The following is a 144,179-nucleotide window of genomic DNA, read 5'->3' as shown; positions in this document are numbered from 1 at the left end:
TACCCGAAGGTTTACAAGAGCCACAGAGACAGTTCCCGAGCAGAACCCTCAAAATGACAACCCAAAGAACACCGCAGCAAGTCACACTCCTGATGATGAGGGTCCAGAGCCCTTGTTTTAAAAGAGTTTTAGAAGTTACAGTCGCAATGTAGAGAGGTTTAGGGCCATAGAACACTATGAGGAGTTTAGATTTGTTAACTTACACCATATAACATCATCCGATCGTGGGGTTCTAGCAATACATCAGGCTTTGCAGGAGCTCATAGAAAGGTTGTTACGCGATGTGGGCCCTAATGACTTTTTCCAACTCCGCTTCCAGGGGCAGGGTTTTGACAGTCCAATGTTCACCAGGCGGAAGGCCCGTGATGTGTTTGACACTGTGCAATTTTTAGAAAACCTCTCAAGGCTTTTTACAGAGTAAGGCTGAACTAGTTGCCTATGGCACCTTTAGAGTCGTAGCCCTTATTGTACGGGGGCGTGAGGGGGGTGTTTACAGACCTTTAAAGTGCATACTATAAATAATTACAATACAATAATTGGGAAGAAACAACGGTGGCTGCTCAACTTTACCAATGGCGCAGCCAGTACATGTCTGGCGGCCAGCATCGAGGGGCTGTTGATGGATGGCAAGACCCCTGACGCTGTCATCATGTCTAGAGCGGCTGAAGCCCACGAGGTTCTTGAAATACCTCCTGACCGCATGGTCGGCTTCGGTGACACAGGTCTTTTTGAGAACTATTTCGCAGTGACGGTGAAAGTTCTTTATCACAATGGCTCCTGGCAGTACTTTACAACAGGGGAGCGTGTGAGAAACAAGACCGTATATGTCCTTCACAACGAAAATCATTTTTAAGGAATCTTGAACCTTAAAGGCTTTCTGGGGGTCAAGTATGTGTGCGCCCACTGTGACCATATATACAACAATAAAACATACCACCAGTGTGAAATGTATTGTCAGAGGTGTCAGAGGGACGGGTGCATAGAAGACGCTACCCTGAAGGTGCGGTGAGACACGTGTAGGATGTTTTATCGCTCGCAAGATTGCTTGAACATACACAAGAAATCTTTTAACTGCATCCCTAAAAATGATTGCAGCGAATGTGGTTGGTATGTGGCAACGGATCACAAGTGTAAAGGCATGATATGTCCCCGTTGCCACGTGTCTTTCACGGCCGGCACCAGCCACCAGTGTTATATGGTTAATGGTCTCCCCTAGCCCAGACCAAGACCGAAGACTATATAGTGTTTGATATAGAGTGCACACAAGAGACGGGGGTACACCAGCCTAACTATATCTGCGCACACCATCTAACTTCCGACGATAGTTGGGAGTTTGAAGGACGAACGTGTGTTGGTGATTTCCTCAGCACTTTCATTCAAACCAAATTCCAAGGGTATACAATGCTCGCCCACAACTCTAAACCCTAGGACTCCTTCTTTATTCTGCAAAACAGGATTCGTGAAAAGATACTGGTGGAACTCATAACCCAGGGTTCTAAACTGATGCTGATGATGGTATGCCCTTTGCAAATACGTTTCATAGACACCCTGAATTTCTTACCCATGAAATTGAGCAAGCTGCCAAAGGCCTTTGGGTTCCCAGGGTGTAAAGGTTATTTTCCACACTTTTTTAACACCTGGGCTAACCAGAAATATGTGGGTCCATGCTGCCTCCTGACAGCTACGGGGTTGAATACATGATGCCTGATGAAAAAGTGAGCTTTCTACAATGGTACTCTGAAAACCGTGAAAAGGAGTTTCACTTTCAAACAGAGTTGAAAGCTTATTGTCAGGCTGATGTAATGATCCTGAGGCAGGCTTGTAACCTCTTCAGAGATGTTGTGGTGTCTATGACTAAAGTAGTCACAGCCTTGAAATCCAAAACCCCTGAAATGCTGAAAACGGTCAAATACATAGACCCTTTTCAAAGCATCACTTTGGCCTCCATGTGTATGTCCATCTACATGCACATGTTTTTGAGGCCAGAAACTATCGCTCTAGTACCGACAGACCTCTATAATGGTAAACAGAAACGTTATTCAACCCCATCTATCCAATGGCTCATCCACGTCTCTGAGAAGTAAGACATACAGATTCAACATGCCTTACAGGGTGGTGAATACCGCCTTGGTCCCTACTACCTGGACGGGTACTCTGTAATTAAGGGCGTGCCGAAGGCCTTTGAATTCAACGGCTGTTTTTACCATGGCTGTCCCAAGTGTTACAAACCCCACGAGTATAACAAAATGCTGGGGGCCACATTTGAACACTTATACAGACGTACTCTGACAAAGACACAGTATGTTGAAAAGCAGGGCTTTGCTATGAGAGTTCTTTGGGAGCACGAGTGGCTAGACATGTTAAAAACCGACACAGGCCTCTGCTCTTTTCTTAAGACTCGTGATTTACCCACACCTCTGGAGCCCCGAGAAGCCTTATTTGGGGTCGTACAAATGCCATACAACTGTACAAGGCAGTTGCTGAGGGTGAGAAAATACACTACCATGATTTCACCAGTCTGTACCCTTTTGTGAACAAAATGAAGTTGTACCCATTGGGTCACCCCACCATCATCTATAGAGATTTTAAGCCCCTATCCGAATACTTTGGGCTTGTCAAATGTGAAATCTATCCTCCTAAGCAGCTTTACTTTCCAGTGTTACCATGCAGAGTCAATGGTAAGCTGATGTTCCCCCTCTGTCGAACATGTGCGATGTTTAAAGAGGTTGACGTTTGCAGACACACTGAGGAACAAAGGATGCTCACAGGGACCTGGTGTAGCATCGAGGTACAAGCTGCCTTAGAGAAAGGGTACAGGCTCGGTAGAGTACACGAAGTGTGGCATTTTAAGAACACTACACAGCTCTTTGCCCCCTACATTAATTTGTTTCTCAGAGACAAACAGGAGGCCTCAGGGTATCCAGAATGGTGTACTAGTCAGGATGCAAAACAGAAATACATCGATGACTACTACGCTCACGAGGGTATCCGTTTACGCCCCCGTCTGATAGAGGTCAATCCTGCATGCCGCCAGTTAGCCAAACTCTGTCTCAACTCCTTATGGGGAAAATTTACACAGCGCACAAACCTTTCAAATACTACCTTAATAACAGATCCTGATGAACTGTTCAAGTACCTGTTTGCCCCTTGCTACGAGATGTCCAGCTGTGAGTTTATCGATGACAATACCACGGCTCTGTGTTGGAAATACACCCAGGAGTACCCCACCACGAGTAACAACATAAACATTTTCATAGCCTGCTTCACGACAGCCCACGCTCGTCTAGAGCTTTACGGGGTTATGGATAAGCTCCAGGATCGTTGCTTGTATCATGATACAGATTCTGTGATTTTTCTGAACAAGCCGGGGGATGAAGACCCTCCTCTAGGGGATTATCTGTGTAATCTGACCAGCGAGCTAGATAAGTATGAGTATATATTAGAATATACGGCCTCCGGGCCTAAAACATACAGTTACCATACAAACAAGAACAGTGTATGAAGGTCAAAGGGATAACATTAAATGTCAGCAACACCCTAAAAATCATTTTTGACAGTTTGAAGAATCTGGTGCATGAATACGCTACAGCAGACGATCTGAGAATGCTAAAACCATAGTCGTGAACCAGCCCTGCATAGCCAGATCCAAAAAGAAGTGGGAAATCACAACTCAGCCCCTACATAAAACATTGCTAGTTGTTTTTGATAAAAGGGTCCTGACCGCTGACTATAAAACCCTGCCTTATGGTTATTAGGCCCATTTGAGAGGCAGCTGCCCCATCATGGACACTAGGTTACAACATCCCTTCTCCTGCGTGCTAGCAGGTCCCTCAAACTGTGGTAAAAGCTACTTCATAAAAAAGCTCTTAGAAAATGCTGACTCTGCTTTATCACAAACCCCTAACAACATTGTGTGGCTTTATTCATGCTGGCAGCCTCTGTATACAGACTTGGCCCGCAGGTTCCCCTGGATAACCTCAACGATGATGAGCTACTGCCCCCGACCCTTGTAAATATGATAATTGTTGATGACCTGATGCGTGAAGGTGGTGATCATCCTGAGTTAGAGAGAGCTTTTACTCAATATTCACATCATCGCAATCTAAGCATCTGCCACATTGTGCAGAACTTGTTTTACAAGGGAAAGAACAGTCGGTCTATAGCTCTCAACGCTTAATACCTTGTTTTATTTAAAACCCCCCGTGACAAACAGCAAATAGCCGTCATAGCTAAACAGATGTACCCCGGAAACACACACTTCTTCATGGAGGCCTTTAACGAAACTACATCAAAACCCCACGGGTATCTGTTGGTAGACTTAAAAAATGAAACTCTAGAAGACTATAGACTGAGGGCTGATATTTTTCCACCAGAACTACCTGTAGTTTACACCCCGAAACCCAAGACCAGGACCTATAAAAAGCTGTGCTGATGTCTTTTAGAGACATTTGCAGCACCACCCTTATAACGCACACTGGTGACCATGTCTGCCCCCCTACGCCGCAATTTAGCCCTCCTGGAAATGCTTGTTACCGCCAGCCCCCAACACAGAAAGACCATCCTGGGCACAGCTTCTGACGATTTTGTGGCTGCCATTTCAGAAATAGCCCTAAACACCCTAAAAGGCAACGTCCCTATATCAAAGCGTCAGTTACAGGTTCTGAAGAAGAAGAGGGGGCTTATCAAGAAGCTCAGTAATGAAAGGGCCACACTCATCACCAAGAAGAAACTGGTGACACATTCTGGGGCTTTATAGGTAACTTGCTGGGGATAGCTATACCTGTAATTACAAGCCTCCTCGCGGGTCAGTGATGGATCATGCCACAAAAATGTATCTGGTTCCTAGGCAGCAAATGGAGCAGCTGGGGTCTTCCCCGGACAATGCCTGGTATATCCGTAGAAATGAGACTCCACGTCTGGATACTGAATTTAAAGACATTTTGAGCAGGACTGATCTAAACCCCTAGGACAAGGCTAACCTTTACACCAGCACTCTGAAAAAATTCTTAAACTACTACACCCAGTAGAATACCGAGAAAAACAAGCTGACTCTTTATACCCTAGACTCTGAACAACCAGCAGCTCCGGCCAATGACCCTCAGCCCCTACAACCGCCTCCCGATCTTGCAACAGCCTCAGAAACCTTTGTTAGTGAGCTCTTAAAAAATATAAGTCAAAGGCACAGAGGGGCTGCACAGATGATAATGAGTAAACTTGTCGCTTCTAAAGACCTAGCCTCTTGGAATGAGCGCAGCAAATTTCTCTACAAGGGACAACCGGGTGCAGGGTTGCACATTTACGATCTAGTCAAAGGTCTCACACATCCCAAAATCCTAACGGCTCAAAATGCACCTCGAGGTTGGGAGCAGTTTCTGCAAGCCGCTGCTGAACTCAATATACCATCCACGCTCGTTGGTAATAATGAACACCGGCGACTGCTAGACAATTTGAAGGACCACATACTGCCATCGCCTACAGGTTCTGAGGGTCGAAGGCTATCCCCTAAATGGGCTACTCCTGCAACGGCGAGGCCCGCTCGAAAAAAGACAGTGCCTAAATCACCCTTCGTGTGGATTTTTGAATAATTGTGTGTGGTTTTTTATTCCAAGGTTTCTGCAATAAAGTTTTGTCAACTATTGACCAACCTACCTACCTGTTTGTAATAAACACCTGTTATAACTTTTCAAACGTCTCAGTCGTCTTTTAAAAACATTTTATGGTGCATGTATATTGAAATACAGAGACTGAATGCATGTTTTTTAAAAATATAATGTCTTTATTTTACAAGTTCAACATTAAGCACACATCTGTTATAAACCCTTACAGTTTTGACACTGTACATATTCTGTTTTCACAGGTTTGACTGATGCCCTTGTGTTTTCCTTTACATATTTCGCAACTATACGGTCATTGTTAACAAGATCCCCGAATATAGATTTAAGAAATTTCTAAACGAAACACCCTGTGACATTTTACTGATAAAATAAATACAGTGTTCCCCGCATGTGATGGCCCTGGAATCCTGCACCCTTAGCTTGTTATACTCCACCACAGCTGCAGCTTTTTTCACAAAATTGAATATAGGAGGTGTATAGAGTCTGTGCTCAGGGAACTCTGCAGTGCTGTCAAACACTGTAACCTTGTCCCCAGCTATAAACAAGGCAGCCCAGTGTGTCCCACCCTGGTCATGAGGGTCTGTGTTAAAGACTAAGGTGCGAGGACTTTTTTTTACCCCTATTTCGGTTGGTAACCCATCGCTAGGGAAAACCCCCAAAAAGTATTTCCTAGCGTATTTATGTCTGCTTAGAAAGTCACGTATCTGCACAGTATCCATTTCACAAATGTTTTAAAGATAGTCAAATAAAATCTGTTGTGCGTGGTTGATCTGAATGATGCTGTCGAATACAGAGAATACAACCATGTTCACATTAGCTACTAGTGAATCTGCGAATCGTATTTCAGCTTTTAGATTCCCGTTTTTGACCAGGTTGTAGTGATCGCCATCTTCCATGTCTGGTGTCAGGTCGAATGCGAACAGCGTGTATCCGCGTCCATAGCCTTCTCTTGACACTGCTACCCCACAGTCCCTTTGATGCTTCCTTGTTATCGAAACCAGTCCCTGATATTCTCTGATGTAATGACCGGCTGTAAAACTGGGTGTGTAGGGTTTTGCAGGAATCACATTGCCCTCGTGGACCAACGCTGCGTAGTTGATGTTGTAGTGCTTAAAATTGAAGGGGGTTGAGGCATAGGTGCCGCTAAAATCTGTATTTTCCACAAAACCGATGATGATGAGCTTTGGTAGTTGCCCCAGAAATAAATTCTGCTGCTGTGTTAAACGGGTCCCTGCAGGTATGCTGAATACCTTCAGATCTACTCTTTTCACAGCGTACTTGGCGTTGGATATTTGCAAAGCTTCGGCGTGCGCTAACCTGACGCTCGGGGACACTTTCACTCTCTTTACAAACAGGCTGGCGGACAGTATGTTCAGCTTGTACTGTTCCGCATCCCCGTTGATGAGGCAGAATGAGTCCTTGTTGCGATTGAGCTTGATCTTAAGATCAATTCCGTTGATGAGCAGTTTATCTTGGAAGAAGAGGTCCGAATGTATGCACCCCAAGAGGTCAAAGGTACGGCTGACTGCAGCATGCCCTGCTATTTTTATAAAACCCTTATTGTCGCCATCCAGAGCGGTGAATTCAAAATGCCCGTGTGTATCCCTGTGAAAGAGACCCGCTGAAAGTTGTGTGTCAAGGGCATCACTACTGTAATTTAGAATACTCTCGATGTAGGCTCTGTAGGCGTACATGTTATTGTTCTGTGTGATGAGTCGGTCGCCCAGATGTCCACTTGATTAAACATGGTTGCTAGAGGGTAAGCGATCGTTGCCACTTTGGCGTCATCTTCAATAACGCTCCCATCCGCTTTTACGATTTTACACATAAGATGCAACAGAGTGTTGTTCAGATCCAAATACATATCCGTGGACCCTGACACAAAAAACTCTATAGGTGCCAACGGTGTCAATGCTGCTAAAGGTGACACCTCCATGAAGAAGCTGTTTTCAATGCTTGTTTGCGTGGGTTTTAGAGTAAACAAGTCCAACTCTGATTTAGCGCACTCTCCAGATCCACAATGTACGAAGGCCATAGCTCTGTTTACGGGCTTTTAAAAAATATTTACTTTAGAACTGCTGCGCTTCTTCGTAGCTCTCTTCCGTCTTGGAGCTCTTCTTTTCTGAGGGCGTTTTGAAGCTGCCCTCCTTTTTTTATAGGGGTTTGGGGGACCCCGGCGTCTGGAAACACGCTGTTTCCTTTTGACACTCGCGCGTGGCTTATACATCAAACCAGCTCCTTCTTGAGGCTGCTTGTTCATGCGCTCTGCAACCGCCGATGTAACAGACCCCACCACCTCCTGGGCAATGTTCGTGGCAGCCGCCTTAACATGAGGCTTTGCAATTTCATAGCCTCTTCTCAGGAAAGGCATTGCTCTTCTAAACAGACTCCTAAAGAATCCTCCTAATCCAGCCCCGTACATAACAGGTGAACCTTGAAAGTACGGTGGTCCTCCATAACCGGCTTGGCTTCTGTAATAGTCCCTGTACATAGAAGGATCTCCGTAGGTTTTCATAACCACCATGATGGCTGCTTAATACCCTCTGTCGTGTCTAGGCCTTAAATGAAGCTTAACAATAACTTTTCCGTATTTAAAGGCCACCGGCTCAGACTGATCATCGTAGATCATAATTGAAATAGTGTCAAAATGTTTTTTAGAAACTGCGACGTAGTCAGGTTTGTTAAATTGTATGTTGACCATAGCATTATTATCCCCCTGTACATGAACCCATCTTAACAACGGTGAGTAACTATCACCGATCCTCTGAGACTCTACAATATCACTATATACATAGAGTGTGTAGAATATTGGGGCACGTGTGATCTTGTTCCACAGGGCTTTTCACATGTTGTACAGTCCCTAAAAGCCTTCTTAATTTACCGGAGCAGTTAAACAAGGTGTTGCGATTTATGAATTTAAGAAACACCTTCCTTCTTACGTTATCTAGCACCAGATGAATATTCGGATGTGGTTCTATGCCTACTATGGATTTGTTGATGGCTTCGACAACGTTTGAAACGTTTGGGTAGTAGCCGTGAGGGAAGGATGCATGTATGCCCATGGGGTCCTGTTCCCGCTTGATGTGAAACTTGTATTCGGCCGCGTTAAAGGTATTCCATGTTCTAGGGTATTGGATTTCTGTTAGGGCAACCTCCCAGTCTCCTTTCAGGTCCACAGGCTTAGCCAGTTTGACGGTGTAATTAGAAATCTGATTGCTGGGGAACATGTCCTTAGAAGCGTTTGATGGTAAGGTTATATAAAAGGGTGTTGTCTCCATCTTATCAACTGTTTTAGCTCACACACCCTTCAGGGAGCTGGCCAACACCCAACTGTTTAATTTCTCCGGCCATCCTCGCCATTTGACATATTCCTGTCTCTTAGCACCTTTCCTTTTCAGAACCTTTTCAACCCTATACACACGGTTCGGATCATTTGGCACCTTTTGTAACTCTTCCTTGTAAAAGGCCCCTGACACCGTTTCCCCATCGTAGTCCTTTAACCTGTAAATATACAGCCCTTCCTTAAGCGCCACACTTTCCACTAAAAATATTTCATCACTGAAAGTCTGTTGATAACCCTTTGTGAATACTCCTTTCAATTTTGAAACCCTTACGTGATCACCTTTTTTAAAAACTGGCTTCTTCACCTTTGTACCGGAATTACGGCCATACACATTTCTCCAAACATTTAACAAATTATTAGGTGTTACCTCTTTGGGTGCCATTTTGAGGATCCTTTGATAACTTGCATTATATACAGCTAAGAAAGCCTGTAGAACATCGACGTATCTGTCTGTGTTGTTGGCTGTAAAATACCACCACATCTTAGACTTTAAAGTTCTGTTAAACCGTTCTACAACCGCTGCTTTTACCTCCGTGTTTGTTACAAAATGTTGAACATTGTGCTGCTTTAATAATTTCTGAAATGACTTGTTTAAGAATTCTTTCCGGGCGTCTGTTTGTAGTTTTTGAGGAATACGCCCCTTAGCGAAGATGGTTTTAAAAGCGGTCGTGACACTAGCCCCACTTTTATCCCGTAGCGCCTCTGCGTAGGCGTACTTGGACAACACATCTATGACTGTTAATATATAACAGCCACAGTCGTTATGTTTTGCTATATCTTGAAGGCTGATGATGTCCGCTTGCCACTGATAATCTATACAAGCATTAAGGATTGTAGGACGCCTCTTAAAACGTCTTCTGGCAGGTTTATGTAGTGAATACGCCTCCTCTCCTGATAACCACGTCTTCACAGCTTCTCTGCTTACCGACTCCTTTTCATCCACAGCCCTTCTACACAGAGAGGCGCCGCTTCCAAAGCGTCCTCCTCTTGTCTCATAATAAAGTTTTCTTAACAGGCCCACTGACATGTTAACAGTCGTTACAGTACAGGAAATGAAAGACGCTTGTTTTGTGTAAGAACATTTTATTAAAAAATAATGAATATTACCAAATCACAGACAAAGGGGTTTCATATCTTTTCACAGTATGCATAGTAAGTACGGTTTAACACATATACGGCTTTTAGGTTGTAACATTCTACTACTTTACTTTAAATACACACTATCCCGTAACAATACATCAGGACTTATGTATTATAAAACAACCTTTGTGGTACCATGGCCATTACTTTTCTGTTTTTTAGAAACAGATTACACATGCGTCTTTCTATGAGTCTTTCTGCCATCTTTCTGTCACAACACCCACAGGAGCATGGTATACTTCTTAGTTTTGCGCAGGGATCGTCGGCATAGCGTATCTCCTTGAGTATTGCCACCAAGATCTTCGGCATGTTCGGGTGGACGAAATTATTTTTAGCGCTCAGGCCGTGCACCACCCTTAGCAGCTTATACAACTTGTACGGATCTAGCATACTACATATGTACCTGATTATTCGTTCTGTGAATGAGTTGCTCAGGCACTCGTGCGCCCCCTGTTGAGGGTCCCTAATACGATGGCCGAAACACAGGCTGTAATAGTCCCGTTTGACACATGTTCATACAACCACCACTGCGAAACCTTTAACAGACATTATGACGTCTCTGGTGAACAAATGTGTATCCTTTTAAAAGTCGTCGTTCCTAGAACCATCTTCACATTCCATTGGAGCAGGTGCACTCAGAATTGTGGAACTTCCCGTCTGGTTTGTACAGCAAATACAAGACAGATTCAAGCTGCGCCCTTTTGCAGTCTGGCCCTGGGCATCGGTTCTTTTTGTTGTTGCATCCTAAATTTAAAAGATAAATATTGACACCCCGTTAGCGATAGAAAACAAAACAAACTTTCATAACTTCCTAACATTTTTTTATATCATTTTTTATTAACCCTGACATTTTCACCGCCCTCTGCGGCTGCTCTGAAATCTTGTGAGTCGGTAATATCCATTGCTTCCCCATCATCTTCGACGCTTGTATCAGGCTGCTGCACAACTACCTTCGTAGGACTCACAGCCATCTGAACATCCATGGTTTCATAGATGTGCGTATTAGGAGGTGGCATAGTTTGATTTTCTTTGTGCATTATGAAGTAAGTGCATCCAGCAGGGGTTGCTCTCTAGAGGGGTCAAATAAAAATTTTAAAAACCGAAATATTAACATTTGCTAGTTGAAGAAATAAAATACCTCCTTATGTAAATGGCTGCGCATAACATTTTGACTAACCTTCATATCTTCACAGCCCTCGGCGGCGGCTCTGCCATCTTGAGAGTTGTTAATATCCTGCGATGCCCCATCAGCCGCGGTTCTGCCATCTTGAGAGTCGCTAATAGCAGCTGAGGCCCCATCAGCTTTGATGCTTGTATCAGGCTTTGAACCTGGACCTTCTCAGGAACAACACTCTCGTGAAAACCCAAGTCCTCATAGACGTGTGTATTAGGCGGAACTATGATTTCTTCATCATCCTCCACCTCCAAGAGCATGCTTTGAACATACGACCCGTCGTCACTCGAACCCTCGCTAGAGCTGCTGTCGCGTTGAATCGGGGACACCTGGCATGGCCAATCCTTGAGACCGAGGGCGTCCATGCGCTTACAAAGGCCCCCGCCAAAAGCAGTAACGTTGCAGCCCATATCCTTAGGTTCTTCAGGTTGAGCATTCTCGTCCATTACCAAGGGGCTTACGGTTCTGTAATAGCTACTGATGGGGGGCTGTGAGCCACCAAACCAATGTTTGCTTGCAAATGGGTTGTAGCTCTTCCTTTCTGCCAGGCGACCCTTCACGTAGTCCAGCGGCTGCTTGCTGCACCAGGCTCCTGACAAAGGCTTATATGTATTCTAAGAAACCACAACCCCTAAAATAGGCGTATACCTCTACACCACAACCGGGAAACATGGCCTCAGGGCGGTTCGCCACGCCTCTGTCTCCAAAAAAAACAACCCTCTCCCTGTGACTCAGCCGCCCCTTCCGGGACAGCTGCTTTTAAACACCCTTGGCAGCACAAGTATCGCATGTCACTTTGTGAATCCGGGGCAACACAAAAGTGACCCCTGTCACTTTTTGCGGCCAGAGTTCTTTTGCGATCATAGTAGTTGCTGCCAATAGTTTGCTGCCAGATCTATCCGGCCTGTGGCCCGGTCATTTTGGGACTTGTCAAATTTAAGACCAGAAGTTTAAGGCCAGACCTGTCAAATTTAAGGCCAGCAAGTTGGTGGCAGACCTGTAAAATTTAAGGCCAGAGTTTTCTGCCGGACATGTCAAATTTAAGGCCAGATCTGTCAAATTTAAGGCCAGAGTTTGCTGCCAGACCTGTCACTTTTCCGGCCAGAGTTTGATGGAAGGCATCCCTACCTACTACTCATTGCCATTTACAATGCCAAATAGCTTAAACTCGCATAAATGCGAGGCCTATTGCATTGCAAATGCTTGTTTCTTTATTTACTGTTTTCGTTTGCATAAACTCCTTGCATCCCAAATGCCTTGTTGGGTTAATAATTTGACCTGAGGCAAGCCTGAAAAGGACTGAAGTATACCTTAAAGAGCTGCAGCTTTACAAACATGATTACAGCGCAGAGAAGACTACTTTTACACTTCTACTGAGGCTGCGATTACCTCGAGCATGGGTAACCGACATTATATATCCAGGAAATCCACTGTGGAGTATTCAAAGAGGAGTGCATAACTAAACTTGGAAGTGGAAACTTCGGTGACAGGGTTTACAATACAGGGCCTCTGATGCAACCATGAGCGAGGACCTTTCTTGTCTGTTTGCCTGTTTGCTATTGATAAACCCTGGTGCTCTACCACAACACACAACTGTGCTACTGAGTTTTATTTTACATACTCGCTCTTATCGGATGAAAAACGGTACAGTTTTGGCATTATTACTATAATCTCCAAGAATATACAGCCGGCACATCTCAAAAAGATGCAGAGAAGCTCCAGGTGAAGTGCTAAGGCGGAAGGGACAGGAGCAGCTCAGATGTATCAACACATTTGTGTTCACCCGCACAGAAATGTCGTTAACAAATAAAAAATCAACTCGCAACCGCTTCCTCAACTTGTCATGCCACCTTCACAACTTTTACAGCACAGCAGCGGGTCCTGTTTTATTGCGTGCAGCAAGGATGAACCCCACGGACAGCTGAAGGAAAGACTACGATGCAGCGCACATGGATGTGCTCACTGCACAGAGGAGCCCTCTGTGCGCGATGAGAAGCATTGCCTGTATAAATCACGTCTCGCTTGATTTTAATGAAGAGTGGGAACCAACAAACACTGAGGAGCACCTCGATGCGCGCTTCCCTCGAAAAGATGAGTCGAAGAGAGCTCTTCATTTTATTCTAGGAATGACTGAGCTCATAGAAAGATGAGGCATCCTCACTCAAGAGGTCAATGGACTTGAACCTGTGGGAGGAAAATTTCAGCTATGCTGGCATAATTCATGTAATTTTGGGAAATGTTTGTTATGCGAGAGTCTCTCAAACGTGTCGAGTCTTAGAATTGTCACGTTCGTCGCAAAACGAAAGCGTGGGAATACTTCGAATGACCAGAACGCGAGCAGCTTATCGAGCCACATGTTAATTTATTTTTACATTCTTTCATTTTTCATTTTTAAAACAAAATGTACCCACGTGTCAAAAACAGACATTACGCCACATTTATTGCTAAAATATAGTGCTAACTGCAAGATCTGCATTCAGCTTAATTGCACAGAATTTCACATATGTTTAACGTAATTACGTGATGGCAAATTAAACAGATTTCACACATCTCCAAGTCGATGAAGGTATTTTTTACCACCACTTACTGTTTTGCTAGCTCACTGATGCATGATAAGGACCAGAAGAGTGCCAAACTGTTCTAATGTGACATTAAAAAAGCTGTTAAATTGCGAAAACAGGGCTCAGCTTTATGTCTTATGATCAGATTAGGGCAATTACAGCAACTGGTGGGCCAGGGACACCATTCTCTACCACCAGCTGGAGCCTGTGACTGATTGGAAGGGGCGGAGAGGAGAGCAGAGAGAGTGGGGTGGAGGAGCAGGGAAGAGGTAGTGGCGTAACAAAACTTGAGGGGGCCCCCCTGCAAAGAATATGGAGGGGGGCCCCCACACTCCGGATCAAGTCAGGAGCTCTCAGGTCAGGGGCCTGCTGCGCATGCACCAGTGGCAGCTGGTGGATCCTAAAAGTGGTGGAACGAAAAGCTGAGATCCAAGTTGTAGGAGCAAGTGAGTAGTGCAAGCACTTCAAAGTGAAAGAGGAGTGTTCGGGGTTGGCCTTCCCAAGTGGGCCCTTTAACCACTCGAATTTCAGCTTTAAATAAATAAAGTCATTTGTCTCCAAAACATCAGCTTGTCGGTTTATGAAAGCAGACACGTTTTGCTATTAAATACTAGCTTTGCATTCTTGAAAAATAAATCAAGAAGTTATCTTTTTTGTGAAAAAGTTATTGTCATGAACCTCTGCAAAACATGGATAGATTCTGCCTTGAATATCTATGTATCATAGTTGCATGTAATATGCACCAATTTTATGCCAAGAATTACCATCATTATGCTGAGGCTAGCATGAGGGCTGTGCACCACCACGCAATCAGACAGGAATTACCACTATTATGGCAGGGCCTGCATTTTGCCCGGTTTGGGCACCATTATACCGTGGGTGAGCATATTGGGTCGAAATGTACCACCATTATGGCAGGGCCAACATTATGTCAAGTTATTTTATTTATTAAGTACACAATCATGTAACATTGCTGGTGTTGAAATGGGGTAGCTCTGTAGAATCTCACTGGTGGCCGTGACAAGCTTCCCTCTTTACCTAGTGATCGTTTTTTACACGAAGGCCTGTCACAAGCACCATGGCAAAGAGAGAACAATATATAAACCGCTTCGTTGTTTGTCTCTAACAGTCACCCACTCTCATCACAGTCCTTCCCACAGTATATCACCCCTTTACCCTTCCACAGGTCAAATGCATATCAACCATCCTGGAATGGTTACTTATTTAGCAAAGTATGGGAAGAAATATTAGAGAATAAAAATAGCTTGACCTATGCAGGGTCTGTAATTGGCTATGGGGTACTGGCGTACAGTTCTCTGCAGGACAGCTGAGGGCATACAGTGTTAATTCATGGTTTATGTTGTGCAACCTTATTTACTCCCTGTAGTATTTCATTGTCTCTTATTCACCACTGTCCACTTACTGTATTTATTGTGGAAATAACAAGGACCCCCTGAACCACTCATAGGTTGATTCCTAGGACAGGGAAAATGTCATCAATGTTTTATCACTCTTAGGCAATCTTCAATATATAATGGTGCATGAACAACTAAACTACAAGCCAGACAGCATGTATATAAATTAACTAAATTTAATCACATCAATAAACAATGAACAATGAAAAATCAGAAATAATTGTTTTATTTTTATAAAAAGTTAAAAAATCCTCAACTAAGGATTAAAACCCAAGACGTACATTGACTGAATATTCATATCAAAAAGACATGACAATAATAAACATTGTAATACTGGGAATCATAAAATCAAATTGTGGCAGAAATTTGTTCTTTTTCGACGCGCGTTTCGGCGTGGGGGAGACGCCTTCTTCAGGAAGCCACTTATTTAAAATCTATACAGATAAAATTATATAAAAAAAGACCAATATTAACAAATTTATATCGCATTGTTAAACACAACAAAATAAATTTACATTCTATTGTATAAGACAATAATTATTTTATCATTCATATTATACTTATAAAAGGTATGTCTATGTACAAAACTATAACGATAGTCTGACCTAACTAAGTTGAACTACACTCAAGAGACATATCTCTGTCCATAATAGTGGGCAGATAATTCCACTTACTGTATTTATACACTGTAGTATTTCATTGTCTCTCATTCACCACTGTACACCCAATGTATTTACACCCTGTATTTTATTCTCTCATACACCGCTGTCTATCCACTGTATTTACACCCTGTATTTCATTGTCCCTCATACACCGCTGTCCACCCACTGTATTTACCCCCTGTAGTATTTCATTGTCTCTCATAGACCACTGGACACCCACTGTATTTACACCCTGTATTTCATTATCTCTCATACACCCCTGTCCACCCACTGCATTTACACCCTGTATTTCACCCTGTATTTCATTGTCTTTCATTCACCGCTGTCCCCCCACTGTATTTATACCCTGTATTTCATTGTCTCTCATACACTGCTGTCTGCCCACTGTTTTTTCAAAGTGAACAAGTCTGAAGAAATCATTTTTACAGAATGAATGTGAGATAGACCTGAAGGTCTCAAGTACAAGTGTGCACAACTCCGCCAAAAGTGGAATTCTCTACTTTTTCTTGTTTGGATTGTCTCTAATACACCACTGTCCACCTACTGTATTTAAACCCTGTATCTCAATGCCTCTCATATACCACTATCCACCCACTATATTTACACTCTTTAGTATTTCATTTTCTCTCATACACCACTGTCCACCCACTGTATTTACACCTTTTAGTATTGCATTGTCTCTTACTCACCACTGTCCACCCACTGTATTTACACCCTGTATTTCAATGTCTCTCATATACCACAGTCCACCCACTGTATTTACACCCTTTAGTATTTCATTGTCTCTTATTCACCTCTGTCCACCCACTGTATTTACACCCTTTCATATTTCATTGTCTCTCATACACCGCTGTCCACCCACTGTATTTACACCCTTTAGTATTTCATTGTCTCTTAATCACCACTGTCTACCCACTGGTATTTACACCCTTTCGTATTTCATTGTCTCTCATACACCGCTGTCCACCCTCTGTATTTACACCCTTAAGTATTTCATTGTCTCTTCTTCACCACTGTCCGACTGTATTTACACCCTTTCGTATTTCATTGCCTCTCATACACCGTTGTCCACCCACTGTATTTACACCCTTTCATATTTCCTTGTCTGTCATACACCACTGTCCACAGTCTTTATTTACACCCTATAGTATTTCATTGTCTTTTATTCACCGCTGTCCACCCTCTGTATTTACACCCTGTATTTCATTGTCTCTCATACACCGCTGTCCACCCACTGTATTTACAAACTGTAGTATTCCATGTCTCTCATACACCAGTGTGCACCTACAGTATTTACACCCTGTATTTCACTGTCTCTCATACACCACTGTCCACCCACTGTATTTACACCCTTTAGTATTTCATTTTATCTTATTCACCACTGTCCACCTACAGTATTTACATCCTGTATTTCCTTGTCTCTCATTCACCACTGTCTACCCACTGTATTGAAACCCTTTCGTATTTCATTGTCTCTCACACACCACTGTCCACCTACTGTATTTACACCCTTTAAGTTTTTCATTGTCTCTCATTCACCACTGTCCACCCACTGTATTTACACCCTTTTGTATTTCATTGTCTCTCATACGCCACTGTCCACCTCCTGTATTTACACCCTTTAGTATTCTATTGTCTCTCATATACCACTCTCCACCCACTGTATTTACACCCTTTAGTATTTCTTTGTCTCTTATTCACCACTGTCCACCTACAGTATTTACACCCTGTATTTCATTGTCTCTTATTCACCATTGCCCACCCACAGTATTTATACCCGTTAGTATTTCATTTCATCTTATTTACCACGGTCCACCTACAGTATTTATACCCCGTATTTCCTTGTCTCTCTCACACCACTGTCTACCCACTGTATTTACAACCTTTCGTATTTCATTGTCTCTCATACACCACTGTCCACCTACTGTATTTACACCCTTTTGTATTTCACTGTCTCTCATACACCACTGTCCACCATTGGCGATCACTGCTGCTTTTGGGTTGGAATACAAAAGCGAAATTAAGGAAATTATCTTAGATTCAAATCCAAACCACTTGAGGGTTTGAAAAAGATACGGCCACTCCACTCTATCGAATGCTTTCTCAGCATCCAATACTGTGGCATCAAGAGAATAAGTAACATGGGAGGAATCGGACAAAATATCAAAAAACAAATGGGTGTTATCTGTGATATATCGTCCTTTAACGAAACCCGACTGTTCCAATCCCAATAAGTCCAGAAGGTGTGAATCCAGTCGAAAAGCTAAAGATTTAGAGAACATTTTATAATCAACGTTGATGAGAGAGATTGGTTGATAGGTTTTACAGTATTTCAAGTCTTTCCCCTCTTTGGGGATAAGGCATATGAGAACTTCTTAGAGAGTGCCAGAAGACTTACCCGAGGATAAACAGGAATTTTACAGTAAATATAATTTTGGAATTAATAATGAAGCACAGTGTGTACAAAACTCAACTGTAAATCCATCCGGGCCAGGGGCTTTGTCTTTTTTAAGTGCCAAGAGTGCAGCGTGGAGTTCCTTTTGTGAAAGGTCTAGTTCTAGATTGGAGAGGTTGGGTTGAGCTGAGGAGGTTTTGTTTATGTCAGATAAGAACTAAGAAATGTGTTGTTCTGTAGGAGAAGCTTCTGAGGTGTAGAGGGTTTGGTAGAAATGTAAAAATGTGTTTAAAATGTCATCTATATTTCAATTCTTGTTGAGCGTTCATAATAGAAACTATATTTAACCCCTTCCATGCTGGTGACGAACCCCAGCCGTCACGCTCTGCGGCGCTCGTGTGCTGATGACGGCTGGGGTTCGTCACGGCCCCGCCCTGTTCTTTTGTTTACCGCACAGCGGCAGAAACGGCCCAGCATGGAAGGGGTTAATTTGTTATGTTTAACTTTCAAGTAATTGGCTAAGACCTTGCCAGCTTTGTTCTCTTTGCCATAAAACTTTGTGCTAGACTTCAGAAGGTAAGTAGAGGCTTTGTTCGTTTATTCTTGATTAAATTGAAATTTAATGTTAACAAGTTCTGACAAACATTCTTTTGATCTAGGTTAGTAGAAAGAATGTCTTTTTATCCTAGCCAGGAGAGAGGTGGTGAGCTCCTTTGAATTGTTACGTTTTTTAGAGACATAGCCAATAATAAAATCCCTGGCTGTTGCCTTGAAGGCGTCCCAAATCACATGAAAGGGAAGGTCGTCGGTCTGGTTGATTGAGAAATATTAATTGAAAAATGAAGTGAAAGAAGAAACAAAACTCATATCCAATAGAAGGGAGTTGTTGAAACGCCACTTCCGTGAGGTATTGGGTCTTTGTAAAATGTCTCATTTCGTACTAATGGGAGCATCATCAGAGATCAGGATAGATCCAATCTATGTTGCCATTAATGACTTTTTTATATTATGGGAGATGAAACAATAGTCCAATCTTGACTGAGTATGATGAACTGGAGAATAATAAGTGTATACTTTAGTGGTGGGATGATCTAATCTCCAAGCATCGATGAGCTTGTATTGTTTGATAGTGTGTACAAATGATTTATGGGCTTTGTTAGGGACAAAGGAAATCATAGAATTACGATCATGTAAGGGGTCATGTACTTGATTACAATCACCTGTGAGTATGACATTTTCATCAATACAATCTGGAAGTTGATGTGCTAAGGTCGACCAAAAGGAGAGTTCCCCAGTAGTCAGTGCATAAACATTTAACAGGGAAATTGGAACTTTATCAATCAGAAGCTTAGTAAATAACTATCTACCATTACCATCAGAGCTTTGTGATAGTTCTTTAACAGAGAGTCATTTACGACAAAGAGTAAGAACTCCATTCCGTTTGCCATCACCTGGCGAATAGAAAACCTCCCCAATCCAACCTCTCTTCAGCTTAATAGATTCCTCTGCTGTTAGATGAGATTCCTGTCAACACGCTACATCTGCAGCAAACTTGGCCAACTGGGTCAGGACCTGTTGTCTATTAATGGGAGAATGGAGACTTTTCACATTCCAAGAGACAATGTTTAAAGACATATATAGAATAAAAAGACAAGTATAGAACAAATAACCATAAGAAAAACCATAAAAAGGTATAAACCGGAAGATAGACCAACTAATTATAGTACAAATCAATTCTATAGAGAGGAAATATATACAATACCGGAAAAAGGACTTGCATGTGACAAATAGAAAATGCAAAACAGGATACATTATACGCAGTATCAAGGTAAGCCAAGTGAATGAGGAGTACGCCAAGGAAAAAAAGATGATAAGAAAGATAAAAAGTAAAAGATAAGAAGTAGAAAGAAGAAACATTATGCAGATACAAGTTGAAGACAAATGACAGTGAATGAATAGAAAAAGGAGAGTTCTTTTTGAGAATAGGGAGAAGAAAGAGAAGAAAGAAACTATACCTAGAAGGAGTCCAAAACCTAAAGAGGGTGGGGAGGGATGAGGCCACATGGAACAATGACATGTCCGGATTCCACAGGATGAGACGGCACAACTTCAGGAAGAGCAATTACAAACATGAGGGAAGAACAACGTGAAGAGGAATCTGTAAGGGAAAAAAGTTAATTAACCCATTGCGGTACTTATAAATAATTAAATAGCTAATAAAACTCTATAAGTATAAATTTACTAAAAAACGAACAATAAACACATTAAATAGATCATAACAATATATTAATGAGTGGGTAGTCAATGAGCTACAAAAACAGCATCAGCGGAGTAAAAATGTAAGCTTGCGCTTAGATATTCTGCAACAGGACAACCATTAAGGGCGGGATCTAGAAATTTCCATTCAGTCAGGGCAATGAGAGTTCAAGAAACTTTTGAGTTTCATCGGGTCATCGTAAGTAACTGTGCTATTGTTGAAGGTTACTTTGAACAAACAAGGATGAAATAAGCCAAACTGTGCACCTATAGAACGTAGAGCCGTTCTCATAGACAAAAACCCCTTTCTTCTATCTGCTGTAGATTTTGTGTAATCCTGCGAGAAATAGAGTTGGTGTCCTGAGGACGAAATCCGTTTTAATGAACGGACTGTAGACAGTACCTTGAGGAGATCTGTGTACTCCAGAAAATAAAGTGTCACACCCCGTGGTTTGCGTTGAGCAGATGAGGAAGAGTGGAAGGGGCCTAGCCTGTGGGCACGTTCAATGTTCAAGACCGAGGTTTCTGGCAACTTGAGCACTGTCAGCAGGAAAGATTTGAAAAACGTTATAGAATCCGACTCCTCTACACCTTCTGGCAATCCTTAAATGCGTAAGTTATTCCTTCTATTCCTGTTTTCAAGGTTTACAATCTGCTTCTGACAAGATGCAACCTGTGATTGAAGAGCTATCGCCTGAGCACAAGACAAACTCAAAGAGTCCACACATTGTTCTACTGCTGTGATTCTCTCTTCCAATTTTGACCATTCCTCCGTCAAGACTTGTAGCTTCGAATTAGTCTCCCCTACAAATGGGCGTAATGCTCGTATTTCTTCCAAGAGAATATCCATTGAGACAGTCGAAGAATGCTTTGGAGGTGATGGTGGGTCTTTTTTCAACTGCTTAGTTGAAGCCTTATTAGTTGTAGCGGAAGAGGCAGAGCATAATGTTATTAACATGCCACTATATCATAGAAAGAAGATGAGGCTGCTAAAAGTAACATTGGATAATGTAACAAAAAAATTTAAAGAATATTGAACATTTCCCAGAGCTGTTCAAGCAGCAATATTCAATTAAATATACTCTGCCAACTCCCAAGGGCAGTCATATATCTTTAAAATGAATTTCACATTTTAAGAAACAACTAATTTCTATTCCAGCTTGTAGAAGGTACATGTTGAATTCATTCGGACTTTACAAGTTCATTAATTGCGTGTTCAACTTTAGATAAATTCTATACTTCCATCTTCTTAATCTAACTGTTTTTGCTGCTGTTATTGCCTTTTGTACCCGTTAGCTAATAAAAAGATCCAGTGGCTTGTAGGCTGAGGCAACACTAGCAGCAATAGTACCAGATACTTAGATATCTCCACAACATGATTCCGACATACACATGAAAAAAACAAAGGTTACTGGGACGTTATAGTAATGCTCAGACTTTACTCATACCAAGCCACTGAGTTTCCGGAGTTATAGTTAACTGAGCTAACTATAACTTATGCCTCCGCAATGCACTACTTATGACTTCACATATTACAACATTCATGACATGGTCAGTGACATCCCTTATCACATCATCCAGTGATTTTGAGTGTTTTCTAAACGTTTTTGTGTATTAAACGTATATTCTATGGTACCACAAAAGGTGAATTAGTATACTTTGTGTACTACTGAGTGGTATCTGTATGTAACATGGTGTATGTGAGTCACTGTGTGTATCTGTGTGCGACTGGGTATGTGAGTCACTGTACAGGTGTGAAAGTGGCTGCATGGGTGTATAATAGGGTGTCTGAGTAGCTGTGTGGTGACCTAGTAGTTGTGTGAGTGGCTGTATTGGTGAGTGAGTGGGTGTGCCAGTGGCTGTATGAGTGAGTGTGTGAGTGGCTGTATGAGTGGGTGAGTGGGTCTGTCAGTGACTATATGGATGAGTGAGTGGGTGTCTGAATGGCTTTATGAGTGAGTGACTTGGTGTATAAGTGTCCGAATGGGTGAGTGAGTGGCTTTTTGAGTGAGTGTTTGGTTAAGTGAGGTGGTGTGTGGATGGGTATGGAAGTGGTTGTGTGGCTGTATGAGTGGTTGCATGGGTGAGTGAGTGGCTCTTTTGAGAGGCTGTATGGGTGATTAAGTGGCTGTATAGGTGAATAACTGGGTGTGTTAGTTGCTGTATGGGTGAGTGTGTGGCTGTATGGGTGAGGGACTGGTTGTGTAAATACTTGGATGGTTCTGTGAATGGGTATGTGAGTGGTTGTGTGAGTGTATGAGTGGGCATATGAGAGGTTGTATGGGGGTGTGAGTGGGTTTGTGAGTAGTTTGGTGGATGATGTCAACAGTGATGTCATTTGAGATGTCATCAGTGATGTCACTGACCATGTCATGAGTCAGGTAAAATGTGAGGTCAAAAGAAGTACATTGCAGGAGTATGGGCTATAGTTAGCTCAGGTAACTATAACTGCTGAATTTCACTGGTTTTGTACAAGTGGGATCTGAGCCTAATAACATCCCTGTGACCTTTGTTTTTTTCTGTGAATTTCTATGGTTTTTCTAAATTATATTTCCTAGCTATTACGTCCCTGTAACCTTGGCAGATTTACAAGCCCCTTGCAACACTTTTGCGGTGCCATTGTGTCACTTTTGTGAATCAGCGCCCAATTTACACTGTCACGCATCTAGTGAGATGCGTCACGTTGTAAAGCCCTGCGTGACATTATACCTGCATCAGATATAATGTACGCAGGGTGCATGTTTCCACACAGGAAAGCCTTGTAAAAGTGATGCAGTGAAATCTACAAGATTTCACTGCACCACATCTAAGACGCCATTGCGTCAAAACCTAACGCCTTCTTGAAGCAGGCATAAGGAGTGACATAGTACAATAAGTATTGGCCTCAACATGCATTGGTGGAGTTGCGTCGTGCTTGTGACACGACTCCAGCAATGCGTGACTTTTGGCCCAACAGATGCATCAAAATTTCGGATTCATCTGTAAATCCTTGTGCCATAGTGTGCCGTATACATGAAATCTTTTGTATCGTAAAATCACTCCTTACACTTCCCGCCCCTCCCATCGCTTCAGATGATAGTCCTCTACGCTGCAACCAAATAGTTTTTCTTTGACAAAATACAAAGTATCTATATGTCCTTTCCTCGGTTTACAGCCCAACAAACTACATCACCTACGAACAATCTAACCCAAAATGGAGAATGTTTACTGGAGGTAATTCCCCCCCTGAATCTGACTTCCCTTCAAGGGGTTCTTAGTCAACTAAAATCTGGATCCGCACAGATTATGCCCCCCCCATCTTAAACTGAGTTACTGAGACTGTATCTCTAGTGATTTTGGATGTGATCAATGCCTCACTCATGACGGAACTTGTGCCCCCTCTCTAGAAACAGGCAATGGTCAGAGCACTCCTGAAAAAACCTAACCCAGACCCTGATGTGTTGCGAATTACCTTCCCATTTCATTACAGCCAGGATTTGGTAAAATAGCTGAGAAGCACGTAAATTCTGCCCTCTCAACTTTTCTGGAAAGTAATAACCATCTTCATCCCTCACAGACAGGATTTAGACCACAGCAGGGCACAGAGACGGCGCTTCTGGCAGTTGTAGAGGAATGAAGACAAATTCTAGATGGCGGGGGCTGCGTTCCTCTTATTCTTTTAGATCTCAGCGCAGCCTTCGATACGGTGAACCATCAATATCCTTTTTGTAGGTCAGATCTTTTGTAGTCTTTGAAGATGAAAATACCTCAAAGTGAATGCCCTTTTGATGTGGGGTTCCTCAAAGATCTTCCCTGAGCCAAACTCTATTTTATATCTATATGAGTTCCCTTTCCGGGAGAAAGAGAGCCAATGGCCTAGCAATGTACCATGTGTCCAGCACAATGGGTATAACACACTCTGAAAATCTCTACCCCAGAATAGAAATATAGGGCATTCCCCCTTCCACGACCCCTAGGATATTCAACACAGTCTAAAGGGTTAATATCTAGTATCGGAATACTATTGGCATCTAGCCTGGTTCAATATACATGAAGAGGGTTAGTGGCATGTGATTGTAAACAACGTCCAACGGGCATAAATCACGTTGAAGATTTTCAGTACATAAATATAAGGCAACCCCTCTGCACGATCCATATCACCGCTAGTTAACCATGGGCATAAGATGGGCAGTAATCCTGGTATTAAATACACAAGCCGATAATACTTTGAAAATGATTCCCTAGCTAAAATGGCTGCCATATAATAAAGATCAAGTGACTACAATACGAACAGGAGGCACATCGCCTATAGATACAAGGTGGTCAAAGACAGGCATAAATATATCTTATAAAATAAAAGATTAACAGGCAATTTTATATATATTCTGTAAAATTAGAAACAGCTTATAATTTAATACAATGGAGCGTTCCACCACCTTAAGATGGCCGCCACTAGGTAACACTACGTGAGAGTCACGTGTACGCACTAACAGGGACACGCCCCAAACAATCGCGGCACACTTGCTTAAATAACAAACATACGGACACAGCTGAGTGGAACGGGAGCCCGAGAGAGCAGCAGCCCATAGATGGTCCCGGTAAGAGGGGATCAGTACGTAGGGAAACTGTGTGCATTTGATTTAGATGACACGTAGCGGAGATGCTAGTAACATCGACACAAGGAGCAGTATGTCACAGCCAGATTTAATATAAGGATAAGCCACAGCCAAGGTCGCCGTAATTTATGGGTTGATATTAACGGCGATTAGGCGGACAATAGAGTGGGCGCACATTGGCATAAACTTCAGTGTATAAAAAAACGGTGAGAGTAGCTATTTTAAGTATCCCCATCAAGGTAGCAATACCAAGCTAGAATTATATACCAGAAATAGTAGAGAGAGCATGGATGATAATGTATGTATCATAACACATTGTAATGTACATAATATTACAGGTCGACGTACAGCGACCAATAGCAATATTTGTGGACAACCAATGAAGCACGCAAAAACAACAGGTGATGGACCGAATGTGGATCAATGTCACACACTCACCCCAGTCCAAAGATCTGGGCCCAAATCCATCGTTTTTTTGCACTCCACACCACCCTGGGTTAGACAATGGCGATATGCAAATCAGCTCTGACCCTGTGCCCCATGGGAACAGTCCAGTCCGAACTACAAAAGCCATGTCCTTCCCAGAACGGAATCAAGCATCCGAGGACCGGACCGGTTTCGAGGTAACACCTCTCATCAGCCCGGCTAGCTTGACTCCAGTAGTGTGGAGTGCCTGGGACCCACGTCTGGGCATCCCCAGCGCACTTAGGGCGGAATATGCAAAAACAACAGGTGATGGACCGAATGTGGATCAATGTCACACACTCACCCCAGTCCAAAGATCTGGGCCCAAATCCATCGTTTTTTTGCACTCCACACCACCCTGGGTTAGACAATGGCGATATGCAAATCAGCTCTGACCCTGTGCCCCATGGGAACAGTCCAGTCCGAACTACAAAAGCCATGTCCTTCCCAGAACGGAATCAAGCATCCGAGGACCGGACCGGTTTCGAGGTAACACCTCTCATCAGCCCGGCTAGCTTGACTCCAGTAGTGTGGAGTGCCTGGGACCCACGTCTGGGCATCCCCAGCGCACTTAGGGCGGAATATGCAAAAACAACAGGTGATGGACCGAATGTGGATCAATGTCACACACTCACCCCAGTCCAAAGATCTGGGCCCAAATCCATCGTTTTTTTGCACTCCACACCACCCTGGGTTAGACAATGGCGATATGCAAATCAGCTCTGACCCTGTGCCCCATGGGAACAGTCCAGTCCGAACTACAAAAGCCATGTCCTTCCCAGAACGGAATCAAGCATCCGAGGACCGGACCGGTTTCGAGGTAACACCTCTCATCAGCCCGGCTAGCTTGACTCCAGTAGTGTGGAGTGCCTGGGACCCACGTCTGGGCATCCCCAGCGCACTTAGGGCGGAATATGCAAAAACAACAGGTGATGGACCGAATGTGGATCAATGTCACACACTCACCCCAGTCCAAAGATCTGGGCCCAAATCCATCGTTTTTTTGCACTCCACACCACCCTGGGTTAGACAATGGCGATATGCAAATCAGCTCTGACCCTGTGCCCCATGGGAACAGTCCAGTCCGAACTACAAAAGCCATGTCCTTCCCAGAACGGAATCAAGCATCCGAGGACCGGACCGGTTTCGAGGTAACACCTCTCATCAGCCCGGCTAGCTTGACTCCAGTAGTGTGGAGTGCCTGGGACCCACGTCTGGGCATCCCCAGCGCACTTAGGGCGGAATATGCAAAAACAACAGGTGATGGACCGAATGTGGATCAATGTCACACACTCACCCCAGTCCAAAGATCTGGGCCCAAATCCATCGTTTTTTTGCACTCTACACCACCCTGGGTTAGACAATGGCGATATGCAAATCAGCTCTGACCCTGTGCCCCATGGGAACAGTCCAGTCCGAACTACAAAAGCCATGTCCTTCCCAGAACGGAATCAAGCATCCGAGGACCGGACCGGTTTCGAGGTAACACCTCTCATCAGCCCGGCTAGCTTGACTCCAGTAGTGTGGAGTGCCTGGGACCCACGTCTGGGCATCCCCAGCGCACTTAGGGTAAGCATGGGCGAATTTTGCGGATCTCGCGTTCGCGAATTTTGCGGATTTGCGGATTCGCAATCCGCAAAATCCGCGAATTCCTGCGAATTTTTTTTTTTGTGTGTTCGCCCGTGTTTCTGCCAGTTCGCGAGGGTTTTTACAATTTCGCAATTTGCGAACTTACCTGTCGGGTCGCAAGTTTTGCGAACTTGTTGTTTCTACGTGTCCAGCCTGTTTGGGACACTCTTCTTCATCACTGCCACTCTCTGTCACCACTGCCACTCTCTGACTACTCATGCCACCCTCTGGCCCACCCATGCCACCCCCTGTTTCATCACCACACCCTCTGGTTGTCCAGTGTACATTATTTTCGGCAAAGCAAAGCACACCTTCCCTGCCTCAAGTGACCTGAATTAATTTGGGGCTGATTAATGTGTCACAGAATATTTTTTTAGCTGGCACCTGCTTCCTTAGTGCGCCCTGATTAGTGATCTTTTGCACTTGCTAAGTGCTTTCATTGTTGCAAAATTAGTTACAACACCTGCCCTGCCCCAACTGACAATAATGAATTAGGGGCTGATTAATGGATTTTAACTTCCAGCCTGGCTCCTGCTTGTCTCCCTTAGCTGTAATTCAGGACCTTTGTGGCATATGTGTAACTATTCTGAGGTTCAGAGCAGGGTCACATAATAGTTTCAACTGGCAACTGAACTCTGGAGGGGCCCCTCAGGAAGCACTACAGGAAATGGCTACTAATGATGAGCCTGAACTTTTGAACCTGGTAAGTAGTTACTTTCAGTTTTGCTAAGAGCGTATTTCTGCAATTTTGCACTTATTCGCGGGGCGCGAACTCACGCGAACAGTGCGAGCAGTGCGAGCAAAATCCGCTGCTCGCGGATTTGCGGATTTTGCGGGAGATTCGCGAATCTCGCGGATTGCGAATTTCCCGAAAATCCGCAAAATCCGCGAGCGGAACGGATTTTCCGCCCATGCTTAACTTAGGGCGGAATATGCAAAAACAACAGGTGATGGACCGAATGTGGATCAATGTCACACACTCACCCCAGTCCAAAGATCTGGGCCCAAATCCATCGTTTTTTTGCACTCCACACCACCCTGGGTTAGACAATGGCGATATGCAAATCAGCTCTGACCCTGTGCCCCATGGGAACAGTCCAGTCCGAACTACAAAAGCCATGTCCTTCCCAGAACGGAATCAAGCATCCGAGGACCGGACCGGTTTCGAGGTAACACCTCTCATCAGCCCGGCTAGCTTGACTCCAGTAGTGTGGAGTGCCTGGGACCCACGTCTGGGCATCCCCAGCGCACTTAGGGCGGAATATGCAAAAACAACAGGTGATGGACCGAATGTGGATCAATGTCACACACTCACCACAGTCCAAAGATCTGGGCCCAAATCCATCGTTTTTTTGCACTCCACACCACCCTGGGTTAGACAATGGCGATATGCAAATCAGCTCTGACCCTGTGCCCCATGGGAACAGTCCAGTCCGAACTACAAAAGCCATGTCCTTCCCAGAACGGAATCAAGCATCCGAGGACCGGACCGGTTTCGAGGTAACACCTCTCATCAGCCCGGCTAGCTTGACTCCAGTAGTGTGGAGTGCCTGGGACCCACGTCTGGGCATCCCCAGCGCACTTAGGGCGGAATATGCAAAAACAACAGGTGATGGACCGAATGTGGATCAATGTCACACACTCACCCCAGTCCAAAGATCTGGGCCCAAATCCATCGTTTTTCCATCCATGGGGCACAGGGTCAGAGCTGATTTGCATATCGCCATTGTCTAACCCGGGGTGGTGTGGAGTGCAAAAAAACGATGGATTTGGGCCCAGATCTTCGGACTGGGGTGAGTGTGTGACATTGATCCACATTCGGTCCATCACCTGTTGTTTTTGCAAATTCCGCCCTAAGTGCGCTGGGGATGCCCAGACGTGGGTCCCAGGCACTCCACACCACTGGAGTCAAGCTAGCCGGGCTGATGAGAGGTGTTACCTCGAAACCGGTCCGGTCCTCGGATGCTTGATTCTGTTCTGGGAAGGACATGGCTTTTGTAGTTCGGACTGGACTGTTCCCATGGGGCACAGGGTCAGAGCTGATTTGCATATCGCCATTGTCTAACCCGGGGTGGTGTGGAGTGCAAAAAAACGATGGATTTGGGCCCAGATCTTCGGACTGGGGTGAGTGTGTGACATTGATCCACATTCGGTCCATCACCTGTTGTTTTTGCAAATTCCGCCCTAAGTGCGCTGGGGATGCCCAGACGTGGGTCACAGGCACTCCACACCACTGGAGTCAAGCTAGCCGGGCTGATGAGAGGTGTTACCTCGAAACCAGTCCGGTCCTCGGATGCTTGATTCTGTTCTGGGAAGGACATGGCTTTTGTAGTTCGGACTGGACTGTTCCCATGGGGCACAGGGTCAGAGCTGATTTGCATATCGCCATTGTCTAACCCGGGGTGGTGTGGAGTGCAAAAAAACGATGGATTTGGGCCCAGATCTTCGGACTGGGGTGAGTGTGTGACATTGATCCACATTCGGTCCATCACCTGTTGTTGTTTTTGCAAATTCCGCCCTAAGTGCGCTGGGGATGCCCAGACGTGGGTCCCAGGCACTCCACACCACTGGAGTCAAGCTAGCCGGGCTGATGAGAGGTGTTACCTCGAAACCGGTCCGGTCCTCGGATGCTTGATTCTGTTCTGGGAAGGACATGGCTTTTGTAGTTCGGACTGGACTGTTCCCATGGGGCACAGGGTCAGAGCTGATTTGCATATCGCCATTGTCTAACCCGGGGTGGTGTGGAGTGCAAAAAAACGATGGATTTGGGCCCAGATCTTCGGACTGGGGTGAGTGTGTGACATTGATCCACATTCGGTCCATCACCTGTTGTTTTTGCAAATTCCGCCCTAAGTGCGCTGGGGATGCCCAGACGTGGGTCCCAGGCACTCCACACCACTGGAGTCAAGCTAGCCGGGCTGATGAGAGGTGTTACCTCGAAACCGGTCCGGTCCTCGGATGCTTGATTCTGTTCTGGGAAGGACATGGCTTTTGTAGTTCGGACTGGACTGTTCCAATGGGGCACAGGGTCAGAGCTGATTTGCATATCGCCATTGTCTAACCCGGGGTGGTGTGGAGTGCAAAAAAACGATGGATTTGGGCCCAGATCTTCGGACTGGGGTGAGTGTGTGACATTGATCCACATTCGGTCCATCACCTGTTGTTTTTGCAAATTCCGCCCTAAGTGCGCTGGGGATGCCCAGACGTGGGTCCCAGGCACTCCACACCACTGGAGTCAAGCTAGCCGGGCTGATGAGAGGTGTTACCTCGAAACCGGTCCGGTCCTCGGATGCTTGATTCTGTTCTGGGAAGGACATGGCTTTTGTAGTTCGGACTGGACTGTTCCCATGGGGCACAGGGTCAGAGCTGATTTGCATATCGCCATTGTCTAACCCGGGGTGGTGTGGAGTGCAAAAAAACGATGGATTTGGGCCCAGATCTTCGGACTGGGGTGAGTGTGTGACATTGATCCACATTCGGTCCATCACCTGTTGTTTTTGCAAATTCCGCCCTAAGTGCGCTGGGGATGCCCAGACGTGGGTCCCAGGCACTCCACACCACTGGAGTCAAGCTAGCCGGGCTGATGAGAGGTGTTACCTCGAAACCGGTCCAGTCCTCGGATGCTTGATTCTGTTCTGGGAAGGACATGGCTTTTGTAGTTCGGACTGGACTGTTCCCATGGGGCACAGGGTCAGAGCTGATTTGCATATTGCCATTGTCTAACCCGGGGTGGTGTGGAGTGCAAAAAAACGATGGATTTGGGCCCAGATCTTCGGACTGGGGTGAGTGTGTGACATTGATCCACATTCGGTCCATCACCTGTTGTTTTTGCAAATTCCGCCCTAAGTGCGCTGGGGATGCCCAGACGTGGGTCCCAGGCACTCCACACCACTGGAGTCAAGCTAGCCGGGCTGATGAGAGGTGTTACCTCGAAACCGGTCCGGTCCTCGGATGCTTGATTCTGTTCTGGGAAGGACATGGCTTTTGTAGTTCGGACTGGACTGTTCCCATGGGGCACAGGGTCAGAGCTGATTTGCATATCGCCATTGTCTAACCCGGGGTGGTGTGGAGTGCAAAAAAACGATGGATTTGGGCCCAGATCTTCGGACTGGGGTGAGTGTGTGACATTGATCCACATTCGGTCCATCACCTGTTGTTTTTGCAAATTCCGCCCTAAGTGCGCTGGGGATGCCCAGACGTGGGTCCCAGGCACTCCACACCACTGGAGTCAAGCTAGCCGGGCTGATGAGAGGTGTTACCTCGAAACCGGTCCGGTCCTCGGATGCTTGATTCTGTTCTGGGAAGGACATGGCTTTTGTAGTTCGGACTGGACTGTTCCCATGGGGCACAGGGTCAGAGCTGATTTGCATATCGCCATTGTCTAACCCGGGGTGGTGTGGAGTGCAAAAAAACGATGGATTTGGGCCCAGATCTTCGGACTGGGGTGAGTGTGTGACATTGATCCACATTCGGTCCATCACCTGTTGTTTTTGCAAATTCCGCCCTAAGTGCGCTGGGGATGCCCAGACGTGGGTCCCAGGCACTCCACACCACTGGAGTCAAGCTAGCCGGGCTGATGAGAGGTGTTACCTCGAAACCGGTCCGGTCCTCGGAAGCTTGATTCTGTTCTGGGAAGGACATGGCTTTTGTAGTTCGGACTGGACTGTTCCCATGGGGCACAGGGTCAGAGCTGATTTGCATATCGCCATTGTCTAACCCGGGGTGGTGTGGAGTGCAAAAAAATGATGGATTTGGGCCCAGATCTTCGGACTGGGGTGAGTGTGTGACATTGATCCACATTCGGTCCATCACCTGTTGTTTTTGCAAATTCCGCCCTAAGTGCGCTGGGGATGCCCAGACGTGGGTCCCAGGCACTCCACACCACTGGAGTCAAGCTAGCTGGGCTGATGAGAGGTGTTACCTCGAAACCGGTCCGGTCCTCGGATGCTTGATTCTGTTCTGGGAAGGACATGGCTTTTGTAGTTCGGACTGGACTGTTCCCATGGGGCACAGGGTCAGAGCTGATTTGCATATCGCCATTGTCTAACCCGGGGTGGTGTGGAGTGCAAAAAAACGATGGATTTGGGCCCAGATCTTCGGACTGGGGTGAGTGTGTGACATTGATCCACATTCGGTCCATCACCTGTTGTTTTTGCAAATTCCGCCCTAAGTGCGCTGGGGATGCCCAGACGTGGGTCCCAGGCACTCCACACCACTGGAGTCAAGCTAGCCGGGCTGATGAGAGGTGTTACCTCGAAACCGGTCCGGTCCTCGGATGCTTGATTCTGTTCTGGGAAGGACATGGCTTTTGTAGTTCGGACTGGACTGTTCCCATGGGGCACAGGGTCAGAGCTGATTTGCATATCGCCATTGTCTAACCCGGGGTGGTGTGGAGTGCAAAAAAACGATGGATTTGGGCCCAGATCTTCGGACTGGGGTGAGTGTGTGACATTGATCCACATTCGGTCCATCACCTGTTGTTTTTGCAAATTCCGCCCTAAGTGCGCTGGGGATGCCCAGACGTGGGTCCCAGGCACTCCACACCACTGGAGTCAAGCTAGCCGGGCTGATGAGAGGTGTTACCTCGAAACCGGTCCGGTCCTCGGATGCTTGATTCTGTTCTGGGAAGGACATGGCTTTTGTAGTTCGGACTGGACTGTTCCCATGGGGCACAGGGTCAGAGCTGATTTGCATATCGCCATTGTCTAACCCGGGGTGGTGTGGAGTGCAAAAAAACGATGGATTTGGGCCCAGATCTTCGGACTGGGGTGAGTGTGTGACATTGATCCACATTCGGTCCATCACCTGTTGTTTTTGCAAATTCCGCCCTAAGTGCGCTGGGGATGCCCAGACGTGGGTCCCAGGCACTCCACACCACTGGAGTCAAGCTAGCCGGGCTGATGAGAGGTGTTACCTCGAAACCGGTCCGGTCCTCGGATGCTTGATTCTGTTCTGGGAAGGACATGGCTTTTGTAGTTCGGACTGGACTGTTCCCATGGGGCACAGGGTCAGAGCTGATTTGCATATCGCCATTGTCTAACCCGGGGTGGTGTGGAGTGCAAAAAAACGATGGATTTGGGCCCAGATCTTCGGACTGGGGTGAGTGTGTGACATTGATCCACATTCGGTCCATCACCTGTTGTTTTTGCAAATTCCGCCCTAAGTGCGCTGGGGATGCCCAGACGTAGGTCCCAGGCACTCCACACCACTGGAGTCAAGCTAGCCGGGCTGATGAGAGGTGTTACCTCGAAACCGGTCCGGTCCTCGGATGCTTGATTCTGTTCTGGGAAGGACATGGCTTTTGTAGTTCGGACTGGACTGTTCCCATGGGGCACAGGGTCAGAGCTGATTTGCATATCGCCATTGTCTAACCCGGGGTGGTGTGGAGTGCAAAAAAACGATGGATTTGGGCCCAGATCTTCGGACTGGGGTGAGTGTGTGACATTGATCCACATTCGGTCCATCACCTGTTGTTTTTGCAAATTCCGCCCTAAGTGCGCTGGGGATGCCCAGACGTGGGTCCCAGGCACTCCACACCACTGGAGTCAAGCTAGCCGGGTGATGAGAGGTGTTACCTCGAAACCGGTCCGGTCCTCGGATGCTTGATTCTGTTCTGGGAAGGACATGGCTTTTGTAGTTCGGACTGGACTGTTCCCATGGGGCACAGGGTCAGAGCTGATTTGCATATCGCCATTGTCTAACCCGGGGTGGTGTGGAGTGCAAAAAAACGATGGATTTGGGCCCAGATCTTCGGACTGGGGTGAGTGTGTGACATTGATCCACATTCGGTCCATCACCTGTTGTTGTTTTTGCAAATTCCGCCCTAAGTGCGCTGGGGATGCCCAGACGTGGGTCCCAGGCACTCCACACCACTGGAGTCAAGCTAGCCGGGCTGATGAGAGGTGTTACCTCGAAACCGGTCCGGTCCTCGGATGCTTGATTCTGTTCTGGGAAGGACATGGCTTTTGTAGTTCGGACTGGACTGTTCCCATGGGGCACAGGGTCAGAGCTGATTTGCATATCGCCATTGTCTAACCCGGGGTGGTGTGGAGTGTAAAAAAACGATGGATTTGAGCCCAGATCTTCGGACTGGGGTGAGTGTGTGACATTGATCCACATTCGGTCCATCACCTGTTGTTTTTGCAAACCAATGAAGCACGGCACACTGGTTGCCACAGGTATGCCAGAAAGTGGCTACTCACAGCTAAAATGGAAATGTCCAGGAAACAACTGATAAACCGTATAAGAAGCGGAAACTTGGGCATTAACCAACCAGTGTCACTCTGTGTTTTTTATTTTTATTTTTGTTGTCTGTGTCTATGTTTTTATAGGTTTGAGAGCTAAATATCACAGCAGTGTGTGTGGTAAAAACAAACCAGCCCTGAAGAAGTTGCCGAACCAGTAAGACAGGCAGCGAAACATGTTGGCTTCCTATAAGTTAAAACGAAGCTCAACAGGAGTGTGTTGGTTGTAATCAGAGTAGATACCCAGCAACGAATAAAGAATATCATTGAGCTAGAGGAATCTAACTCACTTTTAATTGGTTAGAGCATCAAATAGTGGTTATCTTTAACCTCAGGGGGTGGGTGAATATAGCTGTAAGCAATTAGGATGACATTTGAGTTCTTATGAGTCACTTACATTTTTTCACAAAATTTCAGTTTAAGGTTGAAAGGAACCAATGATGACAAGTGGACAAAACTGACGAGTACCAGTCAGCAGTTCCCCGGAGAAATGGCTAGCTCAGGAGGGTGGTTATCCCCTGAGTGTAGTGTGTGTGTCTGGATTCCCCAGTATGGTGGGACCCAGTGGTGGCAGCAAAAGTGTGTCCAGTGCGTGAAGTCCCATTCCCAATTCCCAGAGTATGGTGCTTGGTGCTCAGTAAGAGGGGTACAGGTTGAGAGTCAGGGGAAGTAAGGAACTGTCTCACCAGTCTGGAGGGGGCATGTGGATGAGCGGTGTGTTGCACTAGAGGAGTAGGTGTGAGTTCTTTTGGTGATAAGGAGCTTGCACTGGAGGTGTACCTCTGGTGGTGTGCAGGAGGTCCTGCTATGGCACTGGACGAGTTGGTGTGAGTTCTTTTGGTGATAAGGAGCTTGTACCGAAGGTGGACCTCTGGCGGTGTGCTAGAGGTCTTGCAGAGGCATTGGGGAGTGATTCCAAAAGGAGTGGCTTGTGTATCTTCTGGTCCTGTGTGGGGGAAGAGGTTCATGTGTAGCCCAGCTAGGTCCCAGTAGAATGGGAAGGGTTGTAGGGGCCCACGTCCTGTCTCTGAGGAGAAGGAGTTGGAGGGACTGCGTGTCTCTATGTGCCCCAAACCCAGTCTCAGGGCATGGAGGGTTCCCTAAGGGAGCGCCAGGTCGGGGGCCTAGGCTGTACTTGCAGGTTATTTGAGCAGGATCTTCCTGTGTCTAGAGGACAGGGAGTGTCTGTAACCAGAACTCCGGCGCACCTGGTGTTGGTCAGTACCGCTCCTAAGTGGAGGGTGCAGAAGTCCTGGTTGAGGGGTGAGAGGGGGACAACCAACCCCAGTGGAAAAGCCAGTGGGTCAGGGGCCAGCCAGAAGGGCTGAGCCACCAGTGAGTGACCATGGTGACGCCACTTCTGTCCTGTGAGACAGGCAGACTGTCACACGACACATTAGTTATGTGTCTCCCTCAAGGGGGGGCATGCATCCTCCCCGTGAAGTCCTGGTTCGCTGGGCATTTGACCTCTCAGAGTACTTGACCATTTGTGGGGCCTCTGGAGGTCGTTCCCTGAGGAGGGGAAAGCCAGGTTTGGGTTGTAGCCTGACCTTGAAGGCAGGGCATCTGTAACCAGTGTCCTGGCCGGGTTGCCTTCTAGGGGTACCCCTGTGAACACAGGAAGGACCCATCTGAAAGGAGAGGGAACCTGTGTTTCCCAGAAGGGGTAGTGCAGGCTTCGCCGGGATCTTTAGGATCCCTGGCCCATCTGAAAGGAGAGGGACCCTGCTCTACAGTGGGAGGGTACAGAACTCTGGAAGTGGGCGCAGAGGAAGGGAGTCCTAGCCTCTGACCCCGGTGCATCCGGTGAATGTAGATCTCAGGCCGTAGTCCAGTGATGGGGAGAGGTCCTGAACTGGTGGGAGAGTTGTGTTCTGGAGTGTGCTTCCCTGGGAGACTGCGAAACCCCAGAAGTAGAGGTAGGGTGGGGCATTCTTGCCCGTGACCTCTGGTCATCCTGAGGGTGCGGACCCTAGATTGAAGGATCAGAGGTAGTTTGGAACTACACTGAGAGGGAGAGTGGAGAATCGCTATTGTATGCCAGGGGTTACTACCCCCCACTCTGTGGATTGGCCAGGATGTGTGACATCTGGATGGCCTAGGGCCTGGTCCTGGACAACTAGAGAGTACCAGTGGGGTATCCTAGTTGGGCCAGAGAGTTCTTCTTTAGAGGAAACCATGTGGGTTCAGAGTGGCGTAGAACCGGAGGGTGTCCCTGGCGTGCGGGCCCGCGTCCGTGTTCTATCGCCCAAAGCAGGGAAGCCCATCAAGGGAGTGATTGGTCTGTCCTGCGTTTTGGCTGGAAGGGTGTGGTGTTGGACTTGGCCTTTTTGGCCGGTTCACCCCGAAACTTTTTGCATTTTCCTAGCCTGTTTCTGTAACCTGGTGTTGGTGATTTTAGGCCTCTGCACACTTTTCACTGTAGTTCAGTGTAAAGTGTATGCACTCTCTGAGTATGTGTGGTGAGACTTGCCTGCCCTTCTGATAGGAATGCATGGGGATTTGTGTGTCCATGGGGTTCCTGATGTGTGGGGATTGCAGGGACGAGTTTGGTATGTGCGAACTCGTGAGGTTAAATGCTGCGCGACGGTGTGCGCAGATTTAATGTGTTCAGAAGTGCCACCTTTATAAGTGGGCATTTCTGTGTGTCATATGCTACTTATTTTCTACATACTGTGTTAAGTTAGCACAAGTTTATTAAATGTTTGCGCGTCATTTTCATTCTTGCTTCACTTTTGCACACAACACATAATTGTTGTTTTAGCTTTCAACCTAGAAGAGCTTCGTGATTTATTAGAGAAATAATATGTTATTGCTCTGATATCAGTTTTGTTCTGCACTCTGTCTGCACAGTGAGTGCTGAAGGCTACACGGATAACTTAACCCAGTGTTGTTGTAAGGTCTGACCTTCGCACCCCTATAGACATAACACACATGCTGCTGCCAAAATCTGGCTCTAGGCGAGTTTTATATTGTTGTGGTGAAGATGATGTGATCGTCCTGCCACTGAGATTTTGAGGTATGGGCCCGCCCTGCTAAAACCCAAATGAGACCTTCATAGATATAAAATACTATGCTAAATAGGGAGGGTGTGAATTAGACGTTGTTAATTTCTATTCATTTCAGCATTTTAGTATGCTGTCACCATTCGCCTTTTATGGACTAATAACTATGCTGATAACTTTGTTGCTTATAATATGTTTGCTAGTATTATACAAGATACTGCATTTGAGAACTCTGCATTAGTAAATAAATATTTCAAACATGCACATGTCCTCTTTGACTCCACGTTCTGGTTTGTGATGATTATATAAGGAAAGAGTGTTCATGTGTTCCACGATACCTGAGGTATTCTAAGTTAATGTTCTGGTTTGTCTAAGCATTGGGAGTTTGTTATGACCAATGAGACACTGTACCTAGCTCGGTAAGGGGAGTTTGGATACTGAGGTGAGTTTTGGGCCATCCTAATTCACCGAGGTTCCAGGTCTCTATGCACAGTTCTGTAGGAGAACGGAATCCCTGCTACATGTGTGCAGTGAATGTGAATTCACTGTCTGGCTTGTGATTGGCTGGAGCTGGCTGGTGTGCTTGGCTCCAGGAGTCAGGATGGGTCTGCCCGGTGGTGAATGGGGAGATCTGCATGTTGATGGAAGGGAGGAGTTGCACCTGGGACCTTAATAGGGCTGTGCCTTCCCTCCACAATGCTGACTCCACCCCCTGTGGTGCGTCTGTTGTCCCTAGCCTGGCCAGTGAAAGGGAGAGAGGGGCTGAGCAAAACAAAGTGCTCAGGAGTTCGCCTGAACCAGTTGTAGCTGGTTCTCCCATTGCCTGCACCCTTTTAGACAAAGGATATCCATACTAATATTATAAAGAGAGAGCCCATACCTCTGAGGCGGGTAATCTCCGGAACAACAGCACCAATCACAACCCCCAATACAGCGTTGGAAAGGGCAGTTGCAGCAGAAGGACATAGGCTATGCAGATGGCCACCATATACATTTAAAAGGTAAAAGAACCGTGCCAGCAAAGTAGTCCCTTGTGGGCGTGTCTGTGTTCTGCTGTGGGCGTGTGCTCGGGCGGGACTCAAACTGCTGTGGGCATAACAAACGCTGGGGCGTGTGGTACGTTCCACCCTTCATTCCATGTGAGTCGTACATACAAGCGCCAATTACGCAATTGCGCCGCATCAAGAGGCACGCTGGGGGCGTGACAAACGCTGGGGCGTGTGCTACATTCCGCACTTCATGCCATCTGGGTCGTACATTAATCAAATCGTCTGCTGTGGCCGTGTGCTGGGGGCGTGACAAAGGCGTTCAACAGGAAGCGTGGTAAGTAACCATTTGCTCGACTCCCTTGGGGGACTGCCCGTTGTCTCACACATACTGGGGGTGCCGAATGCAGTGTGTGCCTTGGGCTGGGTGTGTCTGAAAGGGACAAACTGAGTGTGTGCCTTGGCCCTATCTCTGAACCCTAAACTACCCCTGTACCCCAAAACCCAAACCTAGCCCTGAACCCTAAAAATACCCATGTACCCCAAAACCTAGCCCTGAACCCTAAAATACCCCTGTACCCCAAAACCCAAACCTAGCCCTGAACCCTAAAAATACCCCTGTACCCCAAAACCCAAACCTATCCCTGAACCCTAAAATATCCCTGTACCCCAAAACCCAAACCTACCCCTGAATCCTTAAATTCCCCTGTACCCCAAAACCCAAACCGAGCCTTGAACCCTTAAAATACCCCTGTACCCCAAAAACCCAAATTAGCCCTGAACCCCAAAACTAGCCCTGAACCCCAAAACCCCAACCTAGCCCTGAACCCAAAAATACCCCTGTACCCAATACCCAAACCTAGCCCTGAACCCTAAAAACACCCCTGTACCCCAAAAACCAAACCTACCCCTGAACCCTAAAAAACACCTGTACCCCAAAACCCAAACCTATCCCTGAACCCAAAAAATACCCCTGTACCCAAAACCCAAACCTAGCCCTGAACCCTAAAAACACCCCTGTACCCCAAAAACCAAACCTACCCCTGAACCCTAAAAAAACCTGTACCCCAAACCCCAAACCTATCCCTGAACCCTAAAATACCCCTGTACATCAAAACCCAAACCCACCCCTGAACCCTAAAAATACCCCTGTACCCCAAAACCCAAGCATAGCCCTGAACCCTAAAAATACCCCTGTACCCCAAAACCCAAACCTAGCCCTGAACCCTAGAAATACCTCTGTACCCCAAAACCCAAACCTAGCCCTAAACCTTAAAAATACCCCTGTACCCCAAAACAATACCTATCCCTAAACCCTAAAAATACCCCTGTACCCCATAACCCAAAACTATATCTGAACCCTTAAAATTCCCAAACACTCCAAAACATATACCTCAGTACCCCACAACATATACCCCTTTACCCATACTTACCTTATCCAAACATTAAAATAAACATTATTTTACCAATCATACATTTACAACGAATTTTGTTGTAAATGTATGCGTGGTAAAAGCATATTAAATGTAATGCCATGCGTTATAGTGGCATTGCGGAGTCATGGTACTTTCGTAATGAAAGTATGCAGAGTGATGGTATGCGGAAAGAAAGTTGCGGAATAATGGGTGTTTACCGCGGTAAACAATCATTCAAGACTCAAACAATTCTAATTGTTAGACGGTCGCCGATGGCCCTCAAGCGGGAGCACACGCGAATGAGCTTGTCACATTACACACATTCTATTTCATACCCGGACAACGTCGGGACGGGCTGCTAGTAGGTGTATAAATGAGGGGCTGTGACCCCATAATTTTGTTCTTGTTCCTGACTTGAATCTACCAGGGGCGTGCTGCTGCTGGGGCCCAGGGGAAGGCTTGCCTCCCTTGGCCCTGCCCCTTGATGCCTGGAAGACTTCATTCCCTTGGGACCCTCCTGATTTGCCCCAGGATCCCCTTTTTACCTTCATGGACCTTTTACTTGATGCTGATTTTACCCAGGCTAGTTACTGCCTGCCCAGCGCCATGGAAGGGCTTTGCTTTTTTAAATCCGTGAGGGAGAGCCTGGGGGCTGAGCAGCATGGTGCTGCAGCGATTGCCGGGAGAATCCCCCTCGTAGGGATTCCCCCTTCCTTGTGGGCTTATTGCGGATGCCACCCTGCTTCTATAATTCTTTATATTTCGGGTGGCCACCCTGATTATGGCCGCTACGTTGTTTGGATCCCTAGCGAGTGCCCACCCCGCATACTACATTTATTCTTGAAACCCGAGGGAGCCTAACCCTCATCCTGCCCCGAGATCGCAGTCCGCGGCTTGCCTGACTGTGGGCGGGGCCGCTGGACGGAAGTGATGCATGTGGATAGGAAGGGCGGGGGAGGAAGTCCCAGAGCCTTGCAGACTCCATTTGCGAAGTCCGGTCCCGAGATGGGGGACCGGGTAAAGACTGCTGCATCGTAAAGGCGGGGCTCTCGTGGGGAGAGAGAGCCCCGCAAAGCGCCACCGTCTATGTCCTGCGGGGGGGGGGGCACAAGGCACATTGCTGGTGCCTGCCCCCCTGCCGCATTATGTGAAGAGGAAGGCGGGGCTCTCGTACGGAGAGAGAGCTCCGCACGCACCACCACCCGGAGTAGCCCCCGCCAGACGAAAAGCAGCCCGGTGAGTGAGAAGGGCTGGGGGGCTCCGTAGGGGCTAATGTTGATGCCTGAGAAAGGCACAGTGGCAGGGGTGCATTCAGGGCGGCCCCGGATGACAGTGGGCTGCCCCAACATTTTATTAATGATTTCCTGAGCCCCGTGGCTCCCACGTTTGGGGGCCCGTTAACTTGGTATAGCCAGATGGCTCTAACGCTCTTAAGTTGTTCCAGGAGCCCATGTGCTCCACCGTGGGGGTAAGTTCCTCATTATTTGGGGGCATGATTATTTGCAGAGCGCTAGTGCGCTCCATGAGGGCATTATTTGTTTCAGAGCCAGATGGCTCCAATAGTGGCCCAAATTGCTTCCAGAGCCCCGAGTGTCTCCACCAGTGGGCATGTCCTGTTTTGAAGAGCCAGATGGCTCCAGGGGGCACAGTCAGTTGTTCCTACGGGCTAGTGAGAGCCCATGCCCCATTTGATTTTGCTGATTTACAGCTGCCCAGCAAGTAGTGGGCGGCTGCACCGGTGTAGGTATTTCCTTTCAAGGGACATGTACTTTGTGAATCTTAGAGTGAGACGCACTCCTACGCCCTACCTTGGCTTCCCAGCTGCGCAGCACTCAGTGCCAACTGCAGCATTTAGGCCCCCTGCAATCGTTCTCAGCTGCCCAGCAAGTAGTGGGCAGCTGGAACATTTAGGTTTTGCGCAGATGGCACACCCCTGGTGCCCTGACATTCTGGACACAGGGTGTTTGAGCCCCTTCTTGGATGGCCAGTTGGCCAGGGGGGCTGGTAGATGTATAGGGCACAAGGCCCTAATGTGATTATGCACTAAAGTGCTTGGGTGCTAGGAAATGTATTGTGTATAGTATGTCTTGCGCACCCTGTATTTGATACCTCTAAACTGTGGTTTATGATTAGGGCTCCCGGTTTGCCATTTTTACGGATTTTTACATATAAATACAGACGGAAAAATATTTTTCCTTTGTCTGTATTTATATGTAAAAACGGCAAAATACGAGTAAATTTTGCCGCGCTACCTTGGTTCTGAGTTGCTGTGCCACGCCCCTGTTCCGGTGCTGGGAATTCCTTCCAGTGACGTACTGTGGTTCAGGGTCTTGAAGTGACCCTGAGCCAATCCTGGTTGTTTTGAAGCGTCATGTGTGGGCGTGCTAATACCTCCAGCCCTGCCTTTTGAAAGCCGCTCCTGCCTCTCTCTGTCCCTCTGCAGCCTCGGGCTCGTGCCCTCCCTCCCCCTCCCCACGTATGAAGTGGCGCGAGCAGCTGTTCTCATCCTCGTATTAATTTTCGTTTTTTTCTTGTGCTCTGCTTGGCTTCCGCACTGTAACCCCTGCTGGAAAAAAAGTACTCTTCGCTGTAGAAGAGTGCTACCCGAGGTTGGGCAAAAGTATGCGAGTAAGTGTGTGGTGGGGGGCGGGGGGCGCAGGGCAAGAGGTCTAAGTCTCCCAGCACACACGAGTACAGCCCCCCCTAATTCTGGGGCTTAACCACTGGCCTCTCTAAACTGCCTCTCTCTGTTCGCATCCTCGTGTTTATTTTCTTTTTTTTTTTTCATGTGCTCTGCTTGGCTGCCGCACCGTAACCCCTGCTGGAAAAAAAGCACATTATGTGTTATTTATACATGATACAAGCAGATGCTCTTTCACATATCGGGCATGGCCACAGCCATGGAATAGTTCAGCACAATTCCTCAGCTTCATTTCAAACAAAAATGCATTGTTCGTGTCTTGACTGAGCAATGGCAAAGCTCTTGCCCAGTTTCTTCATCATGTGCCTGCTGCTGTAGCCAGATGTAAATCAGACTCTCACTGTGCACATCGTACCAACAAATGGGGTAAATACTGCTTATCCTTACGGCACTCCAAGTGCATGTCCTTGGAATTGTTTTAGTGATGTATCCAATGTAAACTTAGTGGGTGGTTGTTGAGCTGGTATTATGTTCAGATAAGGTGAAGTAGAATCGGCTGTTCAGAAAGTTAAGTGAGCTCTTTGTGACAGGGTGGAACTTATTGGCCTGCCAAAGCCACACAGGCTGGTACATCTGATCTAAGGCCAGTAAATTAGCAAGGAGATTCCACTTTATTTTGCAGCTGTAATGGGTTTCTCTTCAGCATTTCTCACATGCATATTTTGGAAGTGAATTATAACAATATTAAGTGTAATCTCAACATCTAATTCTGACTCTTGTTGCAGCGCTTCTACTGGTTAAATACTGCTGCTACATTTTTTCTTGTGCCAGTAGATTTTCTTTTGGATAGTTCTTCGGTTTCATTAGAGGTGGTCCTAGTACAGACGTTGGAGTGTAGCATTGGAATGTGGCATGCACGGGAGAACACGTTTCCCTATGCCTCCAGACATGCCATGAGTTACATCAGTGGAGCAACATCTCAAATTATGAAGTAGGAGGGAAGCAAAACTCAGGAAAAGGGTAATATGTTGGTTCATTTGCGTAGATCCAAGATTTTAGACTCCAAGGGCAGGGGTTTAAGAGTTGGGCATGGATGACATTTCGATTTCTTCTGCGTAATCTTGCGTACTTTCATATCACACATATTACATTTCAGAAATTATTCAAGTACTCCACATTGTTTAGTTATGCGCTGCTCGAAACAAAATAAAGCACACAGGAACAATGAGAATGGCCAGAATGCTGAGGACTGCTGGTTATGGCACTTGTGGTTTTTTGCGCTATTCTTTAGTGCGAAATGTGTTCTCATAACCAAACTATGCAAGGACACATTTCACTCTGAAATATAGCACCAAATGCCATGAAATTATTATTAGTATTAGCACACTGTTTCAAAGAGAGGTTTTCAATTTTGATTCGGTGGGCCCACTTGGCCTTTCATTCTTATCAGGTCGATAAAACACCTAGTTTTAAGTCTGTATGGTGTATGGCTACTGTGAGGGTAACTGTTCAGAGAAAAAGCACATCATAAAACATAAAAACACCATTTGTCTAGCTGTCTCCCCACTGGAAAAATTAGAATTTGAAACCTAAAATAAAGCTTTTTTTTAACTCTGAGGAAATCCGGAACAATAAGGAAACCACTGCACTTCATTAACAAACCAGAAAGAGACTCAAAGTACTCAAAGTCTCTTGAAATGCACATGTGCTTGTACTCCAATGGCAAAGTTTTCAGATGAATGTATTGTGTTGACCAATAACAACCGGGCGCAGGTGTCCCTTGTCAATTTAAATAAATGTGGAAAAATACTAGCTGTAGCGTCATCTTTTGCTTGTGGCAAAAATAAATGCGGATAAATACAGAAAAAATGCCCAAAAAATAAATATGGATAAATACAGACGGAAATGGCAAAAAAATAAATACCATGAAACCGGGAGCCCTAGTTATGATTATGAGGTTATTTTGCATTCCATGTGGTTATGCTAGTGAGGTTATGTTTCACTGTGGGAGTTACGCCCCTAATTTGAGTTATACTGAGGAGGTAGGGTCTAATGTGTTCAGACTACTGAGGTGACTGTGCATAATGTAGTTTATGTTACAGGTTGAGGTGGAGTACAGCAATTACCAGTGGTTACTGGTTGTATGTTTAGGATCTATTTTTACTTGTACCAATTTCTGCTAAATGCTGATCCTGACAGTGGCCCACTTGGCCCTGTCCTGTGTAAATAATCCCTTGTGAATATTGCCCGTGCCAGTTGGCACAGTTTATGTTATGTGTTTACTATTCTAATGTGTCATGAGAATACAAAGGCTATTTTTATATAGCCTTGTGTGGAGTTCCTTTTGTAGTGTGCCTGGGATGTTGTTGCTGTGTGCGTGCGCAAATGCTTTACACATTGCCTCCGGGATAAGCCTGACTGCTCGTGCCAAGCTACCAAGGGGGTGAGCAGGGGTTATCTGTTATGTTATGTTATGTTATGTTATGGAGCTTTTATATAGCGTGCAGCTACTCACAGGGAGTGTCCCGACGCTTTCCACCCTCAACTCAAAATGAAATAACACAACACAGCTAAAAACAAGCAACAAAAACTGAACAGAAGCAACAGTGAGCAGTAAAAACACACTAAGAGTTAAAAAGCCAGGTCTTCAGGCCCCTCCTAAACTGGAGTAAATTAACCGTACTCCGCAGAGAGAATGGAAGCTGATTCCAAAGCTGGGGGGCTCTGCAGCCAAAAGACCGCCCTCCCGCACGAGCCTTCCTCACCCGTGGAACCACTGCTCTGCAAAGAGCTTCCGAACGGAGGGAGCGAGCCGGGCGATAGAAAGTCAGTCTCCTCTGCAGGTATCCCGCTCCTGAACCATGCAGAGCCTTGTGCATCAGGGTCAGGGATTTGAACTGGATCCTCTTCCTGATGGGGAGCCAATGGAGCGACTGGAGCAACCCAGACGCTCGAGCTCGTCTCCCTAGACCAAAAATCGCCCGGGCAGCAGAGTTCTGCACCACCTGAAGGCGCTGGACCAGATAATCGGGAAGGCCAAGAAAAAGAGCATTGGCATAATCTAGCCTCGAACCGACTAGAGCCTGCACTGTAATCCTCCTGTGCTCCTCAGATAACAAAGGCAGAAATTTGCGGAGCATTTTCAATAGTCCGTAGCAGGTGCCGGCCAGGCCAAGGATGTGAGTACGGAGCGACAGCTGATTGTCGAGCTTGACGCCCAGGTTTTTGGCCACCACTGAGGACTGTACAGGAGGACTCATGTCGGACGGCCACCAATGCTGCCACTCCGGATCGGCAACGCAACCAAAAAAAAGAATCTCAGACTTTCCCGAGTTGGCCCTCAGACCGTTCCGCTGGAACCAGTCGAAGACCAGCGCAAGGCAGTCCCGGATTCGCTCTATCTTTGGCGTGTAACTCCCTTGCCCTTACTAGAGTGGTGGTTTCTCCCTGGCTTTGGCGCAAGCCTTAGCCAACTAGAAATCCCAGTTCTAACAGGTGCCCACAGTGGATGCATTAGTCCACTAAGCCAGACCCGGCTCATCACAATACTTATGTCTTACACACTTCCTCTCAATAACAAGGGCCACAATATGCATTTCTACTAGTAGAGTGTATTCAGAACTTACCTATTCTTTTTTACTATTCACAATCCTGTGAGAGTCAAGCAACATCGAAAAATATCTTTAAACAATATATATTTATTTTTATCATAGCACTTATGCCTTAGAGACCTCCACTCCAAAGCTCGTGGACAAGATACCTTTTTCCTGCCTCTTTATATAGCCTTTTTACTTCATTTCCACAACACCTACAATATTTCTCAGAAACAGCAATGACTGCCATTTAATTTCTTCACCTTTAACAGCCAGCCAATCAGAGCGCTAGGGGGACTCGCAAAAGAATCTCACTCATGCAAGAGCATGAAGGCTCGAGGGATAAACGGGCCTCTCGACCAATCACATGCCACCCTTTTTGAGTTTGTGCTCTGGCGGGACACTCGTGAGGCTCTCGTAGACCCAACTGCCAAAATAAGCATTTATTTTTAACTTACATTTTTCGAAAACTACTGAACAGATTTACACCAAATCATGAACGACCATTCTGCAGACGAGATCTAGCTTCCTGACAAATGTGGTGTCATTCCCTATGCGGTTTTTGCTGTTGCCAATTTTAAAGTAGTCTGTGGAAAATGCATGGGGATTTCTCCTTTTGTGACCCCTCTTTTTTCTCAGCCCCCGCTTGACAGATCACCCCAAAACCTTCCAGGAAGCAGCTGAGGTAGAAGAATCGTTTTTTTGGGAAAGGTTTGTGAAGATTTGTCAAATGGGGCCAAAGTTTTTAGCAAACCAGAAATGCTCGTCCAACGGAACCTAGAGGTGGCCAAGATAGAAATTAAATAAAACACCCTAAAATACGCAAAAAGTCCAAATCATTGCAAAACAGGAGTTCTTTTTAATATTGCGGGGAATGAGATTTTGATATCAATTTATGAGTATGATAAATTTAATAAAGAATCCCATTCGTCTGTTTGGACCGCTCTTATCTGTCATTGAGGAAAGGACCACCCCCGCCTTGGTTAGACATACCCCATTAACTGACGCCACTCTGAAGAACCACTTACAACTGATAAAGTTTTAAGAGTTTATATAAAGATTTATATGAATACGATACAATCCACTCAGGATAAAATCTCAAAGTATACAATTTACAAAATCAGTTTCAATATCAGCCTCTTAAGCTTCGGTGTGAAGTGGTTCCTTCTGCGTCATCTGCAGTAAGATAAAAACAATCATCAAGTTAATCTGTCCCTACTCTATACTAAGTGTCAACCCTACTTCGCCAGCTTCTTCCCTAAAAAGGTGTCAGCAGTTTGACTTCCAAAGAAGTTCAAACTCTCTTTAGCCTCTAAAGGAAATCTTAAGTTTCAGAAGCAGTACCCTATCTGCCTACCCATCCGCTCTCTAAGGGTCCTCGGCCTACTGCTCCCTTGCGCTCTGATGTCCTAGCGCATCTGCTCAAGACATCTACCCTTCGCCCTTGTTCTGAGCAATTCGTCTCGCTGTTCTTAATCTCCCAATTGCTACCTCCTCACATTGCTCTTCCCTGATTGCTCTCTCCTCCCCGGGGTGCTGTCCCTAAAATACACAATCACAGTGTGGGTGGAACGCCCCTTGACGCCCACCACGGACTTCCCCCGATGATGTCAACTTCCTGCTTCTTCCATTGGTCCATTCCTTGCGTCGTTCGTTAAGTTGACCCTTCTCCTTTCGATGTCATCTTCATCATCTCATCATCGACATTTATTGACTCTTTCGGCTCAAGTGTCATAGGAACTTGGACAAGGCCTTAACTTATCTGTACACTTCTTAACCTTCTAGATCATGTGAATGGTCTTGTCAAAACATAGTCCACTTCAACATATGCCTCTCCTCACGTTCGAGCAACATGTTCCGTCCGGCATTGTCACCATAAATCTAACAAGTGCTAGACTTCTCGGCTCTCACGTCCACATTAAACTATTTACGACTTTTTCAAACCCTCTAAATTACATTCTTGTGACTATGCTCCTTCGAACTCTTGGTCAGTCAGGTTACAAACACAAATGACCTAAACTTCTTCTAGCATTCCTACAGAAACTCTCTATACAGTATAACCTTTGGCCTACATTTATATATTCGTACTTTTAACAAACGCCCTAGTTATACTTAAATACATTCTACATCAGACATATATATATATAATACGACTGTATAGAATATAACCTATGCATTCTCCTTGGTTACATTATCATGTACGTTTATGCTTTTCCACATTACATTTCTCGCCGCTTCTCCTATTTAGAGCTACACATATACGCGAATTCTACTGTGTACGTTCTACATTTCATAAGCATTTCTACATTTCTACATATACCCATCATGTATACAGGCCTTCTAAATCTAATGCATTTTAACATGTGAATACATTTATATTTCCTATATCATGTTATCATATTCGTTGGCTTTTATGTTATAATTGTCAATTTTACATTACGATATACGCTTCATTCCTACGTTTATAACATATACGTCTAAATATGGTTACGATATACTCTGCATTCAAATTGCGCTCTCTCAGTTCCCCCCTTTGATGACTTTTAGGAGTCATCACTAAATGCAATTTGAATACTTCATTTATACTGAACTAGTTACATCAGTTCCTCTTTTTATCGATTCAAGTGTTCTCAGACTTTTATACTGCTGATCTTGTAGGACAGCTAGTCTCCTTTCTTGGTCTCTCATCGATCTTTGTAACTTGTTCGACCTATACCACTTATACAGTTTTACTAATCCTAATAATGTAATTATGCAAATTAATACTATTAATACAGGCTTTAAAATATACCAAACTATACTTTTGCCTAGATTAGCAAACCAACTTCCAACTTTTCCCACTCCATTTCCTACTTTTTCCCAAACATTTACTTTTGATAAATCTTCAATTTCTTGATGAATCTGTGTAATGTTCTGTATGACTTTCTCAAGTGGTTTTGAATTATCAGGAATATAAGTACAACATTCCTGAACTTTCAAAGCTTTACAAACTCCGCCTTCCTTTGCTAATATTACATCTAAAGCAAGTCTGTTCTGTAAAACCATTGCTCTAATCGACTGCATTTCACCTTCTACTAACATTAATGATCTCGCAGTACTAGCAGACAATCTATCCACGACTGTCGCTAACCTTCTAATCTTAACATCGTTAAGAATCAAACCTAACAATGGAAACATCGCTCCAAATACATCTCCTACTACTTCTGCATCTCCTACTTCCCTTTTCGTCCTCCTCGAAGCCTTTCCTTCTATAATCGCTAAATCCTTTGCATGATATATTTTGGGGAAGACAATTGCCAAGTAACACGAACCATACCAATTATCTGGAAGTTTTACATAGGCATTTCTCCCACATACAAAATATACATTCGGAATAGCTTGCATTCCCTTCATAAAATCTTTCGTGTAATACTCTAGTTTAAAAGAGTGCTCGCAACTAACTTCACCTACAAATTCACTCTCGTAATACGTCTTGCTTCGAGCTAAACATAACTTTCCTTTCTGCGTTCTATCCAATGCTATTGGACCATTGCTACCTTTCTTTTTATGTGCCTTCTCTTCTTCTGTCCAGTCTATTTTCCATTGTCCTGACATTTTTAGAATTTTCTGCCGTCTGCATCGATCATCTACTTGTGCTATAAACCTTTTCTCCACTTCTGATACTTTGCAAGTCAGATTATTTCTACGTGCATATGATGTATCTAATGTGTCCCAAGGAAGAAAGAATTTAGCTAGTCTATCCTCCTTTTTGTAGTAGTCCCACTTATTCATTTGTTTATAATTCGGAACTTCAGGCAGTACCGAATCATAATTTGAAAAGTAGTACTCGAATCCTTCTCTACCATAAAATATACTAAGCAGTAAACTACATGTTATCCCATAAGTCAATGGGAGATGGTGATATCTAATGCCTTCGTCTACAGAAGCCGGCAATTGCATACAAACGTAGCAATCTTTGGCCTCCATGGCATCGATATATTCGTACAATAATTTGGCATATGCATTTGACCTGAAATTTCCCTGTGACTCGTCTATGTGTAATCTACGAGCTTCATCTGCAAGTAACGCCTTTTCACGTATAACAGTGCTCTCCTCCTTCTTTCCCAGAAGAGCAGGTTTCAAAGTCGTTACCGTTTTTACATTCGCTATGTCTCTATCGTTCTCATGTCCTATTATGTACGATATTGTAACTACTGTAATTATGAGAAATATCACTATCGCTATAAGTGTACCTACTATACATCTAGCTTTCCTGTTTGGGTTGCCGTTCTCCATGTTATCAAAACAGTGTATCTCGCTTCTTTAGCAAAAGCTCTCTCTGTCCAGTCTTCAGTTGCTTTTTGTTTTTCACAGTCTTTAAAGTGCTTTCTATCAACAGGTATCTTTTTCACAACAATGTATTTTCTCTTCTTAGCAGCAGACAACCCTAGCCCTTCTCCGTCCTCTAAATGTAATCCCTAATTTTATTCTTCTTTCCACTCGGAGCTAGGTTATCTTCTTCTTTATAACATACGTACAAAAGTCTTTTATGCATCAACAATTATTCTCGGACCTGCAGCTTTCACAACAATTATTAATAGTTCAAAGCGAATAACTTTTTCTTCTTCTTCTGTCATTTGTTGACCAGCTGTTGGAAACTGTAATCTTTTTAGCACTAGATCTTGAATTTTACTCAAACGTGGGGGTATGGGAAGTGTGAAAGTCAGTAACCCCTCAGTCTCGAGTCCAGGTGCCAACATCCATATCTCCACTGCCACAAATGGATCGAGATCGATTACTTTCACGCTCTTCACTCTCCCAGATTTCTGTCCCCAATACATCTGCTAGATAAGTCCACTCTGGGGTGGCGTACCTTCTGCAGGGCACACGTACCCTTCTTGATCTTCGTGGACTCTCAGTTCCTGAATCTGTCGTTTCTTCCTCCTGATCCGACTCTTCAGCGACAGGAGCAAGAGTTCTTTCGTTCTTTCCTTCCGAATTTGGCCTTTTCCTTCTCTCCGGCCAAACGGCTTTGTCGCTTCCCGTCTTTCCGCTCCTTGTTCCAGGACCCGTCTCTTGGTCACTCTCAGTTTGCTCGATATCTGTGTCGGACTCCCAATTACTTTCTTCTCCTGAGGCGACTTCGGTCCCACTCGTGTCCTGACCTTCGTCGTCCTGTTCCAACACAGTTTCAGCTTCTTCGATCACCTCCACAGCTTGGCTTTTCCCCTCTATGGTTTCTCCGCTTCCCGCCGGATTCTCATCCGAGAGAGGAGCTGTGTCTTCTGGAGGTGTTGGCACTCTTCGGGTGTGTGAGGCATGTATCCAGTTCGGCAGACCTCCACACTTCACTGCGGTATTTGTTACAAGTATGACTTGAAACGGTCCTCGCCAACGCACGTCTAAGCAGTTCTTCCTGACATGCTTCTTCACCAGGACCCAGTCTCCTGGACTCAGGTCATGGCACAAGTCTTGTACTGACGGAACCTCTGCAGCCTGGACCTGGAGGGACACAGAATTAACGGCATCAGATAGTCCCTTGCAGTAGTCCAAGATCAAATCGTCTGTGATGTTCACTAGCGCTGCAGTCGGAACCGATGGCAATCTCATGGCTCTCCCCATTAGCACTTCATGTGGAGAGAGGCCTGTTCTTCTATCAGGTGTGCTACGTATGCTCATAAGAACTACTGGAAGTGCGTCTGGCCAATTCAGGGATGTCGACGAACAAACTTTAGCCAGTCTGGACTTAATAGTACTGTTAATTTGCTCTACGATCCCTGAAGCTTCTGGTCGATAGCTGCAGTGTAACTTTTGATCAATATTCAAAGCTGAACACAGCATCTTCACCACTTCGCTATTGAAATGAGTTCCTCTGTCCGATTCCAAAGAGGATGGCACCCCAAACCTCGGTATCAACTCTCTAAGCAACAATTTTGCTACTGTAAGTATATCGCACCTACGTGTAGGGTAAGCCTCAACCCATCTAGAAAATATACAGACAATCACTAAAACGTATCTGAGTCTGTTGCATGGAGGCATTTCTATGAAGTCAATCTGCATCCTATTGAAAGGCCCCCCAGACCTTCCTATATGACTCAAGGTAACTGGTGTTCTCTTACCCACATTTAGTTGCTGACAGATCGTACATCGCTGACACACTGCTTCTGCCGCTATTCTAAATTTAGGATTGAACCACGTTTGTCTGAATACTCTCACCATAGCATCTCTTCCTATGTGTGCTGATCCATGCAATTTTCTTGCCATTGGACTAATGAGTTCATTTGGTAAAACTGCCCTTCCGTCGGCAGAAACCCAAAAGTTCATCTCACTTTTCCCGCAACCTGCTGTTTCCCAGCTCTTTTTCTCCTCATCTGGTGCATTTTCCTGTACTGCTCTCAACTCATCCCATGTATCTACAGTATCCAATAACATAGTCAGTTCAGTTCTCTCCTGGATTCCCCCCACTTTCACGTCAGTGTGAGAATATCCCTGCTCTGCGCAATAACGCGCTACTTCGTCTGCGTACCTGTTTCCTAGCGATACAAAATCAACATTTTTGGTGTGAGCTACACATTTGACCACAGCTATGGCCATAGGTTTTTGTAAAGCCTCTAACAGAAGTTTCACGAATTCTCCATTCCTAATCGGAGAACCCGAGGAGGTCATATAACCTCTTTGAGACCACAACTGCCCGTAATCATGAACTACGCCGAAACCATACTGGCTATCGGTGTATATCGTGACTCGAAGTCTGTCGCCTGCTAAGCAAGCACGAGTCAAAGCCACAATTTCAGCTACCTGTGCGGAGTGGACTCCTTCCAGGCAAGCGGCTTCTATAACTCTGGTAATCGTGCATACTGCATAAGCTGCTCTCAGCTGACCGACATCGTTTCTTACGCATGAACCATCAACGAAGAAAATTTCGTCTGGGTCTGTCAATGGCTCATCTACGATATCAGGTCTCGGTTTGGTACATAGTTCAGTCACATCGAGGCAGTCATGTTCTGTACAATTTTCATCTTCCACATCATTCGGAAGTGGCATCAAGGTTGCAGGATTCAAGACGGAGCATCTCTTTAGGGTCACATTCTCGGCAGCCAGTATGACCTGCTCGTAGCGTGTGAGCCTGCTATTCGTCAGATGCTGAGTCTTAGTCCTGGTCATTAACAGTTCTACAGAATGTGGTACATACACCTCTAACTGATGACCCATAACTACGCTCTCAGATCTTTCAATGCTGACACCCGTTGCAGCTACGGATTTGAGACATCCGGGCAACGCTGCGGCTACTGGATCTAATGTAGCCGAAAAGTACGCTACTGGCCTACGCGCATCTCCGTGGACCTGTGCTAATACCGCTAAAGCGCATCCCTCTCTTTCGCAGCAGTAAAGCAAAAATGGCTTGGTGTAATCAGGCATTCCCAAAGCCGGGGCGCGACATAAGTCCTCCCTCAACTGCAAGAACGCCATCAAACAGTCTTTGTCCCATGGTACCGGATCACTTACTCCCTTGTGCGTCAGTTGCAGTAACGGTTTGGCCTTCAGTGAAAAGTTTGCTATCCACTGTCGGCAATAACCGACCATGCCTAGAAACATCCTGACTTCTCTTTGTGTTGTAGGCGCGTTCATTTTCATAATCGCCTCTATTCTGTCTGGAGACACCTTCCGCTTTCCCTTTTCAATCCTGTGGCCCAAGTATTGCACCTCAGTCTTACAATATTGCAATTTACCTGGAGACACTTTGTGTCCATTCTCGGCCAAGTGATTTAACAAGGTGATGGTGTCTTCTCTGCAAGCTTCCTCAGTTTCTGACGCAACCAGGAGGTCGTCTATGTACTGGACCAGAACTGAATTCTTGGGCAGTACTAGACTCTCAAGATTTCGTTTCAATAACTGGTTAAAGATCGACGGGCTTTCCGTATACCCCTGAGGGATACGACACCATGTTAGGACGCGATCTTCCAGTTTGAAAGCGAAAAGATATTGGCTCTCTTCATCCAACGGTATCGAAAAGAAAGCCTGACACAAATCTATCACTGTAAACCATTCAGCTTGGAACGGTATCTGAAATAATATCACTGATGGATTCGGTACCACTGGACAACATGAGACAACAATATTATTAATCTTCCGAAGATCCTGTACTATTCTGTATTTTCCACTAGGTTTCTGCAAACCCATGATCGGGGAGTTACATGGACTACCCACGATCTCCCTCAGTATTCCCTGCTTAATCATGGATTCGATCACAGGCTTTATTCCCGCAATCGTCTCCGGTGTCAACTTGTATTGTGGTGTTCTTGGATACTCAGCATTGAGTCTTACCAAGATCTTTACTGGTTCCACTCCTTTGATCAGTCCTATTTCTTCTCCAGTAAAATCCCACACCTCAGCTGACACTTTCTCCCTCAAGTCCTGTGGAAGCTCCTCCACTGTTAAGGTAGGATATAGTTCCACGCATTCCTGCGACTTCATGACTTTAAAATCAGCATCCTCATCATTGGTCTGCACTTCTACTCCTTCTGGTGTGCAATGTATCGTGCAATTTAGTTTGCATAGCAAATCTCTCCCTAGTAAGCACACAGGACTAGAATCACAGATCACGAACTGATGTTCATCACTGTAGTTCCCTATTCTTACTGACACTGGTTCGGTCAAGGGATTTGTCATCCTTTTGTTCGCGACTCCTACCACCTGTACCGTTTCTCCCGATATTGGCAGACCCGGGACTACCGCAGATCTTAACGTGGATCGGGTGGCCCCTGTATCCACCAAAAAGGTTGTAGGACATCCCGCTATTTCCGCCTCTACGTATGGTCCTCTCTGATCTACTTCCAAGGCGGCTCCTAGAGTGCAGTCTTCTTCCCTACTCGCCCGCTGCCCTGTAAGAGGATCAACGTAGTAGCATTCCTCTCCTCCTACAAACAATGGCATCTGTCTGTAGGTTTTCCCTCCGTTTGAGATGCGAGGTGGTTGAGGAAACGGGGCTCGAGGAGTCTGAGTCCCCCCTTTGACAAACTTGCCCTTCGGGACTACGGCTCCCTTAACCACGCTGTGCTGAACCTCCTCCTCCTCCTGTTCTAATTCCCCTGACTCAACATTGTAAGGACACTCGCGTCGCCAGTGTCCCACCTCATTACACCGATGGCATCTTGTTGTCTTTTTCAGTGTCGCGATATCCATTCTCGGTCTTGGTCTTTCTTCCTCATCTCTGCTCTGATTATTCTGTTTCTTCGCCGGCGTTCCTGTTCCCTGCTGCCGCTGTTTATCCTTCCCAGCAGCTTGCATTTGTACTAGCATTAACTTTTCCTTAAGCTTCTTTGCCTTAGAGTCTATCTCGTCACTACAATACCTTGCGTATCTCAGAATCTCGTCTAAAGGTTTGTTTTGCCAACAGATCAGATGCTGCTGGATCATTAGGCATATTTCTGGTCTCAATCCGAGGACAAACTTTGAAACAAACTGTCCTATATCCTTTGGATCCATCACATCTAACCCGCTGTACTGCTTGAATGCTTTCAGCAATCGCTCATAAAACTCATGAACTGTCTCCTTCGGCTCCTGAGTAGTTCGATCTATCTTTACCCAGTCTATGTCTTGCACCGGCACTTTCTCTTTTAGCCATGTTATTACCCTCTCGTATTTCTCCATGACTCTATGAGATGGACCATTCGTCCTGGCTTCTCTCGTTGGCTCACAGGTGGGCCAGTCAACACTAAGCTTGCACGCCGTCCACAAGTCTCCGGGTACTACGATATCGAACAGTGTGTTCAAATCGATCCACAGTACCTTCGAGATCTTCACGAATCTTTCTACCTGCTTGTACCACTCAACAGGGTTATCCCTAAGCTTTGGGAAGGAATTAGTAAATGCCGCCAAATCCCCCCTACTCCAGGGCACATGAACGTAGCTTCCATTCGCGATTTCTCGCAACGGGAAGGCTTCCATTCTCATCAAGTCTGCGTCCTGGGACTTCTCAAGCACACTCCGTCTAACGGAGCCCTTCTTGGACCATCTTTCCTCCCATCTATCCAGATCTCTCCATATCCTGATACTTATGATCAATTCCCTTATGTGAACCTTCAGCGCGATCGTTCTACGATCATCCAAATCCTGATCCGTGCATGTTAGCCTATGATTGCTCTGTAAAGCCCTAGTTCGTGACAGGTCTACCATGTACCTGTTTGCCAAATTAGATAAGTTCTCATGAGCTGACCTCGCTCTTCGAGTAATATCTTTCGATAAGAACAGTATCTCATCTGGTGTATACGAGGCTAATCTCTCTAATGACACTGTACCGTCAATCAATTCATCCAGATCTGCCTTCAAACTCATTACGTCAAGTCGTTTTGCTTTTATTTCCGCTTTCAGCATCTCAGTTCTGTGTTCTTCTCTCATATCTCTCTCACCTCCACTATGCGCCCTACGCCTGAGCACAGGTGAGTTATGAGGAGCTCTGCTTCCTTCTCTTCGTTCCCACCCCTCGAGATCCCAAGCCTTTCCGTCTTCACGTGGGGTATGGTGGAATAATGCTCTATCCTCCAACCCTACATTCCGTCTTCTAGGCTCGGTTTCTCCAGCTATGAGATAGGATTCACCATTCTGCTCTAGACCACTGTAACTCGCTTGCTGTCTGGTATCACTTAACAGACGATAAGGACCTTCATGGCTCCCCATGCTCCCGCGATCTCTTTCGTGATCACCGGATGGATGGCGAGACGTTTCGCGACTCCCTATATTTTCATGACTCCGACCGCTATCACCAGATGCATGTCGAGACGCTTCGCGACTCTCCATGTTTCCGTGACTCCAATGTCTCGCCTCCTCACCCGGGGCATGGTGTGTGCACCTAAAGGTATTCCGGTACTCCTGTGTCCTACGTTCCCCTTCACTGAAGGTGACGCGAGGCACTTCGCCACACCCTGTACTTCTATCTTCGCATATTAGCCTATTGCTGTTATCAGTAGGACAAATGTCTCTTCTGCTTTCTTGACTTCTTCTCTCCCACTCGGGGCTGCTTTCACCCGCTCCACAATGAGAGAGAATCTTGTTATCCTGCTCTCTCCACTCGGATCCCGTTTCTAAACTTCTATTCCGCGCCTCTTCGGCGGCGTCCCATTCTCTCAGGTATTCCCTTAATTCCTTATGGGTTTTCGGTTTAGGACCCCTCAAATCCATTGACCCTCTTCGACCTCGCTGTTCTACTCTGGGACCCGTTGCAGAATCTAATGGGGTACTCCGACTTATTGGTGCTCGTATTTGCCCGTGGGTATTCATTGTGGCATTCCTATTCTCCGCTCCTTCACTGTCCCATCGTGCCTGTTCATCCTGCTGGACCCCTTCCGGGTTGTATATTGACACAATAGGGCCTATGGTGACCGGGACCTGTAAAGCGTCCGGCATTTGGTACGACCTAGCGCATTGCGTCTCTGGAGCCTTCTGAACCACAAATCTTCCCACTACTCTCTGTTCTGAACTAATTTGGGGTATCTCCTCAGCCTTGGTAGCGTCCCACTCTGTTACTGGGATCGACTTATATTCCCCCCACCTAGTTCCGTCTGTCTGCGGCAATATGGGACTCGCAAGTTCCCCACTGTATGGAGGTGGTCTGTCTGTCAATAGCCTCTCTAGCAGTTCCTCCTCCGACTCACTTTCTTCATCTTCCTGTTCTAGAGGTTTCCTTTCTCCCGCAACTTCCAACATCGGGTACAGTTTATCTGCTTCTATCTTCTGCACCCTCCATTTCTTAGCTTCATCGTCCCATTTAGCTTCCTGCACCGCCTTTACCGATCTTCTCACTCTTTCTTGGCGCCTCTTTACGCCCCTTTCGTGTGCTGTTCTAAACCACACACCAAGAGCTTCGAATTGTGTTGGCCTCGGTAGAGGTCTCATTGAAAGCATCGTCGCCTTCAGTTGATTCAACACTTCTAATTTAAATGTTCCAAATCTTGGAAACGCCAGTTCTTTTTGCCCTTCAGTTAGCCTGTGCCACTCGGAAATCCATAATATCGCGTGTAAGCCTACATTGACTGCCATATGATATGCTGGTGTGCCTTCTGGTGGAGCTTCTTCTCCGGCATGTAAATTTCTCCTTTTCTTTTTAAAGATTTTTCCTAGACCCTTAAAACACTTCATTTTGATACTTATTTGGGTCTTGATAACAACCACCAATCCCTGTGCGACTCTCGCTAATCCGCCTATCCCAGCACAGTTCTATGCTATTTTCTTCAGCAGCTTCCCTCGTCTCTCAACTCGTTTCACGATCTCACATGCGTTTTCATTCATACATCGAAAAATGACTACTTCCGTCCAAGCGATCACTTTTCTCTGACTGTACGGCCACAGTCTAACCGTAATTGCTACCTCAACTGGCACAGCGTCTTTCCTCTTACGGTCGGACACTTGCCTCAACTGATAGGTTACTTACACACAGTAAACGTACGACCAGCGTCCGTTACTCATTCACTCACACATACGCTCCCCCTATCATCGGTCTGTCGGGAAATCAATGGTACCTCATGACCCCCTTTCAACGGTAGACAAATTACTCTGGGTGTTCGATACACCCGAACCACTTAAGTCCTCTGGACATAAGATTTCATCCGGTTGCGCGCGCTCACAACCTTCCCTCAATCACACTACAGGCATTCAACTCCGCTTGACATTACAACACAGGAACAACATAAAACACCGCAATCTTACAACGCATGACCCTTATACTCACTCTCGACCGATTCTGCTGCTTTTCTCTCGACGCACCATCAGCACCGTCTTCGGCTGCGATTCTTCTTCTGGTCGACGATGACTAGGGACCTTGGGGTAAACTAACCTGGCCTAGGTCGTCTTCCTCAAGAAGATAACCATCATTACTCTGCTACCAACTGCGGGGAATGAGATTTTGATATCAATTTATGAGTATGATAAATTTAATAAAGAATCCCATTCGTCTGTTTGGACCGCTCTTATCTGTCATTGAGGAAAGGACCACCCCCGCCTTGGTTAGACATACCCCATTAACTGACGCCACTCTGAAGAACCACTTACAACTGATAAAGTTTTAAGAGTTTATATAAAGATTTATATGAATACGATACAATCCACTCAGGATAAAATCTCAAAGTATACAATTTACAAAATCAGTTTCAATATCAGCCTCTTAAGCTTCGGTGTGAAGTGGTTCCTTCTGCGTCATCTGCAGTAAGATAAAAACAATCATCAAGTTAATCTGTCCCTACTCTATACTAAGTGTCAACCCTACTTCGCCAGCTTCTTCCCTAAAAAGGTGTCAGCAGTTTGACTTCCAAAGAAGTTCAAACTCTCTTTAGCCTCTAAAGGAAATCTTAAGTTTCAGAAGCAGTACCCTATCTGCCTACCCATCCGCTCTCTAAGGGTCCTCGGCCTACTGCTCCCTTGCGCTCTGATGTCCTAGCGCATCTGCTCAAGACATCTACCCTTCGCCCTTGTTCTGAGCAATTCGTCTCGCTGTTCTTAATCTCCCAATTGCTACCTCCTCACATTGCTCTTCCCTGATTGCTCTCTCCTCCCCGGGGTGCTGTCCCTAAAATACACAATCACAGTGTGGGTGGAACGCCCCTTGACGCCCACCACGGACTTCCCCCGATGATGTCAACTTCCTGCTTCTTCCATTGGTCCATTCCTTGCGTCGTTCGTTAAGTTGACCCTTCTCCTTTCGATGTCATCTTCATCATCTCATCATCGACATTTATTGACTCTTTCGGCTCAAGTGTCATAGGAACTTGGACAAGGCCTTAACTTATCTGTACACTTCTTAACCTTCTAGATCATGTGAATGGTCTTGTCAAAACATAGTCCACTTCAACATATGCCTCTCCTCACGTTCGAGCAACATGTTCCGTCCGGCATTGTCACCATAAATCTAACAAGTGCTAGACTTCTCGGCTCTCACGTCCACATTAAACTATTTACGACTTTTTCAAACCCTCTAAATTACATTCTTGTGACTATGCTCCTTCGAACTCTTGGTCAGTCAGGTTACAAACACAAATGACCTAAACTTCTTCTAGCATTCCTACAGAAACTCTCTATACAGTATAACCTTTGGCCTACATTTATATATTCGTACTTTTAACAAACGCCCTAGTTATACTTAAATACATTCTACATCAGACATATATATATATAATACGACTGTATAGAATATAACCTATGCATTCTCCTTGGTTACATTATCATGTACGTTTATGCTTTTCCACATTACATTTCTCGCCGCTTCTCCTATTTAGAGCTACACATATACGCGAATTCTACTGTGTACGTTCTACATTTCATAAGCATTTCTACATTTCTACATATACCCATCATGTATACAGGCCTTCTAAATCTAATGCATTTTAACATGTGAATACATTTATATTTCCTATATCATGTTATCATATTCGTTGGCTTTTATGTTATAATTGTCAATTTTACATTACGATATACGCTTCATTCCTACGTTTATAACATATACGTCTAAATATGGTTACGATATACTCTGCATTCAAATTGCGCTCTCTCAATATAAAGCACTCAAACCATGTCACATTCAATATTTTCAAGCACCTTCATCTTAATAATCATACACCTCTTCTTGAATCTCCCCTTTTCTCACATAATTGTTCAAAAGAAAATAGATCTTAATTTCTTCTCCTACTAGCTCTCCTCTTTTCTTTCCCATTGGTACATGTTCTGAGCACTAGTGGGCTGAGCCACAAAAGTATTTGTTGCCTTGCATCCAAATGTTATCAATTTCTCCTGGGTGCATATTCATGGAGAACAACTATACATTTGTAACAATCACAGGTATCAAAAAGAGCAGTTAGAAAGATGTTTTGAATTCCTTATTACGTCTCCGACAAGACAGTTCTCCATGTGTAATAGGACATAGTGTAAAACTCTGCATTCATTCATGAAAACCTTTTCTCTAAACAACCTTCAACTTTAGGTGTGTTTCATTCTAGGAACGAGCATTGGACAAGTCTTCAAATCTGTCCTTCTCAAAAAGGTGATCTATCAACAGAAAGCTATCCAGTGATCCTAATTCAAGATGAAGTATCATATTTTCCTATGATATCAGCTCCTGTTTGAATCATATATAAGGAGTCACTTCCTAGTGATGAACGCATCGCGGCATGTGTGTTCCCTTATATTTTGTCACGTTCTTTGCCTCCTCACTACATTTGCATCCTTGATTTTGGCTTCTAGCTGTTAGAATGTGTACTGGATCAAGTGTTTGAATCGCTTGCTTTGCTCTTGCCTTGTCCCTGATGTCAGGGGGAGCTTGGTGCCTTGCTAACAACGTCATATTCAATCTTAACCTTCAATCAATAGTTACAAGATTGGCAACAGGTTTTTTTGCCATAAGTAATTTTTCATCCTATCTGGCACCCTCTACAGTATCCATCTTTTTACTTTCAAGTCTATTATATGGTACGGGGAGCACCCCACTACTTAAAGGAGTCGCCATTCCTTTGGGTAGTTAAGTGGGGCATTCAACAGATCTCTTCAGCGTCCAGTCTTTGACACCTTCCCATTCCCACGCTTTAAATATACTTACTCCTGCCCTTGATGGGATTACATTTGCAAACGTTTTCATCGTGGGTAAGGATAATGGATAGATCTTTGAATACCTACATACCATAAGTAGACAGGTCTTTCCAAATGTCTAAGGGCATTCCCGCACTGTAACACCCTTTCTAAGCCGCTGCTAAGAGATTTATCAATTCATAACATACTGATGTATTTTTGTGCATGGTTTAATCAATTTATGATTACATTTGTACTTTTAGTAAATGGCTTGAAACTGTAAATCAAGTCTCCATGCAATTATGATCTAATTTAGACAGTGCCCAAAATAGGGTTCTACCTTTTTGATGAAAATCCAAAATGTTTTGTGTAAATAGCCATATATAAGAAAAACAATTATTGGGCGATAACCACAGTCCAGGCAATGTAAATAAACAGGTGTCAATGATAGCAACCTTTTCTCTCCTGTAAGCGCTCTGATATTTTCAAAATGCAGGGATGCGCCGAATGTTCAGAAATACGTCGCACCCCTATGTTTCTCCTACTGCTGGTCTAAAAAATCAGTCTAGCACCAGCACAGGCACCCTGTCACCATGGGGCAAGTGTGCCTGTGCATCAGGGGCAATTGACCCCTTCCTGCACATAAAACAATCAATAATTGTGATTTTCAAAATCTATATGCACATGGAAAGAGCAAAAACGAGGAGAAATTTCTGCTTGTATCGCAATTCTAAGACCAGGTATTCCCTGGACTTTGTTTATGGCACTGCCCCAGCCTTGTAAATCTGTCCATCAATTGTTCCTTTTGCATTTGTCACCCTGAATGGGACGGGTATGCCCAGACGTGGGTCCTGTGCTCGCCATGCATTTCTGACTCAGTGGTCCGTATGTGTTTTTGACAATTAATTAAAACTATGTACATTATTAGTTTATGTACCCATTTCAGTGTTAGCACAGGGTGCTGGCCTTCTGTCCACGCAGCCTTAATGTGGCAGTGTATGCAGTGGCTAAGCTTGTTTAGGTGGCCTAAACCACAGCAGAGATCCAAATCTAGTGGAGAAAAAACTGGAGAAATATTGTTTTTTTCTCCAAAACAGATGGAGTTACGTCACTTGAATAGTCAAGGTTTATTTCCTTCCTCTCAAAATATGGTCAAACCCCTCCACTCCCAACGAAACCAATTGCAGAGCATTCTGGTCTACCATTTGGAAGCCCAAGTTTTAAGATACCATTTCTTAGTAAGATGATTAAAAAACTTCTAAACAAGCAACATTTAGGCCAGTCATCCAGCTACCACAAGACGGTGCTGAGCCAGCATCCTCTAGTACTGAGTGATACCAAACAAACAGCAGATAGTGTCGAATTCTCCTTTATGGCACTCTTCATCTTAACTGGTCAATACAGCAGAAATTAAGGTTCTAGTTTAGGAAAAGGAAGGGGAGGGAAAAACAAATCAAAAGGAAAATGTATTTGAGAGTTAAAAAAATAAATATATAGAATCAAATTGAGAGATTTTAATACCTGGTTACTAACATCTGTCTTGAAAATTTGGATGGGCCATTTTGTGGATTCTAGTAATTGGTGTTCTACAAGCTTGTTTTTCTCAGATATCATATGCAACACTGTCGGTCATAGCAATATATCGAGCAGATGGATAAACTATAATCTTTATAGAACGGTGTGCGAAAAATATGCCTGTTTTTCACCACTAGGCCAAAAGTCTTGCTAGTTCTAATCAGAATAAAAGTAGCCTCTTGGTGACTGGTCATTAGAAGCCAATATACCATTATTCTGATTAAAATCATCAGGCTTTTGAACATAAACAACCAATCTAACCTCATCAGTTCCCTCACTAGAGACTTTCTCTTGTATCAATGTTCTTTTGTTTGATCACTCTAAACTAATATATTTCCCTCAACGGGCTATATCATAAAGGTGTGTCTTCGCTCAGGGCACTGTGTTTATTCAATTGCACTTTCCAAAGTGCATGCCATTAATTTGTTCATGCACTAAATAGGCTTCAGACAGCAGCCTCTGAAAACAGAGAGAGGCAGTCACTGCTCAATGTTTTCAAGATATGCTTCCAGCAGCACATGCACCAGCCTGGAGAAATTCTGAGTCATATATATGAGCTTCAGAAAGTGTATTTGCATAAATACAGGTGCAGAGCTTCAGCGTGCATGAATGCACACCTTCGTGATATGGCTCTAAGAGTACCTAAGACCAGCACATATAGTACAAACAACAAACAGAGGCTTTTGCACATGCATTAGTCTCTATAACAGAGTTGTCCAACTTAGGGCCAGGAGGACCAGATCCATGCCAGATTTTCAGTATCTTTATATTATAAACTTACATAGAGCAAATATAAATGGAAATCATTTACAAAGCCAGGGTTTATCATAGGCATCTGGCATGGAGCTGCGGATTCATTCCAGCATTTATGCTCTATTGAGAGGCAAAGGTTTTAGCAAGGTCATTGTCCTGAAGCAGGAAAGTCTCGAAACTCAAGCACTTAGCAGTTGAAGCAGTAATTATAAGGAATCCAATAGCCATGAAGTCTGGATCGTTATAAGAAATTTCTATTTCTCCCTAAAGGCAATCATTAACTTTGGAAAAAAGCAAAAAAGAAATTAAAAAACAATCTCCTCTCAAATAACTGGGGGTGGTGGTGCTGGGGAAGAAAGTTGAAAACCTGTCACTACATCGAGGAATCTGGCAAACATCAGCAAAGGTGTTAGCGCAATTGGCCTGTTTAGGAGGCTAATCTAAGAAAAGCTTCAAGGTCACACTGAAATTTCCTACACAAATTAATCTGTCGTACACCAAAGATGAGAGCCCATTTTGTTTACTCTTAAAATCATCTTCATTGTTATTAGGAGCACAGAAAACAGCTGCAGAAAGACATACTGACTTTCACATAAGTAACAACCTCCTAAACCATCAAAACACCTACCTAGCACAGCTGAGAAACACCTTTTTATGGAAATCGATGCAGTTGAGTACTGTCCATCACACCCACCCCTTAAAGCTATATAAAGCATACATATTAGGTAATGGGATGCCTGCTGCTTACCCTTGATCTTTAAATTCTTGAAGTCTTTTCTTAACAATTTCTCCCGGGGCTGTTTTATAGATAGTCCAACGAGCCACCTTAATAAACAGAATCGCAACTCCGTAGAAGCTATGGCGTGCACTTTCAAGGGCAGGCGAAAACTTGCCACATTTGTAATAAATGATGTAAACAGATCAAATGAACCCTTTTTCAGTTGCATTTTTATATTTAACAAAGAGTGTCTTACTCAAACTTTTTAAAATAGAGATACCATCCAAGTTCACAATGCAATTATGAACATACACAACACCGGCTTCAGGTTCCCTGTCAAGTAGCTGGACTCACTCAGAATTACTACTTTAGTGCCGGTTTTCCCCAATTCCAGAGCTTTATATGCTGAGCTTTGCCACCTGCTCTGAGCAGGGGGGTAAATACCCATCAGTGGGTGGTGCGAGTCAAGGAGTGTTGGACAGGGGGCGGGTGGAGCATGTGGGATGGGGAGGATGTAGGTTCTCTGAGGGGTGCTTTTGTGAACCACCCATGGTGATGAAAAGGTTCCAGGGATATCGTTCCAGGAAACTCTTAATGGGGGCCTAGGTGTATCAAAGTGATTATTTCAAGACATTTGAACATGATTCGAATGGATGAAGAATCGAGAGTAGTGATTAGGACAAAATAAACAACTGCACATTCACCTCTCGTTAAAACTTACCGCTGCAATGTGGCCAATAGCAATACAATGTATCATCCCCATAAAAGCGAAAAACATTGGGCACTATTCCCGAGAAAGTGGCAGAGAGAGGCGTTAGCCTTCTTATCTTAACGCCTCTCTCCGCCACTTCGGAAACGTAAGGCTGCACCCTATTCTCAAGGATAAGGTGCAGCCTCGCGTTTCCCCCTACGATGGCGCTAAGTTTCACAACTCAGCACCAACGCAGGCACCCTTGCACCAGAGTGAGAGTGTCTGCAAGCAGGGAGGTTTGTTTATGTACAGGAAGGTGTCCCTTCCTGCACATAAACAAACCTTAAATGCCAGTTTATAACTTACATGTGGGCTGCTTCATGCAGCACACATGTAAGTTATACAAAGCGGCATTTAAAAAAAAGGTTTGTTTATGTACAGGAAGGGACACCTTCCTATACATAAACAAACCATGGCATTTAGCTTTTTCCATGTATGCTGCAGAAGGCAGCACACATGGGGATAAAGCAAAAACTAGGAGAAATAAAACATTTCTCCTCATTTCACCACCTTACAATGAGATTTTTCCTGGTCTTAAGTTTGGCGCTACCTCCTAATTACGCTGCCCTTGTGAATAGGAGGTAGCGTCAAACTCAATGGGGGTTGTGATGGTTGTTTAGAGACTACCATGACCTTGCCGATCTCAACCATCTAGATCAGTGTTTCCCAAACAGGGGTCCGTGACACATTCTCAGGGGGTCCTCAGGAAGCAGTTTTAAAAGCACTGCAAAGTTCCCTGTATTATTATCAGTTTTCGAGCAACAATAAAAGTGTCAAGATAACACTAGTGATTAATGTACCTGCTGGAAAGAGATGAGTTTTGTCCAGTGGCAGGTTTGATTTATCTATGTAGCACAGAGGGTTAATATGCCTGCTGCAAAGAACACCTGCCATGCATTTTAAAAACAGTATTTTATGTGCCTAGGTCAAAGGGTTACTGCTTTTGTCACAGAGATTCTTTTGTTACTCAGCAGCTCTTAAGAGACAATCATAATCTAGCACAGAGACCTATAAACTGTCATCCAGGAGCTGCTTATACACTGCATGGTACAAGTTAGTAACTTATGCTTTTTCCCAGTCTTTCATTATCCTGATGCTGCTAAAGGAGTTTATTTGGGTGGAAATACATTTTGATTGTTAGTCAATGCTAACCACTGTGTTATGTTCTCAATCCTGAGTGTGTGCTTTTCTAGAACAAGCACTCTTTAAAAATGCCTACCAGTATTAAAGACACGTGAATCCTACACCTTGTAGTTCCCCTAGTCTTATGTAACATTTTCTCTACACTGATTTACAAGTATGATTCATTGTCTCTATATGTGTGTGATGTAAAGTACTCTGACATCCTACAATGGTATGAGAGATGCTATAAAATAAATGAAATACATGTGAGAAATGTGCTATGGTGAAATGAGAGGCACTGTTGAAGGGTGAGAATAAGGAAATCATTGAAGAACCCCAACAAACATTGTTGTATCCTGGTGCATAGTAAGGTCATAATTTATTATTCTTTAAGAGCTAATACAATTCAATATATAATGATAAATGTGTTGTAGGATGCACCATTGTATCCTAAATTTTCTTGTCGGGAGAGCCTCCCAAAGCCCCCTTAGTGGTCAGGCTCACTCACTGTACTTGGTGTGCACTCTATGGGGACTGGTCTGAAAACATTTGCCAGAGCTACTTTGGGTTTCCTGGCAGGAGCAGGAGCTGTGTACTGTGAAATAAAACTAACCATTTAAAAATTAATCACGGAGATGCATCACCAACCTTCCCAATAATATGTTCTGGTTTTTTTAAACTCTTTCAGTATAAAATACTTAAATTCTTATTAATTTGAGTATTTCTTTTTTAGTGCACATGTGTGTTTATTTTTTTTTAAATTACCTTTTTAATGTTTAACATTTAAATCATACAAATTGCTGGGGGTCCCAGGCTTCCAGTGTTGAGTCAATGGGGGTCCTCAGGAGTCAAAAGTTTGGGAACCGGAGGGAGGAGCCTAGCCTGCAACCGCGATGGCCGCCTAGACTCTTGGCTCCGCCGACCTTCGCGCTTTCCTCCAGCATCCTGCACTCTATCCTGCATTTGAGCCCAGCGAGTGGAACGGGGTAACGATCCCGAATACAATGGTGTGTTTCCCGGCTCGTTACAGGCGATATTGGTGGTGAAACGTCCTCGCTTCTTCCCCGGCCCTTCGCGGCAGAGAGACCGGGTCTTTGTCTGTGAGGGACGGCCGGACCCGGCCACAACAACAGCGGCCATCGCAGAAGAGACGGAGTCGATCGGCCGGTGAGAGACTGTCACGCTGTGCCTCTCGCTGCAGCGCTTCATTCCGCCCAGCGATCTTGCATGCCTGGACACATTGTACCTACGGAAAATACATTGTATCGTTTCCCGGCTTGGAAGTGGCCAGAACAGTTTCTTTGTTACCCCTGCTCTGTAACGGACGCCATTTTATGCATCGCGCATTCAGCGCTTGAAAGTGGAGACCTCAGATCACGACCGAGGGTCCGGATACTTGCCGACATCGTATCAGCTGGTAACGCAATGCAGTCAGCTGCCCCCATGTCTCTGGCCCGGCTGTACTTTGCGGATTATCGGCGGAGTGGTCTGCTGTTAACGAGTGAAAATGGCGACCGGCTTCAAGAGCTGCTACACGTCCGTGAGCCTTGGGTGAAGGACACTGCTGCATCCTCTCTTCCTGAGACACCGCTGGGGATCTGTGATGTTCTGGGCGCTCTAGAGGCTGTAAGAGCTGCCCTTCATGATAATGCCCGAGACCTGGGGAGCCGGCTTGATGTTATTGCTCCTGTTGGCTGTGGTTGCCCTCAAGTGCTGCATACTGCGCCACTCCCTGCACCAGACCACAGTGAACTGCCTACCCAGGTGCATATGGAGGCGTTGGAAGATAACGATTCTGATTCCGCCGAAGTGCTGACCGCAGGGGTCCGGAAGAGGTCTGGTGTTCGTGGTTTCATGCAATGGTTGGTGTATCGTCCCCGGACGCCATGTTTGACAACTCCTTTGTGTTCTGGTGGCGTGACTCTTCATCCTTTCCTGGAGCTGGTGTTATCGCTCTGGCCTGCTGCTTCCGGGGGTTTACTGCTTTGCCTTGATCCTTCTTGTATCGTTCTCGGACACGCAGCTGTGGTTTTTGTAGACTTTGGTGGACGACCCCCCATTCTGAGTTGGCCATCCCGGGCGCCTCTATCATCCACGACGCCGGCCAGACTGCTGGACTCCATCGACCAACTTGATCGCAGGGGGCAAGGTTGAGGACGTTTCTTGGATTGCTAACGCTCATATTGCTGGGACTAGGTGGGATAAGCGGGACATTGACTAAGTTGACTGTTGGTATCTTATCGGTTGCGGGGTCCGGGGGTGGGCGGCTGGAACTATATCCGTTGATGGTCTTCCTCCTCCATTCTTCTTTACATCTTCTTTTTTCCTTTCCTTTTTCCCTTCTCTGAATCTAAATTTCGGGTCTCGGTTTTTGGGCGACAGGCACACTGCTAGGGGGGGGGGGGTAGGCCGTAGCCTCTGCATGCGTGCGGGGTGGAGGGTTTGGGGGCGGGTTTTCTGTTTCGTTTTAGTTTCTATGGGCCTTATTTCTCTCCTCTCTTTTCTTGATTCTTCTCACCTTTTCCTTCTTCTTTTGGGTCACTTTGGTGGCTAGGTGTAGCGCTGCTTATTGTTTCTGTTGTTAGTCTAACCACTAACATTAGTCAAGGTGTTCCACGTTCATGGGGTGGGTAATGACCAGTATGTACCGTAATGTATGCTATTATCCTAAGTGTATTTTTATGGCGATCCTCCGATTGCTACCTTGTTTGTTGCTAATTTGCTGGGATCATTGCCCGCCATGTGCTTTCGGTGGAGTGAATGCGTCTGATCCTTCTTACCTAAAACTTTTAAAAATTAACCTCATTTATCCTGTACTCAGTGGTCCCTCTTTTTCCATATGTGATGTTTCGGATAATTGCTGCTTCTCGTCTCTGGGACTGCTGAGCTATTTCAACTTTGCCTTTTGTGCTATCCCCTGATTTCGAGGCCGGCCAGAATGGTTGTGGGCCCGTACCTGTATGCTTATGTTGCAAAATAAAGGTTTCCCAAAAATTTAAAAAAAAAAAAAAAAAAGTTTGGGAACCACTGATCTAGATGGATGTATGACGTTACAACGCATACTTTTACAACGCTGTAAAGTTGAGGCTACACAATTTAGAATTAAAGTGTAGTTTATTGAAGGAACACAGGAGCAAGGTAGGGAACAGCCTACACAGGACTTCTTCATCAGCAACTACCATAGTTGCTAGGGAGGGGAAACCAGGATACAGTGGAATACATACAGAAACATTCTAAAGGAATTAAAGGGCAACATAACAAACGCATACCTTTACAACGCATTTTTTACAACACAACATCCATTACAACGCATTCCATTACAACGTATGCCATTACAACAAATTTTTTAAAACTACCTTTACAACGCATTCCATTACATCGCATACTACCTTTACAACGCATACCATTACAACGCATAACATTACATTGCATGTAAGGTAAGTATTGGATAGTGTAGGGGTAAAAATGACTATTCTAACTCTAGGGGGGTGTAATAGTAGGGTAAGTTTTGGATAGTGTAGGGGAAAAATTACTATTCTAACTCCAGGGGGTGTAATAGTAGGGTAAGTGTTGGATAGTGTAGGGGTAAAAATTACTATTCTAACTCCAGGGGGGTGTAATAGTAGGGTAAGTGCTGGATAGTGTAAGGGTAAAAATTACTATTCTAACTCCAGGAGCGTGTAATAGTAGGGTAAGTACTGGATAGTGTAGGGGTAAAAATTACTATTCTAACTCCAGGGGGTGTAATAGTAGGGTAAGTGCTGGATAGTGTATGGGTAAAAATTACTATTCTAACTCCAGGGGGGTGTAATAGTAGGGTAAGTGCTGGATAGTTTAGGGGTAAAAATTACTATTCTAACTCCAGTGGGGTGTAACAGTAGGGTAAGTGCTGCATAGTGTAGGGGTAACAATTACTATTCTAACTCCAGGGGGGTGTAATAGTAGGGTAAGTGTTGGATAGTGTAGGGGTAAAAATTACTATTCTAACTCCAGGGGGTGTAATAGTAGGGTAAGTGCTGGATAGTGTATGGGTAAAAATTACTATTCTAACTCCAGGGGGGTGTAATAGTAGGGTAAGTGCTGGATAGTTTAGGGGTAAAAATTACTATTCTAACTCCAGTGGGGTGTAATAGTAGGGTAAGTGCTGGATAGTGTAGGGGTAAAAATTACTATCCTAACTCCAGGGGGGTGTAATAGTAGGGTAAGTGCTGGATAGTGTAGGTGTAAAAATTACTATTCCAACTCCAGGGGGGTGTAATAGTAGGGTAAGTGCTGGATAGTGTAGGGGTTAAAATTACTATTCTAACTCCAGGGGGGTGTAAATGTAGGGTAAGTGTTGGATAGTGTAAGGGTACTATGTGTTGTAATGCTATGCGTTGTAATGGTATGCGTTGTAGTGCCATGCGTTGTAATGGTTGCGTTGTAATGGCATGCGTTGTAATGGATGTTGCGTTGTAAAAGTTTTGTTGTAATGGTAGTGCGTTGTAAAAGTTGCGTTGTAAAGGTTGTTTCCCATCTAGATCCTAGCAGCACAGCTCCAGCACATGCAAGGCAGCTGCCCCTTCTGCAGGTCTAGTACAGCTTCAATCAAAATGTTAAAGCCTCCTAGGCGTCCATTATATGCTAAGAAAAATCAAAATGAACTCTGGATTTATTATGTCTGTTATTACGGGGACCTGCCCTTCTAGGGTCAGCTCAATAGGAAACCAAGGTATCGGCTCCATTACTGAGTCATATTTTTCTTTCTACTCCCCAGCGTGGCTACACGTAGCATGTGCTGCAGAGTTTTATCTAGGTTTGTAACTCAGGGCCTCATTTACAAGGGAGTAGAGCAGCGCAGTGCCACAAGCCATTTGGCTACAGCCCGCTGCATTAATTTTGAAGTACAGGGATGTGTCATATCTACACTAATATGACGCATCGCTTTGTTCTCCTCTGCGCTGGTGCACAGTTTGCTGCTATGCGCCGACACAGGCTCCCTTGCATCATAATGCAAGGGTGCCTGCATTGAGGTGAATGATTGTTTAGGTGCAGGAAGGTGTCCGTTCCTGCACATAAGCAATCTGAAATTGTGTTTATAAATTTCTATGTGTGCTGCTTAATGCAGTACACATAGACGTTGAAAAACAGCATGTTTTTCAATGATGTTTATGTGCAGGAAGGGAAACCTTCCTGCACATAATCAATCACAAGAGGTGATATCCTCGTTCTATGTGTGCTGCAGAATGCAGAACGCATAGTACGAGGGCAAAAAACAAGGAAAAATGAAAACATCTCTCCTCATTGCACCTCCCTACGACTCCCATGGGGAAGCATAGCATTCTGACGTATTTTCAGGTTTACAATTTCTTGTAATCTGGAAAGTTGGCAGAAGGCATGGGTGTTCCCACAAAGTGTTGCAAAGAAAGGGGCATATTTACAAGAACACGAAAAGCCATGCAGGTGGCTTTACATGACCTTGTAAACATGGGGCAGGAGTTTGCATGAAAAAAGTGAAGCACCAGCGCGCAAGGGGCTTGTACATAAGCCCCTTAGTGTCTGGTTTAAGCCATTTGCATTACAGCATTCCAAACTATATTGCCTGCTCTATCTCAAAGGAATTAAGGAAACATATTCGTTATACTATAGATTACTTGTGCATATTTCGTTTTACAACCATCCAACAATATGAACATATCATCGAATGTCATATGAGCACAACACTCTGAATCACTCACCACAAAGCAGCTTATCCTCACAGCTGTCACCAGAGCAAGGAATACCATGATTTACTTTGGCAACATGCTCCTCACTGATGGGAATCTTCCATTGATGGCTTGCTTGAAGCCACATTGTGCCATTAGGGCAGGCTGTAGTGGTAATGGAATCCATTTCTCCAGTTCCTTTTTGTAAAAGTGCAAATCTGAACCTCCACAGCCTTCTGAACTGGCCCTACAGGCCAGGTAATAACAGACTGTCAGAAAACAAGTTGTTATATGCTGACAGTGCTTAGGTCAATAGTAATAAACCTTATCGGCATTCTTCAGGCCTCACTTCCTTTCTTACACCGTGGCATTAAACACTTACTGCGTGTGCCCTGATATGTTCTCTGTTCCACTGAACGGTGGCTGCCCTCTGCTGAGTTGGCGTAAATACATAGAACATTTTTTTCAGCCAGTCTCATTTCGTTTGTTAACTCCATGGCTTTGATACCGCCAGTATTTGTGGGAATTAAGGGGCATAATTACAAGTCCCTATCACCACAGGAACATCACTTTTTACAGCGTTCCGGTGGCAATAGGGTCTTTGCCTTACTTACAAGACGGCGTTAACAGCGTGAAAGAGGAAGGCAATGTATGTTGCAGTGGGAGTTCTGCTGCAACACCCATTGATTTTGACACTGCCCCCTATTTACAAGGTGGCGTAAATGGAGGCAGTGCCAAAATTAAGACCAGAGAAAATCTGGTCTTAACATGGCGAAACTAGTATAAATGCTTTATGTCTCAATTGTTTTGCTGTTTTTTATGTGTGCTGCATTGTGCAGCATGCATAGAAACAGCAACATGCCATGAATGATTGTTTATGTGCAGGAAGGTGTCACTACCTAAATATAAACAATCATTTAAGAAATGACGATTTGCAACTTCTATGTGGGCTGCACAATGCAGCTCACATAGAAACAGCAAAAAATTGAGACATAAAGCATTTATACTCGTTTCGCTTGTATTTTTTAATTCTCAGCAGACCATTTCCTTCTGACCCATCTATTGGTAGATTCTAATTAAGGTTAAACTACTTTTGAATTATTCATGTTTAGGGAGGAGAAGCAGAGCTTCTCAGAGGAGCACCAAACTCTGTTCTTCTATACTGACAGCCCTCTTTAAGCTCTTTTGCTGTCAAGTCCGAATCCATATTTGCGCCTTCATATACTTGTTGTAATGCTTCATGAGCATAATACTTTCCTGTGTTGCTCTCTTGGTGGTTTGATACTGAGGGCCCTGTTAGTATAGCAGGCAGACTTTGTCCGCTCGCCATACCCTCGGGAAACAGTCCCACACTCCCGATGAGGATGCGCCCGCCACACTGGCAGGTGCATGGCGCATCTGCAACATTGCGGCGGGCGGTGCAGAGAGCACCACCCGCTGCAATGCCACAAAGGCAGGTTGTGCATTTCAATGCACAACGTGACAGGCACCGCGTGGTGCCTGCCACATTGTTCATTGAAAGACAGGGGGGTACCATAGGTTCTCCTGCAGCTCCCCCAGCACCACTGCACACTTTTCGCGGTGACCCCGTCCTCCTGGGGCCAGCACCAACCGAGGAAATGCTGGTTTCCCTTGCAGGCCGGTCTGGGCCTGCAAAGCATTATGGGCGCTCGTGAATATTAGAGCAGCAGCTCCCCCGCTGCTCCAGGGAGAGCCACGCTGCCCATCTTCCTGGTGCTTCGCTTCATCTCCAGTCCTCAGTGGGGGGCCTGGTCCCACCCGGACCCCCAGATGAGTGCTTCCTTGCAGCTCGGGGACCCCACCCCGACCGCTCATGCCAATTTCCGGGGCCCGGGCCCCTCCTTTTGTATACGGGGCCCCGGTCCCACCTGGGACCCCAGCAGGGTCTCCATGTTGGAGGGCAGCACATGGAGCCCACCCCCGGCTGCCCCCACCGGCTCCCCGCCCGGCCACCACCCTTGCGTGCTGCCACAGGAGCCGGCAATGCAGTTCTGGTCTGCCCGCTCCAGTGGGCAGACATGTTGACTCCCATCGGCTCACCTGTCCTCGGGGAGTGCGGCTGCACTCCCCCGCCTCCTCCTTCTACATGGGGCACAGAGATGGGCCCCCGGATCCCCGGACTTCTTCGAGGGGGGCGGGCAGTGCTCCCCTTCCTCTGGAGTCTTCACACTGCTGCGGGAGAGTGCAGCTGCACTGCCCCAGCCTCTGGCATCGATTCGGGGCCCGGAGATCGGGCCCCCAGGCACTCCTTCTGGGGGAGCGCGTCGACCTTGGCTCTTCCTCGGGGGCCAGGGTGGGCTCCTGGCACCCTGCGCACACACCTTTATGCATCAGCGCTCCCCGGCTTGGCTTCGGGGCCCAGGAATGGGGTCGCAGGCCCGTAGAGACTTCTTCGCAGTGGTCACAATGGCGCTACCCACCTCTGCCTCCTCACACGGGGCCCGGAGTTGGGATCCCTGGCCGCTCCCTCTGCACATCTTCATGGGGAGCACGACAGAGCTCCCCAGCTTCATGTTCGGCGGGGACCAGGGTACGCTCCTGTCACCCCGCGGGGGCACTTTCATGAGGTGGCCAAGCCCTACGCGCTTCGTCGTCGGTTGGCAACAGGTCAAAGGGTGCCTACCTTCTGGGGGGCCTATCTCAGTCCCCAGGGGTCCGATCTTCCTGGTTGTAGCCTCTTCTTGCTCCTGGTATTGCTCCCCAGCCACTGGGGTCACTCTTATTTGCCCTCTGGGTCTCACAGAGGGTGGATGCAGCAGGAAGCTTTCTTTACTGGCTCCCTGCGCCAGCCATTCACCTGGCTCTCCTCCTGGACCTCTGTTCTCCCTGCGTAGAGGTCCCTGCTTCTGGCAGCTCCTGGACTATTCTCCTGGCACTGTTCAGAGTCTTGAGACAGTCAGGGGGTTCCTCCTTTCAACTGCCCATTGTGTCAGGCTCCAGCACCCTCTGCCTTAGCAGGCCAAACCCCAGAGAGAGCTTCTCTTCCTGTGCAAATACTTTTTTAAGTTTGGTGACGGACCTGGCCGGAAGTCTGTGTTTGTCCTATCAAACAGCAACACATCACTTCACTGTCCCTGCTCCCTCCTTCCTGCCCAGGCCAACTCTGGGTTGGTTCAAGATGGCGTTGTCCAGTGGTCTACTGCCACATGGTCTCTAAAAGCCTCTTCCCCCGTGCTGCCTTCTCCCTTGTGCAGCCTGGTGTCTGGCATCCGGTGACAGCTGCTGATGGATGAGCCTGTAGCTCCACCCATCTTCTCTTATTTGGGGAGGAGGCCTTTGCTCTTGGAAGGAAGGTCATTAATTCAGCCTGCTTGGGTCAGCCCCAAGCCAGGCCCTGGTTATGGGCTGACTCAGAGAAATATCACTTTTCTGGATGACCCAAAAGCAGCACAAATATGACTTTGGACTCTGCAGAATAATTCTTGTTACACACCTTACAGTGAACTTTAGTGCGTGTCTGGAATTGGTGTGCAATAGGAAAAAGAGAAACTAGCACATGGGCTCCAGATCCCCATAGGAGAATCATGAAGTGAAAATAGTAATACACACTGACTTTCCCTGACATGTTTCTTCCCAGTGTATAAAGCGTATTCCATGTCACCACCTAATTCTGCATAAGTCCTGCCACACCACACACTTTGGAGCTGCTCTTGGGCTGCGCATGCCAGGAATCTCCCCTGCGCAACCCGTACACCTGTGCACACGCATGTACACATGTGTCTTCATGCAACAAGCCCGGTGCCCCTTACTCCAGCTGCTTTGCAGCGGCCTAGTCAAGCTAGGGGGGTACCAGTAAAATCCACTTGCTGTCTCTTTCATCATGAGTTCACTGAGGGTGAATCCCAACTTATGAGGCTCCCCCACAGTAAAAGCTTAACAAATAGGTGATCAAAAAGCAAAACATCTGGGCAGCTCAGAGTGTCAGAACCAGCTTCTAACAGTGACAATGGGCAATTTTGTCTCCAGGCAGTTTTCCTTGCCCTGAGGAGTCTCCCAGGGGTCGACATTAAGCCCAACTCTAATTAATCTTTATGTTACACCACTTGCATCAATTGTCAAATACTTTGGTTTTACCTTAGTGTCTTACGCGGATGACACCCAAATTGTGGTGTCATTAGCAAACGGTGAAAACAACCTGTGTAGGGCATTCAGCTTATGCATGAATAAGTGAGCAACTGGATGGATTGCAACTGCCTGAAATTGATGCCTAAAAACCGAGGTCATCATCTTTGGACACCGAACTGGTGGCCCCCAGAGTTGGACTCACTACCTACAACTTCATCTAAAGTAAAGAACTTAGGAATATTGGTAGACAGCAAACTGAAATTTAATGACCAAGTTAAATAAATCACATCTACCTCTTACTGCTCCCTAAGGCTTTTACAATTTTTTTTAACATTTCTGCCTCCAAACTTCTAAAAACAGTAACCATAGCTATGGTCCTCACAAGGATTGACTATTGCAATAGTCTCTATCTTACTCTTGTATCAGGTCTTTTGAAAAGACTACAGATCTTGCAAAACGCTGCTGCCCATTTCACTTTCAAAATTCCTAAATATGAATCGGCCAGAGATGCCATCAGGAAACTGCATTGGTTGCCAGTTAGACAATGATGCAAGTTCAAAGCCCTCTGCCTGGCATTTAAAACCATGCACAGACTTGGACCAGACCATTTTAACAGGAAACTTAAATGGTATATACCAGCAAGAGCGCTGCGCTCAGGCTATGCCAGGAACATGATGAAAGGCCACTTGGGGTGGGGGGGGAGAGTTTTTTCAAGATTACTATGATGCTCTGGAACAGACTGCCACTGACTCTGAAAAAATCCCCCTTCCTACTTAGTTTTAAAAAAGCCCTAAAAATCCGGCTGTTCACACAGGATTAGAAGGCACTTAGCACACTGGCTTAACTCGTTGCAGACACCGTCGCTACCTTAGTCTGACCTCTATAGCGCTGAGACGGCCCCGGGAACGGGCTGCGCTCTATAAATTACATTTACATACTTGACTCAACCTTTCTGCTTTCTTTCTCTCTATTGTCACCTTCACATTGTTTTCCTGTTTACCTCCTCCCTCAGCATCACTCTTTTAGTCCCAGTCAATATTTCCCTATCACTAAAATGTCCCTATTTAAGAATAGCAACAGAGCAGCCGTGTCATATGCACTCCGTATGACAGTGGTTAGACCAAACACACACAAAACCTAAACACTAAGAGGCATATTTATCAAACTTCCACCCAACCAAACAAGCCACATTGCTGTGCTGCATGAAAGGGAAAGGGCAGTAATGTGCTGTATTTAACAATATACAGTGTATTCCTGTCCTTTCCATGTGCAGGCACACTTTTAGCTGCATAGTGCCAAAGCATGGTACAAGGGTGCCTGCATTGTCATCATCATAGCTTTATTTTGGTCAAAACAGATCATCAAATAGAGATTTACTTAATGACAAATAGGGGCCTATTCTCAAGGATGTTTCGAAGAGTTATCGGCACTTTATTGCAGTCAAAGTGGCGATACATTTATCGCCTCATTCACAAGCTGATGCTAACGAATCTCTGACAAAATATCGAAATCCACAATATCGATGTACAAAAATATCGGAACAAATATATCGAATTCAAAAATATCGACTTCCTATACTTAACTAGATATATACACAAATATCGATTTTTTAATATCGATATACAAAAACATCGTTTACTGTGATATCGACTACATTAATATCGGAATACAAAAATATCACTTTCTACAAAATATAATGGCATTAACTATAATATCGACTACAAAAATATCGATATCGGATTAGAAGCTATATCGAATTTTTATAAGCATCTGTTAGCATAATTAATTAACGTTTTACATGTTTTCACATCAAAATAAACATACAATACTTTCATCAATACTATAGACACACTATTAATTCATCAAATATTTCCAATTGGTATAATTATATCACCTACACATATAAAAATATTGTATGCTAGTTTGTATACTTTTATAATTATTTTTGGTTTTTCACTTCTAATACAAAGTAATCACAACTGAAATTCAAATATACTAACTAACCAATCACAACCCTAATTTTTTAAATGAACCAATAGCAAAGTAATTACTACTGACACTCCCCTATATAAGCAATGAAAATCTAAGCACAAACTACTTGCCAAAAATCACTGAAGGAGATTCATCTCTATCCGAATTGCTGCACAACAACTAGAAGAACCAGACTATCAACCTACTATTACATCTTCTAAGTAAGTAAATAAAATAGAAACTGCATTATTTGCTAATACTACTTACTTACCTGCTAAATACCCAGTGGCCCTTTGCTATTCATACTACTTAACATGCTAAATAATGATATAAAAATATTTTTTTTAGATACTACCACTACTGAATATTCTACTCAAAATAACTGTGAACAAAGCATAGAAATACAGATTCTAAAAACTATGTAAGTAATTTCACATTGTTTCATTATGTGCACATAAATCTAAACACACACAAATAATGACTTTTGCACCACATATTTCTATTTTTCTGTAGATTCTACTACTGAAAACTGCACTACTAATGAACTAAGGACATCAGTACTATTTCTACAATACTTTTTAGTAAGTAAGTAAATAAAATAGAAACTGCATTATTTGCTACTACTACTTAATTACCTGCTAAATACCAATTACCCCTTTGCTATTCATAGTACTTAACATGCTAAATAATTATATAAAACTATTTTTTTAAGATACTACGACTACTGAATATTCTACTCAAAATAACTGTGAACAAAGCATAGGAATACAGATTCTAATAACTATGTAAGTAATTTCACATTGTTTCATTATGTGCACATACATCTAAACACACAGAAATAATCAGTTGTGCCCCACATATTTCTTTTTTTCTGTAGATTCTACTACTGAAAACTGCACTACTAATGAACTAAGGACATCCGTACTATTTCTACAATACTTTTTCCTAAGTAAGTCTATAAAATAGAAACTGCATTATTTGCTAGTACTAATTATTTACCTGCTAAATACCCAGTTTCCCTTTGCTATTCATACTACTTAACATGCTAAATAATGATATAAAATTATTTTTTTAGATACTACGACTACTGAATATTCTACTCAAAATAACTGTGAACAAAGCATAGAAATACAGATTCTAATAACTATGTAAGTAATTTCACATTGTTTCATTATGTGCACATAAATCTAAACACACAGAAATAACGACTTTTGCCCCACATATTTCTTTTTTTCTGTAGATTCTACTACTGAAAACTGCACTACTAATGAACTAAGTACATCAGTACTATTTCTACAATACATTTTACTAAGTAAGTATTATGCAACTGAAATTAATGTGGAAAAACCATACAAACATTTATAACTGTTCTAATTATTTTCTATTATATATTGTTTATTTACAGAGCAAACACAGCGAATAGATATACAGACATAATACAGAACTCTACATTCTGAATAATACTGATACTAATCACAAAGTAAGTATATTAAAGAACATAATTACCAGATGATGTATTAAAAAACGTACCAACATGGTGATTATTCTAACACATATGTTCCTTATTTTTTTAAGATAACACTACAAACTACTCTCCAGAAGCTGAAGAAACAATTATACTGCCAAATACCAACCTAAAAAAATATGTAAGTATCTTCACAATGTGAATCATGAAGATACACTTTTGTAGTAGAAATGAGCTCTAACATTGCAAATGTACCGAAACATTAATTAATAAATATACTACTTTCATGTTTTTCATTTACAGCTACAACAACATCACAACCATTTATCCCCAACTAAAGAATCAAGCAACTCTTAAGTTTTGCTGTAAATTCTAAAACACGTAAGTATAAACATTCCTACTTATCACTAACATAGATTATTTATCACATGTAATTTGACATTAACTATTATATATATATTTTATAGATATACAAAGTACAAAATGACTGAAGGAGCCGAATTTGTGACCAGCCAGAAAGGAAAACTATTACTATGCTACATGGGTTACACGTATACACAAGAAAAGCAATATGGCATGAAAGTTAATTGGTAATGTTGTAAATATTATTCTAACAAGTGCTATGGAAGAGCAACAACTAGAGAAGCTACAGTACTGTATACTAGGGAACACAATCATCCACCTAATGTTACTGAAATAGAAGTTAGAACAGCTTTGGAAAATATAAAAGAAGCTAGTACAGGTTCCCAAAAGCAAACAAATGTCATTTTAAAAGAAGCCATTCCTAAAATCCCCAAAACAGCCACAACCCAAATGCCAAATATCCTGTCCTTAAAAAGAACTATAGCACGAACAAAAAAAGCTACTACTGCTACAACACCATCTCCCAGAACATATCAGGATATAAATTTAACTGCAAACCAAATAATAACTTTAAATAAACAACCCTTTATAGTTTATGACAACGAAAACAATGACAAAAGGCTTATAATTTTTGGTACCAATATGAATTTAGTTAAAATGCAGCAAAGCCAATATTGGATGATGGATGGAACATTTAACATCTGTCCCAAACCATTTTTCCAATTATACACAATACATGGCCTCTACCACAACTGCAACATCCCTTTGCTATATGCACTATTGCCAAACAAAAATAATTCCACATATATGGAATTATTAAATATCATAAAACAAAAAACTAATGATTTTTCTCCAGAAAAAATCATTCTTGATTTTGAGCATGCAATGCTCTCAACTATTCTAAAAGTCCACCCCCATACCTGCATTCAAGGCTGCTATTATCATTTCAACCAGTGTTTATGGAGACACCTTCAAAAAACTACCCTAAGTGTCGAATATGCTACAAACTCCTCTTTTGCTTTCCAAATCAAAAAACTCATTGCACTTGCCTATGTCCCTGAAACAGGTGTAGCTGAACATTACAACATTATTATAGACAGCCCATTCTACAAACAAAATGAAGCTAGATTAAGTCCATTTCTCGATTACTTTGAAGACACCTGGGTAGGCAGACTCCACAGATCTGGCCACAGACGAAATCCAAAATTCCTCATACCCTGGTGGAATGTTTACAAAAGTACCCTTAACGGAGAATCAAAAACTAACAATGCCGTGGAAGGTTGGCACAATGCATTTGTACAATCAACTGGCAGAACCAAACCTACTCTAGAAAATTTCATTAAATGCCTACAGAAAGAACAGAGCTACCAAGAATTTAGAATGGACCAATCTGTAACAGAACTTGTCCCAAAAACATCAAAGCAAAATAAACAAATGCACAAGTACCTGGAAGAACAAGTAAAACTTTACTCTAGTACAAAAGGCATAGAATACCTAAACATCATAGCCAAAACACTACTGTAATTAATTCTCAAAATATTATAAAACACTAAAAGTATCACCTAAGTATGCAAAAATATGTAACGTGACCTTCTAAAGTATTTAATGTATGCAATATATAAAATAATAATATAATATATGCACACATTAAAACTAAATAACAAGTAAAAAACATTTCCATAATAAAAATGACATTACCCACCCACACAAAAATAGAAACCAATTATGTTGTCAATCCAATAACGTCCTTCTTCACCAAAGTAATCCAGGTAGTGCACAATTAACCCCCCAAAAAATGGAAAAATACAACTGTTCCAAAATTAAGAAATCCACGTTGTCCAGAGCCATCGAATAACCATAAAAACCCGAAAAAGTTGAAAAATAGAAAGAATCGCTCCTGGAAACCCAAAAAATGTAAAGAAGTGTTTGTAAAGCAGTGTTTAATTAAACAAACAAACACTTCCTTTAAAAAAAAACGGAACTTCCGATGTAGCGTACACCTATAACAAAAACATAGAAAACAGACATTCCCACCCACATTAATTAGCTAGTAATTAGATATCAACATATTAACATTGATGATTTAACTTGTAGATATACCCTAAAAGACTAAAATGCACTCTCTAAATAAATAGTTAAATAACTAACACTACGTGTATATACCATGAGTAAATATCTGTTTTCAAATTCTAAAACATAACTCCCTCACATTCAACAACACTAAATATAAGGTCACTAGTCTCAAAACATCATAAAAATACACATAAAACATATAAATTCATTCTTACCTGAAGCGACGTGAAGTGTCTCCCAACCGCGATCAGCCCTTCTTCCAAATAACCCAAAACGACCTAACCCGGTTACAAAATAAAGCACCCAAATGCAATAAAATAGTCCCAAGTTTAAAATATAATATCTATACTTAACAAAATAGGGAAAAATAAAAATTAAGTGTATATTATTGTTTAAAAATATTTTATTTAACCCTACAATTATTTCATTAACAAATATGTCAATGAATGTAATAAATAAATATTATGAAAACAATAATGTTTACGTTAACAATGTCTAGAAATATAACTACATTGTCACAAATTATAATAATTTAAAAAAGTGTAAAAAATGTGTGACTTATATTATAAATATTTGATCTTACAAATGAAGCTGAAAAAATCATAATAGAAAAAAACTTGTGATATTTGTACATTTTTTTCTGAAATAACAATATGTAAAAGAGATAATAAAGAATGTTCATTTTTGGACAAAAAGTTCCAAAAATAATAATGCTTGTGTATAGTTGTTTTTCATTGTGTTTATAAAAAATTATTTTAAAGTGAAATGTAAAAATAAATTGTTTTGTATGAAAAAACATGTTATTTTTGAAACATAAATAAAAAAAATGTTTCTACAATCATGTTGAACTATTTGTATCATTATCTTACTAGAAAGTAACAATCTTATTAAAATCTTTTCACTGTATATTAAATGTGAGTATATGTTGGACTCTAATAATGTAATTATTCATATACCAAATCCAGTGTACATTAAATTAGAGTAGGTGCTGCACACTAATTATATAATAAATAATATTCCTACTCCAGTCTACATTAAATTTTAGTTGGTGCTGGACACTAATTAATTATTAAATAATATTCCAACTCCCGTCTACATTAAATTAGAGTTGTAGTAATGTGATATATTTAAAATTTCCTTTAATTGATTGAATGTAAATTAATTATATTTTACCCTGTACAACTGTACACAAAAAACCCAAAAGTGACCCTGAACCCTACAAATACCCCTTTACCCAAAAACAGAAAACTGACCCTGAACCCAAAAAATACCCCTTTACCCAAAAACTGAAAACTGACCCTGAACCCAAGAAATACCCCTTTACCCAAAAACTGAAAACTGACCCTGAACCCTAAAAATACCCCTTTACCTACAAACTGAAAACTGACCCTGAACCCTAAAAATACCCCTTTACCTACAAACTGAAAACTGACCCTGAACCCAAAAAATACCCCTTTACCCAAAAACTGAAAACTGACCCTGAACCCAAGAAATACCCCTTTACCCAAAAACTGAAAACTGACCCTGAACCCAAAAAATACCCCTTTACCCAAAAACTGAAAACTGACCCTGAACCCAAGAAATACCCCTTTACCCAAAAACTGAAAACTGACCCTGAACCCTAAAAATACCCCTTTACCTACAAACTGAAAACTGACCCTGAACCCAAAAAATACCCCTTTACCCAAAAACTGAAAACTGACCCTGAACCCAAGAAATACCCCTTTACCCAAAAACTGAAAACTGACCCTGAACCCTAAAAATACCCCTTTACCCAAAGACTGAAAACTGACCATGAACCCCAAAAATACCCCTTTACCCAAAAACTGAAAACTGACCCTCAACCCTAAAAATACCCCTTTACCCAATAACTAACAACTGACCCAGAACCCTCACAAAACTCCTTTACCCAAAATTAATTATTATTATTTAATTACCAATTCATTATTAATTAACAATAACGTTAAGCTCATTAGCTGTAATTAAATAATTTAAATAATTAATATTAATTTTTCCAATTTAATTAACACATAAATAAATATATATTTTACAAAAATTAACCTAATTAATACAATTAACTAATTAATATTAATTAATTACCAATTAATTAGTAATTAAAATTATGTACAATATGATATTAATTAATTTACTAATTAATTTAAATTAATTACCAATTAGGTATAAATTAGAAATATTGACTACCATATAATAATTAATTAATTATTATTAAATTACTTCCCACCCTTATCCCCTATAAACCCAATAACCCGCTCCTATAACTAGATATCTATTATTAATTTATTTTTAATATTTATTGTAAAAAAAATTCTTATTTATAACTTTTTTTACTTATTTTTATTATTTTAGGTTTTTTTACATACATTTTAATACACTCCCCACCCTTATCCCCTATATACCCAATTACCCGATCCTAAACCTAGATATGTTTTAAAAAAAAAAAAAATTTATTTAACATATTTTATTTTTTAAGATACACCTTTTTAAAAACATTTTTTGTACAATTATTTTAATATTTCCTATACTATTGATTATTTCCATTACTGCACGATATTTTGTATTGTCGATATTTTGTCAAACGATATTATCGTTTTCAATATTTTTACTTACTTACCTATTACGATATTTTTGTATCCGATATTTTTGCTTCCCAATATTTTTGGCCTTCGATATTTTTTCTTCGATATTTTGTCTTTCCGATATTTTTTTTCTCAATATTTTGTCTGATTACCGGTGCTAACAGCCCATATCACCAGTTTACCCCCGATAGTACCCGCAAAAAACATCGCCACATATGACCCCGGCTACTATCACTAATGAGGTGCAGAGTAGTCGTTCCTGTGCAAAAAGCCGAGACAACACCACTCCGCAACATTCACAAGGACCAGCCAGATCAGCTTTAAGAACCCAAAGCAGACGATAAAGCGCGTTAGCAGACAGAATTTAACACCTGCCCTGACCTGGTGTAAAGTCGGACGACAACCTGCACCAAAAAAGGGAGCCCAGCCCAGAACCACACATGAAGAACAACAGATGCCATGGAGCCAACGATCATGCAGCTCGGACACCCGAGAGGGCCACAACACCCTTCGCCACCACCCCCAGGACCCCCACCAGCACCCTCCCCCCAGACTAAGATATCTTACATCAACTTCACAAAATCATGAACAAAACAATTCGCCTGACGCCGCACAATTATAACAAGTAACATGCATGTGTGGCCACAAAAAGGAGTATCACACATTTACCTTCGAATTACCAAATGAAACATTTTATTTTAATAACTCAAAACAACAATTTTGAAGGCACATGGCGGGTCACCTCGGGACAATCTGTAGGTCACAGCCTGCAAGACAAAAATCCAGATAAGAAGGTGTGACATGCGCCCATCAAAGGACAGAGAGAGCGCAGGAGAGAGATAGACACAGAGAGAGAGGAAGAGAGGGAGGGAGAGAGAATGATGGAAAGAGAGGGAGAGAGAGAGAAAGACAGAAAAAGAGGGAGAGAGAAAAAGACGGACAGAGAGGGAGAGAGGAAGAGAGAAAGAGAGGGAGAGAGAGAGAGGTAGAAAGACTGAAAGCGAGGGAGAGAGAAGAGAGCGAGAGAGAGAGACACAGTGAAAAGAAGAGAAGGATAGGAGAGAGTGCCGACACTGCGCACCCAGGCCTCACTGCTCACCTGCTGGCACCGGTATGTCTCCAACCTCGAGCTGGTATGCACTCCAGTTCAGCAGGTCCCTCATCTGAAACTGAGTCCAGAGTTAGGAATGGCAGAGTACAGACAATTGCACACACCATCATTGCTGCCCGCCTCTATGCACCCAAGCAGCTGCACCCCAGCCCCTCCCGCCGCACAGCGGTGCATCCCTGCCTCTGCGTACCCAGGCTGCTGCATCCCAACCCCTCCCACCACCCAGGTGCGCAGCCAGGCATCACTGCAAACCTTCAGCCACCTGCGTGTCTTCAAGAGGGCCCATCAAGTGCTGGTGCAAGCCCCAATCCCGGGGCCCGCGAAAATGGCACCCTCTACATCATGCAGCCCCTTTCCGCTGGCCACCAGGTCTCACGCTTGATTCTGGGTCTAAGAGTTCGCTATGTCAGAGATCATATCAGTGTACATGGCATCATCGCAGGCTGCACACCCGCTGAGCCCTTTAGGTGCCACTAATTCTGTGACCAATGAGGCAATGCCACGGGCGGTAGACCAGCACTGCCCTCTGGCACAGGACTACACTGTGGTCCAACAGGGCTCACAATGATCCTCACCAGTCTGGACCGCCAGGACGGGGCATCATCGTAGGTTGCAAACCCACTCAGCACTTAAAGTGCCCCTACCTCAGTGCAGCGAAAGTCACCGTTCCTTGGCGGTGTGCCTGTGCCGGACGCAGTGTATCCGGTGCCACCAAGTCTGTGCTCTGCAAGTCATGGATCCTCTATGATTGAGTATTGTGGTGCGTACGCCATCATGTCACCTCCATTCCTGGGGAATGTGATGTTGCAGGGCCCTAGGCCCTCATGCATGAATGATAACCACACGGTACACCCAGATAGAGAGTGGAAATGGCATCAAGCACGTGCGCCCGGCCCTTTTTATTAGCAGGGTCACATGTCCTGTGAAGCGTGTACTTGATGGGTGTGGTGTAGGTGTAAACCAGCTGTGAGGGAGTGGCTGTGGCATGCTGACAACTAGACCTGTGATCAGCAGATCACTACAGGGAAGACCTGGGACATGTAGCGTTGTCATCCCCCCTATGAGTGTAAGAGGCGTGGCTGGCCTGGCGTATGGGTGTGAACAATGACCTTGGGGCTTTGGGCGTGCTTCCATACTGGGCTGGACAAGGAAGTAACTAATGAGTGTGTCCCTGTTGTTGTGTCGGCGCCACCCGGACCGCATTCGGGAATGTGTCACCCTATGACCCAAGTCCAACTACATGAGCAACATGGATGTAAGGGGGAATCACTGACCCTACATTCATCCATACTTCCATACTTGAAAGATCATAGACATCACACATCTGTGTGATTATGAATATTTAATGCACATTCAGTAGAGTGTTGCAGCTGGAGCAGTACAGGGCCATGCAAACCCCACTTTACAATGTTGGCCCGTGGAGGGCCATCTAGAGTCCTTCAGGGAATGACAAGTCAAAAGGAAGAGTAAGAGTTCAGTCCGCAATCTGAAAGCTTTGTCATTGGCGATCAAACAGAATGTGGCAGTCTAGTTTGAGGTCCAAGGTGAGTGTCGCAGAATGAATCGGGGAACAGTGTAAGGTGATATTGCAGAGGGCAGAACCAAGCAGAAGCCGGCCATACGACGGAGATGAATATTATTGCGTCCTTCTTACCATAAAGGCAGGTTCATACGCATCTTCGTCCACTGCTGTTTCATGTGATTCAAGTGTGGGTGGTGGTGTTCCGTCTCCAGCACTGTGTGGCAGGGACACCTCAGGGGCCGGGGGTGAAATGTCTGGCGCACTGTATGGCACTGGCACTTCAGGAGGCGGAGATGTGGATGTAGCAGCAGTCATCAGCGCCAGGCCTTGTGGCAGCAATGCCAAGAAGATAGTCTTGAGGTCATTGAGGAACCGAGATACCTCTTGTTGGTGTGCAGCTGTGGCAGCTGCTCATTCTGCCTGCGTCCGCTCCATGATCTCCATTAACCTCCGCATGTGTCCCAACTCCTGTGTGACATCGCTAGAGCCAATCTGACTGGACAGTTGTTCTTGTCTCTGAGTCAGGACTCCGGCGATGTCAGCCATGGTCTGTTGGAGAGCATGGAGTGGACTGTGGGTGTCCGTTAGAGACTGTGAGTGGTCCCTGATGGGACTTAGACACCCACGTATGGCATCTTGTTTGGCTCCCATGCGGTCGAACCCCACCCGCAGCTGTTCAGCCAGCCTCTCTTGGCACCCCAACACACGGCGTTGAAAGGCCATGTGTTCTTCGTGGCGGTCCTGGGAGGCAGCCGTGGTGGTGGGTGTTGCCCGCTGTATGGTCTGTGAAGGGGGTGGGGTCTCATTGATGCAGCTGGGCTGCCCTGCTGCTGGAGGTGGGGTACGGAGGCTGTCAATGAACTCTTGGAGGGCATTAGTGTCGTAGGTGTGGTGGTCCTCTTCGTTATCAGAGAAGAGAGGTTCGGGCTGCTCTGCAGGAGGTGTTGATTTTTCCTCTGCAATGTATAGGGGAGATGCAGTTTAACATTGTGTTCACATGTATGTTGTGGCTTTGTACATGTTGAGTGTGTATGTGTTGGCCTCATCTTTTTATCAGTGGGTTGTGGCACGGACGGAGGGATGCTGTAGTAAAAGAAGGTTTTGTTCATTAAATGACTGGATTGCATATATTTATTGTAACATTCATGTTTTTCAGATGTTGTCTTTGATTGGGACTTTTAATAAATTTTCCTGAAGAAGATGTTGGCCAACAATTAGCTCCCACCGAAACGCGTCTATGCTTTTAGGAGAAAATCGTGTAAAATCTATGGTTACAATTGTTTCTAATCACAGCATTTTCGTATATTAAGTATAGCTGTCACAATTGATCCGTGTATGATTTACTGGCTTTCATCTGTAAAAGGAATTCGTTTTTCCTTGTATATTCCCAATTACATTTTTTGTATATTAATTTTGTGTATATTAATGTGTTGCACATATATACATGTGTGTTTTTAATAGAGCTTACACCGTGATCTAAAGAGATAAGAAAGACAATTTTTCCTTTCAGCCTATAACTGGAAGTGTTACGAATTTTATATGTATTGTGATATGCACAGTGTTTTTAATCATTTTTAATTATCAATAAATGTGTCTATTTTTCCAGATCTGTATCTTTCTAGATAATTTCTTTTTGTTTTAGTGCATCCTTCATACCTACAGCTATACCACTGTTGAGAGGCGGGTTTGTGTATGAATGTTGTGTGAAGTGTGCCTTTATCCATTGGGGTCTCGTTTTTGACTTTGCGCTTTGTACATGTTTACATACAGACTGCTTGACAGTGTACATTATGGGTGTTTGCGAGGAGCTGCCTACTGCGGGACAGGGAGCATTTCAACAACATCACAGATGTGTGTTTATATTTGTACATTATCAACTCACATTTCCCTGCAATGCCAAATGTGATTGGCCAGTTTCTACCCACATGAGGCACCAATTGTGAGCTCTTTTCTGTTGTGGATGTGTTGCAGTTTGTACCACATCATTGTCACTGTTGATGTGCTCTGCATGTTATGTGTGTGTGCTGCATTTTGGGGGAGTCGCCCCTGCAGCTCGGATTTTGCTGCCCCATCTCCCTTACATGCGGTGTGCCTTTGACTTCTGTGCTTATGCAGTGCTGAGATGTTGCATACTTGGGTACATTGGTCACTTGGTGGGAGTTGGAGGTCTGGGGCATGGTTTGTCTGCAGATATGCTCTACTTAATATGGCATGTGTGCCATTGTGCCCATCTCCCCCATTCCCCTAGTCCCTGGTCGTTGCTCACCCTGGTGCTGTTGTGTCCAGTCATGTTGAGCAGTGCCCGGTCCCCCAACTCCTGCCACCGTCTCTCCACTGATTACTGTGGACACAATTTCTTTCATATCGTCCAGTTCCTACTGTGGCGCTGGACTCCCACTTCCAGTCTGCATTGCTGCCTTCCGGTTGTTTGCGAGTTTCTGCTTGGTTTTGCGCTTCACATCATTCCAGCGCCTCTTGACCTCTTCCATTGTCCTCCTCAGCACTTCGACTGCATTCACCTTGTCCATGATAGACTGCCATATTCCATTTTTTGTTGCCAATGACACAGTGGAGGTGACAAACAGTAGTTGATGGTGTTCAACCTCCTCCTTTAAAGGATCCTGTTTTCCTGCAGACTGAACTGCTTCTTCCTACTCTTCTTGTCCTTGCCCTTCCCTGACCCTGAGGTCCCAGGCTGGTCCTCCAGGGGGCTTGTGGGGTTCTGGTTGTCCTCTGTACTTGCTCTGGCAACATCCATTGTGCTTCGCTGTTGTGTGGCTATTGTTTGTATTTTTTTTTCTACTTTTATGCTGATTTTTCCCCGCATGACATGTGGGATTTGCAGGCCTGTCGCTGGTTTTTGCTGATTTTTGTATCGGGATCATCGCAACTTTTTTTGCGTTTATGTTTCGCATTTTTGCTGCGATACCTTGACTTTATCGCAGACATTTGACGTGCTATCGTAAGCCTATTGCATGGTACCGCCGTATTGAGAATAGAATGTTAAAACTGCGTTATTATCCCGCGATAGACTGTGTTGTGAAAAGTTGCGCTAAGCTAAATTTGCGGTACTTATCACACATTCTTGAGAATATCCCCCATAGTGTTTTAGTACCACACATCCACACATATTACAATACCCACCCCACTCCAATCAAACTACTGCCCCATATATTTTACACAGTATTAACTGAAAGTATGCAAGACCCATTTACACACAAAAATACAATAGTATCTCTTGCTACTGTAATATCTTGCATACAACTTTTGTGGGGCGATAAAAACAGCACATGATTTATGTAAGGTGACAGTGCACCTATATTTAAAATAAACAATACAAAATTCATAACAGATTCGCAAAATTATCAGCACAGAGCAATACATTAGAGCAGCTAAAATCAGGATTTAAAAATTGCACATCAATATAAAACCAAGGTAAATAAGGAGAACTTCTAATATGAATTTATTACATTGGTAAATAAGAAGGGGAGCCTTGTTTCTCCTTCATGCTCATCCTTTGCAGTCCTTGTCAACTGAAACAGAAATGCACTTGGATCCCCATATCCATACTGCCTGGAGTTATCTCACAACAGCGAAAACCACCAATCTTGTAGGATTCGCTATGATTGAGATAAAGGGTTAAGGAAAGAACTCTGCATTGGCTGGAAGGAAGGGCATAAACAAACCATCTACCCCATTTTCATTCCTCCTTCAGAGCTGTGGAGCAGGGAGTCCCTCTGGGCTCCTCCTTCAGACCCACTCTAGTTAATGTATATCTAAGATCACTGGCTAAATTAATTAGATCTCATGGAATAAAGTTTGTGAAATAGGGTGATGATGCAAAATGAATTTGAATGTTTACTTGCACTTTTCATTTCTCTAAGGCTGCTTTCTCTGACTGCATGCGTGACATCTTGCAGTAGCTCAACACTAACTCGTAAATGTAATGGTGGATACAACCCAGGTCATGAATTGCTTCTATAAGTCTCTTCTGGGTCCTTTGGCAGGGGTCTTTTGGCCTCGTGAGCACAATTTAATTCCGATTACAGTGACGAATGTCAGAAATTTGTGAGTCTATATGGATAATGGTTCATCTCATTCCAGCCATGTTAATTGACTCAATTCTATTTTCTTTGATCTAAGGAGGACACTTCTCAAAATGTTACCTTTGTTACTAACTTGCTTTCACACCCTTGTGGTGCAAAACATTATTCTAAGCAGATTGGACTACAGTAATACCTCGTTTTTAGGTGTTCCTGGTTATCTTGTTCAGTGCCTGCGTCGAATACAGGCAGCAGCTTTAAAATTGCTTAGTCTTTGCCATGTCACTCTTCCACCTCAGTGACTCTGGATTCCCACCATTGGCTCCATGTACCATGCATCCAAGCAAATTTAGTTTAAATCACTGTGCACAGTATTCAGAGCCTTTCAGTATATATTGGACCTTTTCCACTTCACCAAACATTACAACGCTACATTCCACCTAGATCTCTATGCTTAGTTAACACCAAATTTATGGAGGTTCCCAAATTTAAAAAAGAGCGGAATGGTGGCAAAGCATTCTCTGTACAGACAGTCAGTCTTTGGATTACCACTTCAATCAACAACCTCTAAGCTTTCAGGAAAGGCGTTGAACCCTTGACTTTACAACCTTTAAGTATTTGCTCATGTTTGGACTGGTTTCTGATAGCTAAGCACTAGTATACCTTTTTAGGTAACAGTTTGCACTATATAAAAATGTATAATATTAACAGTAGCACCTGCTGGAACCACAGTGTCCTGATGGCAGAGGTTTTTTAGGCTTTTGACATGGCTGACCTATCCAACATGAACAGATATATCCCTGTTTCTCCCTTCACGTATGCACATGACCTGAATTAATCTTGTAGCAGTGTCTTGATCCATGAATGTTTACCATAAAAAGATACACAGGTTTTTGTAGAGAGCTTTAACTTCTTCCCCAAAAAGGCCACCACCTTGGCCACTGTGACTCTTGCATTTGCTTATACCACACACCATTTGCCTTCTATAGCAGTGGGCATGTGGACAAATTAAGGATATGTGATGAATTTAGCTACTACTCACTATATCATCATCCACATTTTTGTTAGTCGAATAGTTTCCATTAGTGATGCTGAAGAACTAATATAGCACGTTGTCATAAACTAAGCTTCGTGTCTGAAGGAATCCAGGGTCACCATAAGCAGGCTTAGGGTCATATTTATCATTTTGTTGCATTGCCCTTGCACCCTGCAAGGGATGTGAGGGCGACACATCAACACAACCACCTTGCATGGCCCTGCATGGCTTGATCAATCTGGAATTTCACAAGGCAGGCAAATTACTACCTTGCATTACTCTTATTATTGCTGTGCCTCCCCAAGGGAGGAATAACGAGGAGAAATATTTGTATTTCTCATTGTTTCTTCTTTCTATGTGTGCTGCATTGTGCAGCACACATAGAAAGAGGAAAATGCTTCTCAGGGTTGGTTTTCAGTAGGAAGGTGTCCTGTCCTACACAAAAACTATCCTGCTTACAATGTAGACACCCTTGTGCCTGCGTTGTGCCAGCACATGGAAAGGACAGGAATGTGCTGTATATTGTTAAATAAGGTGCATTCCCGCCCTTTCACTTTCATGCAGTACAGCAGTGGCCACTACCGACTGTTCAGGGACATACAGTCCCAAGCCCCGAAATAGATCATGTGATTCTGCTCAGTCAAATCCACGTCTATAGCTGTTAGTCTCCAGAGAGAACCAACCAACGATTTTGCAGATGTCTGAGAATGGAGGGTGGGGGTGTTGGCCGAAGAATGGTGATAGTGCTGGTGGAGGACTCTTGCAGAATCAGGGGATACATTGGGGGAGGTTGATGGGTGTAGTAATGGGTCTGATAATTATCGGCACCATTGCCTCCCTCAATGTTTACAGCATTCACATTCTTTTAATCAAAGCCAAGGGAGAGAGTAGGGGGACATGGGGTTCCAACCATGTACTTCATAGGAGGTATTATTATTTTTGACCCAGGTCCTTAAGATGGCCCAGAGGTGCTGGGAAGACCATGACTCTTTAACCAATAAAGTTATTTATTGGCTTAGGGTTGTGAAGAGGTGTTATCCAATCATTAGAAATGACATCCAATGAGTGAGGCGCATTGAGACCACAGGCCAACTGTATGATGAAGTGAGAGTTATCTTGAAGAGCCCAAATTTGGTTGGTGGCCTACTGGCTATGGATGCTCATAGGATTTGTAGTGTCGTGACTCAAATCCAGATAAAGTATAGGTCCATTCATGAGACCCAGTACACCTCTGGGTATGCTACCCAGGTTCCTGTTGGTTGTAGTAGGCTAGGAGACAATGATTGACTGACCTCAACTCTGACTAGGGGAATTCCTGGAAGTACTGGTTTAGATCCAGTGAACTAGAGCCACTTGGAAGTATGAGACCAAAGGTAGTAGCAGAGAAACCAAATGCTCTTACCCCAAAATCTTAAACCTACTTGGGGAGCAGCGGAGATGATAGGCCAATAATTACCCCATATATGTGTACAAGATCTCTTACTATGGGGGCAGCCACTCCCCTGCGTAACCAGATAATGACAGTTGAGTATGTTAATAAGCGATTACATATTCTGTCATGGAATGTGGCGGGTATAGGTCCTGAGCAGGGGGATGAAGATTGGGGGCAGATTATAGATAATTAGGCTATATGTCTATTTCAAGAGACAAGGAGTCCTTCACCTACTTGGAATGGGTATACTGCATTTTGCACCCTTACAGTTCAATCATCTAGAGGCAGAACGAAGGAAAGACAATAAGTGGCACAGAGTGCAGTGTAGTTCCGATTTTCCCTATAGGCTCTGCGCATTGGAATAACATAAACAGCTGTGTAGACGTAGGACTGAGGTCATCTAGGGCTCTACTGACTATGTTAAACTTAATTTAGGTTTGCCAGCTAGCTCCTCGGTCACTAGAAACTTTCTTGAATGAACAGGGAGGAGTGAACTTCCCTGATTAGACAAGCAGGGATTCAGTTTCTGACAACCGCATAAACATGACAACTTTGCTCCCTCAGAATAAAGAGTGTATCTCTAGAGTCGTTTAAAAACAATAGGCAGCTATTTCACTAAGTCAATCATGCATGCTTAGTTTCACCAGAGTGCAGAGAAATAGAGAGACGGGCATTTTCAATAAAAAAGTGTTATTTTATTGAGCAGTCTTCTTTCTTATGCAAGAGAAATGAATTTTGCATAAATGCAATACTCATCATAAAGTAAAGTGCGTACAGTAAAAGTAGTATTATGAAATAATACTGTAAAAGCATTGATATGGTTTCTTAGCCATATGATACTTTAAAACGGATAAAATATATACATACATAAAAACATTGACTAACAAACTCAACTGGTGCTTCTAAGATACCCCTACCCCAGTGTACCTGACCTAAGCCTAATACGTGGGAAGGAGTAAGTAAGTTGCAGTTTTTAAGTTAAGTTGGGTTTTTTGCCAAGTATAGGAATCAAGAATTCTCTCTAAGGTTTTAATCAGTTCCGTACCTTGGTTCTATAATGAAGGAGGTCTTGTATCTCGCGTTTCAGGACTCGATCTCCCAGCAACCCGCGAGGGCAATTTGGGAACCCCGGAGCTGGATTTTCTCGGCGTGAGAAAAGGCAGCTTCTCTAGCGCGTCAATAGGGGAGGGCGGTTTCCTTCGGCTCTCGCATCAGCTGGGCTCCGGATAAGTAGATAACCGCTCTGATCAACACCACCGTGTGTTTGCTTGAGGCAACATTGGTGTATTTATACCTGAAAGGTTCCGGGTTTGACGTAAGGTTGGACATAAGACGTCACTAAGAACTAACAGTTCTTTCTGGACTCCAGGAGTTCTTGTGTAAATCAAAACAGAAGCAGGAGGGGATTTCCCGGGCTGCTGAAGGCTTGGTTTGTTTAAAGAACGCGTTGTGCTTTCTAGGAGTCTATGGGAGTAGCGTTGCCGTACTTTTGACTGCATGGGCTATTTGCTAAATATGGATCTGATTCTTATGCCTTTATAAGGATACTATTTATTATAACCACACAAGGGCATGAATCGGGAATATTGAATTAGGGTCCTAAATAGAAATACAACACCCACTCCACGGATTAATGTCCATCATTACTAAAAAAATAAGCAATAGTAAACATACGATGCATGTGTGTTTTCCAACCCACCCCAAAATACATAATTGCATTTGAAATGGTGTATGGATTATACACGAAAAATGAGTATTGGTACTGTACGTCTTTTCAAGCAAGGCTATCATTCAGTTAAATGCATATATTTCAGCTAAATGAATCGCAAAACTTTAGAAATGAAATTACACATGAGATGGCTCTGTATACAGAAAGGAAGGTCGAGACCATTTCATCACATATTATTATACGATAATATACATTTGCTAGAGGCTGAGGTAATATTTTGTCTCTAGTGTCTCTAAAAATAGAAGCTCGGTTCTTTAGGAATAGTTCTACTTTAAGCAAAGTATCATGTGCCGGAAAAATTGGTAAATATTTTGGATTTAGAAAGAAAAATAATTTCGCTATCAGGTGAGAAAAAAAAAAATAGTTCCAAATATTTTCAGTTGCTTTGTTTAACATAATTGAAGGCCAACTTCAGAGTTCAAGGAACGATGTGTGCTTGTTAAAAAAATAATTCTCGTTGCTCAGAGGAGACTCGCAAAAAATTGGTCTACAACATCAGGTGAAAGTTCGACCAAGTTTGAAAATACTGCAACTGTGCAGTTCTCTGCGTGATTGCTATCATCAATGTTAGGATCAGCAATGCTCACAGAAGGTTGTACCTGTTTGGTGCTGTTTTCCTCTCGAACTTCACCGCCACCAATTCGTAATGGTGAAGTCTCAACGAATGCCGTCATCAGAATGGGTAGTCGCTGGGGACAACACGTTGCATGAGTCGTTACCGGACCTAGCAAAGTATCGATATCCATTGGTGCTGCTGACGGTAGTGTAAGACAGAAGTCCAACACGCATTCTTCTCCGCATAGCAGACATCGGAGCACAGGTAAGATGCAATCTTGCCAGATTGGTCTGAATGAAAGAAACCAAGTAGTACTTAGATCTCTTAGCCAGGCCAATCCGAGGACCTTAGTGATACGGTCTTGGTATCGTATTGCTAGGATCGTTTCTTCCATCATTGCTGGATTCTTGTCTGTGGCTTGGCTTGCCATATCGGAGCAGAAGGAACAAAAATAAAATTCCTGCTACAAGTCCCAAAATTAAAGGTTGGCCGCCAAAGACAGAATGGACAAAATTCGGGAAGGTGCCCAGTACTGTTTCAAATGGTGTTAACAGTCCCGAAAAAAGTGTCTTAAATACATGTGTGATGCCGCTGGTATCAGACATGTTTAAAATTTGGCTTAACATTTCTGCGAAATGCACAGGGCAATTTGTTGATAAAAGGGTATGTATCTCTGCAGCTGTCCTTGCAAATTGCAGGTCATACGTTTCTTTGGATGAGGTCAATGGCACAGTCGTCTGTAAAAGAATAGACTTCATTCTGCTTAAAGTATCAATTCGAATAGAAGAGATATTCACATGAGGCCATATTGCCGTCTCCATGTCTGGATTGCTGTTTGGATTCAATACTTGCATGTGGAATACTGGATACAATACTGGAAGTAACAGTTACGAGATAGCATTCTCCTGACACCAATCCACAACAATTACTCTACAATCAGTTACTATAACGTAGCTACTGTTGGAAAGCTGTCTGAAGAATAGTTCTATCTGTGTTGCAGGAGTGCCTTGCAGGTGGTATGAAAGGTTATTCGAAGACCCTTCACATGCTCCATGCAAGTTAATACCTTGACACAGAAGTGTACCGCTCAGTGATTTTTTTCCTTTTTTTCCTTTCACTATAACATTTTTGTGTGTAAGGTAAATCCTAGGTTGATTTGATGTATCCTTTACCCAACCTTTCATACTGGCCTGCTGGTATATATTCTTGGCAATATTTGAACTGGAAAGTTGTTATCGCAATTGTAATCGTTCCATGTATTATCCATTCAATGACAGGTCTTTCTGACATTGTCAATGGTAATCTCTCAAGTTTTTCAATGCTCAGAATTGTATAGTCTGCTCCTTTTTGTGCCAAACTGATTTGTTTATCAGTAAGGTTAAAGACAGAGAATAATGACGTTACATTAATTAGACGCCATGGCACGTAGCCTGAACGTAGGTTTTGCAACGTCCAGCCAAGCTGTACAATAGAACGTAATTGGGACTGATCATGTTGTAACATTAGCAAGTCTTGCTCTATTATATCAAAGGCAGAAGATACAATACTGTCCAGTGAATATATTCTGGAAGACAGAGTCGTTAACCTATTGTCCACAACAGAAAGTGATTTTTCCAAATTTATACGATCAATTTCTTATATTTTTTCTGCTGTTTCAATTTGTATTACTTTCCATGCTTCGTTGTATGCAGCATATATACCGGCCGCTATGAAATGTTTTTGACGCTGTTTGCGAGGTCCCATTATGAAATCTCGCAAGTCAGCACCTTCTTCAAGTAAAGTCAACTGTTGCTTAATTTCAGCCAGTGTGGATTTCTGTAGCCACTCAAGGCATAATTTCCCTACACTGTATGTTGTAACTATCCCTGGATGTTGTCTCTGGGAATATCTTGGGTCTGGCCTGGTCATTTTGAACCTGTGTCTTTTATTCAGGAATCTAACTTGACAGTTGTTTGTATCAGTGGGACAGATCAACAATTTTTTCCTATCAGGATTCGTTCTGTTTTGGTGAAAAATGTGGGATACGTCTATTTCCACATCTGTAGTGTAGTGTAGTGAACCCAGCCACTTTTAAAATTTGGAAAAATATTAACCATTCTGAATTAATCAATCTATTGGACAGCTCCTGCCCATTACTTTCCACCGATCCATCCATTGCCACACAACAATTTCATGATTGGCTAAGAAATGCCACTAACATCCTAGTTCCTACAAAAAAAGTCTCCACGAACAGAACGACCCCATCTGCACCATGGTATACTGACGAGCTTAGGAGACAAAACAGCTCAACAGAACCAGGGAAAGGAAATGGCGAAAAAAATATGATCCCGACGAGAAAGTGAAATATAAAGAGTCACTATCATTGTACAAAGACATGATTACGGAAGCAAAGAAAACTTTCTTCTCAGAACAAATTGACAAAGCTAAAAATTCATCCAGACAACTATACGATATCACCAGAACACTATCGGGCAACGCCCCAGATCTTACCCCGCCTGTCTCTCAATCCTTTTGTGATGAATTGGCTAATTTCTTTTATTCCAAAGTCAATGACATCTATCAGGCTTTCTCTTCTAACCCCTCAAACTCGTCTCCCCCTAAGTCAGTACCGGACTATGAATTCACGAGTTTTAAACTTCTGACCATGGAACAAACCACAAACATAGTCTCCTCCATTAAGACAGGATCCATACTGGATCCATGTCCATTCTCGGTCCTCCCTCCAGTGATGAATACTCTCATCCCGATGATCACTTCAGTCTGTAACACAATATTAGGCTCTGGAATCTTTCCAGAATCCCTTAAAAATACAATTGTGAAGCCACTGTTAAAGAAAGCCAGCTTGGACAAGACAGATCCAACGAACTACAGACCAATAGCAAGCCTACCATTCTTAGCCAAAGTGGTCGAAAAGGCCATGAATCAACAGCTGGTTGAGTACATCGAGACACACCATCTACTGGATGACTCACAATTTGGCTTTCGAAGACACCACGGCACCGAAACCGCCTTAATCAAGGCTGCGGACGACATTAGGACTATCCGAGATCTTGGTGGAACAGCAGTCCTAGTCATGTTGGACCTGTCGGCGGCGTTCGACACGGTCGACCACAACACTCTAATCGACCGTGTCGAAAAGATGGGCATTCACCAATCGGCGAGCAAACTGATTGCCTCATTCCTAGCTGACAGATCACAAGCTGTCACCATCGGCCCTCACCAATCCATCAATCTGTCATTACCATGTGGGGTTCCTCAAGGCTCATCCCTAAGTCCGACACTTTTTAACATCTATGTGTCGGACCTTGCCAATGTCATCAAGGCATATGGGATGAGCGTAACCTCCTATGCAGACGATACCCAGCTGGTTCTGGGTATTAAAGATAATGGACCTGAGGTGGCTGACCGATTTCGGCGCGGAATGCTCGCAATCAGTGAGTGGATGGCTGGCAACTGTCTCAAGCTAAACGCCGAAAAGACGGAAGTGCTAATTTTCGGACCCCTCAGACCCGACTGGTCATCAACTTGGTGGCCATTGGAAATGGGTGAGCCTCCAAAACCAACACCCAAGGTCAGGAACTTAGGAGTAACCTTTGATGTGGACCTAAATTTCATGGCACATGCAAACAAGGTAGCGGCAACTGCCCACCATAAACTGAGGCTGATTAGGAAGGTCCTTCCTTTTCTCCCAGCTACTGCTGCAAAAACACTAGTTAGTTCGCTAGTGCTAACTTCTCTTGACTACTGCAACGGGCTATTTTTAAATGCCCAAACCAGGATTATAAACAAACTCCAGTCATTACAGAATGCTGCAGCACGGCTCCTCTCTGGAACACCTAAATTTTCCTCAGTATCTGACACCCTCAAAAACTATCACTGGCTAACGATCCGCAACCGCATAAAATTTAAATCTCTATGCATAGTGTATAAAGCATTACATGACCAAGCTCCCCAATTCTTTAAGGCAAATCTGATACCCTATAAACCAACCAGAATGCTTCGATCCACCACTTTGAATCATCTAGTGGTACCTCGATCCAAGACAGTATCTTGGGGAGACCGTCGCTTTCTAGTTGCGGCCTCAAAGCTCTGGAATTCCTTGCCGATCTGCATCAAGTCCTCTCCTTCACTTATGCAATTTCGAAAGTTATTGAAAACCTGGCTATTCGATCAGTAGTCCAACACAGCCTGCCATGAGCGATCAGGGAATTTAATGGAATCAATTAGCGCCGAGACGCCCACGGGTATTCGCCGCGCTCAACAAATCACAAAAATAAATAAATAAAATAAATATTGAAATCAGGTATGGGCTTCGGAATAGACGGTTCGTTTAAGTCTTTTATCTTAGCTAAATCAAGACAAGTAGGTTGTTGAATGGTATCATTCAGGAATATTATTTGTTCTGGGATCATGCAGGCTCTAAATAATGATTCTAGACGTTTTACCTGCCAGTCTTTTGTTCCCCAGATGGTTTTTGTTTCAATGTTATTTTTCCAAAATTCAAAACCAAATGTAGACATTTTGTCATAAAACTTTTCAGAATAAATCAGTTTAGTATTTGTCAGCATGTTTTTCATTCCTGTCTTATTTAACATTTTAAAATAAAACGTTTCTGCATCACTGATTTTAAACCCTGAACATTTCTAGGTTGTGCAGATTTATGCAAATAGTGATGACCATAGTGGTTGTAACAGTATAATTCTTCATAATTTGATGAACCCTGTAAATAATCATGTTCTGTAAATTTAGCTTTTTATTAAGCAAAAGAATACAAAGTTCCCCGGGGACAACAAAAGAGGTATGTGTGTGTAAATATGGATTAGAGCAGAAGCAGGGAACGGGGTGTTCCCTTGTTGGAACTAGAAGACCTCACACACCCAGAAACTTAGGTGTCATGCTTCATCATTGGTCTCCTGCTCCTCGTCAGACTGGCGCTACAATGTCCGACGGGCGCCGTAGTCGCTCTTTGTTGGAGATCTTTTGTTCCAGCCAATAGTTTGAGTGCGTGTAAGGGGTCTGGTGAAGGTGTAGTCGTGAGGGAATAGTGAGATTAAAAAAGGTGAGCCAGTCCACAAGGGACTTTATTCACGTGGCTGACTCCCTTAGTTAAAATGGTGGGAGGGGAGAAAGGAACCGTGAGGTGCACAGTAAGCTTACTGACCCCTCTAAAAAGGTCGACATGTTTCTTGCCTTGCTGGCAATTCTTCAGGACCTCGGGTGCTGGGTACTACACAGTGAGAAAGATACACAAAAATAAAGGAGATAGATACAACCACACTGGGTCAATCAGGAAGCAGGCCAAGTGGTTCTGCTCTTAGAGGGGAGACCTAAAGAGTAACTCTAGTGGGCCCCACAGTCTATTCCCGTGGGGCTGTTCATAAAGGTAAGGTACCTGACAAGAACAGCCTGGGTGTGGAACCTACCCCCAACGCAAGGCGCCCCACTCGGTGGCGCGGAACATTTCAGAATAAATCAGTTTAGTATTTGTCAGCATGTTTTTCATTCCTGTCTTATTTAACATTTTAAAATAAAACGTTTCTGCATCACTGATTTTAAACCATGAGAAGTATGGAAATTTCTCGAAAAATGTTTTAGAACTTCCTTTAGGTGTGGTTGGGCAGTGTTCCCATTGATTGTAAGTAAAAACATTTCTAGGTTGTGCAGATTTATGCAAATAGTGATGACCATAGTGGTTGTAACAGTATAATTCTTCATAATTTGATGAACCCTGTAAATAATCATGTTCTGTAAATTTAGCTAACAGTACTAAATCTGACATCATATTATTAATATTTTCAAAGTCCCAATCATCAGAAAAGGAACTTGGTATCACAAAGTCACTTAAGGAAATCTTGAACTGGTGTGGATACTTCAAGAGCTCAATCGGGCCATAAATATCATAGTCAGTTCTGTCCCAAGCAATACCCCCAGGTATTGAGTTGGCTGTGATGTTCACTGATGACAGTTCTCTTTTCCTGATATGAGAGGATCTGTGAGACTCTAGGACCAAGTTGATGTTCTGACTTGCTGTGTCCATTGTACTATATTTTCCACCAATGAATCTACCCAAACATAAAACCATGATGAGCCAAAGCAGGAGGAAAAGTACACCTAACACAATCCAAAATTCAATCCATGGTGAGATCAGATATGTCTCTTTTAGTTGGTGAAACAGCTCGGTCATTTTCTCTTTGAATGTTTTTGTTGCTGGCTTGTCTCCATGTTCACTTGGATCATCGGAAAAGTCATCAAAGTTGATAAAATAGCCAGATGCAGTTCTGCCAATTGGTGGGATCGCTTCCGGATTTCCATTGATCTTTTGTTACATTTGTACATTCTGAAGCTACATCGTTGTAGATTGGTGTACCTTCATGAATTGTTGCAATTTGGGTTTCAAGAGGCACAAGTCCCATTGCTTTGTTGCATAGTCCTTTTTTATTTACTGTTGGTTTATCGAATGTGATTAGTCTTTCAGTTTGAACCTCTTGGATTGTAGCAAAGTTTGGTCTTCTGCTATTTCTTGGGAGTCCACTTGGCCTACTACTTATTATCGGCCACACGATTGTGGTTTCACCAGATCGATGGAAACAATTCTGTTTTCCTTTTTACCAGCAAGTGGCGGTAGTACTACTGATCTTGTTCCGCTGACAGCTAAGACAGGTACTGCTTTTCTGTGAGAAGGCCCAAATTCCTTCTTCACCGCGATCTTTTCTCTGAACAGATCCCCAATCTTTGGAATCCAGACAGGTCTTGCTGGGACAGGTGGTTCTTCAGTGGTTGTTGGCTTAGACTTTATGTTACTTAGACTTTACTTGTTTCATTCAAGTCCTGTAAAACAGCCAAACGATCTTTGATGTCAAAGGTTTTTTCTTCTACCACTGAAGTATGACAATCCAAATCCTGAATTCTCACTCTAGTTCCAAACGAAAGTTCATAAGGACTAAAACCTTTTAGAGAATTTCTTGGCATGTTTTTAAGACTACGTTGGACACTTATTAAATTTTTGACCCACCCATCACCCGAACCTAATATCTTTGCCGTTATAGATTGCTTTATGTCACATTTTTTCTTTCCACTACCGCATTTCCCTCAGGATGGAAGGGAGAAGAGTACCGCAATGCAATGCCCATGCTGGTCATGGCCTCTGATCAGAACGTAGCATGCCAATTGCGTATGTGCCGATAAAGACTCGCAAATCTTTTATAACAGTTCTGGCATCAGCCGAGCGCTGGGGTCTACATTTTTAAGTGAATTCAGTCTTAATAATTATGGGGACGCATTTTTCCGGCTGGATTTCTGCGTTATGGATCGCCTGATGCTCTCTAATAGTGGTATCTGGGCTGTTGTCTGGTCCAGTTCACAACTGCGATCTCTGTTGTAGTCCTCAAAATTTCTTGCAAAATTGTAGATTCTATCAGAGATTTCAGGATCTCTTGGTGCCTCAGACCCAATCCCATGTGCGCGTCTTCAATCGAGAAAACTCTCCGGGTTTGTGTTTGGAATTACTCTATCCCCCACTCCAGGGATTCGAGCAAAAGGAACGGAGTTTGCATCAATTATGTATGTATTATTGATTAGATAGTTGAGAGGTAATGCTGCATAATCGCCTTTTAATGACGCTTTTACCGCCAGCATGGTTTCTCCATCTCTTTGTTTTTCTGAACGCTTTTTAGTGGCTACGGAAGCCGGTTGAACCGCTTCCGCTGTGGCTCTGTTAGCCAATGAATTCCCTGCAACGTGAACGCCATCACGTTGATGACTCAGTGCGTGTATTACGTGAGTCTTTTGTAGTTCTTTCTGAAAAAGAACTACTTGTTCCCAAAGCTTTTTGTGCTTTATTGTGGCACCTGTGTCATCTTTGTAACCGTTTTTACTCCATGTCTGCATGTCACCGTTATATGACTTGATGCAGTAATGCGAATTGCAAACTATTAGTGTGGGGAATTCACGATCGGCATTTTCAAGCGCCATCTTTAAAGAACTTATTTCAGCTCCCTGAGCTGAGCAGTTTCTGAGTGATTCAGTTTTGGTAATCATCGGTTTGAATTTACCACAGCGCCAGCGACCTTTAACAATTGCGCACGCTGCATTGTAGGACTTTTCCTCTATATCGTAATGGTGTGCAAATCTGTCCATATAGATTACACAGGTATATCGTTCGAGAGGCAGAATTCCGATTGGCAGTGGATATTCTTGTTCGTATTCTAGATCATCTAGTTTTTTCATTTTCTGGTCAAAATAGTATTTCACATCTTCTGTAGCAAGAGTATTTTCCCATTGTATCCATTTTGGATCTAATGCCACTGTTTTCAGGTTCGGTGGACTTGTTAATGCCTTAAGGGCTGATTCTGCTGTATAAACAGTTCTTCTTTTGCCTTGGGCTAGGTCTCATTCTTTTGCTACGGTAGTATGAACCGCTGTCAGAATTTTTTCTGTGGAACTGAATTTCATTTCAGCCTGAGTGTACAAATGTGATTTATAAGCTATAGGTACCGTTTCTCCCTCATTAGAGGTCAGTTACGTGAATCCGCATCTTCCTGGAATTACCCTGATTACCAGATTGCGTATGTTTTCAGGAGTTTGCAGTTTTGTTGTAGCTAGCATGTCTGTCTGTAAGGATCTCAAAATTTCTGTGTGTTTTTGAGTCCAATGTATGGGTTTTAAATCAGGTTTTATTAATTCATAGAGAGGTTTAACCCTCTCTGCATAATTTAGAATGTATGTTATTCCGAATTTCAGGAAGCCTAGTATTGATTGTAAATTTCTCCGCGTTTTTGGTGCTTGGAGTACTGCACACTTCTCTAAGAAGTTGTCTGCCAGGCTTTTGCCTTCACTTCATAATTCATAGCCTAAAAATAGGACTGTCAGATGGGCAATTCTGGACTTTTTAAAGTTGAATTTGTAACCCTCTGATGCCAAACCAAGAATTATGGTGTTCACTCTTTTTAAGTGAGTCTCGAGGTCATCATCTGTAAGATAGATGTCATCGACATATGATAATGCTTCATCATCATATATTTGTAATAATTCTGTTACTCTGGCTGAGAATAATCCCGGGCTGTTCTGGAATCCCTGTGGGAGTCGGCAAAATTGTTTTTGCGACCCCATTATTGAGAAAGCGGTCAAATACCTGCTTTCAGGTGCAATGTTTTGACAGAAGAATCCATTAGAGATATCTAATGTTGTTTTATATTTCTTGCGCACAATGTTGTTCATTAGTGCTGCACTGTGTGAATTTTGTACTGCAAAAGTTTTGCAACAGGAGTTTAAATGTCTGTAGTCCAAAACTAGACGATATCAATCGTCTGGCTTGGAGACAGGAAACAAAGGGTTGTTCATTTGTGAGGTGCATGTTTCAATCACCTCCTGATATTCAAGTTGATCTAAGATCTCCCTGGCTTGCTTTTTAGCTTCTTGTTTAACTGGGTACTGTCTTTGTGCAGTAGGTTGATTTTTTAACTGGATTTTGTGATGAGGAGAATCCTCATCCCATACTACATGATTTATATATTAGGCAGGGGCTTAGCCACTGCCCATTTTCTTGCTAATGTGTACTTTTTTATGAATTGGAATATGATTTGAGAAGGTAGGCATAATCATTTTCTTCGCCATGAGGGCACTCCCTGACAAACTCTGGTGGCCAGTCTTTTTCAGCTAACAGGATGTCATAGAATTTAGAAAGATTTTCTTAAAACAGACCTTAAATTTTCCTAGTTTTATCTCCCTCTATACGCAATGTTATTTCATATAGTTTATGGGACACACTAACTCGTGTGTCTGCAGTTTCCACCTGAATGTATTCATTCATGTCCACTGTCTCCAGTAGATTCATCAGGATCTTGCGAGTTACGGTCACTTCTCCTGCACTGTCTAGCATTGTCTGGGCCCACTCTCCATTTTTCAGTTGTGTCCTCAGAATCCTCGGCATGTTTAATTTTAATACTTGCTACCTTCTTTCTGGGAAATTGTGTTTTCTTACTTTGATGAGCAGGTTCTTTGTCTTTGGACTTGACGTGCTCTTGCTTGTCTTCTGACCGTCCTCTTCTTTCCGATTTCTGTGAGGAAGATCGAGAAAGATTGAGTGAGAAGGATCGAGAGGGACGTGTATCAATGTCTTGATATCTGTCAGGTTTTCCTATTTTATCCCTATCTCTAAGGTTATATCTTTTTTCCGAGGGTTCCCTTTGGGGAGATTTGTCTCTTCCAACCGGTGATTTATTCCTCCGTTCGGGAGACCTCCCTCTTGACTGGAATTGTTTTTCTCTGGGAGTGGATTGTTTATTACCATCCCAGCTCTTTTTTGGAACATGTAAATTATTTTTAATATAGGTTTTTCAATTAGTTGGGGTTTTGCCGGTTTACCACCCAAACTATCTCTTCCTAATTCTTCATAGGATTTTTCTATGATTTTAGCAAGCTCAAATGGTTGGTCTGTTATATCTGTCTCCTTCAATTTCTGGCAGATTGCCACACATGCTGCTTCTCCTTTTATGTTGGCTAATAATATAGCCTAGACCTGTTTAAAGTCCTTCAGTAATTTGATACCCAGAGTTAAAGCAGGTTCTGGACCGTATTCATTTTGAATCTGTCTTAGGGCATCTGGTATAACCGCCATAGACGGAACATCATGTGTTTTTGTGTATATAGAAGCAAAGACTGTACCCCAAGTGTCACAGTCCTCCACATGTGGGGCGATCCCCATTGGGAGGCAGATAGTCAGAATTCTGTGTTTTTCGTGTGGGGTAGTATCAGGAAATACTGCCTCTATCTGGGTGATTTTTTGAGCTAACCAAAATGGAATTTGTTCCCGTTTTGCGGGTGTTTTACCAAGACACGATTGTATGTTCTGTGGTGTATTCTTGTTTGTGTTCCCCTGATGAGGGGTATTTTGTGGAAGTTTAATTGCAGGTTGTACTGTTGAAGTCCGCATGACATATTGTACCAATTGTCTATGTATTTTAATTAGTTGTTTTAACTGAACTAAAAGTTCTATGGCTGACATTGCTTCAATGTCTGGGTGTGGTGTGTAGCTGGCTAGAACCGGCCACGTGGCTCCTGGTCTACCTAGTGGACCGAGCCTGGTGATGTGATTTTGATGTTTTAGGGCGCCTTTAAATAAGAGCAGGTGCTCTAGATATGTTAGTGCAATTTCAACTTCCTCGAAACGAGAGTATTCCTCTGGAGCTTCCGCTATTTTGTAGTAGTGGAACTCATGTGTTACAGGATTTGCTGCTGGAAAGTTTAACCAGGTATAGAATACTTCTGTCTGCCGAAACTCATGTGCCTCTACCACAAATAAGACTGTACCACCTCTTGATGTTAATCCATTTTCTATAAGTTTTATAGTTATGGTTTTCCTTATATTGACCGGGATGAGTATTGCATCCGGGTCGGTGTTTTGGAGAAGTGTGTCGTCCGCTATGAGTTGAGCTGCTAGACTAGCTTGCTCCCTCTCTTCTTCACTTTCTGCCATTTTTCTGACTGAAAGTTTTTTGTTGCAGATCGAGTTTCAAGGAAACAAAGATTAGGTGCACAATATTTTGGAACACTGTATCCTTTAACGTTGACTATACCAAAAACTAATACGTAGGATTCTCATCCCACTAAGTTCCGGCGGATATTAACCTTTCACCCACTCCAGACGTCTATTGGAGTTTTTATGGGAAAAAGGGGTCTGTGTGAAAAGCACGACTGAGTTACTCTAGTGTCTTGCGTTAGATTATCGCCTTACCCCACGTTGGGCGCCATATAGTGTAGTTCCTATTTTCCCAATATTCTCTGCGCATTGGAATAACAAACAGCAGTGTAGACATAGGAATGAGGTCATCTAGGTCTCTACTGACTATGTTAAACTTAATTTAGGTTTGCCAGCTAGCTCAGAGGTCACTAGAAACTTTCTTGAATGAACAGGGAGGAGTGAACTTCCCTAATTAGACAAGAAGGGATTCAGTTTCTGACAACCGCATAAACATGACAACTTTGCTCCCTCAGAATAAAGAGTGTATCTCTAGAGTCGTGTGAAAACAATAGGCAGCTAGTTCAGTCAATCGTGCATTCTTAGTTTCACCAGAGTGCAGAGAAATAGAGAGACGGGCGTTTTCAATAAAAAAGTGTTATTTTATTGAGCAGTCTTCTTTCTCACGCAAGAGAAATGAATTGCCATAATTGCAATACTCATCATAAAGTAAAGTGCGTACAGTAAAAGTAGTATTATGAAATAATACTGTAAAAGCATTGATATGGTTTCTTAGCCATAGGATACTTTAAAACGGATACAATATATACATACATAAAAACGTTGACTAACAAACTCAACTGGTGCTTCTAAGATACGCCTACCCCAGTGTACCTGACCTAAGCCTAATACATGGGAAGGAGTAAGTAAGTTGCAGTTTTTAAGTTAAGTTGGGTTTTTTGCCAAATATAGGAATCAAGAATTCTCTCTAAGGTTTTAATCAGTTCCGTACCTTGGTTCTAGAATGAAGGAGGTTTTGTATCTCGCGTTTCAGGACTCGATCTCCCAGCAACCCGCGAGGGCAACTTGGGAACCCCGGAGCTGGATTTTCTCGGCGTGAGAAAAGGCAGCTTCTCCAGCGCGTCAAAAGGGGAGGGGTGGTTTCCTTCGGCTCTCGCATTAGCTGGGCTCCGGATAAGTAGATAACCGCTCTGCTCCACACCACCGTGTGCTTGCTTAAGGCAACATTGGTATAATTATACCTGAAAGGTGCCGGGTTTGACGTAAGGTTGGACATAAGACGTCACTAAGAACTAACAGTTCTTTCTGGACTCCAGGAGTTCTTGTGTAAATCAAAACAGAAGCAGGAGGGGATTTCCCGGGCTGCTGAAGGCTTGGTTTGTTTAAAGAACGCGTTGTGCTTTCTAGGAGTCTATGGGAGTAGCCTTGCCGTGCTTTGGACTGCATGGGCTATTTGCTAAATATGGATCTGATTCTTATGCCTTTATAAGGATACTTTTTATTATAACCACACAAGGGCATGAATCGGGAATATCGAATTAGGGTCCTAGATAGAAATACAACAAGAGGACTTTCTAAAATATTACAAAGGCAAAGGGGAGTATATTGCTGTAGATGGTTTGAACTTCACCTTTGAACCACTCATATAATATGAGATAAGATATGAAAAAAATAGAACTATAGATTTACCTGCTGTTAAATGAACCCCAAGGGCTGCACAGTTACTTGCATTTACACGAAGTGTTAATCTCAGACAGCTAATGGCGGGCTATATCCGACATTGACGGTAGACATACCTTTAATAGGTCAAGAAGCACCAGTCGTATTGACTACTTCCTAGTTAGCCTGAGGTGTTGCATGAATTTCCAGGATATGTTGGTCCTGGAGAGGTCAGACAATGATCATAATGCCCTTAGTCTATCACACATAGGGATTCTTACCAACATCATGCCATTTCATGACTGTGTGCAAGTTAGCAGCATTGAACTATCTAATAACGGGAAGGCTAATAAATGGTGATGGGTTCAAAAGCACCCAGAGGTCCTGGAGCTTGTTAATACTATGGTCAAGGAACAGGTTGTGGTGTTGGGTGCCCTTGCTGTGGAAGATAGAGGTTTGTTTTGGCTAAGATCTATGAGAAACTTTTTAACAGTATGAGAGAGTCCCTGGTGCAGGATATTAAGCACAATCAGAAGTTATCCCCTTGGCATAATAAAGCATGTTGGTTGGCCAAAACACAATTGTTATTAGTTGCTAAGTCCAGGAATAGGCAACAGCTTGTGAAATAAAGGGCACAATATAAAAAGGAATTGGAGTAAGCCAAGTGTGAATGAAAAGGCTTGCTCTGGGATGAGATGATTAATGCCATGACGACAAAGGATAATTTAAGTTGTTGGGCTACTGGGTATTCCATGTTAGCAATCTATGCTCATTTAATGATTCTCAAGGATGGGTGAAATCGACCCTCTACTGGCGGCTAAACGTAAGGATCAAAATACCTTGGAGACTGACCTTAGGGAGACTGAGGAAGTTATAAATTCCACTCCATTAGGGATAGTGCCAGGCCCAACCAGATTGCAAATGAGCTATTCAAACTAAATTTAGAGGTCTGTCGACCTTATATGAATCATCTTTCAAATGCCACTTGGAAGGGAATGCAGATCCCTGTGTCCTTGTGTTCAACTGAAATTTTTCCAATCTACAAGAAGAGTCAGCAAAGTGTCCCAAGCAACTACCGACCAATCAGCTTAATTGACGCTTCACAGAAGATCCTTTGTAAGTAAGTTCTAAAACACCTTCAAGATTGGATTGATAACAGTAATATATTATTTGAATTGCAGGCTGGGTTTAAAAGTGGAATGGGCACGGTTCTCCAGGCCTTCCATTTCAATTTTCTCTGTTGTTATGTTATGTTATAACAATTTATTAAGTGCACAAATACCTTGAGGGTCTTGGCACTAGCTATCCTGAGCAATAAATCCAGCCCTAGTTAATCAATAATCACATTTTAAGATTTTTCCTGAAGGCGGTCAGTGTGGGTAAAGCACTAATATGGGTTGGTAAGCTGTTCCATAGTTTAATGGATCCTGTAATGAAGCTTTTGCCCGCCCAGTTAGTGCTTCAGATTCTGGACAGCATCATAAGACTGGAAGACTGTAGCAGTCAACAGAGTTTGACGTTTTGTCGCGACTGTTGACCTGCTTGCAGCCTTTCCTCTCATCACCTGGGCTATGTTGTGGTCAAAATTTGACAAGATGGGAAATCCACCCAATCTGTTGGCAACCTTAGTACGTCTGTATGAAGAGAATCAGGCCAGGGTTCGGTGGGGGGAACAGGGGCAACTCCCTCCTCCAATAAGCATTCTGCTGGGGTGTGTCCTGGCCCCACATTATTTTCACTTTTTATTAATGATGATCAATCAATCAATTAGGGTTTGTAAAGCACGCCAACTCACCCATGAGGGTCTCAAGGCGCTGTGGGGTGGGGAGGGCGCAGCGTATCAGACTAAGTGCTGGGTTCATACGAAGAGCCAGGTTTTGAGGTTCTTCCTGAATTGCGTCAGCCAGGGTGATTTCCTGAAGTGGATGGGCAGGGTGTTCCATGTCCTATGGGTGAGGTATGAGAAGGACATTCCTCAGGTTCTGGTCTTGCGGATTTGTGGGATGGTAGCCTGGGAAAGCTGGGCGGAGAGGTGGTGTCTGTCGGGCACGTCGAAAGGCGATGATTCAGGTATGTGAGTACCGGCATTGTGTAGGACCTTGTATGCATGGGTGAGGAGTTTGAACGTTATTCTTCTGGCGACTGAAAGCCAGTAGTGGCGCAGAGGTGTTGTGATGTGGCTGCATTGGGGGAAGCTGAGGACTAGTCTTGCTGCAGCGTTCTGGACATTCTGGAGATTTTAGAGGAGTTTCTGGGTGACACCGGTCTAGAGTGCATTGCCGTAGTCAAGTCTGCTGCTGATGAGGACATGGGTGACTGTCTTCCTGGATTCGGTGGGGACCCATCTAAAGGTCTTTCATAGCAGCGGGAGTGTGCTGTAGCAGGCAGAGGCAACTTTAATTAAATTGGCAATGTTAATGTCAGATGTCCTACTCTCTCTGATGAGAGCCTGCCTTGAATCTCATCACAGCAGAGGCTGAACGCAGAGTCAGACGCAGACAGGATTCAGAGTGAGACTCAGTGAGTACTCAGAAACTGGTGGCAGCATTGCTTGTTTTGGACTTCGCCTTCTAGGACGCCTACTTATATCATGAATCTTGTGCCGTCAGGTAGTGTCAGCCAGCCCCAGCCACCCATGTGTCTTCCCCCCCAAGTGATATCAGACAGCCAGTAGACATTCACTCACGGTTCACGATTTTCACTAGATGATCGTGAAAAGAAAATCATGAACCATGAATGACCGTCCCGGTAATAGGGAGAGGATGTAGCATGCTTTTACTGCCGTAATGACCAGAGCAGACAGGGTGTTGAGCCGACGACGCCAAGACTCAAACCTGGTTCACCTGAGGGGAACCAAGTTCGAGTATCGACATCGCCGGCTCAACATTCTATGATTCTGGGCAAATCACTTAATCTCACCATGCTTACCAAAAAAGTATATGTGACTGTGATTTTGCCATGTGAAGTGCACTGCTTTGCTTGGGTGTTTTGCAGTGAGTCTTACCCTGCCTTTGAAGAATAACTTCAGACTCGAGAGCTATTATTCAAACTTAAAGGCAGGGTAAGACACTCAACTTGTATTCTTTTCAGATGCCACAACGCAAACAATGATTGTGTCCTTGTGTATTGTTACTCACATGTAAAGCCTCACCCTAATACATTTAGGTCGCGTTCCCACTATATCAACACTCACACTCTTTGAAGTGCCTATTTCAGACAGAAATGTTTCTGAAGCTAGGCACTGCTGGTACGCACCTCCTAGAAGCATTGGCAGCAGCGTGTATGCTTCTCAGAGGTGCGTGCCAGCAGGGCCCCCAACAGAAATATTTCTAGCTACAATAAATGTTATGTTTCTGAAGCTAGGCCCTGCTGGCACTCAACTCTGAGAAGCAAACACACTTCTCAGAGATGTGTAGAGACGTTTGGGCTCCCAGCCTATCAGGGCCCCCCCCTGATAGAGCCAGCTCTGTTCAGATGTCTTGCCCTGACGACCTTCAATAATTGTTAAACAGATTTTTTTAAATACCACTTTCCTGTCAATAATTTTTTTTATGTTGGTGATGTGTGAGAGTTTAGTGCAGACATTTTGCAGAGAAATGTTGTTTACGTTTCAGGAAACATCCTTGAAACAAACATTTACAATGCAATGGTTTCGCCTTTGGAAAAGTTAGAGTTATTGGCATTGTAAATGACAAAATTTGTATTTATGTGTTGCTTTTGAAAACAGATAAATAAATGGCATTGTCATTTACATTGCCATTAGCTTAATCTTTGCAGTCACTCTGCACTCTCTAGCACTCCCTAGCACTCCCTACTCACTCTGCACTCTCTAGCACTCCCTACTCACTCTGCACTCTCTAGCACTCCCTAGCACTCCCTACTCACTCTGCACTCTGCACTCCCTATGCACTCTGCACTCTGCATTCCCTATGCACTCTGCACTCCCTATGCACTCTGCACTCCCTCTGCACTCTGCACTCCCTCTGCACTCTGCACTCCCTATGCACTCTGCATTCCCTATGCACTCTGCACTCTGCACTCCCTATGCACTCTGCACTCCCTATGCACTCTGCATTCCCTATGCACTCTGCACTCCCTATGCACTCTGCATTCCCTATGCACTCTGCACTCTGCACTCCCTATGCACTCTGCATTCCCTATGCACTCTGCACTCTGCACTCCCTATGCACTCTGCATTCCCTATGCACTCTGCACTCTGCACTCCCTATGCACTCTGCACTCCATATGCACTCTGCACTCCCTATGCACTCTGCACTCCCTATGCACTCTGCACTCCCTATGCACTCTGGTCTCTGCACTCCCTATGCACTCTGCACTCCCTATGCACTATGCACTCCCTATGCACTCTGCACTCCCTATGCACTCTGCACTCTCTATGCACTTTGCACTCCCTATGCACTCTGCACTCCCTATGCACACTGCACTACCTATGCACTCTGCACTCCTTATGCACTCTGCACTCCCTATGCACTCTGCACTCCCTATGCACTCTGCACTTTGCACTCCCTATGCACTATGCACTCTGCACTCTCTATGCACTCTGCACTCTGCACTCCCTATGCACTCTGCACTCTGCACTCCCTATGCACTCTGCACTCCCCATGCACTCCCTATGCACTCTGCACTCTCTATGCACTCTGCACTCCCTATGCACTCGGCACTCTCTATGCACTCTGCACTCCCTATGCACTCTGCACTCCCTTTGCACTCTGCACTCTGCACTCCCTATGCACTCTGCACTCCCTTTGCGCTCTGCACTCTGCACTCCCTATGCACTCTGCACTCCCTATGCAGTCTGCACCCCTATGCAGTCTGCACCCCTATGCACTCTGCACTCCCTATGCACTCTGCACTCCCTATGCACTCTGCACTCCCTATGCACTCTGCAATCTGCACTCCCTATGCACTCTGCACTCCCTATGCACTCTGCACTGCCTATGCACTCCCTATGCACTCTGCACTCCCTATGCACTCTGCACTCCCTATGCACTCTGCACTCCCTATGCAGTCTGCACCCCTATGCACTCTGCACTCCCTATGCACTCTGCACTCCCTATGCACTCTGCACTCCCTATGCACTCTGCACTCTGCACTCCCTATGCACTCTGCACTCCCTATGCACTCTGCACTGCCTATGCACTCCCTATGCACTCTGCACTTCCTATGCACTCTGCACTCCCTATGCACTCTGCACTCTCTATGCACTTTGCACTCCCTATGCACCCTGCACTCCCTATGCACTCTGCACTCCCTATGCACATACAAGCTGTTTCTGTGTTTTTCTTTATGTAAAGGGGGAAGATGATGTGGTGTAATGAATGTAGTCCTATCTTTATTTTGTGTACATATACACTTACCTGTCACCACACGTTTTATTTTGTGTTATATTTAATGTTTCAGCTTTGATCTTTTTGTGGGTTTCAACCCTAACAACCTGGGTAGTTGGAGCTCCTGGGAGAAGGAGCTGCTGGACATGGGCTCTTATTTTCTGGAATAAACGTTTTTGTTTTCTTACCTGCTTTGGTGCATCATTCACTCCTCTGCATGTCATGGGGCGGGCAAAACTAGCTATGGGAGAGGCACGGAAGCTAGAAAGATTAGTTTGTGCAATGGGCCGGTGCTGCAAGAGTGGACGTGACTATGCTGTGATATTTGTGGGGGGTTGGGTGGTAGGATTATCAGTGGGTTGGGGGGGAGGGTAGAAATATCAGGAAAAGCGCTGGCAGTGGTGTGGTGTCCAGTCTTTCATAATTGAGGCGAGGGTAGGATTATTAACATATGTAATGGGTCAGGATTGGACTGGCCCACTTTGTGATAACTGGGGGGCTGGTGGATAGAATTGCTTAGTATTTGTGATAGGACAGTGCTAGTACTGGGTAGCGGCCCACCCGGTGATAAATGGGGGGGTGGGGAGCAGAAGTGTTAGTATGTGTGATGGGACAGTGCTGAGACTGGTGTGAGCGGGCCACTCGGAGATTGCTAGGGGTGAATTGTGTGTCATTGGGCGGTGCTGGTACTAGGGAACGTGTCTACTTGATATCTGAAGGGGGGGTGTAAGAAATGGTGGTATGTGTATTGTGGCACTGCCGGTAGTGGAGGGCGCGTCCACTCGGTGCTATCTGAAGGGGGGGGGCTCGAAATGTTAATACGTGTGATCGGACTGCTGGTAGTGGAGGGGCGCGTCCACTCGGCGTTATCTGGAGGGGGGAGTGTAATTACTCGCACGTGAGATTGGAGAATGTATGGGTGAGACGACCAGATGTCCCCAGAACAGGGAGTTGTTTGAACGCGACACAGTCTCACGACCCACTCTAGGGGGCAACGCGTGTGACGGGGGTGAGGGTGGGTGGGGGGGCTTGTGTGGGGGGGAGAGAGCTCTGGAACTGGTGAACCTCGTCGGGGGCAGCGCAGTTGGAGCTCGTGGGAGAAGGAGCTGCTGGACATGGGCTCTTATTTTCTGGAATAAACGTTTTTGTTTTCCTACCTGCTTTGGTGCATCATTCACTCCTCGGCATGTCAAGGGTGGGGCAAGACTTGCAATGGGAGAGGCACGGAAGCTAGAAAGATTAGTTTGTGCAATGGGCCAGTGCTGCAAGAGTGGACGTGACTATGCTGTGATATTTGTGGGGGGTTGGGTGGTAGGATTATCAGTGGGTTAGGGGGGTAGAAATATCAGGAAAAGCGCTGGCAGTGGTGTGGTGTCCAGTCTTTCATAATTGAGGCGAGGGTAGGAATATTAACATATGTAATGGGTCAGGAGTGGACTGGCCCACTTCGTGATAACTGGGGGCTGGCGGATAGAATTGCTTAGTATTTGTGATAGGACAGTGCTGGTACTGGGTAGTCGGCCCACCCGGTGATAACTGGGGGGCGGGGAGCAGAAGTGTTAGTATGTGTGATGGGACAGTGATGGGACTGGTGAGCGGCCCACTCGGGGATGGCTAGGGGTGAATTGTGTGTCATTGGGCGGTGCTGGTACTAGGGAACGTGTGACGTGTCTACTTGATATCTGAAGGGGGGGTAAGAAATGGTAGTATGTGTAATATGGCACTGCCGGTAGTGGAGGGCGCGTCCACTCAGTGCTATCTGAAGGGAGGCGGGGGGCTCGAAATGTTAAAACGTGTGATCGGACTGCTGGTAGTGGAGGGGCACGTCCACTCGGCGTTATCTGGAGGGGGGGGTATATTTACTCGCACGTGAGATTGGATAGTGTATGGGTGAGACGACCACATGTCCCCAGAACGGGGAGTTGTTTGAACGCGACACGAGTCACACGACCCACTCTAGGGGGCAACGCGTGTGACGGGGGTGGGGAGGGGCTTGTGTGGGGGGAGAGAGCTTTGGAACTGGTGAACCTCGTCGGGGGGCAGCGCCTGGAAGAATGGGGCGCTTTGCACAGCTGAAGGGAGTCGAGAGTGCTGTGTGTTCTGCAGGGAAGCGCTGGGATGCTCTCAACACGTGGGTTTGTTGTATACTCCATCACCCTCGCCTGCCTCACACTTCGTCGTTTGCAAAGAAAACACCAAAAACGAATGTGTTTTTGGAGGGAGGGGTATCATTGTTGAGGATTGGGACAGAATAGGCAAGGGCAGGGGAGTAGCCACAATTAGTGCAGCGGATGCAGCAGCACCGGGGCAAACGGCCATGGGGAGCCCATTGAACCCTGATAATTGCTGTATCGTACTGCCCCCAAGAGCTGTCAAATGATCCATTTTCCTTGATGACAACAGTGCCCAAGGCAACCTTGCGACAGGACATGACAGGGGGTTGTCAGTAACGCGCCCCGGCCAAAGGTAACCCCATAGCAGTTTAGTTAGCAGCAAATGTCAGTTCTGTGGCAGGGGGTGTGGGGGCAGCCCTAGGAACACTTGGCTGTGATGGCAACGCGGAATGCAGAGCCGGCGCCCAAGGGGTGTGGGGGAGGAGAGCAGAGCATCTCTCTCCACAGCAGCACCGGACCCCGGGCACAGCCTGCAATCTGAAGACACTCGGGCATGTCCCGACCACAGCTCCGCCGGCCCCGCCTGCACGTGCAGTCTCCACACGCACCAGGCGCGTCTGCTTCTGAAGAGAAAAAGTGGAGATATATGAGAACACCAGGACAAGCGACCTTCAGGCAACTACACAAAATAAAGAGTACTTGAGCCATTGTAGCTGTTGAAATCGGGAAACTTGCTAAGCAGGATCCGTAGGGAAGAGTGACACTAGGTAGTGGAATGCTCTTCGGCGCCTCGTCAGCGGTGGGAAGCGCTATACAAATGAAAATACAATCACAAAGCAACGTGTGAAACACTCCGCCCGCTGCTGTCCTCCGTATCACTAGGGAGGCGCCCAGTGCACACACACAGCCTCTGGGCGCTGGACACTTGCACACGTGTGCAGCAGTGCTTGGTCCCGGCTCCCTTTAAAGACCCTGCGGTGAGAAGGAATCCTCACACCCCTCTTAGTGCTCCTTACCTGAGTACGGGTCTTGGCTGGGCAGCGGCTCCTCCTGCCCAGGCAGGGCGGCTCTGTCCCCTCTTCGTGCCCCCAGGTGCCTAGGAAAGAACGCAGAGTGAGCCCGCCTCTCCTCCCACGGTGAATCCAGACACAGGGTCCCCGGCTGCAGCACAGATCCCGGCGGAGGCTGACACCGCTCCCCGGACAGCCGCATGCAGGGAAAGCAGCAACCAGCCTCAGCGGCGACACTTAACTTCGTTCGGAAACAGAGAGCAGCACAGCGAGTGGGTGGGGGGGAAGCGACCGACGGGAACACTCGACTTTGAGAGAGAGCTTTTGTTAAAAAAAAAAAAAAACGACTTCGCTGCAATGCATTACATTACGAGAATGGAGGCTGAAAGCAAATCACCTGGACTTTGGTCGGCCGCGGAATGGGAAGAAAACAAACGGCCGACAAAAAAAAAATAAACCCCGCCCACGGCCGCGATGACGACATCGCAGAGGCGGAGAGGGAAAAAATCTCGGGAACGCCCACGAATATGGTCCGGCCATGACGGACAGATCTCTGTTCCAATGGCTAGCCTCCTCTTATGGAGCTAGCCAATGGAAGCAGAGGCGGGACTAAGCAGTACACTGTAGGGACATAAGATTTCTCCTGGGCGGAGCTAGGAGCTCCGGCCGCAGGCGAAACCTAAAAAGGCACTGTTAGCTCAAAAGAGGGCCTCACATATGAGAAATGGGAGGGCATCACAGAGATTATTTGCATTAATATTAGTGAGCTGCTGTTGTGTTGCAATATTGAAAACACACGTCATCACTATCCATGAATATTAGATGTAAACAAATTTAGAATTTGGCCGAGTGTTACTGTGCGCTGTCAGTGACCTAGTCAAAGAGGGCATGAAACAGCTGATACTGGATCATATATTCAAAGCTGTTCCTAACATGAGCCCCCTAAATATGTTTGGCCCAGTAGCCCCAAAATACTCAAGATGTCCCTGGAGGTGCGTGCCAGGAGGACCTAGCATCAGAAATGAAACATTTCTATGTTGTAGATAGAAATGTTTCTGAAGCTAAGAGCATTGGCACGCAATGTGTATGCTTCTCAGAGGTGCGTGCCAGCAGGACCTATCTTCAGAACCATTTCTATCTTCTGTCTGGTAGCTGGAAATGTTTCTGAAGCTAGGCCCTGCTGGCACGCACCTATGAGAAGCAGACATGCTGCCTCAATGCTTCTCGGAGGTACGTGCCAGCAGGGCCTAGCTTCAGAAACATTTATATCAGATGTATCTGCACTTGAAAGAGTTTAAGTGTGTGCTTTTCATGATGCACAATCTCGGGACTTAGGCTTGTCTGTGTAACTGCAGTGGAACTGCCTTACTCGTACAATTCAAAGGCTAATATTAAAATATTATTACTTATAATATATATTGTAGGCATATAGTAAAGTCAATTGTTGATTGTTTTTCTGTTTCTCACTTTTTATTGTAGAACCCTCAGTGGATGAAATGTAATATTAGCTTTATAGCCCAGCAGCCTCGGGCTATACCAGTTGTTAAAGGCCCTCTCCCTGCCTTGTTATAGGCCATCACCTGTTGCACAAGATATGTCTGCTTCAGGCCTTCCGCAAGCAGAATGCCACACAGAGGCTGCAGGCGATAAGGCAGTATTTTTAACAGTATTGCGATAATGCACAAGATATGCATTTATACAGAAATGTGATGTTTTTGCACCAAACCTTATACATTGTACTTGAGTATTAACAGGTAACGTTAATATTGGTAAAATACCATGAATACTGTAGAGTATCAACTTGCAAGGCCATTCATTGGACTGAGAAGTGAAGAAAAACTCATTGTAAAACAATTAGGGCCTGACTCGCCGGAACTAAAACTACTACAAAATACCCAAGGCAGAGGGAAGACTTACAAACATACATTCTCAAATACCTGGTACACAAAAGTTGATTGGATTACAGGGTGTACTACAATAAACTTTGTCATACAAAATAAAGAAGTATGTGCACATAAGAATCCATATGGAAACCCTGACAAACTGTAAAAAATAATTGATTGCATTCATTTCTGTGGTGCTTTTGAATTGGCATTACAAGGGCATGATGGATCTGAAAGTTCATCAAATCCTGGTATATTCAGAGGCCTTATAGATTTAATAGCAAGCATTGACAATGAGATGGAAACACATTTAGCAAGTGTTACAGTCTTTAGGGGCACCTCTAAAACACTACAAAATTAACTCCTTGAGTGCATGCTAGAAATTATGAGAAGCCATATTGTCCAACGTGTGAAAAGACGTTGTGGCTATTCAGACTGATGACACCACTGATGTGGGCACTAAAACACAGTCAATATTATTGTTTCAGTACCTTCACAATGACAGTAAAGTTGTGGAGAGGTTCTATGGTTTCACACATTTAAGAGACTCTAGTGCAGAAACCATTACTTAAGCTATAATACGTGAACTGAACTTGATTTTTTAAGAGCAGCCTCAAAAACAAAAATGTATTGCACAAAGCTAAGATGGTGCATCAGTAATGAGGGGAATATTTCGTGGAGTACAAAAAGAATTAGAGATGTGTACCCTAATACCCATTATGCACACTGTTATGCACACCAAAGTAATCATATTATGCAACAGATCTTAGAGGCACACATTTTCTTTATGGATGTGGGAGGCATGGCAGCATTCTTCTCATTTTACACCAAATGAATGGAAGTACTTATGGAAATTGTGGCCAAAAGGCTTCCAAAGGGATCCCCAACTTGTTACAACTTTCACATATGTAAAATCAACCTAATATTCCAATATAGGGTTGATCTTGAGAAATGTTTTGGCGCCATAGAAGCCAAGGCTGACTTTGAATTCAAAAGTCAGAATGAAGCCTTTGGCTTAGCTAGAACACTACAAGACAGAAAGTTTCAGTTCTTTCTGTTTCTATTTCATGAAATAATGCCTCATGGCAACATAATATGCAGCCAGTTACAAAAACGAGACATAGATACTGTCTTTGTGCAAAGAGCTACCAGTCTGTTTGTCACCAGCGTGATCCAAGTGAGAGATGGGGTTGAAAATTTAGACAGCAGACTGCCAAAGGATTCTACTTTCTCAAATTGCAGTAAAACATCAACAATCTGGTTAGAATTGTGAAGGAGATATGTGACATTATAATTGTGCATGTACGGGATAGTTTTTCTTTTGCAAAACATTTGGTGAGCACCGTATTACTGCAGAGTGATCAATTTGCAAAATATTATACTTCCTTCCCTGAGCAAGCTCCGAATGAGGCTGTAGAAGCTTATCCTATGCTCAACAAAGAGGAACTGAGAAATGAGTTGACTGTACTGTACTCAATGCATGTGTATCATGCGGCCATTGGTGCCATTACTTTGGCTAGCTTTAATTCAGAAACCTCATATAGAAAAGGCACTTACTGAGACAGTGGCTTAACTAAAAATAGTCATTACCACTCCTATGACAACAGCAGAGTTCAAACAATGTATTTCCACTTTAAACAGAATCAAGACATTGCTGAGGAACACCATGACTGAGGAAAGACTGAATACTTTAGCAATGCTTTCTACAGAGAGAGACCTTGTCAAAAGAATCTCACACTTTAATGTTTAAGTCATTGAGAGGTTCACAGCTATTAAAGACAGACGGGCTGATTTTGTCTACAAAAAAAAACCAATATGTTAATCCTAACGTTTCTTGAATGCTGCTAGTTTGTGACCTCCTCAGTTGTTCCTCATCTGCTGCACATATATTGGAGACACTGAAATTACTGGTTTGTGCCTGACTTTAATCTGTCTAATATTTTCTCAATAGTTGTTTGCTTTCAATGAGACGTACAGTACCTTGTAGGGGGTGCCCTACTACCTTTTTATGTTTATTCCTTACTGTCTCACTGTGTCCTGTCCAACAGATCACAATAACCTGAATTTCCTCAGTGCATTTAATTTGTAAAGGTATATCGATAAATAAAAAAATCTGTGAGGTACCCAGCATTTTTATCTCAAAGTCTGTTATGAAGTTCAGTGGCTATACTGAATAAGCAGCTACCTATTATATAACATCTAATTGATGTAATACCTGCACTTTCACAATTGCTTTATTAACCTTCTTGCTTTCTCAAATTTGCTTGAAAATGCACCATTTGTCAACAAATTTTCAAACTTTTCTCTGGGGGAGAACTCCCATCTGTACACCTTTTGGGTCGGTCGGGCTCACTTGCTTGGCTCGCTCGCCGGGGTGCACTCCGCTGCAACTTTTACACCTCACCACTTTCAAATGCTCCAACTCTCTCTGAGTAGGAGGAGCCTGCAGTGATAGCAGTAGGGCCAGAAGAGAATGTAAGCAATAGTAACTTAGTGGATATGTATGTACATGGTATTTGTATAGTGCAAACCTACCTGAAAAAGCAGCAGAGCCCTGTACTGGATTGAAGCCAAGCATACATTTAATAAATGGTAGGAGAGGTAGCTGGTGCCAGGCATCCTAACGTGAGCAGGGTCAGAATGTAATGCAGGGGCTGCCCTGGGAGGGCCGGTATAATATCGCTCTGCACAATTATCTCTTCTCTGGCATCTCAATCTCTACAAATCAAAGAAACATCACAACGCACACCTTGGCCTATGTTACAGATAGGGCACACTGCCTTTGTTTGCACTCTGCCGGACCTTTGAAAAGCTGCAAACCTGTGCTCGCCCTGAGGCTGTGCATTCAATAAACTGCTGTTTACAAGCTGCTCCATGTTTCACAGTGCAGGTGGAAAGCCCTCTGCACTTTACAGAGGTAAAAGAGATCCCCTTTCAGGCAGGTGCAGAGAGTAACTATACTCAGAACAGTACCAAACAACGGCGGGTACGGGAATTGCAGTGCACAGGACTTAATGAAACATGAAGTGAGGTGTACTATTCACAGTCTGTCGTTGTGGTGTTTAAGTGCATGATTTTTGCACAACTAACTATGTCTGCATGCAGGGCGATGTTTGGAGAGTCCATGGGACTCACTTTGCCCCCTCCGCAACACTGACCTAAAGAGGCACATTGACAGTGGGCTACCTTTTTATTGCACAATGTTACTACACCTCCCAAGGGCCTATTTGCCTAATCTATATCACAAAAGGCGCTGTACAAGAATCTGCAGCCCCTATTGTCATACCATAGTGCTCCGGGGGCACACAAAGGCGGTGCACATGCCTGTTGCGCCCACAGGACACTGTGTAATGTGGTCTCTTAAGTTATAGGTATACATTTGCAAAAAAAAAACAAAGTACACTTTATCACTGTATGCTTTTTAAGTGGTTTAAAACCAGTGCTTAATTTGAGCAGGTGCTTTCAGGTGCTCAGCACCGGCACTTCTTTCACAGGGCCTGCAGGTGATGGTCTCAATATTAATTGCCCAATTTAAAATATAAAGAACCACATACCTTGCATGGTGACGGGCTGGTATGTTTTCAAAGGAAGGCATACATCTTTTCAGGCAGGAATGATTGTGTATCATGACTTTAGTGATAATGTCGTCACGCCCATCATGAATCCAAGAAGTCATCACTAACGAATGGCTTACATTCTATTCCCCAAGTCTGCTGCACCCTGCCACTGCCTGGGCCTAAGACTCCCATGGGATAATTTTAGTGGGAGCCTGCAGCCCTGCATTGTTACTATCCTCAACATGCTTGATGTGATTGTGGCCCACTGCAACTTTTGTGTGCTATGGGGTCACCTGCAGTTTCCGTGCACTGCCTCCAAGCATGCTAATTGCTGAGTGTGCTTCACAGGCATTGCAGCATTACGGTTGGGGACAGTGCTTTTGCTGTAGCAGGCAGGGTCACACCAAGCTGAGCAGTGGATGCCTATGCCGTCGTCATAACTGGACCAAATTAATTACAGGCAGCACTAGCAGTGACATGACCTGCTGTGCTCAAGCAGCCTCCTGACCTGCAAGAAACCCAGTCAGACCACACTCAATATTAGGTTAAAAAAAAGCATTTTCATTTGGTATACATTTTGTTTTCGCACTCATCTTTCGGTGTAGGTAAAGTAGTAAAACGCATGTCTTATGGGACAGACAGCACAGCATGGTTACAGGACAGAGATTGAGGCAGTGCGGGTGTTGAAAGTTGGGCACACTGGAGGTTGAAGTGAGCTGTAGCCTCCTTGGTAGCATTTTCAGCCCCGGCACTTCCTTTTTTTACAAATTAAGCACTGTTTAAAACGAACACATGTGGATGAGACTTCTTTTTATTTATAGGTTTATTTTGTGGACGTACTGCAGACATTTTGCTAAACAAAACATATTGGATTTCGCCAAAAGTCCCGCAGTGCACCATCAATTATTTGAGATCATTGATTGATGGTATATAAACTTGTCGCCAGGCAGAATCATCACATTGCGTGTCTCCCGCCCTCTTCTGGAAGTGCCTAGTTAGATTGGGCTCTTTGACAGTTGCACTGTCGTATTTGGAATGCGGCTTCCTTCAAATTGATTTTTGGTGCCCCTGGAAAAGCAGAACACCTGAAAGTAGTGTAAAATATTCTGAAGACGATCACACCTAATTACTACTTCTGTATTTACTGACGCCCTGCAGGTTACCCGAGCTTCCTGTAATTGGAAACACTGCTCCCATTTAGGTATGAAGCTGCCTGGGAAAAACGAGAGGAGAGTGGAATCAACCCGAGGTGGCAAACTGGAAGTGAAATAATGTCGCTACTGTCAGGAACGTGGTCATCTGTTCACAGAAGCATGTGAAAGTAACCTGCAGCTGCTTACCTAAAAAAATTGCATATAATAAGCAACATTATCTAAAATAGCTGATGAAGTTGTAACGTAGTTCAATTGTAGTTTAAATTGAAGTCAATTCCCCTCCCTGCTTCTTATTGTGTCTGTGAATAGAGATAGAACAAAAACCGTTGTTAGGCAAAGTCTAGAAGATGTCAAAACGTCAGAGAAGCAATGTGGCTACATGAAAGAGATGACTAAAATGGGACTATGTAAAAAATGCAGGGAAGAAAACGAGTCACCTGTCAGTAGACATAGAGGGGCAGATTTACAATAAACTAACGCAGCACAGTGCAGCAAGTCATTTTGCTGCGCCGTGCTGCGTTAGTTTGGAAAGCACAGCGATGCAACATATTTACAATAATATGTCGCCGACGCAGGCACCCTTGCACCATAGTGCAAGGATGCCTGCGTCGTGGGTAGATTATTTTTGTTCAGGAAGGTTTCCCTTCCTGCACAAAAACAATCTGAAATGCCGTTTTTTAGGTCTTGCCTACGCAGCACACATGCGCTGCATGGGAAAAAGACCTTTTGAAATGGATTTGCTTTTCGCCCTAAAAACGTGCACGTGTTACATTGCTTTCAGTGGCAATGCGTGCACGTTTGGCGACTCCCTTGCCGGAGCGAGCTTTGACACCATATGTTTGTAATTAACTTGCAAACATAGGGTGCCTCTGCTCGCTTTCATAAGGGGGGAAACTAGCGCAGGCCCCCTCCTCTCTACCCTCACCCTGCTGCCTCCTTTCAGCACGATATTTACAACAAGGGGTGGTGAGGGACAGAGTCTCTGAATTAAGCAGAAAGCTCTCACCCAGTCAAGAGATCAGGGCTAGATCCAACACCGTTTTTTAGCTCACTGCACCATCCCAGTTTCAGAACCTGGCTGTATGCAAATTAGTCTGTTCCTGTCCCAGTGCATGATGGGAACAGGGCAAACCAAACTACAAAAGCCCATTCTTACACTGGGAAGGAAACAAGCTCCCGGGGACCGGTTTCTGGCATTACAGCCGTCTTCGGCCCGGTTTGCTTGAATCCTGATGGTGCAATGAGCAAGGGTCTCACATCTGAGAATACCCTTCCACGCTTAGGGTGGACAAAAATATTTACAACAAGGGGTGGTGAGGGACAGAGTCTCTGAATTAAGCAGAAAGCTCTCACCCAGTCAAGAGATCAGGGCTAGATCCAACACCGTTTTTTAGCTCACTGCACCATCCCAGTTTCAGAACCTGGCTGTATGCAAATTAGTCTGTTCCTGTCCCAGTGCATGATGGGAACAGGGCAAACCAAACTACAAAAGCCCATTCTTACACTGGGAAGGAAACAAGCTCCCGGGGACCGGTTTCTGGCATTACAGCCGTCTTCGGCCCGGTTTGCTTGAATCCTGATGGTGCAATGAGCAAGGGTCTCACATCTGAGAATACCCTTCCACGCTTAGGGTGGACAAAAATATTTACAACAAGGGGTGGTGAGGGACAGAGTCTCTGAATTAAGCAGAAAGCTCTCACCCAGTCAAGAGATCAGGGCTAGATCCAACACCGTTTTTTAGCTCACTGCACCATCCCAGTTTCAGAACCTGGCTGTATGCAAATTAGTCTGTTCCTGTCCCAGTGCATGATGGGAACAGGGCAAACCAAACTACAAAAGCCCATTCTTACACTGGGAAGGAAACAAGCTCCCGGGGACCGGTTTCTGGCATTACAGCCGTCTTCGGCCCGGTTTGCTTGAATCCTGATGGTGCAATGAGCAAGGGTCTCACATCTGAGAATACCCTTCCACGCTTAGGGTGGACAAAAATATTTACAACAAGGGGTGGTGAGGGACAGAGTCTCTGAATTAAGCAGAAAGCTCTCACCCAGTCAAGAGATCAGGGCTAGATCCAACACCGTTTTTTAGCTCACTGCACCATCCCAGTTTCAGAACCTGGCTGTATGCAAATTAGTCTGTTCCTGTCCCAGTGCATGATGGGAACAGGGCAAACCAAACTACAAAAGCCCATTCTTACACTGGGAAGGAAACAAGCTCCCGGGGACCGGTTTCTGGCATTACAGCCGTCTTCGGCCCGGTTTGCTTGAATCCTGATGGTGCAATGAGCAAGGGTCTCACATCTGAGAATACCCTTCCACGCTTAGGGTGGACAAAAAGAGGCTGAAATGCCAGAAACCGGTCCCCGGTAGCTTGTCTCCTTTCTGGTAAAGAATTGGCTTGGTAGTTTAGTCTGCCCTGTTCCCATGATGCACTGGGCCAGGGACAGACTGATTTGCATATAGCCATGTTCTGAGCTGGGATGGGGCAGTGAGATAAATAACGGTGATGGATCAAGCCCTGATCTTTGGACTGGGTAAGAGTGGTCTGCTCAATTCAGACACTCTGTTCATCACCACCCCCTTTTGTAAATCGATTTTGGCCACTATAGGTGTGGCAGGGTATACTCAGACATGAGTCCCTTTCTCACTGCTCCATCAGGATTCAAGCAAGCCGGGCCGAAGAGGCTGAAATGCCAGAAACCGGTCCCCGGTAGCTTGTCTCCTTTCTGGTAAAGAATTGGCTTGGTAGTTTAGTCTGCCCTGTTCCCATGATGCACTGGGCCAGGGACAGACTGATTTGCATATAGCCATGTTCTGAGCTGGGATGGGGCAGTGAGATAAATAACGGTGATGGATCAAGCCCTGATCTTTGGACTGGGTAAGAGTGGTCTGCTCAATTCAGACACTCTGTTCATCACCACCCCCTTTTGTAAATCGATTTTGGCCACTATAGGTGTGGCAGGGTATACTCAGACATGAGTCCCTTTCTCACTGCTCCATCAGGATTCAAGCAAGCCGGGCCGAAGAGGCTGAAATGCCAGAAACCGGTCCCCGGTAGCTTGTCTCCTTTCTGGTAAAGAATTGGCTTGGTAGTTTAGTCTGCCCTGTTCCCATGATGCACTGGGCCAGGGACAGACTGATTTGCATATAGCCATGTTCTGAGCTGGGATGGGGCAGTGAGATAAATAACGGTGATGGATCAAGCCCTGATCTTTGGACTGGGTAAGAGTGGTCTGCTCAATTCAGACACTCTGTTCATCACCACCCCCTTTTGTAAATCGATTTTGGCCACTATAGGTGTGGCAGGGTATACTCAGACATGAGTCCCTTTCTCACTGCTCCATCAGGATTCAAGCAAGCCGGGCCGAAGAGGCTGAAATGCCAGAAACCGGTCCCCGGTAGCTTGTCTCCTTTCTGGTAAAGAATTGGCTTGGTAGTTTAGTCTGCCCTGTTCCCATGATGCACTGGGCCAGGGACAGACTGATTTGCATATAGCCATGTTCTGAGCTGGGATGGGGCAGTGAGATAAATAACGGTGATGGATCAAGCCCTGATCTTTGGACTGGGTAAGAGTGGTCTGCTCAATTCAGACACTCTGTTCATCACCACCCCCTTTTGTAATTCCTTTCAGCACGAGGCGCGCATGCTTGTTTTTCTTGCACTGAAAAAGTGTAAAACTTACACAGAGTTTGCCTGGGCACTGAAATACGCTATTACTGACAATAGGCACAATAATTTGCACTTCAGAAGATTAGTGCTTGTCTCTTAGTTCCCAGAGACTATTCTTCTTGGACACCACTTCATTCGAGAACAGACAACCCTCTCTGTCCTGCCCATATTTGTTTTTCCTTTTGTTTACTTTTTTCTAATTGTAGTCCCCTGACAAGATCAATCCATATTGATTTCTTTATTTGTCTTCACAGTGACAGTCTGCGGTATCCTTTATGCTGCGGAGTTTGTTTACACACAGTGCTTCTGCAAAAATCTGATGTAAATCTACAAAGCTTGGTATCCAGTTCCGTGGATTTCACACTTGCATGACTAAATAAACTGTGATGCAATACTTCAGTGAGGTAATTATTATGATGAACATATTTAAAAGCACAATAATTCTGATTGTCACAGTAGCTGCACTGTAATGCAAATTATTTGCAACTGCAGTTATGTAGCGCTTTTTAAACCACCTTGAAATGCCGAAGCACTATGATGAACCACGACTGAGCTCACTGGGATTAACATGAACTTGATTCAAGTTCAATAAACAAGAGCAATAAACTTGCTCTGTAGGCACGTCTTTGACCAGTGGCGTGCCCACTGAAGTTTAAAAATGCAAATTTGAAAAATCCCCCGAACTCAAGCTGTCCACTTGTCCACTTTCTCTGCAACTTACACATCTTTAACTTGCGAGGTCCCCCAGGGCTCGGCACTATCCCCTTTTTTTATTTAATTTGTACTTACAACCCCTTTTAGCTCTCCTCAGAAACTCTCACTTTAATGTTTAAGTCATTGAGAGGTTCACAGCTATTAAAGACAGACAGGCTGATTTTGTCTACAAAAAAAAAACAATATGTTAATCCTAACGTTTCTTGAATGCTGCTAGTTTGTGACCTCCTCAGTTGTTCCTCATCTGCTGCACATATATTGGAGACACTGAAATTACTGGTTTGTGCCTGACTTTAATTTGTCTAATATTTTCTCAATAGTTGTTTGCTTTCAATGAGACGTACAGTACCTTGTAGGGGGTGCCCTACTACCTTTTTATGTTTATTCCTTACTGTCTCACTGTGTCCTGTCCAACAGATCACAATAACCTGAATTTCCTCAGTGCATTTAATTTGTAAAGGTATATCGGAAGGACAGAACTCTCTCAGTAGAGTTCAGGGGGGAAGCTGAGTGTGAAGTCCTTTGGTTCCTGGAACTTCTTAACAGGGAGCCAGCTCTACTCAGGCCCTTGGAGATCTCTTCAAGCAAGGGGACACAGCATAAAGCAAAGTCCTTCCCCTCTCCTTGGCAGCAAAGCAACTGCAGGTCAGTCCACAAGCACACAGCAGGACAGTCCTTCCTCTTCAGTCATCCAGATTTCTCCTTGGCAGAGGTTCCTTCTTGATTCCGGGATGATCTAATTTTCTTGAGTCTGGGTATACCATTCTTTCCTTTGTTCTCTGGAGGCAGTGAGGCCTTGGCTTAGTCAGAACTAGTTCTGGTCCGTCCTGGAGCACTTTGTTTACATGACTCCTTCTTTCTTTTCACAGTGCAGTGCAGAAACATCAGACGCCCCACAGGAGGTGGAGACAGCATTGTGGAGGGAAAGCATAGCCTTGAAGCACTTTGTTGACATGATTCCTTCTCTCCTTTCACAGTGCAGGGCAGAGACATCAGATGCACCACAGGGGGTGGAGCCAGCACCGTGGGGGGCAGACACAGCCCTATTCAGGTCCCAGGTGCAACTCCTCCCTCTCATCTAGATGCAGATCTCTCTATTCACCACTGGGCGGACTCATTCTGTCTCCTGGAATCCCCCAACCCTGTCACTCACAAACCAGACAGCCAAAGGCACACAGAAAGATCAGACAAGAAAGCAGCCACTTTCTAAAAGTTCCGCTTTCAAACACAGGATTTAAAAACCATCCTTCCTAAAAGATGTGTTATTAAATTCTGAGTTCAGGGATACCAGATTTCAGTTTTCTATCTTGCTCCTATTGCAAGATATGCAGGTAAACATTATACACAGCATTCCCCATTATAGCCTATGGGCAAGATAGCCTTTCAATAGTGAAAAACGAAAATGGCTGTACCTCACTACCAGAGCATGTCACCCACACTAGTACATGCTCTACCTTTCACATACACTGCACCCTGCCCAAGGGGGTCCCTTGGGCCTTCCATACGGGTGTCCAATGTGTACAGAAAGGGAAGGGTTAGGCCTGGCCGGTGTGGACACTGGTCAGGCCAGCTTGGCAGTTAACTACACACAGGCACTGCGGTGGCAGGCCTGAGATACCATTTAGGGCTACTCATGTGGGTGGCACAATCAGTGCTGCAGGCCCACTAGTAGCATTTGAATCACCAGCCCTGGCACACTCAGTGCACTTTACTGGGGACCTATTGGTAACACAAATATGCCAATCATGGATAACCAATCATAATACCAATTTATGCAGAGAGCATATGCACTTTAGCACTGAACAGCAGTGATAAAGTGCCCAGAGTCCTATTGCCAACAACCACAGGTCAGGAAAAATAAAGGAGGGAGAAGCAAAAAGTTTGGGGATAACCCTGCAAAAAGGGCAATTTCCAACACCATGATATTGTTTTTTTTTATTTTTTATTTAGCTTCCAAAAAAACATTTCATTGGACTGTAAAATATTTCTCAGCAAGGGCATTTTTCGCGTCTGAGACCGGTTCTCAGTTCATCAGTTTTATTTTAAAAGGACTCGCACCAGAGCGTTTTATAGCAAAGCACTCGAATAAAGCGGTATGCTTCAAGACAACCCGCCATGTTTGTCCTTTCAATTGCTCTAAAATGGTCTCCCATCATCCCTGACCTTGGACTCTTTTCTGTTTCATCTGCGTCTTGGCACATTTTTTTGCTAACCCTTCCTCAAGCTCCGAGCTCTGATAAAAGAGGTTAATGTTAACTGGAACTTATAGTCCTACTTTATAATGAAATACACAAGACTACAAGTCCCAGAATTCAAACCAAACAAGCATTGGCATAGCCAATAGGGCTCGCCTTTGGGACCTTATAAATGTTTAGCCATGCAACAGTTGATGTTGTTACACCAAGGATATTGTGCTGCTTAACTAAATACTTATAAGGTCCCAAAAGCGAGACCCATTGGCTATGCCAATGCTTGTTCAACTTATATGTGTGTTGCATTAGCACACATAGAAGTTGAAAAACAGCATTATTTCAATGATTGTTTATGTACAGGAAGAGAACCCTTCCTGAACAAAAACAATAATTATAGGTGATTTTCTCTTTCAATGTGTGCTGCAGAATGCAACACGCATAGAAACAGGAAACAAAAACGAGGAAAAATGAATACATTTCTTCTAGTTGCGCCTCCCTATGCCTTCCCTGGGGTCGCGTAGCATTCACACGCATTTCCAGATTCCTTGTAAATCTGGAAATGTGCCTCGTTCCTTGGGTGTTGTATGGGAACACCCACAGCAACACCCATGTAACACCCCTTTCATGCAAATTGCTGCATGTTAAGGGGCCAGGAAAAACCACGCGGGTGGCATTTCCTGTCCTTGTAAATATGGGGCAGTGTATTGCGCTGCCATTGCGTCACACAAAGTGACATACTGCAGCGCAATGGGCTTGTAAATCTGCCCCAGAATATATTGTTGAAAATACAAAGATGAGCAAACAGGCGCACATAAATGGGAACCCATGAGGGATTGGACGGATGAAAGTCAATAAGAGGCAGACAACCAGAAACCAAGGTGTATGAAAATTGAGTTCCAAAGAAACAAATTTGGGAATATGAGAAATCAAAGGAAAGTGTATCTATAAGTGCAATGTCACCACAGATAACGTGTGAAAAGGAAAATGTCTTGTCAAAAGTGGAGAAGTGCAAAGGAAGAAGTGTTGGAAATCAATCAGCCTAATAAACAAGCATTGGCACACCGATAGGTCTGGCATTGGAAGCTGATATTTTGGTAATTCTTGTTTTGTCATGTTTTTTGAAAATGTTATTCTTCAGTAAGCAACTCGGCCCTCATCAATCTGAACAAAAAAATTGGCTAAAGGCAAAAAAACTTGTTTTGGTCTCAAAGATGCACACAGTGCCATAGTATTCACTGACTCTAAAGGGAATTACTTTGTGTGTCGATGTGTTGCTTTCGAAAGGGCAGCATGCCATAACTCATATTGAAGTCATCCAATGGCTGAGGTAGGGAAACATATTGCCCCTTGTGCATGCTGGAGTGGGTGGAAGAACAATGTGAATGACAGAACCACACAGAATGGGTGAAATCTGGCTGAAAAACCCTATGGATAACTATGGTATACAAATAATTTAAATAAAAACAAAAGGTCTTTGTTAACAGACTTAAAAAAGCCAATCAGTCTGGCATTGACTGCCAGTATCTTGCCTTTGGGAAAGAAGAAAAGAAAGAAAGAAAGAAAGAAAGAAAAGAAGGAAAGAAAGAAAGAAAGAAAGAAAGAAAGAAAGAAAGAAAGAAAGAAAGAAAGAAAGAGGAAAGCAAGCAAGAAAAGGGAAAGCAAGCAAGAAAGAAGGCAAGAAAAAAGAAGAGTAAGAATAGAAAGAAAGGAATGAAAAAACAAAGGAATGAAAAAAGAAAGGTGAGAAGGAAAAAAGAAGACAAGAATGAAACACACAAACAAAGACAAAAGTAGAAAGAAAGAAGGCAAAAAAGAATGAAAAAGACAAGAAAAAAGGAAGGAAGGAAAGAAAGAAAGAAAGCAGAAGGCAAGAAAGAAAAAGGAAAGAACAAAAGAAGGAAAGAATGAAATAGGAAGGAGGGAATGTGGGAAGGAATCAAGAAAGGATGGAATGAAGGAAGTAATAAAGAAGTAGAAGGGAAGAAAGAAGGAGGGATGAATGAAGGAAAGAAAAAAAAGAACTCAAAAAACCAAGAAGGATAGAAAGAAAGGAAGGTTAGAAGGAAAAAGGGCAAGGCAAGAAAGAATAAATTAAAGAAAGAAAGAGAGAAGGCAAGTACGAAAGAGAACAACAGAAAAAAAGGAATCAAGGAAGGAAAGAAAGAAAGAAAGAGGAAGGTCAGAATGAAAAAGGAAGGAAGGAAAGAAAGAAAGACAGGAAAGAAACAAAGAAAGAAAGTAATTCAGAATAAAAGAAAGAAACAAAGAAAGAAAGTAATTAAGATTGAAAGAAAGAACGAAAGAGGAATACCAGAACGAAAAAAGGTGAAAGCAAGGAAGAAGAAAAAAGAAAGAAAGAAAGAACGACAGAAAGAAAGAAAGAAAGATAAAAGAAAGAAAGAGGAAGGCCAGAACAGAAAAGGGAAGAAGGAAAGAAGGAAAAAACATAAAGAAGGAAAGAAGGAAAAAAAAGAAAATGGAAAGCAAAATGGAAAGAAAGGAGAAAGGAAAGAAGGACATAAAGAAGGATTGACAGACAGACAGTGTTGGAAAGACAGAACACCCTCATGAGCTTATATTTAGAGTTCATGTGAGCTGCTGGTATGATGTAAAAAAGGAGCAGTCAGTAAGAAACTAGTGCTTTTTGTAGTATCCCCCACTTTTTGCTCCCATTTGTGACTACTAGATGCTGGTTTTCTGACCCTGATTGTGCTCTGGGCTCTGCTAACCTGACCCATCTGATTAAAAGTACATGGTAATTAGGTATAATTGCAATTGGTACTGACAACCTATCTGTAAGTCCCTAGTATTTGGCAGGGCAAGTAGGGTAAGAAGCCCAGTAAATTTAATGCACTTAAGTGTGCACTGCTGTGTTGCCTGCTATCATTTTAAAGGCAGCCCTAAAGGCAGCCCTGCTTTTAAAATAAAATTATATGTAAAGGTGACTTTGAAATAAAAGGTAATAAAGTATAAGTATTAACAGGAGTGAGCTCAAAATCTAATTCAAAGTATTAAAATGATAGATAGAATAAATCCAACAACTTTCCAAGGTTGGATTTACTATAACTATTACAGTAAATAAGTTATAGAACTTGCTTTTCTGATGTACCGACATCCAGCCTTCCAGCAGCCTCTACTAATTGGTCAGCCTCTAGCAGGCTGGCCAAACTGCTCTGATGAGTTGTGAAGTGCCCTCCATAGAAACAAAGGACCTCTGGTGGAAGGCGATCTGCAGCTGCAGCCCAAAGGGCAGGATCAGGGTGGATTAGTCAAACTGGTCTTCAAAGAAAGAATGACACAGGCTCATCCCGACACCCCTGCACCGCCAGCCAGACTGGAGCCCCAGTAATTGAATTGGCAGAGGGTCTGGAAGGGAAGTGTTGGGAAAGCTAGCCACACCAGTGGGTTGGCTTACCCAGACCTTAACCTCCAGGAGAGTTTCTCCATTTTGGATTTTAAAGTACAGTGCCTTCTGGAAATGTTGCCACACTTCAGGCATATTGTCACAATTAAGGGTGGCACCCTGCACCCCATTGGTCAGGGGTGCCGACGTGCTTGCCATCCCAGCAGCTTGAATAAATATGGGAGAGCTGCCTAGCAACTCATATCCCTGCCTTGAAACTGTCAGAAGAAAAAGGACTGCCCTGCTGGACCCTTGGACTGCACAGATAAGGACTACACCTGCTGCAAAGGCTGGTCTTCAGCCCAAAACGACTTTGCCCTTTTCTGAAAGTTGAAGGAGTGGACTCCCTGAAAGCAATAGGTTAAAAGAGCTGCATCAGTATCATCTCCACTGAGAAGAACCCAGTTGTGCAGCGTTTAGTGGATATTTTATGGATTTGGCCAGGTGCATTTTGGGTTTTGTAGTCCCAACTTTCAAGGAATAACTTAGAGATTCTGGAACCTTGGATTGGTGTTGTGGACCCTCAAAAGCCCAAAAGAAATGTCTAGAGAAGAAATACTACCTTGCTGGACCCTTGGACTTATAAGTGGACAGGACCTTGCTCTAGCAATCCCAAGGCGCTCTTTTAGGGGGCGGTGTGGTAGAGCAGCCTTAGCCTTACCCTTACCGTAAAGGAGTGTTAGACATCTGCAATACACACACAGTCAGGTGCCCAATGTTAGTCAATGGGGATCGTTCTGGTCAGAAAGAGGCTGCAGGTTTGGACTGGGAAACCTGTCAGGCTGAACCAAAAAGGGATCACAGGCCTCACAATGCCCCAGGATGTGGGGACACCTTTGGTCCACTTTCACTCGGGCCAGGGGCGACAGGTGCAGAGTTGTCTTGAGACGTTAAGTTTTTTCACAGCCAAATCACTCGCAGTCGGGGTGCTGCATGTAGAAGATGCAGGCCATGTCTAGGTCTCTTCTCTGGAGGGCTGGTGGACCACGCAGGCAACATTTGCCCATTTCTACTTGGGCTTGGAGTGATGGTTGCAGTGGTGGTGACTGGTGTCGGGTTTAGGCGGTCCGGAGACCTCACATTTCTTTCTTTGGTACCTACAATACAATGTGCAGGGAAGCAGCTCTGCTGCTCCACTGGAGTTCCTGAGTCTTGGCAGAAGCACTGCTAGTCCTCCCAGGCTTTTGGAGTTTCAGCAACTTACAGGATGGGCCGACTTTGGCAGCAATTGTTGGGAACAGCAGACAGGCCAGCTGGGTTGGTGCCACGTCAGTTGCTTCTTCCACAGTTCTTGCTTTTCACTGCACTTCAGTTCTTCCTCGTTTTTTCGGGCAGGGGGATCTGCTTTCCTGGTGCCAGGGCTCCCCTAAATAATAGATTTAGGGGCGTTAGGGGAGGGGAGTAGCCAATGGGCTACTTACCTTTGTGGTCACTTTGCACCCTATATGACCTGTCCCAGAGTACCTAAGTATGCTAAACAAAGACGACAGACATCTAATTATTGTATTCACTTCAGGTAGCCTATTTTAGGGTTGGAACTAGCTTGAAGGTGAACACGCTGCTCTGACTACCCATTTCCCTTCTGTGTAGGTGCCAAATGGGCCCTGGACATGGTGGGTTGCCATGCTCTCCTGGTAGGGAAACCAGATTCAGTTAAAAACGTGGTGGGCTCTTTGATGCACCCTGCCTTGTAATGCTAATTTGCAAGTTATCCTGAGGAGGGGGATGAAACACCCCCTGTCCGAGCAGGCTTTATTTTTGACCTTCTGAGAGCTGTCTAGTCAGCATACTGGTAGTTGGCAGGTTTTCAGGGGATACCTCTAAGGTACCCTTTGAGTGCATGTATTACTAAATCCAGCACTGGAATCAGTGTGGGTTTATTAATATGAGATGTTTGATACCAAATATCATGAGTTTCAGTGAAGCCATCATCTAGCTGGGGAACTCGTTTTCTCTAGTGTCCTGTACATGTAATTAATAAAAAGGGCTTCCCCGATCACTTGTGCTGGCAGTAATTGAACTGGCCAGCACGAAGGCATATCTGCTCATGCAGATCTGTCCTCACATGTCATATAATGCATCCTGCCTTAGCGCTGTAAGACCTGCTGTAGGGGTGACTCACAAACATCACATGCAGTGTTAGGGGACGTGACACACAGGTGTGTGACATGTCGTGTTTTCACTTTTTAGAGCACCTTGTCACGCAGCATGCAGTGGGAATCTGTATGAGTATGTGATGGGTCACTTAGAGTGGCACAAGACACGCTACAGCTCTTAGAGACCCTCTTTAGTACCTATGCCCTAGGCGCAGGGGTACCACTTACTTGTGACTTACGGCGGTGCTAAAGGCATGGTCCCTTGGGGATCAAATGATAAGTTTTCATATTTTGGTGAAGAACAAACGCACTGGGAACTTGTTTAGCAGGAACCCAGAGCACTTCAGTCAAAGTTGCATCAAATACCAGGCAAAAAGTGGGGAGACTACTGCTACAAAATCCCAGTTTTCTACAGGTACTACTACTAATAAACCACCTCCGACTAATAAACCACCTCCCAACACACTTCACAAGGAATCAAACAGTATTGGCAGGAGACAAGATCGAATAAATCTGGAATGTGCTCTATGCTCTCTTCTGATAGAAGGCATCCTGCTATCACCTCGGGCTCTATGAACAAAGGCAACACTAAAGTAATAATAAAGTAAAAACAAACACTGACACTGAAGAGAATTACCTTGTGTGCAGATGGGCTCCGTGTGATAGGGTTAAAATGCAGTCACCCAAAATGAAGTTAGCTAGTGCCTGACTCATTGACCCATGCTATATGATGTAGTGGTCGGAAGTCGGAAGCAAAATGTGAGTGACAGAAGAACAGAACAACAGAACAACAAAGGTAGAAAGGAGGCAGAAAGTCCTTTTATCTAAGTATATCATAGATTTAATTTTAGTAAAATGAAAAGGTACTGGTTAACGCCAGACCTAAAAATAAAAAATAAAGAGGAAGTTTAAGAGAAAAGAGTGCCAAATGAAGGAACAATTGGCACAGTACTAAAAGTTCAAATGAACCATGTTCATCAGTTTAGCAGTGCAGTACTCCATAGTCATGGATTTGAGTCTGAAGCGTGAGCCAGTTCATAGAAAAGGTTTTATTTTGAACTTATTATTAGGGCAATCGGGTTGGAAAGCACCCAATTTCATATTCCACAAGTGTTATCTCTAGGAGAGGCAAGTGAATGGATTACCTTTTTTGTCAGTCTAACTCTGGGTTTGCAGGATTTGAAAGCACATTTGATTCAAGATATGGTCCACATACATCCATTGTAGTGCTAACTGAGATGCCTCATTTCCAGTTCAGATATTACTCTCATCCTTCACTTATCCATTTCACATTTCTGATGTTTCTTTTTTTCTTGACTTTCGGTAAACTCTAGGTTTTGTTCTTTTTTTATTATGTCGAGTAGCAGGGAGTTCTCTGCTTATGCCAAACGTGAACATAGGCTATGTCCTTAACTCACCAGTATGAGTTTGATTTGCTTCAACTCTGTTCTACAAGCAACCACACTCGTCATTTCTTACACCCATTTTGTTGATTCTCACTTTGTGTCCTGCGAGCATAATACTACTTACTCTATGTTTGACACTCTTGCCTTTTTCCATAATTTGTCATGTCATACAATGGCATACCCAAATGCTGCACCTCAAGTTGTAGGGCAACTACTCTGTATTGTTGCTTGTTCTATTAGAAGCTGCCTTTTCTAGTCTGGTTGTCGGCTCACTTTGATGTTGCCCTGCTTAACTGGAAGCAGGGTAGGCTTCTTGGTCTGCATGTCTGCTTGCTGAAGGTGTGAGTAACACCTTCCTGATGCCACAGTGCCACCACAGTATTATTTCATGCATGCTGTACATGTGTCCACACGAAGGGTCAGAGTTCTTGAGAGAAAATGTCAGAGGCATAATAAACCTCCAGGAGGTGGTGAGGACTTGATCTTCTGAACCCAAGAGAATCTGGAGCATCCAGGAGGAACCAACACCAGAGGACCAGCACTAAATTGCACTGCAAGCATCATGGCTGAGATGGATCAGAGCGAATTCCACAAGGAAACAAATTAGTGACAAAAACAATGCCTAATTGACGATGAATCCACTGAAAGGTACTATGGCTGCATTGCAATGAAGCTTCACAGGAGACAGGCAGTCATTGATATAAGTTGAAGGAAACAGATTGTGGAAAACAAGCTCATGAATGGCCTCAGTACTCCAAGGCAGCAAGGGCCAACTAAAAGGAGGCCAGTCAATTCTAGGATAATCAAGTTAAGTGTAGCTCGACAGCAATCTCATTCCCATTGCAACCAAAGCCCCGCACACACCCGGAACCTTCAAAGCCACAGCCCCTTCAAAGAGATTGCTGGTCTCCACAATGCTGCCTGAAAGTAACAGTGAAAACTAACCCCAGGCGCCTTGGTGCTACTGAATTGTAATGTCTTCCGCACTTGCCACCCCCTACTCTTAATTTCCTTCACCCTTTCTATTGACGGTCACATTGTGTCAATTGTGCATGTTGCTGCTTATCATTTGTTTCACACACTTGCAGATTTCCTAAATCGACTTTCGTAGTTAAGGCTCTAGGTCACTTACTTCCATTGTGACTCACTAATCTGCTATTCTCTCAACCACAATCTAAGATCCACCTATCAATAAAACATAAGGCACCAAAACTACCATGAACTGCATCCTGATTTGAGATATTAGTTTGTTTACTTAAAGATCAATGATTGAGTCTGTATATCATTACCCCGATGCTATACCTTTTCTGCTCTTTTAATATGCTTTCATTATTAATGGAACTTTTATACGTATTATAATATACCAAACTTGTCCTTTTTTTTAAAGGGTGAGCTGTCCGTTTATATATAAAGCTTTCAAATACAGCTTTTCCTTTTATTTCGGGGCATTTGTTACATTTATTGGCAATTCTTGGATTGAAGCTTCAAGGGGATAAATGAAGGGGCTAATTATAGCTGTGATCTCTGGACGCTAGACCGGTATTTAGGAATAACATCTGGATCCCTTGATATTGTGCTGTTGATATCTCTGCTTGGACAGTGTTTTTTTATGGTTAGAGGAAAAACAGTTGCTTTGGAACTTTGTGCCCCTCTTACTCTTTAAGATTTTCTTCAAACTCCATTTTAAAATTATTTTTAATTGAGGGCTACAATACCATTCCTATACAGCTCAGACGTACATCAGTGATCGTGGCCTGGGACCCCCATGATGAGTTAAAAAACCTCAAGGAAAACATTAAAGTGGTGGCCGCTTGGATGGTTGTTCGTAGGCTAAAGTTAACCTTGCTACAGCATCCAGAGCATTTCAGAATCTCAACCATATATTCTTAGCAAGCACTAAATCTAAGGCCCACCTGGATGCTGACCTAAACGTAAATATGCAAAACATATTAACCTCTTCTATGCTCATGACGAGCTGAGCTCGTCATGAGGCACAGTGCAGCCTCACTCATGACGAGCTGAGCTCATCACGGCTGTTGGAGCATTGCACGTGTTACCCCGCTGTGCTGAACATTCGAAAAACGGGTGTGGTTGTGACGAGCTCCGCTCGTCATGAGTGCAGCTGCACTGTGCCTCATGACAAGGTGAGCTGAGCTGAGCTCGTCTCAAGCACAGCGGCCCCCCGTGCGGCCCTCCCCCCCCGCAAAGCGGGGGGAAAACACCCCGCAGCAAGGGGGTTAATTCTCAACTAGACTACACTAAGAAGCTGCTAGATGGCTTCTGAGTTTCAATGGGGCAGATTTACAACTTCTGGTGCATCTCTGCTAATCAGCAGGGATGTGCCAGAACAGTTGTAACACGCTAAACCACCTGTGCGCCACCACTGATGCGCTGCATTTACAAAGCAGCGCATCGTGGCCCACGGATGGGCAGATGCATGTCGTACCCCCCACCGGAAAGGCGGCGCATTGCTGGAGTTACGTCGCAAGCACAACGCAGGTCCAGCAAGGCTCGGGGTGCCTTTATGCCTAACATGCTGCATCAATCCTTACACCTGCTTGAAGCAGGCGCAGGGTTTTGACGCAGCATGGCAGTAAAAGTGACTCGGTCACTTTTCAGAGGCGGTTCTGTGCCGGAACACCCCCCACTGTCCCGGAACACCCACATGTGGCACAGGGCTTTACAGCGTGAAGCATCTCCCAGATGCATCACGTTATAAATACCCCGCAGCATGGCGCTGGCTTTGCGCTGCCACTGCGTCACAAAAGTGACGCAACAGCGGCACAAATGTGGCGTACGGGGCTTGTAAATCTGTCCAAATTTGTCTACTTCTGCCAGTCTAAAATTCAGCAGCTATGTGCTCAGATCTTTAAGTGAAGAATAACCCACTCAACTTTGACAGAGTTCAGCATCCCTGATCTTTAAGTGGAGGATGACCTATTCGGCTTTGTTAGAGTTCAGCAACCCATCCTGATCCAATGCAAATGCACCACCGTACGGCCAGTCCACCAAAACTGGAACAGTAGCACATTCAAGGACTGGAATGCCACCCTCAATTTCCATCCACCCGAGCACAACATGCAGAGCAAAGCCATTAAGAATTCAACTGTCAGATCTCCTCCTGCGCCTACTCCCTGATCCTCTCAAACACAACAAGATGCAGACACCAGGTCAGCTGATACAAAGAGGAACTCAGACTGATGAAACACCACTACAAACAACTGAGGCACAAATGGAGAATGAGCCAGGACAATGTAGACAGGAGCACGTTCAACTCCTCCCTAAGACAATACAACCAAATGATCCAGACCACCAAATGCGCTTCACTGGTGGACTGTATCAGTGCCAGCACCAGCAAAAGCAAAGAAATGTTTGCCATTGTAAAATATTTCCCCTCACCATCTGTCTCCTCTAACTCGACCACCCCCTTGCAGGACCTCTGCATCAATCCCTCTCAATTCATCAGCAACAAAATCACCACCATTCACAGACATTTCAGCCCACAACTGGACAGGGCAGACCTTGCCAAATGCCTCCAGATCTTATTCAAAGAGCTAATTCTAACCACATAGGCTGTCATCATTCCAGAAGAAACAGCCCCATTGCACCCCTGTCCCACCACACCTACTCCAGAAGACTGCAACCCATCTGCGCCATGTTCACACCCATTTTGAATGCCTCCACCTTTTCCTTGACCTTCCTAGTGATTAGAAAGACTCAAGAGTCCTCCCATTGCTGATGAGACCCTCAGTGGTCCCTTCAATGCTCGTCAGCTACCGTCTGATCTCCTTGCTACCAATACTGGCCAAGGTCTTAGAGAAGATCATCAACAGACACCTCACTGAATACTTCAGTGACCACCAGCTCATCAACACCACTCAGCAGGGTTTCAGATCCAACCACAGCACTGAAACTACCCTCAATGGTGCCCCTGATGATATTTGCATGACCTTGGACAGAGAAGACAGCAGCCCTCATACTCCAGGGCCTCTCCGCAGCATTTGACACAGTTCGCACCCCACCCAAATCTAACATTTACACAATATCAGAATCCAATGACACACACTCCAATGGGTCTGCTCCTTCTTGACTGGAGGGGCCAATCAGTCAGATGACATCATACACCTTGGTACCTGCAACCTCATCTGTGGAGTTCCACAAGGATCCTCCCTCATCCTGACCCACTTAAACACTTACATGAACCCTCTAGCCAGCATCATTATTTTTCACAATATCAACACCCACTCCTGAGCCAACGACACACAACCCACTTTCTCCCTCACGGACAAGACACCCAGTACTCAGACCAAGTTCAATGCCTGCATTATTGAAAGCGCCTGCTGTATGAAGACCAACTGTCTAAATCTGAACACCAACAATACCAAAGTCATGATATTCTGGAAGAGCACATCACTGTGGGACTCCACCTGGTGGCCAAGAGAGCTAGGACCTACACACCCATGCCAAGAACTTTGCGATCATCATCAACAGCAAACTCAACATGACCACACAAGTTAATACTATCACCACCTCATGATAGTGAAGAAGATTTATAAATTGTTCCCAATCAGCATGTCCTGGTCATAAGCAAGCTGGACTATGGTGATACCCTCCATGCTGGCTTCCGACAGTTTCCAACATTCTTGAAAAACAGGTCAATTACAGCTCGCTGGCTTTGTTGAGAGATTTAATCTGCTCCACCCTGCTCAATCTGGCTTCCGCGCCTGGCATAACAAGGAGTCTGCAAAGGTCGAAATATGTGAAGCCATTCTGGAGTCCCTTGATGCAGGTGGCAGAGCTGCTTTGGACCTGATGGACCTCTCTGTGGCGTTTAATGCGGTCCATTATGCCTTACTATTGGCCTGTCTCTGGACTCTCTGAGTTGATGTTCTAGCCTGGAGGTGGTTTGAATCATATTTGGCGGATAGATCCCAGCAAGTCTGGATACCTCCTTTTGCAGCCTCTCCCTAAGCCTTGAATACGGGGGTTCCTCAGGGATCCATATTGAGCCCTCTCTTATTTAACATCTATATGTCTCCCCAGATTCAGTTGGCCGAAGATCTTGGGGCAAAAGTGATTTTGTATGCTGACGATACCCAGTTTTTATTCTCTTGGGACAAGCACAGCTGGACCAACTGCTCTCAGACAAAAACCTGCCTCTGTGCTGTGTTCTATTGGTTGATGCAAAAAGAACAATTGATGGACAGAATGCAGAACAATGTCATACATTCACCCCAGTACAGAGATCTGGGCCTAAATGCATTGTTTTTTTGCTCACCATGCCATTCCAGTTTGTACCAAGCAATATGCAAATCAGTCTTGACCCTGTGCCCGATGGGAACAGTCTAGGTCGGACTGCCAGGCAAGGTCCTCCTTGGGCTGGAAACAAGCATCCTAGGACCAGTTTCGGACTTTCAGCCCTCGTCAGCCAGGATAGCTGGACTGCAGTGGCAAGGAGAGCACGGGACCCACGTCTGGGCATAGCCGTCCCATTCGGGGTGACAAATGCAAAAAGAATAATTGATGGACAGAATGCAGAACAATGTCATACATTCACCCTAGTACAGGGATCTGGGCCTAAATCCATCATTTTTGTGCTTCAGCAGGCCATTCCAGTTTGAACCCAGCCATACCCAAATAAGTCTTGACCCTGTGCCAATGGGACAGTCCAGCCTGAACTGCCAGGCCAGGTCTCCCTGGACTGGAAACAAGCATCCTATGGCCGGTTTTGGGCTTTCAGCCCTCATCAGCCAGAATAGCTTGACTCCAGTGGCATGGAGAGCCCGGGACCCACTTCTGGGCATACCCGTCCCACTCGGGGTGACACATGCAAAAAGAACAATTGATGGACAGAATGCAGAACAATATCATACATTCATCCCAATACAGAGATCTGGGTCTAAATCCATAGTTGTTTTGCTCACCATGCCATTCCAGTTTGGACCCAGCCATATGCAAATCAGTCTTGACCCTCTGCCCAATGGGAACAGTCCAGCCCAAACTGCCAGGCCAGATCCTCCCTGGACTGGAAACAAGCATCCTAGGACTGGTTTGGGGCTTTCAGCCCTCACCAGCCAGGATTGCTTGACTCCAGTGGCATGGAGAGCACTGGACCCACCATCTGGGCATACCCGTCCCACTCGGAGTGACAAATGCAAAAAGAACAATTGATGGACAGAATGCAGAACAATGTCATACATTCACCCCAGTACAGAGATCTGGGCCTAAATCCATTGTTTTTTTGCTCACCATG

Source organism: Lissotriton vulgaris, chromosome 3_1, assembly GCF_964263255.1.
Source record: "Lissotriton vulgaris chromosome 3_1, aLisVul1.2, whole genome shotgun sequence".
Classification (NCBI taxonomy): Eukaryota; Metazoa; Chordata; class Amphibia; order Caudata; family Salamandridae; genus Lissotriton; species Lissotriton vulgaris.
Note: the sequence above shows the minus strand (reverse complement) of the source record.